This window comes from Varroa destructor, unplaced genomic scaffold (assembly GCF_002443255.2).
Source record: "Varroa destructor unplaced genomic scaffold, Vdes_3.0 BEIS01000001.1, whole genome shotgun sequence".
Lineage (NCBI taxonomy): Eukaryota > Metazoa > Arthropoda > Arachnida > Mesostigmata > Varroidae > Varroa > Varroa destructor.
This window is the reverse complement of record NW_019211454.1, coordinates 58,135,201-58,247,555: the sequence shown is the minus strand read 5'-3', so window position 1 is coordinate 58,247,555 and position 112,355 is coordinate 58,135,201. Positions and strand designations below refer to the sequence as shown.

Sequence of the window (112,355 nt, the reverse complement as noted above, 5' to 3'; positions counted from 1 at the left end):
GGCTTATCCAGTATACTCTGGAAGGCTCAGTCCTGGTCGGTCAATGTAATCTATAGGAACAAAAATTTTGGTCACCCAGACGGAACTGTCCATCCCTCTAGACTTTCTTTGCCATTTCATAATCAACAGACCATTGTGTCTTTTATAGGAATCATAGCAAACTCTACTATTCTATTTTGTCAATGATATGTTTAAGTTGCTACGTTGGCAGACCAATCGCAGACAGACAAAGACGATTCTTTAAGACCCAACGGTGATTGGCTCGAAGTCGTCCGGCCAGCGAACCATAACCTGCTCGCTTTATCATCGATTGTTGTACGTCCATAAAAGAAGGAACGCACAGGAAAGATCGGTGAAAATTTGTCCATAACTTGTAGCAGTAGCAGCAGCAGCAGCATCCGTCTATTTTTCAATATTTTTCAGCGATAGTGGCTACGGATGACTCAATTAGAGACGTCTCACGCAGATTACATGTAATGTAATGTAAATGTGTGACAGTTTCACATGGTTATTGTATACTGCTATAACTGTTGGGCGACCTGAGAAAATACGCCTCGGCATATCGTGAAGAGATCATGTAGAATCCATTTTATTCTGACCATGCTTAGTTAACGATTCAATACGATATCAGGTCGGTTCTGATATCGTTAATGATTATTTATAGATAATTTCAATCTTTAGCTCTTCCCTCAAGCATTTCGAAGCGTTAAGACGCTCATCTCTACGAAGTATATCGGTTTCAAAGTACTAAACAATCTTGTTTAGTTCTTTTATCAACAATTTGAATCAAGTCTCTTTCAAAAGCATATCTCTTAAGTCAACAACAATGTACATCCTCACATAATTTCCTGTTCGGGTGTCGCATATTTACGTCTCGTGAGTTAACCTCAAAGACGGTAGGGTCTGCGATAGCGATAAATCATTTTGCGTCATAAGTCTAATCTGCCTATGCTAAATGTCGCCCCCCAATATTGATATTACCGTTGCCATTCTAGTCCTGACTAAATCCTCCTATAAAGATATCGTTTAAACTTTACTAAAAAAAGATACCTTTATTTTATCTACCTGCTTAAAAAAGTTACTAGAATATAGGCGACTAAGTTTTGCATATATATTTTAAGTTGTTACAGACCATTCTAGGCAACTTTGAAATGGAATAATTTTTGAATTACCGCCGCTGGAAGAGACAGTTTGGCTGGTACATTTTTCTGAAAAGATATGAGAAAAGGCCTGGAAGCATTGGAGAAGTGGATCCGGAAGGAAAAATATTTTTCAGTCTCGGAAATGAAAGCTGACTGGTAAAGTTCTGGCTCCTCGAAGGCCATAGCACTGCGGAAATTCATCAAAGATCAGTGGAGATATTAGGACGCTTTCGTCAGACCAGGAAAGGCTGCAAAAGCAACACAGAAAATTTGCTCCGTGTGCAGTGAGAGCTCTACACCTAAGGTACATGGACTCATCTGCAAATTACGTTAGGCAGTCTTTATCGACCCTGGAAAGCCCAGTAAAGTATATGCTTCAAGTCTCAAATGCAAGCGTCTGAGTATAGCGAGTCACTTTTGAGTAACTTTCTCAGTTATATTCTTCGTCGTACGCGTTACATTTATCGAGGCTCGTTTCGAAGTAATGCATCTTTCAATCTCTGTGCAAGACAGAAAATAAGTGTTCAAAGAAAAGGCTGGTTTTCCACCAAGGCTTACAATAAGGTAGGATTTTGTGACCGTGATAAAACTGCTTTGTGAGACAAACAAGCCCTCCAGTGGCGCATAACGATTATTATTAAAAAATTAGAAAGTAAATCAATAAAGGAAAATAGCCGTTATTTCTAAACAATCTAATATGACTATATTTAGGTGATAGCAATCTACTTCAACGTTTTTTAAGGATTTTTTTTCGAGTTCGCTTGGTGTCCTGTGAGGAACCTGTTATCATGCTTTAAAGTAAAAAAAAATTATCCTCAGGAAGTTGCGATGTAAAGCGTCGATCGGCCGAGCAATAAACGTAGAACAGTGGCGACTTCTGGCTGTTTACGGTGTTCATTTCGCTTGAAACGTTCTAATGCCAAGAATTTCCTTCCATTAAGATTTTCCGGTAGTTTCTCTCAAACTATTGAACCCTGTCATCGTTATTACATCGGTCCCAAAGCCACGGCACTCGATCTTCGTACCTCATATGCTTCGACTGCTACGTCCGACACCGCCGTTAGACATTCTATCAGGCGGTTCTCTCTCCGCTCGAAACGAAGTGTGTCTATATCCGGATTCAAATACAAACCACAACGTGTCCCTAAGATTAGCACCCAAATATATTACCTATAAAGCCATCACCCGGGGGGCTCGGTCTTTGTGCCTAAAAAAATCGTCTTTGTGTTTGAAAATATAAAACTCAACTGTGGATTGTTGATGACGATTTATGGTTTGTCTCTGACTCGGTCAGTTTAGCAAGGACAGAAAATCCACCCCCGTGGCCACAGAGTGGAAGATCCACAGAGTAGGTGCTCTAGTACTTTACTTCAGTAGATTCGTCTTGTGAATAGAATAGAAAAATGTTAAGTGAGAAATCAATTCCACACATTTTACAAACAACTTCTGTTATCAAATACAAAAAATCTAGGAGATTTTTTCTGTCATTTAATTTCCGGCTAGGGATCAACATGCAAACTACTGCCCAATCAAACACAGCTTCGGAAATCTTGTTCGTTGTATTTCGTGTTTGACATTGCGTAAATCTTTCCGCTAGGGAAGAATCGAGCTTTTAAAGTACCTAGAAAGGTTCTCAAGGTACTTTTCGGCATCATCCTTCACAACGGCTACAATCGTTTGATAACGGCGCATTTCAATTCAGATCATTGCGCCAGATGACTGAAATAGTTCAAGGTGAGAGGCCGAGTTTTTCCCTTTCCTGTTTCGAAGTACAATAATTCTGCTTATTGTAGAATGGACTTGGCTACAACTAGGCTGAAGGGAACAGCGCATAAGGGATTTTTTGACTTATGCAATAACGCTTGAAGTCCATGGCTCGTCCGAGGCATTCGCATGTAGTTCTGTCAATAAAAAAAAAAGCCGTTTTTAGCAGCTTTTTTTTTAGTCAACCAGAATCAAGGTGTCAATAACCATCAGGCCTTTAAAAAGGGTGTTAAACACACCTACGCAATCCGTATAGATATGGTGGATCTGTTGCACTGGCCCGTTTTCCCTCAACTTTCTTCCCCGGTATCTTCAGTCTTAGAGTACAGAACTGTCTGTTTCCCCGCCGATAGTAGTTCACGAGTGAATAAGTTCAATTTTGTGACAAGACAACGTCGGCGAATCAATACGGTGCGAAAATCGGCAATCGTCGACTTCTTGCTGGTTTTCGTATTGCCGCTATTGCACGAAACTGTTGTAGCTTGTTCCTCTTTTCGTGGTGGTCTGTGTGATTTTTGTACTGAACTGAACGACACAAGCGGGGTCATCGACAACTCAACGAGGCATAGCAGATCGGAGGGCGATTGAGGTAGAAAAGGAAAAAAGTGCATCGACTGAGGACCGGAAGAAAATGTAACCAAAGATGAGCTACAGCATTTCTGAAAGGGCTTCAGTAGCGCCACCAGCAGCAGTAGCAGCTGAGAGCTAAGACGTTAGGTTTAAACGAGACTGAGTGAGCAGATCGTCAACGATTGACGCCCTCGTGACGCTAGCCACCGCACCACGGAGCCATGGTTGACGTTTTGTCACAGTCGATAACAACAGTTTGTCATAGTGAAGGTCCTATGGGCTGCCGTTAGCTGGTCGGTTGCCGTGATGGAAGAGAAAACGTTTGGGTGTGAAGAAATCACAAAAATCTACTCCTGCAACTATTACAACTCTAACCGTTACGATTGCTTTTATCGCTACTACTGCCACTAGACTGAGTAATTGACATATCAAGCTATAAAAATAGAACGGGGAGCGCTGATACGCAGCTCAAATATAAGGGTTAACAAAATTGCGAATATATCTAGAGTACCCTGGTGTGACCCGCTTTCATTTTGTAACTGATTGAATATGGCATTGTCCAATAATTGCCGACTACAGATAAATACAGACTCGAATGTTCGCAAAAAATCATCACCTTATTCTACACTATTAAAACTAACAGACCGTTTAAAACGAGTGAATGTACATTTGTAATTGCACTAACGACCTCTATAGAGCACTCACTTACTGTCGATCTATTAGTTTGGAGGTATTTCGATTTCACCCCCAGGGGGTGTACATTAATATAGTGGTTACCGGGAATGTTAGTATACTATTCGAATATATATATAACAGTGCGGTTCAACTCGGGTCATGGTAATATTGCTAATGGTAAAGGAGCTCGCTCCAAGAGACAGTTATACCCAAGCTCGCTAACCGAAAGATACATTTTCTTCTTTGCTGAAGAAAAAAACAATGTCGCTTTTAGAGTAAATTTCCTTAATTTTCCTTGCAAATGTTTAGCGGCTTTGTATGACGAACTTCGAATACACACAATATTGTAACGATGTTTTAAGGTTGAATACAGTATACCAATCATGAGACTACTAGATTTGTAAATCTTTATTACTTCCGGATTTTTAAAAAAAATAAATTTTGCCAATATTTTTATGTTTAAGTCAAGGAACCACTGACCGAATCTGATTTTGCCCAAATCAGACATCTTCTCCTTCGATATCGTCGCAATATTAGGGTGAAACAAATGAAACACGTCCTCAGCGGACCTGTTGGGCCTGGTCCTGCTGCCTGATTATTTCTTACTCTAAATATGGATACTCAGTTGTCTCATTATGGTCTAATCCCAGCAATATATTATCTCTTATTTCTATATTTAATACTAAGCTGTTAGTTGCTTCAAACGTTTTGTGAATAGCTAGTTGTAATAAAGTAATCCTATGCAAAGTTGTCAACTTTACCATAACGTGTTTAATCCGAGATTGCTGATTTTTAATCTCTAGGAATTGAAAGATACAATTTACGATTTCACAACTTTTATTGACGCTAACCACGCGTTTGTCTTCAACACGTTTCTCAATCGCTGTCATAACATTGGCGATCTTCGAGTACTAAGGATGTAATAAGATGAAGATCGCAACTCCGTATTTACCTTATAACTTTAAAAAAAAATTCATAGAATATCCTTTTAGAAATTGTTCCATATAACTATTATTTACATGGTATAGAACTTAAGTTGATTACCGGTCATGCTAGAAGTGTTACGCCTGACGACCATGTTTTTTCAATAATGATTCACCTCAACTATAACTCTAATTCGGGGCCTGAATCACTCATGATTCATTTTCATTTTTCAGTGATTCATTTTTTAACGATTCATATTGTTTTCATTCATTCCGCAAATAGCCGTCTGTCAAGCAATGTAAGTATAATGTCGTTCAAATACCGCTCGAATATGGGTTGAATTGTGTGCAAGTGCTACAGATGACCATAAAGACACAAAATATCTCGAAAGGTCTAATCGTTGAAGCTTATTTAAATGACCCAATTGACGGTCGTTCACTTTTGGGGGGCATTAAAAATGTTGTTTTAAGTCATTGTAATGAATTTTTGAGCCCATCAAATCGAACCCCCCATTGAGGATCTTCCGATTTGCTTCACGAAAACTCCTTTTAAGCCGCGTGAAAACTGACAATGACACAGACTGTCGAATTCAGGCAAAAGAAGTCTTTGATTCTGATGCGGGTCCATTCGGCGTTAGAAATTGGATAATGCTTCATATTTGCTCAGACAGTAAAAACGATGCGCTGTGTCTTACCATCATGAGTTCGTTGTTTTGTTCTAGAAAGAACAAGCTCTTTTTGGTTAATTAGAGTCACACATTTCGTGCCTGCTGAATCACATACACATATACATGGGTGTGTGTGTGTTTTTTATGTGTTTCACTGCAGGTAGAAACGAAGGCCGAGCATGGTTACCTGCTTGAATTCTGTGTACTACAGTCGAAAATGACGAAGGCAGAAATGGTCATATTGGGGTGCGACTATATTGTGCTATTTTAACATGACCGTGCGGACCGTTAGTCACTCTGTTTTTATTTGATTTCAGCAGAGCAGCTCTACCCTAATCTTTCTCTAGCCAAAGCGAAGTCGAAATCGTCAAGCGTCTGACTATCCGCTCATTGAGCCACAATTATTTCTTCTTTGGCCACAGCGCCGTGTTTTTGGCAGCGAGATGTCTTTTTGCTCTACCCGGCGAAGTCGAGTCGATGTCGCCTTCAAATTGTGCCCCCGATTAATCGCAACTGAAATTCATTCAATCCATTTACTAATCTACTGAATAGTACTGGTTGATGGCTGTCGATCGCCAATCGTTTCATTTATCACCCAGAGGCGGCAATAATAGCCCACGTTTCGGCAGTACACAGTCGGGCCAATCACATAGCGCACAAACGGGCGGGAAATTCAGCACGAGCGTAAATTCATTTGTTCCTTTACAATGGTGTTGTTCAACCGTACCGTCCTTATGTCTTTGCGTATGTGCGTCAGAGCGTCGTGGGTATCTCGTAGATCGTTGATGTGATATGGCCGTTCTAACATGGGCTAGTCACAAAAACATAAGCAACACAATCAAAATTGGGACGAGACGAAAAAAAGCACCAAAAAAAAAAAAAAAAAAACAATCTAATCGATACCAGTCGTGCTGTGCTAGGTACGTTCTGTCCGGTGGAAATGTTGCTACAGCCATATAATGGTTCCATTTCTAATGTGTATAAGTGTAGAGAGCTTTTAAGGCGATAGAACGAAATGAAGAAACAGTAATGATGTGTGATTTTTCGAAAAAAGCCGTACCGATGCCATAAGGCGTATCTTCATGGTTGGTGACGTGATTTTATAGACGGCAATGCTTAGGGTTTGATGAGCTGTCCACGCGTGAAGACAAACTTACAGGATATTTTATTTTTGATTTGGCGTTAGTACAACAAAATGTATAACTTATGATATGTACCTTATTTTTATGGGAAGGTAATCAAAATTTCAGTTATTTTATTAATACACTTATAATTATAAAAACTTATAATGGAAAGTTAATAACAAAGAGGATAAATTCGCAAAGAACTATATATAGAAAACGACAAACAATTTTTAACCGAAGTTTCATAAAGTAACGTTTCGCGGACTATCGTCCTTTTGTTTTTTTTCGAATTTATGTTACGTTATTGTATATATAAAAGAGTAATGTCGAAGTTTTATTAGTATATTGTCAAGTTGTATTGCGGTCTGGACATTTGATCATTTTCCTACGATACAAATAGAGATCGAACAACCGATTATCTATAGGTTCCCGTCTTTTTTGAACTGCATATTGCCCATTAGAAAATTGACTAAAAAATGGCAATTTTATGACAAGTTATTATAGACTGCTAAAATGAATTAACAGTCATTAATGAGAAGCGCAGTGGTAAGAAACCCCTTATTTTTTTTCTTATATCGAAGGCCTTCCCTTATCTTTCCCATACATTATAAAAACAACATAAATCGATAACAAGCGGGACGGAATATTACCAAACAGTGATTACTAATGTTACACTGTAACTTCGAGAGAACTCCCAGACAACGTAATAACGCGTATCTCTAGCGATGCTGCTAACGGCGCAAGATTTGTTGGTGCGTGGTGTGATAGGATGCGCCGGAAACCGGGTCCTATCTGGAAGATTCAGTACCGGAAATAACAGGCAGTAAAGAAAAGTAGCAAAACGACAAACGGCTACACCCAGGAAGTACGCCTGGACGTATCCGTCTTTCGAATTCTACTCGAAAACGTCAATGTTTTGCCCGAAAGCCCTGGGATAGGAAAGGCAGATAAAAAAAATTGTGTGCTTTAAGGGTACATGGACAAACTCAGAGTGGTAAAAGGTTTTTGTAAAGAACCAAGAAACACACTGTCAACTGTCCGATATTATATCTAATGAGGGTTTATTTAATTTAATATTATTTGTTAGAGTAAACCCTGCGAATTCCGCTATGTAGCATATATCTACGTTACAATATGTGTAGGTACTTTACACGCGTGCTCAAATCGATCGCAAGATAATGCACAGCCCGCTCGAAAAGTTCCGTGCAATGCTAAACCAACATGTCTACATACAGTATGTCATTAGATACGAATATTTCGAAGCTCAAGAAGACAAAGGCAATTTCCAATCCCATTAACAAAATCTTCTTACCGAAAGATTGTAGAATATTAGCGTCGACTAATTCGCTACACTGAGCACCCCACGTGATGACTCAATGTTGATGACTTCGCCAAAGATGAATCAGATCCAGCATTTGAGATGGGTCAATTCAGACGCTCTTCCATCTATTTCGTACGGTTCAGCTGATTAACCAAAAGAAAGCTGGTGGTCGACATAACGAATCCCTTCCGAACGTTTTGAAATTCTAGATATATTAAAAAAACTTCGGAGTACAGCATCTCTCATTCTTCTAATCATGAAAAAGAAATCTTCACCTATTTCAAGCCGAATTTTAAGCATCAATAAGAAGATGACGAGGACGAGACGTTTTTACAAGACGGTTCCGATTGAATTAGTCACCTATTTTGTTTGATGTTTTAGAAATAGATGGCAGAAAGCATCGCAATCGATCGGTTGAGTGATTAGTAATATACCGGGCATTCAATCCTATATATTTCGGTTCGCAATCCGCGTCATGTAGCTAAATATCAATGCTCTTCGTAGCCTTAGAGATGGACTTGAGCTTATTGAAAAAATAAAAATGTTCTTTCTCTCTGAAAATATTTTCGCCATGTTCTCTGCGGTCATGACAGTTACTATTACAAAAGCATGCTAAAATTATCACACCAGATGATTCGAGAAAATAATACAGGGCACACACGTCAATGTGCTGATAAAAAAAGATCAGTCATGATCGTCCGTACGTGTCAGCGCCATCACGTGAAGAAATACGCACGATCACATGTACATCTCATAACGAGCAAATACCAATGAGTCGATTAAGCGGGTCTGCTCTAGCGAGGCTCAAAGCTATTTTACCGGTGTTTACTGTGACTTTTCTATCAATCGATGCAACTTTAACCATAGTGTGACTATGAGAAAGCGTACCATAGACAAGATTGTCCCAAATACACACGTTCTAATATTTAAGTAGCTATCATGCGTCTCAAGCGATTCGCGGTGATGCATGTTTAGCTAGGCCAAATAATCAGCCCAGCCATGGGTCGGTCCTGAGACGAATGCTGTCCTCGTTGATATGAATTTTGATTGATGAATTGATAGCACCAATTATGTACAATTCAATACGACAATTTTCCATCAAACAAATTCAATACGATCGGCTCATTAGACATTGTTTGACTTTCATGATACTGACGTTATTTCCTACTTCTGTGAGTATCCGGCGGCTCGGTTTACCTACGTAGGGCCACCGCTCTGCCGCCTTGTACGAACTTCAAGGAGAACTAAACAATCTTAACGTATTAGCCCTTTCAGCTGTTGTAAGACATATTGATTATTGTTGGTCGCCTTCGTGATGGGGCAAAGATAGCATGTTTGCCACTTAGGAAGAGGAAACGTGATCCAAGCTAAAAACTACGTGTGAACATATTTCATTTAACGTTGGAAATTAGCTGTCTGAAGCGATGATTTACGGTCGTACTGCCTATCAAATTCCGAAACATTTACGGTTACTACCAGTTAGGACTTAAAACGTAACTACCTACTATGTTACTCTTGTGTAACCGCAATGACACTTTCTATCGCTTCTGCTAGTATTAGGATCGTCTTCATGGATTCATAACTTGTATTGTTTACGCCCAGTCACGTGTATATCCTTATTGATTAGTTCAAATTCCGCAAAAAAATAAAGCTTCGTTGACGTTTTAAGGGTTCTCTGTTTGTTGAGAGCGCGAAGTCAACGCCCACGTAGGCATGAACCATACCTATGCTGAAACACGAAAGACAGAAGAAGATTTGTAAATACAATAATTATCCTTTGTTACAATATATATAGTTAACATTATTTTCGCCTGTTGGTATATCTAGTGGCTAAGTGCCTTTTACGCTATTGTCATGTCAGTTCGCTGTTGGTAATTATGTAACCTATCATTGGATTGTGGGTTTTCCGTAATATTTATACAGAACCGACCTCGTGTAATTGGCTCTAATGCCTACGCTGTCCGATAGGTCCTTAATGAAGTCAACTGATTAATATAATCAAACACAATGCATATGGAAATCGTACGTACTAGAGTATAGTTATTTATTGACCCCGACCCTTACAATGAAGGTCATACCGTTAAGCGACCTGACGCAAATATATGCCACGTCCATTGCCTCAATGCTTAGACGATACGAAAACACGCGCACACGATAATGTTCGAAGACAGCCGCTATCAACGGAGTGATACCATAAAGAGCTTACCTAGTTCGCCGCAGCCCAAATCGATCGTCCTCTTGTGCAGTCTAGGGAGCTAGGCGAGTTATAGATTATTATGTTCTGTGGAGAGACAGATAACCCAGTATGTAATGTTTATAGTAGAGTAAATCTGTTAATCATACATAATAAGCGTGGCAAAAACACATTGTTTGCTTGATGATCATAGAACTGGAGCAATCAATAAGCGATATATTTGGTGAAGAAAACACCGGCAACCCGAATGAGGTTGAACCTAATTTGAAATGGATATACCATACATTAGTAGCATTGTATTTTTTGATGTATTTCTGTGTTGCGTCCCTGTTTGATATTCGTTTCTATTGGCAGGCCTTGACTATAATACGTTGCTTTGTAGTAGCCAGTTATTTTGATATAACCGCGCATACAATCAACCCTATGATTGTTATTGGTCTGTCACTAAAATAAAGGCATATACAAAATATTGTTTTTTCGTTTCTGCCCACCCAAGCATATCAGCCATACTTTGAACGCGACAAACACATTCTAACCTACTTGTTCATATTACTACTTTACATATCGTATTGCTTCGTAATCTTCTTATCACTGTAATTGTCGTAAGTGTTTTTTTATTGATTCCCATATCCCGCAAGAATTTCTGAAACCATTCTTACTTTCCCTACCATGCCCCTCTACTAAGAATTTAGTCTCTCAAGATTACATATATATATATATATATCCATATAACTAACTAGCTGGCGTTTGCTTTTCAATTGACCTGCTGGTCAGCTGGCTGGCCAACGGTTTCCCCAGTGGCCCGTCGCCCGGTGGCGGAGATATTTTCTTCTTTTCAATTAATTTAAATAAATGGATGTGATGTATTGATACACACAGGGTAGAACAAGGCATCAGGTTCCAATAGCCGTTAATCGATGCTGCTAGTCTCGACTTCCTGCGTCGAGCTGGGATCTTCTCACTTGAGGAAAGAAAAGTCTCCACAGTGCATCGTATGCATGGCCGTATCATCATTATCGATCATCCACCATCAACAAAATCGTCCTCGTCAGCAGCTGTAGACATCGCAGTTGGCCATCTTTCACAGTAGCAGTACAGGAAATACATGTAAATGTAGTAGCAGAAGAATCTTTGCTGCTTTTCCCATGTGACCGGATCAAAGGGGCAGGTGCGGTCGGATACGCGAAGGCTGGTAGTCACACCAACATTCGACGCGCATATTCTTTGGCGCTATAATGGCTGCAGTCCCTGAAGGTGGCAGCGGTGAGAGCTTCGTCGTCAGACTCTCAACGTTGAAGGTTGAATGGTCGAAGCTCTGGCCACTTCGTAGATGTATTTATTAGTTCTTGAGAGTAATTCCTTTTGCCCCCCCCCCCCCCCATATCTTTCTGGCTTACTCCACCTGTGGATGAACTGAGATTTCCCTCCTGGAGGCTAAATTGCATTATGAATATCATTTTCCGCTTAGGCGAGTCCAAGCGTTGCCTTCAATGAGGACTCTACGGAGGAAAGGGACGCAGGGGAACAAAAACCGTTCACACGGATCATTTTGTGCGAAAGATGATGTAAAACTATTACCTCATTGGAGCTATCAGCCAGTACCACTGGCCGAACAACAGAAAACGAGTGCACAGTTGATTCTCGTGCATATAAAGCATCGTATGTTCCTGTAAACAAATCATGAATGATTATCTGCGAGACAACAGCATATTTAACGAGAATTCTATCTGATAAGAAATTCCGCTTATAGCATGTAGTAAGAAATCTTATTTGTGATAAAACATCTATATCATTATCGTTAATTCGTCAGGCTTTGCAGTGTGGAACACTATCAAGTCGTACCAGAGTAAAGGTTCTCATAAGTCACTATAATCGTTGAAACACGTCGATGAGCTCGTTAAGAAACAACCGATGAGTTTGCTAAGTAACGAGTTTGCATAATAAGTTGGTCGGTCCTGAAGGTCTGTAATCTATTCTAGATGCAAGGGGACTTCATCTGGCCATATTATAAGCAATAGAATACTTTCCTTCGTGTCTTTAGTAGGTAATCATCGTACCTACGAAGTTGTGGTCCTAAACCTTGAGATCATCGAGCGCAAGTTCGCTGCTCAAGTTATAGTATTACAGTATAACTGAAATGGCGACCGCTATCACCAACGCCCATTATCATCGGTCGTTTACTTGCGTTATCTCATTACTACAGGATATTAATGTGTTTCAATCTGACGAATGTTCAGAGTGCTGATAAGTCCAGTACCAATGACACGTCATCGTCAGCGGATATTGATGACGAAGATCGGAACAAACAGACAAAAGTAAGTTTTCTCATTGGAGGAACCCACCCTACCTGCCTGCTCCGTCCTTTGCCCGCTTCGCCGAATCCGCCGCATCCTTGAAGACCGCAGACCGATTTTCACGGCGTTTAGTCTTCTTCATCGAATACTTCAACCGACGCATAGCGTATGCCCATCTCCCCAGCTCCACTTGTCGTTCACTCCGTACGTCCTCCATGAACTCCCACATCGATCTCCTGTGCGACGTCGGTTCATCGGCGTTTCCGCTCAATCGATGACGATACGAGGCTGACTGTTATTCGTACAGCGTTACCGCGCGAGCTTCTTTTCTGATAGAGCGCTTGTTAACGCAGCAATTTAGGGCGGCGGTGGCGGCGCTGTGGATTAAGAGATCATATGAACTCACTAGCTGCCATTACTGGCGACGCATACTGCACCTATCGGATCAGATAGATCTTTGACGAGAATCGTGCGCGAAACGAGACCGACGAATCCCGATAGTCGGCTCGAACGTAAAAGTGGATTCGATAGTGCGTTCTTATACTGTGCCTATGTGTGTGTGTGCGTGTGTGAGTGTGTGCGTGTGTGTATAGGCTTGCCGAAAGTTTGTCTTTGTCGTGAAAAATCACACGTACTACTGCTCTGATCAGATCTGAGACAACAAAGAAAGATTCATTTCAGAGAAGTCTAATAGAAATAAATGCGTTGGAGCAAAATGGCGAAAATTCAAACAGTCATAAGGAAATCTAATTTTTTTTTGCCCAAGTAAAGAGACCAGTAGTTCAAATTAACTACGCCAATAACCAAATCTATTATATAGTTTTTAACGGAAAATATGATCGTCCTTTGTGTTGGCTTGTGTTTAGTTCGAAGCGTACTCGGCGTGTTCACAGAATCACAGTTCCTAGCTAGGCTTATAATTTTGGCCAGCAAACGAGGCGATCTTGTGCAAAAGTCACCTATTAATGTGTACCATGCAATTACAGATTTTGGCGGCCATCAAGGATAGCCGTTGGCTAGTGTTTAGGAAAGCGACTAACCCATATGAATGCATTTCCAATGGCTTGTATCTAGCTTCGTGTTTTTAAAGAAAATAGTGATTCATTCTAGCCTCTGCCTTTAAACACAATAGTTCTGATGATACCGCTCGACGTGTTCAACCGCCTTGACCATCGTGTACTTATCTGCGGGCGAAAAACTTGCCTGTGGGAATGGGAAAGTTCTTGAGGGTACAAGTTCAGTAATGGAGAACCGTTACAAGTATGAGCTTAGTAGAGATCTATAAAGTGCTATCTCATTTCGAGAATCTATCTACAATACGTCCTTTGCTGACGTATGAGTACTGTAAAATGTACTTGGCTTCACACAGAAAATATACAGGGTGGTGTTAAAAAATTCGTAGATTTACAAAGTAACAATATATATGTTCTTGAGCTTTAAAGCTATATGTATTATAGGAGATAGTAAACTGGTTCGTCTCATTCAGATCAGTGGGCAATCATTGATAAAAGTAAAACAATAGAAGATCTATAGTCGGAGCCGAACGCACGCCATCGCGTGTCACTTCCCCCGCCCTTCATCCCAGTATCAAAATCTCCTCAGAGAAACTACATATCGACCGTCGATAGCTAAATAGGGATGAAAGGCAGCATTATTTATAGACACAGTCTTCGCTCACAATATTATTAAGACCGTATTTGTCATGCAGTGACCAACAGGGTGACAGTTGCTTCTCACTTTTATACATATGCAATACATATTCTAGTATATACCGATGTGGTATCAAACTTTTAAATTTGTCTCTTGTAATTACACATAATCTAACCCTGTTCTTTTCGCTTGTATCCTGTCTTCGGCTCTGCTTTTTCATCCCGTTGTTTTTTTCCGGGGAAATAATCGTGCCCATAACAATCATCTATAGACTAGCATGAACGCATCGCGAAGACCCTTATTTGTTGCTCTCTGCAGATGTCGTCTCTTTCGCCGTAGTCGGACTTTGCCTTTCTCATCTTCGACGTAAATCTTATATATAGCTGTGTACGCATCGTGTTTATATTGCATCCACGTCCCTTCCGCATTCGACTGTCATTCTTTTCTTGCCCTTTTTTCGTCGCTGCCGCTAGTTTCTCCGTCCTTGATATGCCTACGCCGCTACTGATTAGCTTGATAGCAACAAGTTCTATCAAACTATTGATGGCCGTACTGGGATAAGCGCAGGACATAATAGGACTACCAACCAACGGAGTTTTTTTTGTTCGCCTGCTTATATGCTTAACCAACCGTTGTGGCACCACCGCAGCCACAATCAATATTAACGCCGAGTAATATTAACTTAAGCTTAGCGAAACAACGGCAGCTAGAGCTATCAAATCATCAGTAGAAACTGGGGGCACGGAGGTGGTATAAGGTGTAGGTACTAACGGGGGTGCGAACAATAACGTCGCGAAGGTACCAACGTCCGGCAGCGTTGCGTACGAAATTAAGAGAGGCTAGTCACTTGAGCATAAAGAAAAAAGGAGGGTAAACAGCAGAAAGCTGCAGAACGTTTAGAACGGGGTCAACGGGACAAGTAACCGGGACAGAAGCTTGTGAAGAAAAATGATCCAAGATCACCAAACGTCAAGTGAGAGCGAAGGGACGAGATAGGAGTCTCACACGGGTGAAGTAAATCAGCCAGAGGCGCAGCGGCGGCGAGGGGGATTCGTTAAGCGATTAGACTTTTGATAACATCCTATAACCTCAAAGAAGAGACGATGAAATGAGTAAATATTCAAGTTAGAAACAACAACGGCAAAAATATAGAGGAACAGACGAAAGTGTTGGCAAATTTAGAGTGTATGCTTCTGAACAAAGAAAAATGTCGTGGATAACGACGACAATGGCCAGTAACCCGACTAGGCAGTGAATGGTGAAATCTCGCAGGGAAAAGTCAATATTTCTGCAATTACATCTCTAGCTGCTAAACCGATGAAGACCAAAAAGGCTGTAATGGCAAGGATGCCTATTACGAAACTATAGTAGCTATATACGTAACTACATGCTTAATCTATTTGCGAGAGGTACTAGCATTTTTATTTTTCGGTCAATATTCTCGATGGTACTTTTTCTGTACTAACTGCAGGTAAGCTCCAACGTAAAGGTACATTAACTACACTACAATTATTTCAGTAAGATATTTAGGTAAATCAAGGATACTCTAGTTTAGGAAAAAGGTTAATACATTCTTCTATTATTGGGTAGGCGACTGACTTCAATGACAAGGTGTAATCACAAAAATTGATGTCCCTAGGAAGTGCTGAATAAGTTAAAATTCTGCTGCTTCCAGAAAAAAAAATAGCCCACACAGATAGATAACGCTTGAAATGAGTTAGAGGCAAAGTTATACAAGTATCTCTGTGTAATATATGATGAACTGAGTGGTGCTGTCTCCCTAATCGGAAATATGACAACAATAGGAAAATAATTAGGCCTTCTTTCAAATGAGGGTTCATAGACCGTTCTAAATATGCCAGCTTATAACAGTTGCGTCGAATTTTGAAGATGTTCGTCTGTTTCTTGTTACTCCACCGTTAAGGCGTTTCTTTGTCATTGCAGAACCATCGTGATCAAAGCTATCATAGACCATTGACAAGCGACTAACTCGTCGGAGGCTGCGGCTGACGCTTGGCACACTATCTGAGCGTAATGGCTGCGCTGCCGTTCACCATCATTGGCTTCACGTCGACTGGTGTACGTCTATTTATTTATCAGTATGGTCTTGTGCACCAGCCTTCGGCCTTACTGCTAGGCGCAACGTAGCATTATTCTTGTAAGATCGCGTCAATAGCATCGTATGTCTACTAGTTTTGCTATGAAGAAATAGATAACAACAAAAGAAGCAACATGATCGATGAGGTGTCGATGCATCGATTGGTTCTGTGCGGGTAGGAGAAGATCTACACAATTTATGGCTGATCAACAAAGCACTATTAACGTCAAAACTACGTATTTAGGTTAAGAAAGTAGCTGTTAGGCTCCAAAGCAGGACGCTATTCGCTAGCTCAAACAATCAACTCTGCAAAAAGATAAGAAACACTTAGATGAATAAAATTCGCATTATTTTGAATTCGAATAAACGCTTAATCTGAACCGGCACATTTCTATTGTGGTCTGCTTCCTGTGCTAATTGACAATAGAGGTGTCTTATTAGGAAAAATAAAGCTATATATATGTAAATACCTGGCATGAGTCTTCTGTAATCGGGAAAGCGATATTTAAAGCACCAAATAACTTGGAAGCTACGAGTTAATCGTGAACGATTGATATTAGGTACGGGTACGAATATGTTAGTTAGATATCGTGCTTATAAAATAAAGAACACGTCAAGTAAGCCCATTATTAACGATTGCTTTTCTCTTAATATGCCCTGCGCATATAATACAAATCAGTATTAATTTGTTAGTGAAGCTCACGAGTGCTTGGTTAAATTTAAAAAAATAGTCTAGGCGCCTTCATGTATTATTAAGGAAGCTTCCTATCGTAGAAACTGACGAAATAGCCTGAATTGACAGCTTCTGCATTGCACGAGTGTTAGTCTTGCGTGGCACACGCGTATAGACGTATGAAGACAGCTCTCTGTATTTTGTCATATGCATTTGCCGCAGTCTTCACAGAACTGAGAGATACAGCACCGATTCGATATCATGCCCTGCAGCACGCCCTCTTGGTAAACATTATTCGTTCATTAATATACGGTCTAAAATGATTCCATTCACCGAAGCGTCGTCATAATAGTTAATACCTTAACGAAAACAATATATCCAGCCAGACCACAGCCAAAGCTAAAACGACAGGAGTCTATCCTGCGATGTCGCAGTGATCGCCACCGTCGAGGCTGTCCGCAACGCGAACCGCCGCGTTCGAATTTAGGCTCCGCGTTGGCATCTACCGAAAAGCAACACAAACTACTCATGAAGTCTCAATCCCTAACTGCTGCCCCTGTTACCGTAACCGTTTCCGCCGACATGGACGTAGACGTGAAGGCGATCATGCACTTTGCGAAAGTTGTAAGGTGGGGAGTGAGGAAGGAGAGGGGATATTGTCTATAAACGCCCTGCGTAGGTATCCGCTGTTCGTGGCAAGTATGAGTTACTCAGTATTCTTTATCATCAGAACTGTTCATGTTAGCAACATCAGCAGGCCGTATTGGACTGCTTAGCTTTAGGCTAGTAGAGCCAGCGATGTATGTGCAACGAACCAGATCGTTATCGAAATTACTAATAATGTTCGGATAAATCCGAGATAAATTTACCTCGTTTCTTATTTCTCTGCTTGACCGCAGCCTGATCCTTCGCTTTCTTCTTTCCTGCGGATGCTACTGGCTCGACGCTGACCGCCATGGTCGAAAGCGCTTCCATAATCAGTATCGCCATCATCGTCTTGAGGCTAACACGCTAACGACAGTTGGGTTGGCGGGCAGGTGGTGAAGCCGCGATCGAACGAGCTTCAAACCCAGCGCAAGCCGGTGCCAGACATATCTGTCTGGGAAGCAACTGTGCGTACATTGTCGGCAGCCTAAGTTGGCAAGTTATTGCAAACCACGCACGACAGAATAAAGAATAGCAACGCGTTCTGTAGAAATATTAATCTTCCTTCGGCATCCGTTCGGCTTGGGTTTATCCGTAAGTTAAAAGTGCAGTTAGTGAAAAGTGGACGACGATAGTATGATCCAATAAGACGCGGCGACGCTATGATCCATCCTGTCGTCTGCTACTCGTCACAGCCACCACCGTTGCCGTCCGCTGGCGGTGTTGATCGTACGAATAATAAAATTGATTGCTGTACATTGAAACAAATTGTGACGGCGGTCGAAGTAAATAGTAGCTCTAGGGATAGGAGTTGAGACCGTAACACTGACTTAAGCAGAAAAATGTAGCATGTAGACGCTGCTGGATGAAATCAATATGAGATATAATAGGATCGAACATGATTATTAAAGCTAGCGGCAAAAGGCAACAGGCGCTCAAATAAATGCTAACACTTTTGTGCGTATCGGAGTTTGCCCCTTCTGTGAAATAAGGTAAAAGGACACTGGAGAAACTGAAAGGTTCTGTAAATGAAAATTACTTAATTCACTACAATTAAATCGCGTCTGCCTGAACAGATCTAGGCTACTATAATCTAGTACGAAGAGCAAGGGCTTCACGTAAACGGCCAATTGTGAAAATCATTTTGAACCTTTTGCTTAGTACAAAAATAGTGTAAGCATAGGGTTGGAAAAACAGCTCTGTACGCATATAGTTGTTCCCTATGTCCTTATAAGTACCCGTTAATTTTCAAGCGATGCACAATAAAAACATAGATACATGAGCTTAGTAGTATTACTATTAAGTAGTCGCTTAAGATCTATGTACTAGTGTATGTGCGTTTTTCACGCTAAGAAATTAAATTATAATCAAAGAGTTTGCGGGACGACCAGGACTAATTTTTTTCAGTCAAACATACGAGCGTAAGTGTCTTCCGTTTCAAGGACTGTTTCTAAAATCTAATGCCATCGATAGACAGTTCCATCGATAATACAATGTTAAAGCAAATAAGTACGTTTATTTTTTCTGTGATATTTAAAAAGGGGCCACTTATTGACAAAAATCGCCGTCTAATATGAATTAAAATAATAATTATTGTACAAACATACTAGAAGTACTTTTTACCCTTAGCGCTTTTGAAACGGTCAAGTGAATGAGCTGTCACTATGAAACGTTACGGTATCTACAACTGCCAAAGCAGTAAAAAAAAGGTGTAATGAAAAGTTACCTATAATGCTATACGTGGCATAATGCAATAGAGCTTGAAGTTCTAGGATAACGAGGTATGATCCAATGATTGTGGACCGACATTAGGGTCGGTTGGACCTGTGACTTTTCTATTTCATCCTACTGATTGCCCCTACCTCTGGCCTCTGCCAGCTTCAGTTCTTCGTTGCGCTTCGTTGAGGGCAGACGATGCCCTCGTGTCGAAATCCACCAGGCGTGGCCTAGTAACAATCCACAATCTGTTCTCCCTTTGCAGTGTTTACTATCCCTTACTGCTTTCTATAATTTTAGCAGTAAACAGGTTCGGTTAATGTAACTTGCCCCGGCAGCTCTAACTCGTGAAGTGTTACAGTTTGCCGGTCGGGGCAACGGGAGAGCAACTGCATTAATAATGCCGGCAGCAGTAACGGTGATGGCGGAGGCGATGTCAGAAATTACGGCATCCGACCAACGTAGCAGCGAAAAGCAAAGCAACACGCAAAAAAAATCGTTTGTATCCGAATTTACGAAAAAGCAAGTCATTCAGGTTAAATATTGACTGAGTGTGATGTCTCTTCTGCTATAGCTTGGCCAACTTGCCTCCATTCAACTAGAAGTCAATGCTGAAATGTAGCATGTCGCTTGTTGTTTTCGTTGTTGTTGCTTCATCAGCAATATCGTCGACACCAGCTCCCGTCGTGGGTGGTTGCGTACACGACGGAACAGTCAGCGTGGCACGAGGGACGTCAGAACGAGTGACTGCTGGTAGACGCCAGTGGCATTTACTATTACATATTGTTGTTGTCGAAGCTAAAGTTGTTGATTGCTCGTCCAGAAAGGCGTTCTTCGTACTGCAGAGTTGAATGAAATAAAGTCAAATATTATATATACGGATAGATAGTGGAATGGTGATTTCAGGAGGATCCATGACTGTCGCAGTGGCAGGGTCGGTATAGCGAAACGGATTTTGTTGTTTCGAAGGCAGCAAAAGCAATAACAAAAAGTTCAATTCTGAACGAAGTCGGCATTTGCCTATACGATATGTCGCTTGAAAGCTCTGAAGAATGATTCTATCCAGAGTATGGAATGATACTCAGTCGAATCGAATACGTCAGACAGATCGTCTTGCTACAAGAACATAATACCTCGTCCTTGAACCAGCCCTGAAGTTCTTTTTCAAGAGGTATAGTAAATAATTCGAAGCAGAATTATTCCTATTGGCGATCAACATAAGTAGTTCTAAAGAGAGAAATAGGCACTGGAACATCAGAAGCTTCAGAGTTGTCAGCCACCGTCGATACGACAAGCTGTTTACTGACTCTGAGTCGCTTGAGTTCAGTGTAGAGAACCGTAAAGTGACATGAGATTTCCTATGTACGTTAGATATGGGTGCAAAGCGTATGATAAAACATGCTCTAACTGCCCGACTTCACCCACTTTCAACTGAACAGAGTATTATACATCAAAATTTTAATCAATTCCTCTTAATTTCTTTTGCATCATAGATTTTTTGGCATTTCCAAAACTGTCGTAAGTGTGAATATTACTTTTCACAGGACGAGGTCTCACTCGGAAAGTGAGAAAAGTAGAGTATTCGTTTCTGTTATGGTCCGTTCTGTAGACCTATTATATGATGTGTCTTTATTAGGCAGCCTCCTGTTGACGTTACAGCCTTATAATTTCATGATGACTTGGTCCCATAGGCCAGAGGTTAAACGGTACCCCCTTTCCTCTTGCTCGGGTTTCCTCTTTTCGCAGACCAGCTCAATCTGTCCTGGTACGTGACCCGTTCATTTCGGCACCATTCGTTAGTCGCGGCTAGTTCGTTTCGAAATATGGCTGTAGTAGACAAAATGCAGCCGGCGGGTCTCGTTCGTCTTACGCTAATCCGCGTATGCTTGCAGCCATGCTATAATGATCTCCTCGGTGACCTAAAATAGGACACAGACTGGCGTCTACGATCAACCAGGTCAATCAAACTTAGCATCAATTATGTTGTTTGAGAACTGAGCGCTCTATGCCTGCTTACTTAGCGAAAACACTGAACGCGATGACATCGAGGATAACCGAAGAAAAACACATGCTTACACGGCTACAACGGCCTAGACACAGGCACAGAATCAAACGAAAGGGAAACTATGCGGTGTCTAGTGGCGGTGAAGGTTTACTCTTAACAGTTTTATGGTCATGGGGGTCTATCGGCATTTATTATTAAGTAGCCGCGAGTACGATGGGAAAATTAGCCTCAGTTTATTGTTGTTGTTGTTGTCAACAACAACAATGAGACAGATTCAAGCCAGCGTGTCCTACGTAACGTGCGGACAAAGACGGCAACAAGCACAACTAGACCCATCTTGTCGTACCATGACGATGGTGGCCATCCGTCCGACACAATAGACGAATAGGCCGACCGAGCCTGTGGTGATGAGGTCTAAGGCAACTGGAACGGTAACCCGTCGAGGACTCGCTCATTGAACACTCAGACAGCAGCACTGATCCATGCTGCTGGTACGGGTCGAAGACCAATTCATCCTTACCAGCAGTAGCGTTAACTATAACAGCAGCTACGTCAAGAACAGCTTCAGTAGCTGACATTGCGTCGCAACAACAATTTCTTCATCGACGTGAACCACCAACCCCAGATAGACAATACAAACATGACGCTGACGGCACAAACAGCAAAAACCGATAGGGGCAAGAAGCGAGCTAAGACAATCACTCTTTCGCTTCGCCACCACTGTTATTGTTGCTAACGCCATTACTTGTCTTTTAGCCGCTGGGAACTTATCGACGAATTATCCTGCCATATGTCACCGTGATCTCGGAGCGGGGAGAACTTCCGAAGAATGTTCAGGCGACAAAGAAAGGGATGCAGGAGGCATTTTCTCTCACCTAGGCGTGCGCTGTATTCCTGTGCCTCGCTGCGCGCGTGTGAACGTGCAGCAGAGAGAAAAAAAAAATGTTGTCCGACACACAAAAGCAGAGGAAAGACGAGCTATTATCTATCTGTCTATCTATCTATCTATCTACATATATATATATACATACGCAGCCCTAATAATAAGACGACTAATATGTGGGCAACTACCTTTACTATACACGTGCCGCTAAATTTTCAGAGAATATCAAGCAGGTGAGTGTGAGATGGCGTTACTTCATTCGGATGCCTGTTCCCAGATGTATTCCACTGCTACTGATAGTGTTTCAGAGTAATTAATCATGATATCGTAATGTTATCTTTCTCCTCTAATAGAGTGGCGACATACAGCCGATAACGGACATGCTGATCGGTCTATCCAAATTGAATCAAGTCAAATAAAAACCGATGACAACAGCATTGTTTCCCTTTGCAGCACCTTTTATTTCTAAAAATAGTGATAATAATGACAATAATAAACGTTTGTCTACGAGTCTCTCGATTTTGCGAGCTGGAACAATTGTCCCCACTTTCAAGCAGATGCCGTTCGTGTTATTTACTTTATCGTCGGGTGTCAGTTGTAACTAAAAAAACCCCACGAGAAAAGTCTCTGTTGACTCGCGTAAGGACGTAAAATGAAGCCCAAACCCACCTGGGTGAAAAAAACGAAAAGAGAAAATAATCAGTTGGGTTATGACGATGGGGAAAATGAGACGGTAAAGCTTTTTGAGAGTAACTTTCCACCTGCGCTTTTTGAATATATATATATGCTACAACAAAAGTTGGTTTACTCCGTATTTTGTTTTAGAGAATTGTACTCCTATATCAGAAAGTGATTATATGATTTTTATTTTTCAGTTGATTATTTTGTGACTAAAAATAATTTTATCTAGGTTAGGTTCCACTACGAACGGTGCTCCTCTTTGTTCCCGCCGCAGCTCAGATACGTTGCCTTTTCAAGAGAACCTTACAATCGCCTCGGCCGTGCTAAGCTTACGCAACGGTCTCTAACCACAAGACAGTGAGATTCTTTTGACGATAGACAACAGCCATTAGGCCTGTTGGATGTGGGGAATCTGAATATATATACACGTGTGTATATTTAGTATTGTCCTTAATAATGCTTCTTAGAGAGAAACAAAAGTTGCTGAAAATTCCGCATATAGAAGCGGAGTAGGATTAAATTCTTTAACCGACAGAAGCCGCAAGTGAGTTATGCATCAGCTGCCATCTCGTCGAGTGTTGACAGGATTTCGTCAATACCCCAGTTCAGCAATAGTTGTCTCATCAATGCTACAAACCTCACAAACATCCCTATTCCCGCTTTGCTATTCGGTAGCCGGGTCCGTTCTTGGCCATCTTCCCACTAGTCACTATATGTTAGTCTCAGACAATGCATGTCTTCCAAGGCGTATCACCTACGATATCCTTATATGTTCCCACTGCGTTGCAAATAGCGACGAAACGATAGCTGTCTCTGTTTGTCTCGGGTATCGTCATCGGAGACCATCATGTTGAGTTTCGGCGATGTTTATGGCACATTAATAGCCTTGATTGACAGTCGATAACTCGACGCACGAACTGTGCGTCTCCAGCCGTTTTCGACCGACAGACAAATGTCTTTCAGACATCCCTCCCTCATTGGCTTCTCATCGTTTTTGTAGACCATGGAGAGCTGTACATCGTGTGCTAACTACAGCTACAGGGTAGAATGTCTTCTGTTGGCGTCCGCCGTTGTTATGCCATCGGCATTTACTTCGTTGTTCTTTCTGGTCCTGTGCTCGCTATTATGGCCGCTTCCCCGAAATACACGACGAAGTCATGCAGTAGAAGCAGAGGTCTGTCCGCCGCCGCTGCCGTCGCCGCCGCCGCCGCCGCCGCCGCCGCTGCAGCCGCGGCAAAACAGCAACAGCCGGCCGGGCCCGCCCGGATCACTTAAGTTTACGGCCGTGCCACCGGAGTAGAGCTCGTGATCGTCCCAGTCGCACACTGTTCTCGTTTGTGCCGCTGTTAGCGTCGTTATTTCGGCTACCGTCTTCATCGATTCCACTCAAAAGTACACAGAGTATCGTTCTGGCAAATCGGTACGAGAAAGAGAATAAAATGTGCGGGGGGTGGGGGATCTCAGGCTGCTATATTTTATGCTGCAACAACAACAACACGCATAACAGCGCAGATGACAGAAACGGTAAGTATTGTCGATGCATCGAGACAGACAGCGCACTGTAGCCGCACATGGGGCTTTAGAAAACTGGGAACGTCAGCAGTGGTGTCGGTGGAGCGGCATCAGTAGGGTGTTGCTGATTTGAACTTGTCAACATGTTGTAGACAGGTCAAGTGACTGAGTCGGTCGCTGATCACTGAATGGACGCGTTGATAGCAATGACTAAAGATGGTATTAACGACAACCGTAGAGTTTCGACGACACATACAATAATAACGACACCGGTAACAGAGTCGACGAAAAAAGGCTGGCAGAAGGCTCAAGCATACATTGTGAGCGGACACCAAGGAAGCAGAAGTGAGAAACGATCAGAGAAAAGGAACTTCGCTATGAAGGACAAAAGATTGAAAAGTGATTAAAAAAGGGCGACGACAATGCCAGTAACACGAAGTACGCAGCATCATTCCAATTGGCGCGGCTTCTGCTGCTAGCGGACTGCCGTGTGATTGGTCCCCTATTGTCATGAAACGTTATCAAACTTTATTACACAGTTGTACGCCGTTGGCTGTTTGTTTCCGTCCAACATATACATACCGTAGCGCTGCGTGCATGCTCGTGGACGGACAATATTTACTCTCGCTTATTTCTCCCTATGCCTCATTACCACACACATGCAGACAGACCGACGGCTAGCCACATACGCAGACGAATTACATATTAATGCATATACTCGACAGCAGCAACAGCGTCTAACACATACATACGTACATACACTCACGTACACGCAGATAGACGCATACGTATGCAGTCAGCGTGCTGTAAACCCCACACAACTTGACTAACCGCAAAGTGAAGACAATACCTTTTAAATTGTCGTACTCACTATCGTCGTTGCTATTTTTTTCCTGCTACTGTGGATATACACTCGCAGCGCTCTGTTATCAGGGGTGTGATGCTAGGAATGATAATGAGTCATCCGATAACAAATAAAACAGGAAGAGAAAGAGATGCAGATAACGAAACATAGAGAGGGATTTGTCGATACGACGGGAAGTATCAGCAGTTGCATGGTCTGCTACTAGTCTCGTTCGGGCACGTCATGTCACCTGTACTACTGCTAATGCAGACAAAAGCCTCAACCAGAATCTCGCAAAAACGACGAATGATAGCCATCCGATCCCAGATCATCATTTCCTTACGGGTCGTCTCTGGCCATTTCATTCTTTTCCCGCTTTTTAGCAGCTCGCCTCATCTGTACTGCTTACGGTAGTACGCACAAGACATACTCATATGACGATAGCTGAGGACTGGGACGTCTGAGAAGATGGACACGCACATATAATAAGACGTATAGTAATAGCCGTGATCGCTGATTCTGTTATATGGTGACCTAGCGACGTGGACAGCGAGGTATATTGCTGTTGCTTATTATGGTGCTATCCGATGCCGATAATAACCATGAGAAAAAGCTGAACCCCACTCAGATTGATACAATGAAAATTATGCTACTGTATATGAGCTGCGGCCTGTGAAGTCGTGAGTATCGGACGATTAAGTCGGCCTGAGACTGCCTATTATTATGGAAGCGTCAATGGAACAATGGTTAGTGATCACTGTTTCAGATCCGCTCTATATGGCGCACGATTGACTGTTGCAACTGGCGCTTGACTACTCGAACGAAATCAAGGTTGCATTTATACGTGAGCATCATCCTGGCTAAGTTTACCATATAATTTATGTTTCAGGTATTCGATTCCATCAGGAGCGTTCACAGGCGGATAGTTTCGACCTATTGTTAGATCGTACGTTATCATTACGGCAACATTACGTGAATCATTATGGCAACATATCGTTGCTATGCTGTCAGATTAGTTCACGCCTTCGTACCAAGACACCTACGAAACGACAATTTTTCTTTAATAAAACACAATGACGGATCAAATTATTGCAAACGTTCGACAAAATGTACCTCTTTAACTTTTCGATAATTCATCTATCCATTGAATTCGCTTACGTTTCACCGCAATTGGTTATTGTCCATGCGCGTATTATGAACGGTTACTGTAGGACCTAGTCTGAACAACACCAGCATGCTCGAAAGGCGTTCGAGTCGTCGATTCTCCTGACGATTAGTCTGAACGTAGAACTCGCAGGCAGAGGAATCCCGCTGCGTTGAAGATGGGAATCAGGCACGGAGAGGGGGAACAGACGGGGGGTAACTGGTTTTCTCTTCGTGAAGTGATGCGAACTCCACAACTGAGTTTTTCTTTGGCGATTTCTCACGTAAGATTTTGTCGCCGTCATCAACCCTAGCGTCAACAGCACCGCCATAGTCAACACCAGCGAATCAGTCGCCCAGAGATAGAGCACCCCACTGCCCCGAGAAAACAAATAGCTAGAAACAATAGCCGCTAATACAAACATACAACAGGTCGGGAGGCGCGATTGTTGCCACCATCAAAGAGGAACATTTTTTTACAAGGTTTCGACGGACGGGATCTTGCTGATTCCCCCTATTTTCATCAACACCACCCTCTACAGCTATAACGTAGATGCACCCAGTTAAGCTCAGAACCTGCGGGAACTTCAGTAAGTACACTAACAACTACGCTCAAGAATACTTTGTTTATGCTCGGCTCAGACCTACGTTCACAACAACGTATTTATAGGCAACGGAATGTTTGACTGATGGCTTCTTCAATAGGCTAGAGATCGCAAATTGAATAATAGCATTTTGATGATAAACGAATGAATGAGTTAGCCCTAAGGGGCATGAGCGTGTGTGGGAAAGAGTTCTAGGTTAGAAGACCTAGTTGTCGTTGCGTATTGCTAATAGAACCGAGTGCAAACTAACTGTTTGTCGATTCGAAATAAGCGATCTTGTGCGTATTCCTTTGTGCTTTACTTGGGTTCATTTTTCGTCATTTCATGCGGATGCAAGTATTCAACTTGAAGTTAGTGTTTTAGCATCTAATTCAGTCTTAGTTCAATTCAATTTGGCATTGACTGATTCCCAGTATAAGTAATCTCTTCGAGCTGAAATTGTTCAAGGGCTAGTTTCCCCGCGTATACGTTCCCGCGCTGTAATGATGGAACAGGCGTTGTACTAGCGCATATAAACCATTTCCTTCTTCACCTATGAGATGCTGAATGTATGAACACTTCGTTTGCCTTTTTTTTGTGGCACCTATTTACGATTGTGTTGATTTGCGTTGAACGGCGGCGGGGAAGGTGACGGCGATGGCGACGGGGTTGTTTCAGTGTGGAATGACAACAGAATATTGATGTATCATTGTACTAGTACCCTCGCAATTTTCTCAGTGCTTTGGTTTTTTTTTTTTGGCCTGAATTGAATTAAGCTCGCCAGCGGAGCCTGCTATCCTGGTTGAAGCAGACGTTTCGGAGAATTCGCCACGCCACGTCGAGGCGTGGTGGGTCCCTTCAGAAGTGTGTTAATGTATTCATCTTGCCCGTCGTTCTCGGCTGGTTTACTTAGACGGGACGGGCTGAAGTTGTTAACATCTGTAACGATGTCGGAGTCTATAGTTATTGAACAACTTAAAATTGACGAATTAGAGGCTCGCCTCTATAATACGTGCGCTGAAACGAAGTTTCATATCATTAAGCACTGAGGCAGACATACTGTTACCGTTTTTGTGTGAAAGATAGGTATACGTTTATATAAACTAAAGTGTATAGTGGATAATCAGACAGGAGGACGTAAAATCCATCAGAAAATATTTTGCCACTTATACACGTGATATATTATTGGCGCTAATTGTTCATGAGTATATTTATTAAGTGCGACATAATTTCTAGTCTGAAAACCAACTGTCCAGAGCAGATCCATTGACAGACGAAGCGAGTTGATATCAGACGTTAGCTTCTAGTTACAAGAACATTGAATTTTCTGCATTAGCCTAAAATGAGATCGGACGTTTTCGAATTGACGATCTGACACTGTTTCGTTAACTGAGACTTGGCTAGTTGCTGTTCCAGCAGGTACGCCCGAAGCGCTGCGGTATACTTTAGCCAGTTGGACTTCACTGTCAAACAACGGACTGGCAAGGGGGTATATCGGAAATCACGGGCTCTATCTTGGCCGAAGTGAAGTAACAGGAAGCGGTACAGAAGTACAGGGTAAGATAACAAAATGATCTAAAATCGTCACTAGGAGCGATCTCATCGGTGGATATGCTATAACATAACCGTCCTGAGTTAGACGTATTTGTCTTCGTTTCGATCTACACGTACCTCTACCATGTCGTTGTTTGTCGAGCAGAATGCAAAGATACATACATAATGTTTTTTTAACGCCCAGACAACGACAGTCGATTTCGTTCGTTTGTAAGGGAACCTCTTCCTTGTCTCGATCGTTAAGGCGTTACCGTTTATATACCACCGGGCCAATAACAATCTGTAGATAAGCTTTCCGTCTTTCGGTCTCGCAAATGCATACACATGCACACTAGAAATGCTTGTCGCTCTCTCTTCTATCTGTAATTGTCCAAGAATTGGAAACCTTGTTAATGTCAGTATTGTACCTGTGTTCCTACGGACAACTAGAAAATTGTCATAAAGCGGTGCTTTATGGCCGTCAGTTCAAAGCACCATTGATCTCGCATTGTTGACAGCCTGAAAACCATGTACGTACTTAGCTTCTCACTTCTTGATTACATCTCGCTACTTAATGACTATCGGAGCAAATGAAACAGCAGTTAGTTATAACAGCACTTTTCCTAAGCTCCATTCAGCTCATGGTAAACGCACGCATAAAAACATGCATGTAGTAGACTACAAGTACACTATACAGCCGTGGGCGGGAGTCGTGAAAGACCACTAGGTATCAGACGGGTAAAAAAGCGAATGTTCCGAGCTTCACGTTCGGTACTGGCGTTAAACACTGCTTGAAACATCATTCGTAAGGCCGCCATTTTTTCTACAATTGCTACTGCTGCTGCTGCTGCTGCTGCTGCTGCTGCTGCTGTTGCTGTTTTTATCTGTACACCATCATCAATTGACCTTCTATTTGTCGTGTGAGTGTACCAATGTGGTTTGTGTTTGTGTATAACGCCGTCTGTACGTGTAATTCTCGTGGCGTCTTCAGTTGAAGGGGCAGCTGCTATTGCCCGGGATCCCTGTCTGTTTGATAAAAGTGATGCTCGCCATGGTGTTTGCCGCCGTCGCTGGCGTCGTTAAAATCTACGCCGATCGGTCGCCGCCGACGACGACATAGTCTAGCAAGCGGCCAGTTGGACAATCTGAATCTTCCTTCTGTTTTCGTATCAGTCTCAGCCAATTCTGGGGATAATAGCCAATGTGCTGTTATTGGACTGGGCTGTTCATTGCCGTACTGCCGCATATTGCGCGACCCGATCTGGTCCTTCTGCCGCTCAGGCTCTTAGGCGTGGGGTAATGGGTGTTTGTCTGTACGTCTGTGAGCGGTAGATTTGTATGGACTACTGCACGGTCACATAGACACTCGGCGCTCTGTTCTCATTTGCTACGTACGACAGATCGTTGGGCCAAGCTACCAGACAGATCGACTACCTCCGAAACGAGTCGCAGGCACCAGTCGAACCGAAGAAATGAGGTATGACTACTATGCTACCGTTGCTGAGATGTACAGACCAGTCGATTGGAAATTTGCTGAAGGAGACTTATTTGACTGAGTTGGACACACACTGTATGCACGCTTGTGCACACATACATAGGCCCACCTTGTAAACTGTACACAAATAGGCGGGCATAGAAGCATTCTGAACCGGCGGGTAGGCGGGCAGGCAAATAGACAAACAGGACCTGCCGTGGCCTTCTTAACATCGCCCTAGTGGTAGCGATTTTGCTGGCGCTGTATTACCGCTACTGCTGCTTCCGTCATCCGCTACTAAGCACCTGCGTTTTCTCTAGCGTGCGGCTGGAGCACCAGTCTCTCACTTGGCCCGAGTGAGATCCGTTTAAACTCCCGCTGATTCTACTATTATATTTTGCTACATGTCAAGCTCTAGCCGCTGTCGGTATACGATCGAGTGCATCGGCGATCGGGACGACTGCGGCGAAACCAGACAATCAATAGCTAAAATAGTAATAGCAGAAGCGACAATATCATCACTTTGGCTCAAGTCCTCTTTGTACCGCTGGTGCTGTTGATGCTGTTATTGCTACATTATAGTAATAGAACGCTCTTTCTGCTACGAGAAGATTCATTGTCACTAAGCTCAGCATTTTCATCTGGATGTATTATGATATAAAACCGGATGGAAGATTCGCTAGTGATACAAACAGCAAAACCGTTGAGCCAATTAACAAGATTAATGCACACGATCAACATTGCCGTTTTGTTTGCCCTGGATATATTGTTTGGCTTATTACTACTACCATTATGATTATCGTCGTTACTATTAACTGGAAAAAATGAATAATCTGCTTGTAGACTAGGTTTCTACTTGACAACAGTATTTGTCTCAAAACGTAATCAACTAGGAATAGGCCTAACCTGCTTACGAACCGTATCTCGGATGCTTCAGTGTGCCGACTCTGATCTTAAGGCTAGGATGTTTAGCTTCACAGGTTTGTTGTTCAGTAAAGCGGCGAGAATCTACGTGGAACCCCATACAAGCAGGGCAATCTTGAATTACGAATTTATCTCTAGGACACGTATGATTTTTTTAACCTTTCTGACGTTGCCTGTGAGGAGAATCCTATAGAAGTACTACGACCGTGTTTCTCTGTGTCTTTATGGGATCTGTAGCCATTTCCAATCTTGATCGATGAGTTATATATACATATATTGAATTTTGTCTATACATGCAAGCCGTGTTTTGTTTATTACAAGAAAGGGCAGAACTTTGCCAATGATAAAAATGGCAAATTGATTTACTGTTGATTAGTGAAGTGTTACGGAGTCATTTTCACGCATTAGATTTCCATCGAAGTGGTAACTGGTTATTGTCTCACTAACCTTAGTAGGCTTGCAGTTTGGCTAAGAGAATTAAGTCTGTGTCTAGGAAAAAGGCTATCTTCCAGCTCCTTGATTTCCTCAGCTTGAGCTTAGAGGCGCGACTTTTTTAAATGAATTTTACTTCGAAGCCTAATTACACGCTTTTTCAGAACTAGAGTAACCTACTTTTTTACACGCTCTGCCACTATACGGTACACTTCGTACTCGGTCAATATCTCTAAGTGCGAAGACTAAGGAAATGGCTATGAAAGTAACATCTTGATAACCATTATCAGTCGCTTACGTATGCGATTATCTAGCGTCTGTAGATTTCATATGTCATACGAATTCGAGATGGGACGTGTTTTTCGACGTCGTCATTATAGAAATACAGGAAAACATTAGACACAAAGCTTCTTTTTACTCTATTCCAGTTACTTTCTTCCAACGTAACGGATCTTACGCTTCTGGCACTGTACGAGAAACTTTTTCCCTTACATTTGTTTAATGTAAAATACTTATATCCGCTTATTTCTGTACTTAACGTATATGTTGAACGCCATATTGTTATAGCTTCGGTCGCGACCCCCTGACGGTAGCCATACGGCTCTGGCAGGCGTCCAACTCTCATGAAATAATAATTACCTCACTGATACAGATACGAGGCATCATTATAATACTGGACTCTAGTTGAGAAGTCGGCCAGTTACATTCTCAACCGTAGTGTGTGCGAATACCTTGATCCGATATTTCACCATTTCGTTTTTTTATAATTGGCTTCCACTGATCATAACAAATATATAATCATTGTACCATTATAGGAAGCTTTCAAAGCGTTACATGCATCGATTCATTATTATTATTAGTATTAAAAAGGCACTTTCGCCACAAACACATATCCATACTTACATAATTCCATCAAGCTTACAATTAACTAGCGTGATATTGGGTTCGTTTTTGTTTTTTTTTTTTGTATTTTACCCTGTTTTTCTATTTCGTATGTAGATCAGACCAACATGACGGTGATTGCCGTCAACTTTCAGCGTGAACTAGTTTTGTATCATTTCCAAGGAAGGAGATAAAATGACGATAGCATATGATATCTATTGAGGTATCTCCTGTACACTTGGGCAATTGTATGATGTAATCTGTTGTGAAGCAACGCGGTACGCACGGTGGCAGTTGATCATGCCAGTCCTCTCTGAGAACATTTTACTGGGATACAAAATCAAACCGCGGCAAAACGAGGCCGCCGTTAAATTTGGCTCGTATAAAACACAGTTACCTATGCAGCTGTCTCAAGAGAAAAATTTGCATGGCGCAATTTATCAAGTAGCAACTACATCGTAATAGCTTTACGTGATGATCACTCAGGATAGACGAACTTACACAATCATTGTTGACAAAACATTCCGTTTATTTAAGATGAACAATGGACAGTCTACGCTGCGAGGTGAAGGGGCGGCCGACGATCGGAGCATTGGCAAGACAATCAGATTTGCTTGATTACGCCCTACCTCACAGCATACTATAGTTATGTGAGAGAATCCCGAGTTATTTGTAATTGGATGTTTGGTCATTGCATCCCTTTTCCCTACCATGACTACGCTGCCCACGTCGTGCAAAGCGGTAACATTGCTGGGTTCCTCTTTACGCAAAATAGGTCTTCTACGCTGTGGACGCCACTACCATACGAATAGGGAAGACAACAATATCACTCGATGCCACGGCTCTGTTCATGCCACCTCTTCGACGTCCTCTGGAAGACAATTCATAAAGGAATAGAAAAATTCTTACGAACGAAAAGGAAACCAGGGAAATTGCGCTCAGACTCTGTGATAGCTAAGATAATCCGAATTTAATTTTGTGATTCGTCCCGCTACAAATAAAGCAGAAGACTCAATGCGTCATAGATGAATTCCTCATGCTTGCTTGACTTGTACGGTATCGCATTGTACTGCTCCACTGCCAACTGATTCTGGCGTTGGTTCCATTACTACGCGACAGTATCGTACTGATAATATTGGCCACAGCATGAGTGGCGTCTGTGTACCTCGTACGCAGCCACCTCGTCATTGGCGTTGTTACCGTGAATCGCGCGCGAACGAATGTCCACAGCAGCAGCAGTGTTAGAGGGAAATACAGGCAATGATTAATGGCTCACGATGGGATCGCTAATGGTGCAGCTATAGCTTTTTTAGCGTCCGTTGTTTGCTGCGCCGCCGGCAGGACGGGAACCAACTGCGTCAGGAACAGCATCATTAACCGCTCGAAAACAGCGGAGCATATATGTCTATGTATTGTAGTAAGCTACTAGCAGTTCTAGCGAGATCAAGGAAGCTTCAGTGCAGTAGGACACCTCGATAATGGTGAAAAAGGGCAGGTTTTGCTATGGAAAAAACGCGCACCTATTGCGTCGAAAAAGGCGGATCGTACTACCCTTCCGTTGCATTGCTACGGACCGCAGGCAAAGCAGCGTGTCCTGTTTCCTGCGCCAATCGTGTATGCCTCGTGTGCGAATACGTCTGTATGCGTCTATGTGCTGTCTAATTGCACCAATGCCAACCACTTCGTTTTCCTTTTTTATAGCAACGGCATAATCGAACACGACACGAGTTTCTGTATGTGGGAGCATTTCAATGTGTACCGTAAGAAAATGATCGTCTTTGACGAAGTGCTTGTGTCACTTAATGGTTCCTGTGGACCTTGTAGAAAAAATCATTATTTTAACCGCAGCCTCCGCGGTCACAATATCATTAACGAAGGAATGGCGTGTGTTTTCGTGTCAACCTGAACCCATTTACACTACCGAGTATTGGGTTGGGGGCGATGACCACAACGGTAACTACCGGAGTGGATAGAGATCACAGACCATTTCTACAGTTCGGAATCCTCGATCAGCCGACGTTCTCGGTCAACCGGTGAAGGTGGCCATTTCCCGCATTCGCACGCCGGTGCTGCGAGTCCAACCTCACACACATTTATTGCTGAACTCTGCTTGTTGTTGTTATTAAGATATAGGTAAGCGGGTGTACCTATCGGCAAAAATGATCCTACGTAGCGCTTACGTTCAATAAATGTAAACCGGAGCATAATGCACTGGGGTCCGCTCCATCTTTCGAATATGGACTGTGAAACGCTGATTTTCTTTTAGCGGCTGTCCTTGCGTTTTAGGAGCACCTTAAGGACATAACTTGGCTGAGGTGTAGATTCGTTATTATTCGTTATAGAAGAAGTATGAGTTAGACGCAAGTTGACAATGCTTTGTAAACATCTACGCTATCTCCAAGCTGATTTGAAAAACCTAGTTACGAGCTTCCGTAGTCGTCAGACTCCTTCCTATTCCGAACGGGCAGATAGGGCTGTTTTGATCTGCCAGTAATATTTCGTCCAGTCGCTAACGAACAGACACGAATCAAAAAACTATGTAAGCTGCAATTCTCAGATCAATCAAAAACAGAGCTTGGCGCCATTATTACATCTGCGATTGTAGCAAAAGAACGATATGTACAGACACGTACAGAGACCTTGTGTACTACTGCGACGTAAGCAATTTTTTGCAACCAACAATTGAGCCCAACTGACCATTTAAAATCAATGATCTTAAATGATTGATCGATTAAATTCTGGCTGTGTCAATTCATATAAATGCTTGAAAAAAAATGTAGTGAACAGATAAATTCGAAGATCAATGCTAAAGTTCCTTACCGCAGATCGCAGTCATCCCTGGAAATCCACTAACATTGGAATTTTTTTTTAAGGTTTCAGACATTTTATAGTCGTCTAGACTCTGCAGCAGATTTTTGGCGAAGTCTGCGAATTGCGTTATGAGTACGGACGAATTACGGAACGTCTCGCCTCCAATTTTCATCACCGTATCCGACTAGAGGGGCCCATTAGGGGGGCCATAGTTCCATCACAAAATTGGCATGCGAAAGCAGCATCGGTAGCAGCACCAGCACACGCAGAGAAAGGTATGAACACGATTTTAACGTCTCAACACCATAGCTCGGCTATATGCAGCAACGATATGTATAGATTCATGTGGGTCCATCCACCTTATGTTAGCACTGACAGAGCACAAAAAAGGCCCTGCTGAGCGGGCCTACTCCCATCATCGTGTTTGAATACTTTCCATTCGATGGCTGGAGGCGACGAAGCGATGTTTGAACGCTATCGAAAATCAATCATGCTTCGTGAGCGGGTCCAGCTTCTGGATACCCGGAGCCTGCCTACGCGGAAGGGAGCTCGCAGACTCTATTCGAGGGAGAAACGGATTCAGCCGCTCGTATCTCCGCGCGCACTAACCGATGCGTCTACGTAACTGGTCGTGTCCCATGAGTTAGATAATAGTAACTGATAGCGCTAATATTCTATAATGTTGAAAAAATTTTTACTGACGTCATAAACGGAAACGAATCGGGTAACAACGAAACGACGGTTTTAGCGGTATCGTTAATGATTTACGAAATATGGTTGTCCGTCGCACATGTCCTTTCCGCTATCTATGAAGCTTGTCGAGATCGTTATTTTCCGTCTCAACAATTCTGAAAAACGTACTTGTTTGTATGAGAAATACACTTTCGCTGTATAAATGAATGCACTAAAAAGTTTAAGTTCACCAATTTTGAAATCGGTGTGAGGCTATACGGGAGCTATTGATCATGACAGACATGAGCAAACGCATAAAGTAATAAATGGCTTTAACTTATTGGCCAGGTGTTGCAGAAGTCTATGGAAGATCAAAATGAAAATTAGGATTAGTTAGGCACAAATATACTATGTATCGATTGTGATGCTTCGACCGCACTCGAAAGCGACATTATTTCACTATGACTAATGGTAAATTAATCATTCTATATATAAAATTATAGCGTCCTGAAGATTTAGGTAGCAGGTCGTGCGCTTAAACGTTTTCAAACTTCTCGAAGCCTTAAGTCCGTTCTTGCGAGACGAAGACCATCATAGTATACGTTTTTATTGATAGCATAACTTAGAAACATTTCACACGTAACAGATACACGTAAAAGTATCCATTTAGATTCTAGCTTTAATGAGTGACGATGCAGAATCGAAAGATCTATACGCAATCATCTGATGTCGTCAGATGTAATCCGGTGCACAAGAACAGTCTTTCGAAGAAGTGCATGTGCACGTGTCTGCAAAACACCACTAGATAGGAAACAAGTAGAATCAAAAGTCTCTAAACAGAAGCTTGTTTTTGCCCCCCGAAGGACCTACCGGCCTCTGCAACCTAGCATAGATTCCCTTGTTGACACATGTGCATCGAATGAAATAGTTCTCTTAATAGCTAGCATGATATCAGGACACATAATCCGTTATGCTTCATCAAATGCCATTAATCGTGATCTGATTCCCAGGAGGTCTGATCCCTGATCACGATTCTCGTCGAGATAGATCGAGTAGTTTAACTTTAGTTGAGCGTCGTGGGCCACTCGGAGATCTCTAGTCAATGGCGACTAATTGTTTACACACACACACTCACTTTATGACCAGCGATTACTGGCAGTTACTTACTATTGAACAAGTACAAGTATAATACTTTCAGAGCAACACCGGTTAATCTCGTTATTAAGTATCTGAGATTCTATCCGACAGAGTTTTTACGTACATGTTTAGATAGACTATTTGAGAAGCATGTAACTATGCCTCGAACACTATATCAACACCCGTTGACTGCTGCTACGGGCACAAAATATGGATCTTTGTAGTCATGGATTGAATAGTTTTCTTCACATTATCGAACTTGAACTAGTAGGTATCACAGATCACGGGTTGAGCATAGTGAACTCGATGCGTTAAATAGAATTATCTGATTTTTTTTCCCAGCAATAATTCTCGGTTATTAGGCGCTCTCTCCTGCATGGCCTGTAACCCTATGTGCTAAACACCTATACTCTGTAACGAAATTTTTAAAAAGCACACGTTTTTAAAATAAATTTTATATTAGCATCACTTTCAAGCTGCATTCGCTGAGAGCGAATGCATGGGGATTATTTGAAGCTCCAAGTGAGCGTCTCTGAACGCAGTCGTTTTACCAAATAAACACCTCTTGAGGTTTTTTGAGAGAACAGGCCTGTTTGGCCGCGCAGTGCGATCCAGTCGAATAGTGTACTATAGTAGCAAAGCGTTCAGTCAATCGGCGCCAGATCGGCAGGTCCGGAAATCAGCAGGGTCACTAGAATTACGATGGTTTACATCGTAATTCCAGCCAACAAGAACTTACTTTTGCTTCGAATTGCAAATGACTAAACTCCCATCGGTACGTAACACTTGCGCGATAAGAACTTCCGTAACCAAATGGATGGCTTGCCATTTTAGTACAGTGGGTAGTTTGCAGGCGGAAGCATAATTTTATGCCTGCATAAAAAAGCAAGTTTTACTTTGCACTGAAGATTTTACCTAGTAAACGATAGACCTATTAGTGACCTATTAGTCAAACTGACCAAGCGCTTATCATAAAAGTGTTCCTTCGTATAACATAAATTAGATATATATAATATTTTTCTGATGGAAAATAAACGATTTTTTGACATTGTCATACGATACTGCAGTTGTAAATTCGTCGTAGCATACACGAAGTGGACGGAGTTCGTAGGTGCGGTTGTTTGTGACCATCCTCAATTAAGGCTTAGATGGAGATTCACCTAGTCCGATCGCTGTCTGATTTGTTTCGGAGAAGATCAGAAACTGCACGACGACATTTCGTGACGATTGTTCGTACATATACTATGACACGTAATACCTGAGCTTCGGATCGTGCTCAATTTAGTTTCTTTAAATTGAACCTTCCCCTTTCAAGTTATTCTGTGCTCTGCCAAGTTAGTAGAAATCTCGCTCAGTACATCCTATACCCGAGAAGATTTCATCTATCAAAGCTCAACCAATTTCTGTGCCGTGTCTGCATAGTAAGTGCAGTATTCCGAAGCCGTATGGTTTCTTTTGCTTACGATTAGTGTGTTTTCCATCAGCACCAAGTGTGTACAGAACGCCAATGTGGTTTTCCGCACTTTGAGCTTGCGATATTTGCCCTGTCGGCCAGCACACGGCTCAAGGTACGTGGACATAATGAGCCTATTTCGTTCGTCAGGCTGCTGACTCGGATTCGGGCGCCGCTACTGCCGACGAGTCGTCCTTTCGTCGGCCGTACGATGCTACTAACAGACCATTGCTAATGACACTGCCTTCAACCCCTGACCAGCATTACCTTGTCGAAGCTTTATAGCCATGAAGTCCCAGGCTCCGGCTTAGACGCCGCGGACATCAGCGCGTACTTCGTATTGGTTCTGCCGCCATTGATCCATGAAAGGGAGTCTGGACAGTTAAAGCAAGGTTGAGAAGGATTCATATGATTAAATAATGTGCTGACATTTTATTGCTGTCGTCGTTGGATTAGACAACGAGCGTAGTCCATGTCGACCTTATCGGAGCTCCCTATTCCTGCTTATCTAGCCATTTCAGAAACCGGCAGTAAGATAGTCGAGCAACCGTCAATGGGCGACAGAGCTATTAGGTTGGACGTACTATCCATCGATCCAAAGAAAAAGTAACAGCATCCCAGCCAATGATAGTACTTAGTACTGATCAACAATGCACCAAAATGAGCTCTGTATGGCAAGACGTTTCAAACTGAATATCATCTTTCATGTAATACTATCGTCTGTGGCCAGATCTGCGATATGTGTGTAGGATCTAACAGTCCGATGGCGTAAGCGGTAAGCGTCAGTGGAGACATTTTTTGTCCTCAATGGCGATAACTTCAAATAGCATCGGCGTGGTTCCTTCTATTCCCGCCCGCAAGCGCCGACCTTTCCGCGTAATCTTGTCCGTTGTGAACGTCGTACAATGCACAGTTATTGTCGTATAGCTGCAACAGTGTTTATGCGATCTATGCCGTACTACTAGAGCAATCTGTGAGGTCTATTTTTCGTGCTGCTGATAGCACATAGGGACATGTTCTATTACGTTACGTCGATGATGTTTCCGCAGCACCGCCTAAATAAAATGGGCTATAATAAATGTTTCGATAGAATATGTTATACACGCACAGCCATATGTTCTTAGTAGTCGTTCGGCCTAAATAGGCGCGAGAGACGCAGAAAAAGGTTTAACAGAGGAGTACTTGTATTATGTTCAAGCGCTTGGCTGCTGCAATAAGTCGCGCAACGTATAGCCAGCGCCTTTACAATAGAATGATAGGATATGGTGACGTCGTGATGTTGCCCTTTCGATAGCCATTCGTTGATACTGATATTGCAGGCAAGCAATAGGAGGTTCGAGGAGATCCACTCAATGGCTGGATTTTTTGGGGACATCTGCGGCTATAGTAGTTCAACATTGACTCCCATCGGTATCACTATGGTAGTTTCGCACGACTATCTACGTCCGCGCTTCTCCCAGAAATCCGTTCGCTGTTTACAGCCTCTGCCGTGTAAAACTGGCCCATGAAATCGGCCGACAAAAAGTCACGCAGCGGCCGTACAAGCTAGAGGTTGATCTAATGAACGCTCGAGACAAATGATAGGGCCTGCTGCGTCTCAAAAACCTAATGATTTTGTAATATGAACATGTATGTAGCTATCCAGTTCCGATTTGGACACTGAACTAAATAGTGTCGAATGTAATAGAAGGGGGTAGGATCAACGGGAGGCAAATAGGAACTGCAGTTAGATAATTAATAGCGTTGCATATGAGATATCAGTAGAGGCTAACACACAGCCGGGGTAAATACAGGCAGCAGATCCTGGTACCGAGTCCAATTCTGTATTCGGCCCATAACTTGATTAGCGAAGCTCGATACCGTCAAGTTCTACTTCATTACTGGTACCGGTAGTGAATTACTATAAGAATGTTGGATACAAAGTTGCCAAGCAAGATCTTGGACAGAAGAACCTGATTTTTTGGATTATCTAAGTAAACCACTATCACGTTAGTTATCTTGGAAAAATTACATTTTGTATGGCTTTTGAAATCCCAACAGAGGTATCAAAACACGACGAGAAACGGCATGTCACGTTTTCGCTTAAATTCAGACGAACAGTAAATAGGCAGCCTTGAATGATACATGCAAATAGCGTCCTACCATCATTCCCAGTGCGCGCTTATTCTTGTGTATCCATTGAGACCTTGTTGTGAATACATACTCTATTCGTGTGTGAGAAGGGAATACGTAATTGAACCGTGGGATACATTACTTATGATTGGTATTGACACAGCCCATATCGACGGGTTCAGATAAACGGACGATGTAATATTGCCCAACATAAACGGCCGATACAAAACAGGCTTATATTTACTTGGGTCAAACTGAAGGAAAGGAAACGCACAACATCAGCTGGTAGTAGAGGATGAATGCTGAAGATTCACGTTTACAGCATACACGCCAGCTACGACAAGATCATCATTAGACCCTATAAATGTGCCGCTCTTCGTTCGTTTATCTAGTTTTCAGTTCACTAGCGTACTCTAGATGGCACAGGTTGTTTTACCTATTCGCTACGTAGTCATGTTGGCGAAAGCATTCGGGAAGCGATAGCGTTTAGAATCTTAGAAGTGTTCCTTCATTATGGCTGTGCCAGTCTTTGACTGGCCTATGATTCGACTGCCAAGATACCCTCAAACACACACCTAATCTACCACGGGCGTATGTTCGTACTGTAGATACTTAGTCACTAAAATAAAGCTCGTCTACCTCAAAACCTCGCAGCCCATTTATAATCATTTGATTCCTGGGCGATTAGTACGCATTACGCAGACAACCACCCACGGCACAAACTATCTGCGATGTCAGTGGCGCTCATAAGAATGAATCGCTCCAAATCAAGGTAACCACTTGTACTGAAGAAGCGATAACGAACGAAAAGACAGAGCGGCAAGTCTGTCGCAGAAGGACGAGCTTTCATAATGAGCTAGGGAGCTGTGACGAGCTGGCACGAAGTGCGGGGCCTAGAAGAAACAAAAATGTCGTCGCATATCGTCAGCGAATTGCCGAATCAACGGCCAACTGGTTGAATGAATTACTGGGTCTCGGGAGCAGTAACAGAGCGCGCATGGCCCGAAGCAACTGTTCAGCTGATACTGCCCTGTCATTGAATAAGTAGTAAATAGTAGACGGCCAGTGTTGGTCGTTTTTTGAGGAAAAAGAACGCGAATCATTTCTTTCCAGAAATGCGCACCTCACGGCGTCGAGGTCGGCGCAAAGGATTGGCCTGTTATTGGTACTAGAAATGCTCGTTCGGCTGTTGCTAGAGCGACTGTGGTTATTCGACAAGCACGACACGGGACGAGACAATCGCTACGTTGACATACAGACTATAGTCTAAGACAGTGGCGGACACCGACGGAGACGACAGTGATACCCGCGGCGGCAGCAGTAGCAGCTACTTGTTTTGTCGCCGTCGGGCATGGAGGCGTCGCGATGGCCGCGTCTGCCGTATGTGTACGAAACGTGCGCGGCGGGCGATGCCACAAACAACAAATTTGAATGAATATGATAATGTGTGGTTATGCAGAAGCCATCGGGGCAGCGCCGACGCACTTGCATATGACAGTGCCGTAACACCAGCCATAGCGGTGGCGTTGGCAGTAACAGTTGGCTTGAAAATCGCTGGTTGAGGCGGCGTTGAGGGTAAGAAACCCGCGTATGGATAATGGTCGACGGGCTGATGTTTGACATCGTCACCTTTCCCTTAGACACCGACAGTGACGACAACGCGCGCGCGCGCGCACGCACGCACACACACAAAAAGCCGATTGCTTGCAAGTAATAACAAGGAAGAAGTTACAAAGGAGGCTATGGCAATGACAGCCGTAACTGGGGGCTACTTCTACTAACAATAGTAATAGCAGTCCGGCTAAATGTAGCCCAAGCGAAGGTATAATAATCCGCCGGCCAAAAGCGTTACTGGCGCTAGCTACTTTGGTGGCCGTTTTATCTATTCCGCGTAAGGAAACCATTTGTGCTGTTGCTGCTCAGGGAGAAAGAAGTCAGGAAATAAAAAAATGAAGGGACTCGCAAGGCGCAGGTCGCGAATCAATGCTGTTTAGTCGCCCAGGCAATACCAACTTTAGTATTCGTATAATTATTCATATCACTAGCAATATTATTATTGTTATCTACTACTGCAATCTGCGCCGTGTTGACACTGGCGAAGCGGGTATTAGTCGAATACACTGATGGGCGTTCGATTCGAATGAGGCGGAAAAAAAGAGGGATTTTCTCATATTCATGAGTTTCCTGTGTACCTGCTGTGGTTGCTACAACATATATACCTGCCTACTGCTTGCAGATCGCTGTTTGTTTGAGCCAACAAAAAAAAAAAAAATGTATGGCTTGTTCGCGAATGCAGGCAACAAGTGCCGGCCTCGAGTCTTCATTCCTGAGGCTTAAAATAACGCCCATGTGCACGATGTTATTGAAGTCGAACCCTGACTGTATGCCAATGATAATCATACCAATGACTATAAGCCGCGATAGCGGTGACGTTGACAATCGAGAGTGACGATAGGGAAAACGTTTTGTTCCCTTTTGCTATTATTACGAGTACTATGCTATGCATAGTCTTGCAACGGGGGGTGCCGTATAGAACGGTCCGTCGCGGCACGGAGATGAGCTTGACACAAATTTTCAGCCAAAGAATCGCCGACCACTGCTCTGATCCAACGGAAAGTTCTACGTACGTACGTACGTACGTACGTACGTACACATGAAGTGATAACCGATAGCTAAGTAGAGCGAAGCTAGGAACTTGCCGTTGTTAGCGATATCTTTGTCTCCGCATTGTCGAATGGCTTACTGAGCACGTCGTTTTATTATCAAAGGGAATCTGGCAGTACAGGCAGGTACTTTTGTTGCGGCGCATATATTTATTTTGCCATATAGTTTGACACCTGAAGAATAGTCGCAATATATGGCTTGTGGGTAATAGGTAAACTAGAGAAAAAAAAAAACAAGATGACGTAGGCTGTATTGTGAAACAGAGTAGTCAATAATGAATAAGTACAATTTAAATGCCTTCGCTTTTAACTTACGAAACGAAATATTAATACTTGTTGCATTGCTAGCCAAATCTGCCAAATTGTTGCAGCTTCACGACGCTGCAGGTAATGTATAACACCTACTTTGCTTGAGTCCTAAACTCTTATGCTGTACCTGCTGAAAAACACGAAACGCTAAACGCTACACGAACAAGTTGCTATTAGTTGTCAACTTCATAGACATTTTAAGAGTATTCTTATATTCAGATCGCGCTTTTGACGAATTGCACACTACATAATGTTTAAAATAACTATTCGGCACGTGTACATTCGGGCGTAAGATCGGTCACTTCATATACGGTACAATATCAAATCTTTAATTTCCTCTGCTGTGCATGGAACAATCGATTTGTCTATATTGGATTCTTTAAGCAATGAAAGGCCACCTGCTTGGTGCTAGGCCATTTCATGCACAAAATGTACCCTGTTTTGATAGGTCATCTACCGATAACATTACGGGTTATTCATTTGGGTGTTAGAACTACTTACGTCTTCGCGTTCAGCCAAGCTTTGATGTCATTCGGCCACCAGGCAGTCTTTGACTTGAGAGAAGCGAATGAACTTCACCGCTGGCAACGGTAACCACGAGACGCCGCTCCCGGACCTCGATTCAACGTCAAGCTACATTGATGGCTTTGTCCGATTTAGCCTAGAAGAATCCAGGACAGATTCTGGGTAGAGGTGCACTTGGTGAAGGCTGTAAACAGAGGATCGAAGGTAAGGCGTGCCATACATCAAACCGCTATCCAGCTAACACTTCGTTTATGTGGCGGGCCAACAGCGCCTGCTTGATATCGCTCAACTGAAGTGACGCATGAAGCCGTTACGACCCAAGCCAATGACCAACGATCGAAAAGGCTCAAATAGCACTCACTTGTAGCCTGACTGACTCAGGCGGTATCGGTTAGGCGAATTTATCTTTTGAGAGTAATTTTTATAAACTCTGGTAGTCTAACTAGTCTTATTTGTGTCAATTATACTATATGTACCGTCCACAGCAAACCTTTCTATAGATAGGAAGGAGCGGTCGAATATGGTGTATTTTTAGAAGTGTGTACGATGTGATGACTAGCATTTAGCGTTGGGCTTTTCTAAGTGAAAAATAGTTTTCTTCTAGACTGACTGCCTGCTTTCTTTGCCGGGATAGAAGAAATGTTTTGGAAGAAATCGAGCCTCCCATAGCTAGTCCAAAGCCGATCTCTTTGTCTGCAACCCGCAAGTAGCAGCAGGACCGATAAAATTCAGCTGGGTATTTAAAGCAGCTAGGACCGACAGCATAGCCTCATCTACAGAATACTGAATTCTCTTGACAAATAAGTTCGGAAACCTATATTACAGAACTCGTTTGTCTACTTCGGCAGATTCGACAGGGATAATCGCCGTAACCTTATTGGACCATCAGGTACAGATCACATCGAGGATGAATATAGAGCATATCGGTAAGCAGGCAGGCATTCCAGTGACTCTGTAGACAGCACACTACAGTCATACGGCCAATTCGGCAGATTGATCTATCCTCTAGGCCGGATTCTGGCAACAGGTAAAAGAAACGTATGCGCACAGATAGAGTTATCATTGTACATGTTGGATACTATAAAAAGACTGGAGCGGCCTAGGGCTATATGGCTGCCCATATTTCATCGTACCAGCCGGCTACGGTCGGGCTCGCCTCGGGTATTCGACCCGCATACTTACCCCAATGGTCTGTCTCTTAGTTCATCGCCTGTGCACTTCAAGCCAACGGGGCAACGGGAAAGGCAGTCAGAGCAAAAATACACCAGTCTACTCGGCGCTATCTCCCGTTTGTTTCTCTTGTTGATCGATCGCTATATAGGCAGGTTCCGTAACCTGTTGATGCCCTGCCCCCTTTACAGGAGGGGGACGGGGCAGAGGGTTCGGCGTGTGACGTTAGCACGTCCGACGACTATGTAAGTTTCGTCATGGCCAGTGATTGGAGTCACATCAATTAATCATATTCTTCTTAAATACAAATATATTCAATATGTATGGCGTAAATCGCGTAGTTTGTGTGCCGTTCCTGCTTTATAATGCCTAACGCATCTACCGAACGTTACCTAATACTTTTATCCGTAGCTTTTGGTGCATATTCGGTAACGGCCTCTATAAAAAGAATTAGTAGAGGCAAATATGTTGGATGCAATAGCGTTGTTACATATATAGATATACATCGATCACGAATAAATCATAAATAGGCTGCGAGTTAAGGATTCTAAAATGATCCGAAAGGAACTACTAGCAGGATAAAAAGAAGATGCTGCATCGCGATTACTAAGTGATTATTGTTGCGACGTATCACAGAATAAGCATCCTTACCGCGAACCAGATCGGTGGGTATGAGTCCCACGTCAATTTATGTCCTGATACATGATTTTATTGTAATTTCAATATATTGAGTATTGTGACTGAAGTGAGTTGTTATTTCTTGGGGATCCCGTGGGGTAGTATGGTATATTAAACAAGGGGAGAATCGGATTGATTCATACTCAAGTAATTTTGCTTCGTGTCTCAACAAGCGTCAGTCAAGATAGTGTCGAGATATGTGAGAGAAATGTATCGAAATCATCTAATGTACTGCAAATTTTGATGGGGTTTCAAACTTCTATATAGATCTTGACGATTTAATTTTTTTTTTATTTTTATATTTTATATTTAAAAGAGAGGACATACTGCAAGACGTATTAAGTGTACTCGTAAGCCGCACGGCTGGCTGAAGGCAGCGAGCGTCCATTGTTCGAAACCAATACGCACCAATAAATCCTTCCACAAAAGTAACAATTTCGACCGAAGCTGTGTTAGCTGTCGAGATTACTGTTAGATAATAATAAAAATAACACTGCAACACTATTCTGGGGCCTTAAGCTGCAAAAATCTGTAGGATTTTGTCCTATGATTAAAAAAAGATGTTTCCAAAAACTTCGGCAATCATTCAAAGCGTCAAATGTGCGTATGTACCTCGAATGATCCGCCCAGAGTCGGTGTTAGCAGAATATATTTGAATTGCCATTTTAGTACTTGTTTCACTCTTGTAAAATAGGCTGCATAATAAACGGAGAAAAGCTTTTAAAAACTCGCGTAACCTTAATGTTCTCGTAGGTTTAGTTCCATTGAATCTAAGAGCGCCACAACTATTTTCAATCTGTCCTAGATAGAAAATTCTAGAATATAATAACAATATTAACGATATTGTTCTTTCTGCGATGCTGATGACAGGTCTACCCCCTCCCCCTCCCCCAGAACAAAACTACCATTTGGCTGAACCGTACCCTTGTGGCGCACGAGCTTCACTTAGTCCCTCACTATATCTGCCTATTTTCCTAGGCTAAACGTGATATACAATACGTATGCGTAATAAAACGGTTATCTTCTTCAAACTAAGGTCGGACTCGCGCACGGTCAGAGCAGCTGTTTGTTACCGCTTCGTCGTTGATCAACGCCTGTTTTTGTCTGGGACGATCTTCTTCCCTTAGCGCTTCATCTTTCTTCGTTTTGGTAGTATTCACCTTTTCGAGAAGTTTTTTTGTTCCATCGGCGCCCCACACATTGCAACTAATCCATCGATGTGTCGATGTGAATGTTTGTTCAGCCGATCAGAGGCGGGGCCACTCCATTGTCTCCGCCCCTGACCGCTCCGACGAAAGCCTGTTCTCGCGGGTGATGGCTGCGCCTATTCGTCCACTTCGAGCCGTGTCTGAGCACCGTGCGCAACAACTCTCTATGAATGCGCTTTATACTCATCGTACTGCCGTCGGCCGGTACATGGCCGATGGCAGAGACGTTGATGTGTCTGTGTATGTGTGCGTCAGCAGTTCGACTGCGTTCGCTGTCCGCGCCGTCGTGAGCATAGCTTTGTTCGTGACGCTGCCGCCGCCGCCGCTGGCGCCGCCGCCGTGCTTCACTCTGTGTCGGCTATGTGCTGTTCGTTGGCGGCCTGAGCATGGTTGCCCTTGCCCATGGAACTCGCCTGCCTGATGAGCGAAGAACGCTTGAGAAGTGTTGCTGCGGCCGGGTGAGCACTCGCCATCAGAGCGGCTTGAACCTCACAGCCCGCACGGCAGCAGGACGATGCCATAGCAGCGACAACACAAAAGCGAAAGCAAACTTGTCTATATATTAGCTTCAAACGACGAACAACGAGGACAAGTACTTGCTGGGGAAGAAGATCAGTGGTAGCATCATTGGAGGTCAGTAAAGTGTTTCTGGAAGCAAAGCTACGGTCGTGGACAATATAACGACGCAGTGAAGAATTTCGGTCCTTTTACCGTTATACTAGCGCCAGCAAGGTTTAATGCGATTACTACTGCATGTTGTGTCTTAAAAGCTTGTGATGCCCGTTCCACCACCTACAAGGGGACCAAGTGCTTACACCGAAGACAGTACTGACGAATACGAGTTCGAAGCGTGTGCGAAGTCCTTTGCCAATGACCGTCAGTGGAAACGTATGCATCGCCTGTGTCTCTACTGCCAGCCTGTTAGTATTCACCTAGGCAAGCGGACGGACCTGGGCATCTTCTGAAAACCGACCACGCACGCCCACGTGGTATCGATAGCACGCGAAAAAGGTGGATAGCGTCGAAAGGATTTGGAGACAGAAAGAGGAGGACAGAAAGGGAAAAGTTGCGCGAACAGAGACGATATGCAACTGTTGTCGTTATTATAGTAAGGCGTTGGCTTGTGTTAGTTATCTGATCAAGCAATAGGCCACACACAATTTGCCTCTGTTTCTCTGCTCGAATGCTATATTCGTTTACAATTGTTACGTTCATAGATGGTTCGTGAACGTGCTGTTTGTGGCCAGTGCGTGTGTGTGCGTCTGTGTCTGTCTATGTGTGTGTCAACTATTGCCAGCCTCTTTGTAACTTCTGACTAGCAAGCGGGAACTTGCGTTGGAAGTCGACGTTTTCTAGAGAACCTAATCGTGTTTTGCTGTGGACGAACGAGAAGCAATCAGGGAAGCGGAACTTAATAGTAGGACACTTGAACCTTCACTTCCTTTTTGTGTTATACCTGAAACAGATAGCGTTCACGTGTCGCAGGCCACGAAGACTGTGAGACAGTGCTATCTATTGTCCTCTGTTTATCAAAAGGCTGCTGTATCAAGATTGGTAAGTGGATAGACGGACAACTACTAGGTAGATTTGCATGTCAAATACAGTTCAAACGCTCCCAGATACGTAAAGGTAAAACGACTGCCGGTCGTGTACGGTTCCGTTTCAGTTAAAGATCGTCGTCGAAAGGAAACAGTTTGCGATCACAGTTGGATGACGATAGCAGTAATACCAAGGACAACCTAAAAATCAGTCTTGAACCTATTCCAATCTGCTATGTATATTTGATCACTTAGTAATCACTCCGCGTTAAATATTGTAGCATTGTAGTGGAAAACGGTCGATCGAACTATTATATAACATATTCTGTTTAAGTACATCTTCCGTTTTATGCTAGGCCCATTTGTTCTAGCAGTTATATAAACGTTTAAATGCAGGAGTTTCTATACAGCCTATCTCTCTACCAAGGAAACGAGTGCTCCTCCCGTATACGCCTCCGCCGTATACGGAAAATAACTAATTGGCCTAGATAGTTATTCCATACGCACTAAAGCTTTTACTGACTTTCAATATACCATTTTGTCCAAAACCGGTGCTTGACATCTTACGCACACACCAATTCAAAGATATTCGAATCTGATCAATAATATATCAATGGCAACTTCGATTTTGTATTCAACCTGGTCTGTCGTCCTCGACAGTTTATCTATGCCCCAATAGAGGGCCATGATAGATCTGAAGACGTTTGGCTCCCCCACTCTGACCGTCCCGTATTCAATTAATAATCCTTTTTACATTGTGTCCTTTGGGAATAATATTGATAACGATAAATGTACAGCGAGTTTTTGACGGAATCAACTCCTTCAAGTGGCATTAAAGCGAGACATTGTTTGTAGAAAAAGTCTAGACTAAAAGATCTCCAAAGAAGTGTTAGTTTTTCTTTTTATTACAAATTAGTTTTCCATGACGAGACCCTAAACCGTGACCCTGTTTTGTTCGTATCAAACCGTTCTGCCGAGCAATCGATATGCGATTGCAGCTCAGCTATACTTGCTACATGAATAGCTTCTCCACAAATAATAACAACTTAACATAATTTCCTTATATATATATATATAGTGAGTGCATTGGCGCATTTACATTACAGTCAGGTGTACATCTAGGTTTGTATATTAAGAAGAATGTTACTAATATAAATATTGTATAAAACGTTCAACAGGAAAATCATATGCAGCCCAGAAATAAAACCTTCAACTACTGTCGGCCATTGCAAGCTCATTAATATAGGTATTAGTGAATTTTTGGGCAGATTTATGCAATTGTTACGAAAAATGGGCATTTACTATTACCATGAGCCTAAAACGGGGACTCAGTGTCATGAGTTACGGAAGTTGCCAGCGGTACCAAAAGCGGTCATTCCCAAATGATCCCAAGGTAAATTCACTTTAAATGCATAACAGTTTATAGTAAAATTATTTTTTGGTAATAGCAAAAATAATCATAATAATGGCCAAGTGAATTTCACTATTGTTTTTGGACGTACTCAACCCTAAATTCTATTCGCCCTTCGAAATATGGATTTTTTTTTTTGTTTTTGCCTATACGCGATGCTTTTGTTTAGCAATTTTGTTGATAATGAAAACTTGTCCTGAATGAGCACTGAACATGGACGAATATATAAGGTGTTTGATTCTACGTTGATAACAAAGACTAAGTACACACCTCGAAGAAAAGCCTGCAGGACGAATGACATTTCAGACCGAATCAAAAACTGCAAAACAATATGCCCATTTGTAACGAACGGCCCAACTACCGCTGAGTACTAGATAGTCTCTCTACATAACATTATAGAAACAAACTTGCTTAGTTAGAAAAGCACGAGGCTTAAAACAACTCAAATTTGGATTTTGTGGATATTGTACGTGATCCGTATGGAGCGTACCTGCTCGCTACAAATGCCAAGTTTATAGTACAACGAAGTAAGAGATAGCCATATTGAACGAAGTGATATCTGAGGCGAAAATTCGGATCTCCGATACGTGCTACTATATGTCCGTTTAAACTCTTCATCAACAATATATAAACATCGTATTTGGGTTCTGAAAAAGACTGAGGTGTAAAGAATCATATTTATCCCGACTCGATAGCAGCTTCTTTGGTTTGCTTATTATTTTCTCTAAGCATGAATTAAAATGCCCATACCATGAACGATGAAAACACGCGGGCTCAAAGATTTACAGATTTTTTCTAATGCATAATGTAGCTTCCCCCTTCTCCCCTCGCCTCTAATCATCACCGTCCAGCCGTTGTTCTTGACACAACCCTATCCTGCTCTACACCCAGATGCAGAGATATGAAGCGCCTCCACTTCCGGCACTTGATCTTTTCTCTTACTGGTATTTGGTCTTTTCCACTGGGGTTACATTGACCCTTTCCCTAAGCCTACGGATTAAGTACATCGCCTTCTAAAACACCTTCGTTCACTTACACGCTGTTGTGTTCCCTCTTGAACCACTCTGCCTTGTCTACCCTAATAGTAATTAGCAGTATCGCTTAAATTAGCCAAAGCCGACCGACGGCTGACTGTCAGGACTTTTCACGGCGGCGTAAGACCATTTGGCACTGCTACTCAAGTTCAGACGGAGCTGATGCGGGTAACTAAGGTTAAGCTAGAATATGAGATTTTTGGGTGCGGGTATGGGCATACAGTAGCTACTAAAATTGACGAGCTCCAGCGCGCCGAACGGTAGTCTACAGATACCTACCTATTTGTAAGCATATTTTGTCACACCGCGACTCAGTCGGAGTTGGAGGTAGCCGCAACGGCAGGCGACCCCCCCCCCCCCCAGAACAGTACAAGCTGTTTGTTGTGGTCCGTTAGCCAAACAACGATCAGATAACACGCAGCCGCGCGGCCTGCTCGGAGTGAAAATTCGTGACCCCCGAGGGGAAGATCGAACCATTGAACTTTTGGGTCGATTCAGTTTAAACGAATGGCCGGTAGAACATATTTGCTAGATAGTCCCGTATACATACATGCACGGGCCGATGTCTAGCCTTCTCCCCGCGAAATATTGGAAAAGTTCACCGCGTGAGATTAGGACAACACTCAATCGTATTTGTTAGGCATAGCTAAAAAATTGAAGTATTGTGTAGGTTATTCGTATTATATACCCAATATTTCTACATGCCATATTCACATGAAATGTACGCAGGCAGTTTTTTGAAAAAAAATATCTACACTTTTATGGGTAAAATGGAATCACTTGATTCCTACATTTTTGTCATTAGCTTGCTAGCTGGGCTTGAGAAACAATACAGTTATAACCATATAAATAAACAGTCTGTTTTGTGAAGCAGTAAAGTTTATCTACGAAGAAGAAGTCCTATGGATCCGTTAAATGTACACAGATTTATGTGAATTAGAGCCTGAACACGAGTCAGTTAATAGAAACCAAAACAGGAGCGTATTCGGCACACCCCTGTCACAATGAACTTCTTTCTGTTAGGCCAATTAATTAGGGGAGGGGGTAGTGAGTATATTACAAACACACACACAGCTCTACTATAGGGGGTACCGGTAAAACTTAGAATTGAACAGGCAAGATCGTCTCATTGAGGTGTATTTCAACTCTGTTGATGGCTCCACCACGTTAGCATCACAGCTATCGTATACCGTAGTCGATGCCTTGAAATCGTGAAGGGAGGTGTTCATGTTTCTATGGCTAACGAATACACACTGACTATTTTACTGTTATCGTATAGCTGCCGCCTCCACTGTCGTCTATAAAGCGTGAGCTTTATGTGTCCGATTCCATCGAGCTTTTGGCGATTCTCAAGCAGCGAACCAGGTCTATTGCATAGGGAATGTATCTGAAGCCAGCAGGCATGCGTCTCATTCACGTCAGCGAAACTGTGAGCGACTAGATCCGTTTAAAGGCACGGTGATCGTATGTGTTAGCTACGCATTTTATCTGGGTAAGCATGGTTGCTAGTGAGTATGTTAACTGAAATCGTTTCTCCGCCAAAAAATGAGAGGCGCAGACAAAGCAACGGACGAGTGGAAGAGGAAGACGCTGTCGCAGACGAACGCAAAAATCGTGTGCCGGCGAACAGATGCAAAAGATCCTTTTTGGCGTGTCGGCGGCATCTGTGAATACATACATACATACGTACGTATATATTGTCTGGACAGCGGTGGCCAGTTAATGCTATTACCAGTCGAGGGCGGTAGGTAGGCTAAGAATGATATTAAATAATGTCGTGCATATACAGACTATAAATCCGCTATACAAGAGCAGAGTTGTAATAGCTCTTTGGTGCACCGTTACCGTCAAGCACTGCTAGCCAACGTAGAGAGGGTAGAATTCGCCGTGCATGTACGATAAGCTCACACTTTAATAAAAACTGATAGCTGACCTGTCGGAAGGCGGGAACCTGTGCCCCCGGCGACCTTTAGACCTAACGGTACGCTGGTGCTTGTATATGTAGCCTAAAACAGAAGTAACTTTACTGGGTAACTAGTCTTTATCTATAAAAAGTTGTCTGCCCATTTTGGCGGTTGTTGACCTTGAAGTGTTATCGCAAACTCTTATATAGTTTACCCAATGAACACTGATATTAGTGCATCTTGCATCGTGTACCAAAATGCATCAATTATATTTGGTGGCCCAAAAATAGTTATTAACAGACGGCGATACGGTTATAATATATGTGTATCAAGACACAGAATAAAGTAGACATAATCGTTTTTGCTCAGTGGTTTTTTACGCGCTTAATTTGTTGCAAGAATATGAGCTCTGTTGGGGCCATGGGGATGCGGTTATACCAAAGTTCCAGCTATTCGATGGCTACAGTGGACACGGAGACATATTTTGTTGATGACAGGCAACATTCGAAACTAAAAATTGTGCCTGGTTCTTTGCGGCCTTCTTTAGCCGAACTAATAGCTGACCAGTCATCACCTTGTCCTACGGCAAACACTCATCGCGATGTTTAGACGATGAACCGTCCTTTTTTTTTGACACAAAATAATTTCATATAATATTTTTCTGCATATGCACGTGTCGGTTACTTCAAATGCACTTAAATCTTAGTATATTAAACTTATTTGTTACGTTTCAGTAACAAGTAGCACGAGTTCCCTCAATTTCTATGTATAAAAAAAAAATCCTATATTCTAGAATTAACACTTCTAAACCTTATTCGAGAGAGAAGAACGAAAGACAGACGTAGCTTGAGTCATCATTATCTCGTTGAGCCGTTTCGTCGTCATGTTATCTTTGTAGATTATAGACTGACTGGAAACATAAAGATTACAAACTGCTAAAAAATGAATTTTCCTTGTGCACTTTTTGTCCTGGTCCAGTTGTTGGAACAATTCCTTAAATCAAAAAAACGCTAAGTCGTGAGAATCTATTTTAATCGCTTGTTTGTTTTACCTTAAAACGAACCCATAGGAGTTAGGTGACCGATTTTTCACAGCTTGGCCTGCCCCATTAGCTCGCTCGGAGTTTTTCAGACGTCAAAAACTGCAGGTAGTTTATGCAAGACCAACTCCTACTGAGTAGCTTGATTGTTGGGTGGTCATTGCATTACAATTTTATGAATAGCTAGCTGCTTGCGATCTTTGTCAGATTGACAATGTTATGTTATTATCACTACCTACCTACCTACTGTCGCATTCAATGCGTGAAAAACGCGACTTTTTTACAACTAAAAAACGCTTTTTACCTTACGTACGCCGGTGGTGTTATTGTTACAAAATGTCTGTAGCAAAGTGTTTCCGTTAATTTTTTGTGCTCCATTTCGTCGAAATGTTCGCTAGGCTAACTTATTTCTACGTAAGTTCTATTCTTAAGGAATAAGGTCTCAAGATATATCTCAGCGATAACTGGTCGGTATACTACGAATACTTTTTCCCGAATACTTTCCTACGAATCCTTTCGTGTTTTGTGTTTCCTTTTTTTTTTTTTTTCTTGTTACGTTTTCGTTGCCGGTTTCAACTGATACTGCTCTATCCTATTTGACATTTTCCCCTCACACCACTGAACAACATGTAAAATAATTTTTAAAGCATACTTTCGATTAGCTTCTATTTATTCAGAGATTACACGAGTCAATTTAACGCTTATTAACGACACCGTTCGATCGATAAGTGGAGAACATTCATTGATTTAACGATCTTCGATCGATACTTTTATTGTACAATGAAAAAAAAAAAAAAAAATCCTAATGTCAGCTCGTACGGGCGGTTTCTTTAATAACAAAAAACTATATAGATAACCAAAAATGCGATCGTATTGATTCACTGCCATTTCTTATCGTGTATTGCCTTACCCAACGATTACTTTTATGGAAACCACCTCGACCCCGATATATATATACCTTGCCAATTTGGTGCCTGCTGATGCACCCTCTTAGATGTTTATTATACGCTAGCCAAAAGCGACTTATCTGTCATAACAATAATAATCTCTGTTTTCTTTTCTTTGATAAACTCGGACATGAAAGTGAGCAAGAACCTGCAGTGGAGTAAATCTTCGTGTATTGTTAATTTTGGTTCAGCGGAGATTACGTCTCGCTCTGTTCCTCTATGACCGCCATTATAATTTATCTTACCTGTTTCTATTATAATAATTATTACTTTGGGCCAGTATGCAGGACTATCATTGATAGAACGCCCCGTCTGCGCCCCAAGTGTGGATGTCCTCCTTTGGTGAATAAATTGATTGATAATAAATAGGTCGTCAACGGCCGAATTGACACGCGTGCGACGTACCAGCGAGCCTTTGCTTCGAGTTATTTTCGACAATTATATTCCACTTATTCTTTAAGTTGACTTTCATTGGACCTCGGGTGCTGCGTTCGATGGATGAGGGAGTGCTTTATGGGCAGAATTTTCTCTGATAACTGGCTGGGATCGTACCACAAACAAGAAGAGGGCAAAAAAATAATAAGTGCTGGAACGTCCGATGGCCTACTCAGGTTTAACATGAATTGTGCGTGTTGAAAAAATTCACGTAAGTTGTGTCATCGGTCGTAAAAGCGACCCTATCATTAATTTGATCAAAGCGCTTTGACTAGTGTCTAAAAGTAGTTGCAAAATGTTTGATCGATAAAGTACCAGATAGAACACCACAAAGCTGACACAATATAACTCCTATTAAGATTATCAAGCATTGATTCAAGTATTATTATTAATATTATGATTGTTGTGGATTTCGAAAAAAAAAATTGATGAGAAAATTATCTGCATCGACGTAGGCTTTAGACTGAAGTGAAAGATATGACGTTGAAACGAGAGGAAAATCAGGAAACAGCCGTAGTTATGACGGTATATTATCTTTGAATACAATCCCCCAGTGTGATAACGAACTGGACGTATCAGCGCTTGTTCTTTTGTCTGCAAATACCTTGAAATTCAACTAAAAGTAGATGAGATCTTAGAGGTTTACAGAGATTTATCAGGTGAAAAGTCACTTAGTCGTATTATATAGAAATAGCAGCCTTTGATATAGGAACGATCTACTATCTTTTAGGCGCGTCCTGAATATAAAAGAAATAGCCTTCGACGAATGATTTGCGTGCTCCGTCCCGTTAGCGTGCCTGCTCACCTTTTACGCATTATCGAACTAATCCATAATGAGATTAACTCTACGCAAGCTTGGCGAAGAATAAACGGCCATTTTGGCTAGAAGTTCATAGAAGAATTCACGTGATTACTCGACCAGAGAAAAACCGTCAATCACTTTCAATCCAAGGAGATAACCTACATTCTGAGAGATCCGGATGCTCACGGATAACTTTGTGGGTATTCAATATTTGTTCCATCGAACATCGTTCACCTGTTTGTTTGAAATAGAGGTAAGTAAATAGAAGTGGATCCACATCTACACCTATCCGATTTGTGAACAGTCGGCGAACATGAGCAAGTAATTGCGTGACCACCGTCAATAGGGGAATCGTGTATGTTTCCGTCAAAGTCTTAACGGCCTTCATAGCGTGTATGACGTCGACGGTGTGTAGCTGATGACCGTCTACGACGACGATTCGAACATAGAACGTGACATCAAATCGTCCGTAGGCTTATATGCGACCTTTTCCTGTCAGATCACTGTTATACGAACCCAAATCAGATAGTGGCAGGGTAGTCAAAGGTCCACCTATGGTTTAATCAACTCAATGCTTCTTTGGTGATTTTTGCCATTTCCATTCAGACGAAAGACGAGAGTGCTGAAGCTAAAAGAACGTCGACAAAGGTGTCCGAAACATGTAATAGACATTTAGAGTCTCATTTCTTACTGCAAAATAAATACGACGAATATTCCGCTTATTGTTACATTTTCAATACGCTGCTTGTAGATGTGTAGCGATGATCAAAAATCCAGTTTAATCGGAATTCAATATAGTAGAAATGCCGTGTATTTTTTTTACCGTGTGTACAACAATGTAGCTTAGTTTGATCGCAAAAGGTAGAGACTAGCACATATCTGGTGGGGACATTGTGGTCTCTAGCATAAACCGCTCTCCTGACCGTTACGTCATACAATAACAATAGTCTTGAACGGAGTTTTCAATATGAAAACCTACGCGACCAGCCGCTTAGTCAGCGGTCAGTTAGTTTTATTTATTGACATCGTTTACTACGATAGCCGCTTCAAAGTCTTCGCGAGTTCTCACCTCGCAGGTCGGCCCGGGTTCGATGCTGACTGAATCCGAAATGCAATAGTCGGACAGTTGTGAATAACAGGACTCATTTTTATCAGGAGCATTTATATATATATATATATCTATGCGTTGGATACCTTTTCATTGCATCAATGCTCAACTCTTCGCCTGCCATTAGTAACGAACGGTTGATGTTCAAACTTGATCTTGTTTCTGCTCGTCAGCGGGTAGAAAAGAACAGTTTGCATGAAGCTGTACATTGTTCTAGTCTGAGTGGCAGAAGTTACCGATCGGACATACGTTTCAATGATATTTTGCACATTCGACTGTTTGGCGGATCGCTTCATATCTTCTGCATATACCCTACCAGCCTGTTTTCGTCTTGATAATAAGTTTGCAGACGAGAGAAATGATCTAACGCAGCCTCTCGCCACGAGAAATTGAGAGATCTACTTTAAAGGTTCTTGTATGCTTGTATTACATGGCCAGTTCTATCGTCAGACCGCGATGTGGTCCTAGGCGTACTGCTGTCTTTAGCCAGAAACTAAGCGTTACTTTTGCTTCTTCTGTTGACAAATGGCTAGCGGCTTTGTAACATATGATGCCGATGAGCATAAAAGCTATACGAGCAAACTAACAGTCGTTGACAAGGTTACGGCGGGCGGGCGTCGCCACCGACACGTCCTATTTCAATAAACGTTTTTCACGTGGAGGGCCAGCATTGCAGACAAGACCGCCGACACTGCACTGCCGATGTCAACGCCTTATCTCTGTAGCAAGTCGTCTAGAGAGTATTTCGATCATCGTCCGAAACACAGATCTCCTCGTCGATCAACGATAATCTTGTTTCATTTTCACCCTCCCTAGTTTAGTTGACTGTTCTCAAGGCTGGGGACCATAGTTGCTCATGAAGCGCGGTCGATATGTTCTCTCTGTGTCTACGATCGCCTATTTACTGTCGTAAATTGGTTTCAGTGGCTGTTCAGTGTTGGCCAGATAACATGCCGACAGCCAAGTAATGTCCGTCGGACCAACGTCAGTTCACTCTGTATAGCCAAGAGTCAATGTATCCTTGGCCAGTAGCGGCCAATGCTGCTGAAGTCATAGCAGCGGCGACGGCGGCGGCAAAGGTAAAATAGGCCCGCAGTAGCGTCCGACTTTACTGCGCGAGCCTCTCGTTCTATATGCGCTGATTTTGTTACTGGCCGCGGTGGCGGTGGCGATGTGTGATGTTAGTGCCTGCGTTGGCCGATTTGGCTCCACCAAATCTGTAGAAGCCATACACGCACACACACGCTTCGTTTTTTTCGTCGTTTTTCGTTCAGTCAATTCTCTGACGTCGGCGCTACGGTATTCCTGAAGTGGATGACGGAGGATCGACAAGGAGCAGCAACAGCCGCCGCGGCGGCACTCCCGATCGTTCACCATCAGCTGTGCTTGGTCTCTCGGTCGGCAGCTCGTTCTGGCCGTCAGCTCGAGCCAGACCAGTGACCGTCACAAGCGTGGCGTGCAGGCGGCGAGTTATTGTTCACGCAAACGTCGATAACTCGACGATGCCGAAAAAAAGCACGAAAGAAAAAAATAGCAAAAACCGCGGACGAGTTGCTAGAGCGACTGTGAAGCATCGGCGGCCTTTTCAGAGATACCAGCGAATAAGCCCGACAGCCCCAATAGAACACTAAAGGAAGAGGGAAAGACGATAGAAAAAGATGAAGTTGTCTTTATCACTTCGACTTGAAGAACTCTACGCCTATGTAATCGTTTATGATAGAGCCAGCGCCGCGACCGTCGTCGCCAGCGCCAAATGGCCACCAAATTTTGCCAGTGTTAAAGCAACGGCCTAAGCTGACGATGGCCAAACGACGACGAATCAGAAGCCTCCAAGTGCTTAGTGTTAAATAGTGGCAATTGAGGATGAAACTTTAACTGAGTGAGTCGGTAGATAGGCCCTGCCAAGCTCATTGCGGCGTACGATGCTTAATGCAGAGACGGCACATTGACGCCTTGTTCTCAGGACGAAGGTGTCACTATAAGGGATCAACGTTTTGGTCGTCAGTGTCGCGGCGCTATTAGCAATCAAATGGCAATAATAGTATTTTCATGCATTATTTGTTACAGCCGGGTGCAGCAGGTGCTCGCGAGGATGCTTCCGGAGAGGCCTTTTAGGAAGAACAAGGTTATATTGTACCATATGGTGGTATGTATGTGCGTGTTTTGGGAGGCTCTATGGAGACGCGTTTCCACTTACGAGTAAACGTGATGCCATAACAAATGCTACAAGCAAAGATGAATTAACTGTACAGCTTAATGAGCCTATTAATAAAAATCGGGTGAAATACAGTGGTCTAAACCGTGACAGCCTCTTTATAGATGCTTCTTATATGGTGCTGCATTTTTCAAACGAGAACTACTGAGTCGGCAGTCGTGAGCATCAGGACCACTCAGTTTCGATATCAATAAATGACAAACGTCTCGTCTTCGAGAAGATGAGCGTTCGTGACGGTTTTTTTGAACGCCTTCAGGTGAAGACAAGGATCGGCTATTTCGAGCTGAATCTCGACAGGAAGCTAACTCACTGTACATTCAAAGCGCAATTGATGATAGTGATCTAATAACTATTTAATTTCTTCAAATAATAATGAGTATACGAGCAAATTGTCGTAGCAGCAGGTAATCGCAAGGTAGTATCAGTTCTAGTATATGCTATAGTATAACAGTCTTGCCGTGTTATCCGTGTCGTAATTAGACGGCGAGCTCCAAACGGCCTTGGGCCGTGTACAATAGATATTGCTTGGATGAAGCACAACCACAGGCAGATGCACATGTGTTCTTTCTGGTAATTTTTTCGCGTTTGTTAGAGACTAAAGCGAGATTCAGCAGTCATCGCCGTCACTTGACTCGAGCGTATATATACTGTAAGCTTGCATTGCAATGATGCATTGACTGCAATTGGAAAAAGAAAGGAGTTATTGTTATAAGCTAAGAATGATGATTCCGGTGTACTTTGGACGTCAGGTGTATAATTTTACATACCTCCCCTGTATCCATATATAATTTCGGTTATTTCTTTTACATTTCTTCCGTACCAGTAATTAACATGAGTGTATAAAGTAGCATAGACTTAATAAATGATGGGTACAGATATCCATTTATGAATTACGCAATAGATCATTGTGAATTATATTATAGCACAGATATGCGGACATTGTTAGTGTGAGGGTGCAATTTTTTTTATGCGCCATTAACTCGCTTTATTATCATCAGACCTCACAATTACTAGAAGAATCGAATGGAATCACTGTATAAAACAGACAGAGTAGTGTCTTATCCATTGTTCTGGCTTTCTATAATCGATATCTAAAATGTATTTTCATGAAGAAATGATGATCGTGACGCAATGCTCTGATTTATCAAAGGCAGCGTGACGTCTCGAGACAAATCTGTATCCACCTTCGATGAAGTAAGTGGGCTTCGAACATATGCGATATCTTGAATTTGAGCGCACAGTTAGGACCACAGTCAGGAAAAGGACACTCGTATATAGGGGTCGATGTCTGGCTGCATTGAAAATGTATCTGATGTGTGTGCTAACGGGCCCCGATAATCCTTGCGATTTTTGCAACTGCGCAGGATTTGTGCAGGTTCTTTTCCCCAGTTTGATAACTGACAAGTCTTCCCATGTATCGTGACGCCCCAGTGCATGGTTCTTGTATCTTCACTATACATGCTGCATTGCTGGCTCGCTGACGATGCACATGATTATGTGTAGCTGCTGGCTCGAGGGGACACGGCGCGTAGGAGAAGGGGCAGAGTGTAATGGCGATCGATCAATAATGATCGACAATGAATCTTTGAACTAAGCGAATAAGCGTGCTAATTCGGTAGGATGAATAGAGGAGCTTACCATTAATTCGGTGGGATGGACAAGCAGGCGCACACAAATCCAGCTCTTAAGGCGCTACTTCTGCTAGGCCATTAAGGCACGTAGTTCAAGAAACTTGAGGAGGAGGCACCGTTATGTAATCGATGTTCGACAGGTCCAACTGCCGTAGCAACAAAAAAAGCCATTGTAGCCAAAAGCTCTTTTGAAGGTAGCCAGGTAACCTTTTGCTGTTGTCCCGATAATACTATCCGGCTTGCATTGGTAAGCGGGTTACTTGTTGGGTATTTGCATTATTATTATTATTACAAATAACAATAACCATACTACTATTCCTGTAATACCTATAATTTTACGGAAATACGCTCCTTGCCCGTTCGCGGCGTATCCGTAGCATTAGAAGAACTGCAAAGTTCCTGTTCGACAACTGAGCACTTACTCATAAAATTCCCAGTTGTCCACGAAACCCATGTCAGGGTACGTTTAGATGGATCCGCGCACATTGTTCGTATTAATTTATAACGAATACCCGAAGAAGGTAGGCTATAGATTTGTGCACTAAATGAAACAAGATGTGAGAAGCACTGGTACTATGCTACTTTATAGGATCTTCTAAGACTTCTTTACATTGGTCGTTTATTTTCTTAGACGCACATTGTTGGTTATATAGATTAGTAGCCTATCTTTTAATGAACTAACCGGTGTCATTCGGCCCTGCGGCAATGCGCTCTTGTCTATGTCTGCATCTGCTATTTGACGATTGCTATACCAGCTGCTAAATACGGTAGGTAATATTTGATAGCATCGATATCTATCGCGAACGAAACCCTTCCAACCCACGCGAATCCTTGAATGGTATAGAGGCGGTACCGTCGACGCAATTTGGCCTTCCCGACGCGGCCCGTTGATTGATGCCAGCAAGTCTGTAGCCTTCCCGGTGCCTGCTTACGTACGTTCTCATCCGGCCAGGTACTCACGATTACCCCGTTCGACTAAAAGGCGTAAAAACCAACTCGCGATCACACTGACCGCACTCAAACAGTCATCCAAACTGTTGTCACGTGGATACAAGAACGCCAGTGACGAACATATCCGTCCGCAACATACGTACTACATTTAGGACACGCTAGCAGAATAAAAAGCAAAAACAAAGATAGATCAGCCAGATAAACAGAAAGATAGGCGTCGTACATGTATATAGTACACGATGCGTAGATATGTATGGTGACTGGTCATGGCTGAGGTCGAATGGTGACCTTTTGATGTGCAGACAAGCTGTGTTACAATTATGGGTTGTAGGCCGTTATTGAGCTCGTAATTCACCCGGAACTTGCTTGTCCTTACTACCTCTTCAATGCGTTAGCTACAACCTGAGCATGTGCGGTAAATTATTGTCTGACTGTTAGGAAGGACCGTCAAATAGAACACCACGATGAAGCGAGACGAATCGCTGTGGTTATCCGGATCCTGAAATCCCTGGGGATAGGCGATTCGGCCATCGAAAAAAGACAAGGACCGATAAGCTCATCGTGCTTTTTCGGCTGTGACCACCAGGTCGCGCAGCCCCCCCAAAGCTTTGAAGCTTAAGATTTCAAACATTTTAGATTGTAAATGCCAATATCACACTTTAGAAAAACTCTCCTATAATACTAATAATAATTATAGGTGGTCTGTCATATTGGCCACCTTACCTTAGGGCGGGAATTTATCTGCACAGTTATTGCATCTGACGGCCTAGCATGTTGCCAAGAGTAATCAGGCATGAAAAGTGCATATAATTAAATTTCGACGCAAAATTTGCAAGTTGAATGCCTATCTACAAGTTGAACAAAATAATAAGGTGTAAATCAGCTTAGATTTTTTTTTGATAAATTTCAGTGTAGAAGTATATAGCGTCATATTATGCTTGTTATCAGCAGTTCTTGTGACCTAATGATTAACGACTTTTATCAACAACATGAACACCTTTTCCAAACCGCCTCCTAATATCAACTGTTGTTGTCGCTTTTGCAGTCCTTCGTTCATTCGTGATGGACCTATCTGTTCGCTCTGGTTCTCCCGCAGCTCCGATAAAGACTGAGATTCCTGAAGATGTGGATGACGTCCGCAGTTCTCCTGATGCCTCCGTGACACGGCTTTCACGTTCCCCTAGCCCCAGCCCCGTGAAGCGCGAACGGAGTCAAGGACAGGACAACGGAAGGCCACAGAGTGACTCCACGGCGGCCAACCCGTTTTTGAAACTCTTCCCACAGGTGGACACGCGAGGATCCGCTCCCACCTTTCCAGCTATGATGCATGGCCACCTTGGAGGTAATTAGGCGCGATTTCAAATACCAAATTTGTTAGAAGTTGAACGAGCGCATGCCCTCACAGAGAGTTCGGCTATAAACTCTACTTTTGGTTTTAGCGAAAGTGTCTTATTGATCCGTAGGCGAAATATCTAAAATATCAGTCCTCTGTATTCGAAAGACGAATGAGGCATTCGAAACATTGGGTGTTTTTTTTTCAAAGATAGATTAAGCAGCCAAACTTCTAGCTAAAAAAAAATTAGGGGTTGCTGGTTCGAGTCCTGCCAACGAACTATTTCATACTGTTAATATCATTAACTAAAGAAGCATACGACCAGAGAACTACATAATCCTTTTTCCCCTATCGATATCAAGTGAAGATATCAGTTCCGAAACGGGTTGTCCTAAGGACCGTTCCTGAGAACGCGGTGTACTGCTTAGGTCAGCGGGCTATTCAGGAAGCAGCTACGCATAAAGAGTTGGGAATTACGTTTGGTAGGCGAGTAAAGGTTTAAGACCATGTTATGGATGTGGCTAATAGCTTGGTTCTCAGGGTGCTTTTAGTGCAAAAATAACGATACGAGATAAACATGCTGTGGTACTAAAAAGACGTTCATCTGCTTTAAGATGTGCATAACATGTTTCTCAACGATGTAGCAAATTGGATGATGATACTTACCGACCTCCAACATAGTGTTGAAACTACTACTCGACTATTTAATACTTTTCGATGACAAACTTAGAAATTTTTGCATAGTTCGAGGAAAAAGTCGAGTTTAATTCAGCTATTTGAGAAGTGGCGATTGTCATCGTTGAAAATCATTCGTCTGTATAATCCACCTGTATTTGTGGTCCGTCGAACCAACAAACAAAACCACCTTAATTGTCTCATAACCCCTTTTTAGTAGAACAGTTTTTGTATCATATATAATATTTGAGGTATTATACACGCTTCAGACCGTGAGGTATTTGAGAACAAACTCGCGGACCTCGTTTCGGCTGGAGCCACCGCAGGGCGCGCGAACCGTAGACAGAAGTATATCTTAAGAAAACCTGACACGTAGGAGTAGTCTTAGCGTTGGCCCGAAAAGTGCCGAGTATTGAAGATAAGCAACCTATACAAAAAGAACCAACTCAGCAGAGTATATGGCTAACAAATACGATTTCGGTAGGCGTTGTACGCGTCCGCCCTGACTTGTACATCTCGCCTGCTATCGCTGCGGGCCGCATGTACATAAATGAACGACCCATGCCTACGTTGTCAAGAGCAGAGCTCGATAGAACGAGCTACTTTTGTCTGCACGATGTCAGAACTAAAATCAGGGCGATAATATACTTTCAAATATTGCGCCTAAAGATGTGTTTGTGCCTATATCCTATGGGTGTGCGTATCTGTTAATTGACTATCTTTGCATTGTTGAAATCCTCTCTCTCTTTCTAGTTCTCAGACAGTTCGTTGTTGCGCTTTTATTTCTGAAGCGGTCTATTGTGTAGGCTTGAGTATGTTTGTCTGCCGTCTGAACAACTCGGTGTGCCTGGCCTATCTGCTAGGCCATATTGCCATCACAACGTAGACAATCACCACATTGCTACTGTTGTCGGTGTTGTACGCGATGCTCGGTCGTGCGGCACGATTATCCGCCGGGTGACGATTCAACGAGTAGGGCCATTGTTTGGGCTCTTCCCAATCCAGCTTGTTTCTACGCGCTCGTGCTCCTGTTAACTGTGACTCTGCGACTGCTGCTGCTGCGATGGCGGCGTTTGCTCGTAAGCGCATACGGTAATAACTCACACGTCGTTAGTTATGGCCGTAGCGTCAACGCCACGCTGCTGCTGCTGCTGCTCGCCGTGTCTTCGCCTTCCGTAGGACACCGACGGAGACAGGCGACAGTCGTAACTTGTAGTTGGTTACGTGGTAGCTGGCCATCCAGCGGTCGTCTAATGGTGTCTGTGCTGTAAGTGCCATCTACGTAAAATACTACAGTCCAACCGCATTCGATAAAACGTTTTCTTGACTCGTCATTATGAAGTGAACGCTCGATTGCTTTCCCTTCGCCTGCTCCGCCGTAATTCCTAGTAAGTTCAGTAACTGCAACCTCCTGCACGCACCCTGTGGTGCATCCCCTCGCTCATTGCTCAGACAAGCTTCATCACATACTGTACTACTATTCTGTTGCTGATAGGGCAGAAAAGCGAGAAGAGGACGGCACAAGCGGCAACTAGATCAGTTTCGGATGGCTGAATAATCTTCAGCTTCATCTCGGATCCGCTGCCAGTCGAACAGGGTCACTGGTGGGAACAATCTCGTAATTGGTCATAATCGTTGTCTCAACAAGTAACAGCCATAGCTGCGTACTTATGAAACTGTTCGCATAGAGCCACAGAAATGCTGAATCAGTAGTTACTGATGGTAGTTACTAAGTTGGTAGATAGGCAAGAATGCCCGCCCACTCACTATTTCATGCACGATCAGTTCATGAGAATGTATATGAGTTCGTAGTGAACGGATACGGTTCTAGACAGGGTCCCTCAATCGACTCCATTGCACAGTCAGTGTTTCGATCTTGACAATGTGCTTATCCATTGTCGAAAGACGTACTAGTTTATATAGTTATAATCATTCACAGGTGCAGTGATAAGAATAAGTTGAACGATAGTTGATCGTTCCAAATCGACGGCTTCAACTTGTCATGGCTGTTGAAAGTAGTTGAAGCTGCCTTCTTGAGGGAGGGTCTTGAGGGACCCTCAGACCAAATGTCAGGTGACTGAGCCTGCTTATGCGCGGTAAATGTGCCATCAACAACAACAACAACAACAACAACCTCGTGTCAATAACACACAACGACAACAAAAATGGACGATAGCATCGATACTGTTAGTAATGAACCGAGCCGTACGTTTTACATCGACATTCACGGTCACCTGTACATATATGTATATTGATTTGCGACTGTCAATCGGCAGAGGGCAGCTTCTGTGAACAGAAAACGAAGCTAGTTAGTATACACGTCTATTACCGTAAACGCTTCCAGTTCCACTCTTCACAGTTAATAATGCTGCGCGAAGACGTCTATCATTCACCTAAAGAGTCATCTTTAAGTGCTAAAGTCATCTAAAAAGCCAAAGAATTTATAGCGCCTGATGACGATCAGCCGTAGCACCTTTTATCTTCTGCGCCCACCTCATTCAGCTTGAGTTGTTCACGTATAACAAATACGTAGTTTATAACGTATGATTTGAAGCTTGTAACTTCATTCATTGGCGTCGGCCTATCTACCAAACAAGCTGTATTTCTCTGAACTTTTCGCGAAAAGAAAGAAGAGACGATATGAAGACGAATGTGATCATCAGCTACAGTCAGAACGCGTGAGCTTCGTACTAGGCTTCGGGGACACACAATGAAGTTCAGGTTCGAGACCAGGTGCATATTCGCTTCATTGAATGTCAGTCAAGCTAACGAATTACCTCAGATACTGACGCCTTTCCATACGTAAAGTTCGGAACGTTCGCTTCTATGTCAAATTCATCGTAGCTAAGGCAAGACAGTATCCTGACACTATGACAGCGCAGATCTTCAGTTTTCATAGGTTGAATAACGATGGATTTTGGATGGACGAAAACGTGCTTGGTAAGCACTTAAATCCCATTTGGCATATGTAGATGTTAGAGGCTTTTAACACTTGTGATAGTAATCAATTAATATGTCATAGTGATAAGACTGGAACTATATTAAGGTACCAGCGTATTCGTTTGGGCGTGCTAAAATCCACCACTGGCTTCTTTTATATTCAACTGTGTTGAGATTTACCAGTGTCAACTAGCGATTGTCACACAATCAGCTAGCAGCCTTGGTTCCCGCTCTTCTTACAGTTATCTATATTCTTCTCCTGCTAATCAGTGAGGAATATTTTAAATGTACTATATACAGAAGCATTGTTTATTTACTTGAACTTTCACACGCTATGAGCAGGTGTAGGCTACTAACTCGAAGTTATAGCTTTGCAAGCCAATGACCCGCTATGTCCCATTAATCAGAAAATTAACCTTGACTGGGTGGGTCAATCAAAAAGAGACAAACACGACCCAGTGACGATAACACCGAATCTATATGATTTGGGTTGGGTCAGTAGGCAGGCTGTCGGCGTCTATATAACTGTTGCTTTGCACTGAACGCATACGTTCCAGATTCGGTGGACGTGCTTCTCTGACGAGCTGACATAGCTATGGTGACTGATTCTAAATAGATCCAGACGAATGCGTTTCAATTATGTGTAACATGTCGAAATTCAATGAATAGATGGCGTAGGTTGTAAGGGACGTATGCAAACAATACGTCGAGAATGTGTTAACATAATGAAAATGTATTTTAGCGCTCTGTTCCAGTTGCGCAGCTACAACTCATTGAGCTACAACTCAACTACAATTTATATAACGTTTATTGATAGACTCTATTAACGTAGATAAGCATGATGCCTTACATATATAGATATATGTATATATTGGTAAGATTAGGGCGAAGCGGTTGTCCTACTTGAAAAATTTATTGCGCCAACATGAGATATGCACTTGTTGGCGTTTGTTGGGTAACGTATTTATCACAGGAGGTTCAAAAGAACGAAGCGCTTTAGCAGACAAAGGACCCTTCGTCCTTTTTGCCATCGATTGTACCTGTCTCCCGCTAAGCATGGTTAGGACATTAAACTCTCGTCCGATGGGTTCGTAGGGTTCTCTCGCCCTAGTCGTAATCTTTGGTCGTGACGAGTGAGTCCTTGTCGCCTATAGAATATGAGTGATATGATAATGAACTGCTATATTTTGTACAATGGACGTAATGTTATCAGGCATTATGCACTCTGAATCGTTTTGAAGTCTTTATAACAACTATCGATCGGCGCAAGTCCCCCAGATTGAGTCGCTCTTGATGTGGCCAACATGGATGTCTTTATAAGAGGCCAGAGACTTGTGTCACATTGGTGTTTTGTGAGTAAATTCTGCTACCGCTCAGATCAGAGGCGACAGGAACGATAGGAACTCAACAGAACCAACCTAGTAGAGTTACCCATTACTTTAGACATAAATACGTCAGATCATCTCATTACGTAGACTAATTAGTGGCATTTATGCTTAGACGCGGATTGAGAGCTCCCGTGAGTTGTTTTCACCAGCTTCGATTCCGCAATTTTTTTAAAAAATCTTTAGAGAGCAAAATATGAATATGCGACGTGGCGTATGATAAAGCGACTACTCCAATCTGAATGCAAATTCATCAGCGGCCCCTGAATGTCCTCACGAGAATTTTTTTCAAACGTCGACGTTGTCATTAGCTAGGCGTTAGTTCGAACTTGTACTTCAAACGTCATAAGCACCCCATAGCATCGAGATGCTTAGTTATCTTTATTAATGCATAGTGTTACCTATCGCATAATTAGGCACCGTCTGCAGGCTGATGGCGACTGTTTTGGACAAAAACAGGCTGAAAACTTTATTTTCTCTAGCTGTATTTGTATTTAAACATTAAACTACACCCGAGATGATTTTCAAGTTATTGGCGTATCTTCTACCTTCGAGGCAATATCTCTAGTGCTTAGTCTGATTGCAACGAGGGTGCCAGATGAACATATTTGGCCTGGCAGCCTTGATAGCACTCGACTAAGCATGAGAAATACGCACGTTTACTGGTAGACTTATTTTTTATTCAAGCACAAAAAGACGCGGCATGACAAACGATCTAAAAATGGTTCAATATTCTAGCCGAACTTAATCCACCTATGCATATATGTTCGTCTCATAAGTAGTTTCTGTTACTGCTGGCTAAATCAACCTGATTCACTTCTATGCAACGAGCGAGTGCTTGAATTCCCATGCTGTCATAAATTGCCGATCTCCCCTGTCTGTCGACATAGCATACACTTCGAACAGAAATCCGCGATTCAGTAGAAGAGATATTTATCTAATTGTGTATTTACGTTTGTGGCCTGCTATTGCTGCCGCCGCAGCTGTGCGGCCATTAAGATTGAGGGATAGGCACGTTTGAAACCGTTTCTGCCGCCACTGTTTTTACGGTACTCGGGGAGTTTAGTTAGCCGACATCGGCCATCGCCAGTGGTGCGGTGAAGTCCTCACTCAGTATCGATATCACAGCGCCATTGGCTCTTCCTACGTGCGTCGTCGTGCCGGAAACTGCGATCGCTTATGCAATAGCACAAATATTAGCGAATTCAACGAGAGAGAACTATGTATTTCTACTTTTCGTTTCATTACCAGGCTCGACCTTAACATTACTTTTAGTGATTTTATTGTTATTTCGGCAGCTATGAAGTACACTACGTTAGACTATGCGGCATCGTTAACTTATTGTAAGTTAATTATATCATAGCATATGTAGATACGATATGAACATATCTATTTCAAATCACGAGATTGTATCCGTTTTGGAATTCTGGCTGTATATGATATATGCATCAGACGATTTACGCCTGGGTAGGAAACTGTGCAGAAGGAAATGCTCGTGCGATCTTCAGCTGAAGTGCCACATATATGTGTATGACTCTATAATCGTATTTTGAAGCGGCCAAAACGAAGTTACGATTCAAAAGTATGCATCGAAAAGCCAAACTTCTGAATATGGACTGCTGACAGCCATATATCTGTTGTGCCGACACAACTCGAGGATAATCACCATACTTCCATAGCTTTCAACATGTGTTCGCAGAAAATACGAATGTATATACGAATACCTAGTGTGAGCATCAGTAAACAAAAATAGTGCCTTGTATTATTATTACTGCAATTTACGTTTGCTGGTTTAAGTAAAAAAAGGACAAGCTGCATGTAGAAGCTTAAGGAGGACAGAGCACCTACTCACGCTGGTAGTCGTACTACGATCACCTGTCAGCAGCAAAAGCGGGATTCGAATACATTTGGGATAGCGAATTTGCTCTGTTGTGCTCCTTACGTCTTTGTCAGTGCGACTTTGTTGCGGCCAGCGTTGTTTTCTCGTTCAACGTCGACGCCGCCGCCGCCGCCGTCGTCGTCTCTGTTCTCGTTGTCATTGCACGTCTTGTCCTTCATTTTTCTTCAGTTTCTGTTTCTGCTTCGTTATCGGCTACTGCTACCGCTGCTACGACTTCAGCTGTGATCCCCATCGAAGCGACCGTTTTCGACTCATCGTGGGAACCGAGGTTGCCGTAGTAGTGTCGATACACCCTTCGTTGCCGACGCCACTGATGCAACCGTCATTTCTGTCTACTTGCGTTCTGCCGTCGGTTTGTGGGCCGCTCCCCCGACCACGTCACTCGGCAACAAAAATTGGTCCTCAATGTCTATGAAATGTCGTCCATTTTGTTGCTTTGGGTGGCCGATCGAACGTGCCGACGTCCGCAAGCCCACTTGCCCCATCAGGCTCTTCTCCGCTGCAGCGTCCATGGCCCCCACTGCGGCCACAGTTGTTGCTTGTCTGTTAATTAAGTTTAATGGATAATGTAACCACCATCATCAGCATCCTTTACAACACCTTAGCGGTTATCCACATGGTATTAATGCCAGCGAAATCGACCCCAGCTAGGCCGCTGTATAGGCTTGTAGGGACAGTGTTTAAATGAAAGCGGTCTTCAAAAATGCCTCAGTGATGTTTACTTGGCTGACCGGCTGATCGTTTCGGACTGCCGGCGAACGCACATGGTGATAGTTAAGGTACTCAAATTAAACAGCAGGCGGACAAACGATGACAAAGTTCAGTTGCTATTGCTACTGCTGTTGTAACCATTTTTATCCGGCGACTTTACAGAGTCACTGCGGTACATTGGCCGGCCAGCTAGCCGTTCGGCGTTGCCGCGTACCCCTGTCCGGAAAATAACGGGCTGGGTAGAATAGATTGGAACGGAATTATTTAGAACGAAGCAGGTAAAATGTTACCGGGCCGGGGGGTAGGGGGGGGGGGGAGGGAGCTGTGAGAAAAATGTGACCAATTGTAGATCAAATGTCGAGGATCAACAAGATTATAGATAGAATGGTGGCAGCGAAATCGCTTATTGCGATCGCTGCGTTTGCTGTTGTTTGTTTACGTTTACATTATTTTTTTTCTGGTTGATTCGCTGCCTTACTTCGTTGGTCTAGCTCGTCGTGTCTAAAAATTGAATCGTGGACATTATTTCTTTATTGGTCCTTGACTGGCTGACTCGGCTGGGAATCGGAATCGAGTTAAACCCTAGCGATCTTTTGAGAATCGGGCAGCCTCGGCCATGCGAATCTGAACTTGTAGTTTTGTGCAGCAGTCGATAGAGGCAGTAAAGGTAAGAAAAAAATTATTTATCTAGCGAACATAGTTGTGCTGTCGATTTACTAAGTAAATGCATCGTCATCTATATTTCATCTGTGCTTTGCTGTGTCGGTTTTCGTCAGATGAGTTCGATGCTCAACTGTGAAAATAACGTTTATGTGATGACCGCAAATAGCCGACCCATCGACCCACAAACATAGCACCGTTCAATAGAAGCCCAAGTGGTCGATAGACGATGGCAATCCTGCATCATGTTTCAAATAAAGTAATTTTTTCAGATACCCTATGCTATTTGCTTTTTGAATACAAAAAGTATTATTAAACTTCCCCGGTTTCACATAAAGTGCGCGGGTATTTTATATTTGTATATGGCCTGAGATTCGTTAAGTTGATACTTATAGGAATCGATTGGCGGCTTAACCTGGAAATCGAATGATTGATTGAGATGATGACATTACGGATTATCGATGATGAGAAAATTATCGCAGAGGAGAAAACTTAAGCCCTCTAGCATCGATCGCGACCGGAAAAACAATTAGATGAGGTTTGAAGTCACAACGCAAACTTGCCCAGTCTGTGAAGTCCGGTTTTCACTAACGACGAATGGGCTCTGAAGAGATGCATATACGTGTTTTGACGGCAGCCGTCTGAAAAAAATCAACCAGAAAAATGCAGAAAAAACACAGAAATTTAAATAAGTTACCATTTCGACCGCAATATTTCAGTCCAAATGATTAGACGTCATATACAAACAGGTGCGTATGCAAGTGGATGATGTCCCTGTGTTCACTCGGCTTAAAAAACCCCGATGTTGGTTTTTGTTCTTGCGTTTTTTTTTAGTAGCGAACATCACACATTCGGTGTACCGTTGTCGGGAACGAGGCGTGCGAGATAATTTATTCTTTGCGTATTTGCATTGAGTTGGAAGCTCAATTCCAAGTAGTATACTGTAGTTCCCCTGTTGTCGTCTACGATGTTCCACCTATTTTCGAATTTTGTTGTTGCCCCCGACGGCGACAAGAAGAGTAGCAAATAAGGTTCCGTGTGCGCTAACGCACATCGATGCGTGGCGGTTCGCTGTATAAACGATTTATCCTTTGCGATAAAAGTGACGTTGAAGACTTTAACGATATCGCCGCTATCGTTGTTGTGTATCGGCCGCTGATCTAATAAGGGCCGCAGATATTGGATTAGATTCCGCGTAAAACGAACAAACATTTAAGCGAAGCGCACTTGCTGCCAACAAAGAACTCGAAGCTTTCCAACAGTTTCTTTTTCATTCTACATCAGTATCGTATTTTATATCATATTGTTTTCTCTTTCCTTATAATCTCGTGCTTTTAAGGCGTCTGCGTCGTCGCCAGCTGGACCAGGTGTTGTTGTCGTACCCTATTTTGGTTTAACGAATGTAGCATGCGGCGCTCGTTTGTCCCCTCTACCAACCTATCTACCTGATTACGATAATAAATATAAAAAATTACCTGAGATTGACAGAAGAGATGTCAGCGGTAAGCGTACTACAAGCGTTTTCCGCCGTTGTCGAGGTTAAGTCGTGCACCCCTGCGTTAGTTAGCTACTGCCACTTCGCTTTAAAGCCTTAAGCCCTGATAAGATTTGCAAATACTTAATAAACATTAGTCGTAGCTATTATCGTTGGTATACCGGACTATTTGGCCGAATCGTGACATGTAACTGTTCAAATATACAACTTTTTGTTATGTTTCTTTCGTAGATTCAATCCTTAGTCGACGACGAAATAACGGCTGCGTACAGAATCTACGTCTCTCCGAAAATGTACGTTTTTTCGGAAAACGAACCGTCAATAAGCGAAGTTGTTGCCTTTCGGTCGTCTGATTCCGTCTAAACTCGAGTAAATAGCACGGAGAAACTTCGTGCTGTATACTCTTCCAAGGACCTCTGCGAGGTGTCCGCATAATTTCAGCCCAATTAAACACTATCATAATTGATAGCTGGATCATAGTATATCTTGCCATTATCGCGACATTGTCGTTTGGACAACTGCAGCCATGTATCGACCCCGTTGACGGATGTTGGCCGTTTCATCTCTAGCTATTTTAATTCTCCTAGTCTCCCATTTTATTCTAGTAATCTACTGTGTACGCCTGTATGTAACCCATAATCTGATATGAATTTTACATAGGGGCCAATGAAAAAATGGCAGGAGTGAAAAGTCAAATCGTGCTATTTTACTATAGATCGTTTCTGTCGTGCGCACGTGTTTGGCGCGTACAATGAAACCGACTGAACAACTGACTGATAGATAAAGTATGACGATTTTATATTTGGTCTCGCTGTACTTCTGTTTGTTTCTCACTGACTTTTAGGAGTTCCCTCATCGTTGTGGCCTGCGTTCTCCCTACCAGGACTAGGTGTTCCGGTAGACCTTTCACAGCTAACAGCCCTACGGCCGCCCCATGACCTTGCGCGACTTCTTCAGGCACAACACAATCCGAGCCTGCATGTTGGAAAACTATTGCTTGAGCAACAAAGTAAGCGTTCACTACCTCTATGCACTAAACGCCACTTTGGTGATTCGTACTTTTAGAGACCTTTCTTGACCCAGTTCCGCATGGCGACTAATGGATGTCAATCGGTTACAGTGTTAACAGTAATGAATGCGTTCTGAAGATATTCCCCCACAACTCAGGGTGGGCTACCGGGGACAGCTTTGCAATAACCCATGTTGCCGAGATCATCACCTAGTCGCACATGCTAACTTGATATTTACTTCCTGCTTTTACACAGTCAAATTTATGTAGGAAAAGTGTTTTAATAAAGATTCTAATTGCAACGAACGGATTTTTCAACCATTAATAGGGTCACCATTATCAGGCGCTCCCGTTACTAGCGCTGGAATCGATGGGGTGCCAGGTGTTGGAGGCAGTTTGGGAGCCGCGGGACACCGAGGGGTAATTGGCGGCTCAAAGCCGAAAGTGGCCACCCCGCAGGTGGTTGCCAAAATTGAGTCGTACAAGAGGGAGAATCCGACTATATTCGCCTGGGAAATCCGAGAGCGACTGATTGCCGATGGTACGTCTTAGTAATAAAAAGCTTTAGCTTTATAAAATAGCTTCTGTCTAGGGCTGGCTGAAACACTGAACAATGATTTACAAGAGCAACGTGTGTTGAGATCAACTAGGTTCAAGTTTTATTTGTAAGCTCCATTTGAATCCAACCATACTGGTTATTGTTCTATATTTAACGTCTTTCAGTAGCGCAGATTCGTAGATGCGACATTGAGTGCACATATAGTAAAAACAAAAGACATTCTAAACGAGAAGATCTCAGTTAGCATCTGACTATAGCAATATGGCTATTCGGTATTCCTATAGTGCCCTGATTTACTAAACAAAATTTCACGCTTGATCCAATTATTGATAGCACGCCAAAGCCGACGGATTCGAAACATGAATGGGGCTCATTTCAGAACCCCATTCATACCTCATTTATTAACTACACATTTGTAACAGATTTCGTTCGGCCGTCAAATCATTTATGTGGAGTCACACGCCCATTTGTTGTTAGTATTTAATAAAGCGATAGTGACACACGCAGACATCCATTCACTGGCAGCGAATTTAAACGGTGCCACTGCTTGAAGACAGCAAGTGGAATAGACGGTGTACAACTGGCAGGAACTGTTAGCTTATAATGTATGTACGTGCAGAATATTTGTTCAGTAATCAAATACTAACGAAGATAATTTTCTAGCTAGAAGTTATGCTCTGTCGATGATCTCTGAGTCGTTGTACATACGTTCGTTGTTGAACAGGTAGTCAAAACAATTGCAGATGGATAGCAGAGAGCCATCATTTGAGCTTCGATTTTTGCCGCTTCGAATGGACACATTGACGGAGAAGGACATCCGAGTTCATGGTCTTTCAGATTCTCTTATGATCTGTGTAGTAGCCGTGTGCGCTTCATGGGTTTAATACGATTGAATGGTTTTAATAAAGCCTTTTTATAATAAATCAAGACTTTTTTCTATCTAGATCCATATTATATATAACGTTGTGAGGCCCGAATGGCGGGTGCATTTTACGATATGGGTAAGCCTATAAACCCCATACTCAGTCCTTAAAATAATTCCTTTTGAGCTTCGCAATTGTTTTTATATTACTTGGGCTACTCGCGATCACCACATATTGTAAACGAGAACTGAAATTGCTATGTTCACCATTACGGGTCGAATCATTGTCAAGTGAGTATTGGAATCGTCTTCCTCGTTTGCTTGATCGTGTTGGCGAAAATCTGAGCGGGATTGAGTAAGAGGCACAACTTTTGAGCGGTCCTATGAGCAGCGGAACTCATCGCGGTGTCACTGCATGATCGGCAAGACGGTGCGTCCACGGCGAAGTCATCATGACCACCAAAGTTGGCCAGCAAAAAGGTCCAGCAAACGAAGTGCTGGTTGAATGAAGCTCATCGCTGGCTGAGGTTCTCCTCCACTAATACGTATCCATCCGGTCTACGTAGATACTGTTAGAGTAAGCGGAAAACGGTGGCGCAGCAGCTTTCTCGAAGGACAACAATGGGTTGGCCAGTGTCCAAATAAAAAAAAATTGGTTTTCGTATCCTACTTCGCTCGCACACCACTTAGTCTGTAGTCCTTTGCAGCGACCCGCAGTCTGCGATCTGAAGCCTACAGCCCCTATTTGATCTTTTCGTCATAACCGCCTCCTTAACTCGGCGTCTTCATTCACGTTTATTGATTCTGACGCTCAAATGCCAGCTCCTGTTAGTCGGGTAATTCACATGATGACGGTTGACGCCCGACTTCATGTGACGCCACTGGACCGTGTCGCTTCGCCAGCTAACGACTGTACCATTGGCGTCATGACATGAAGACCAGGGACAGCACTATCTGTAGTACTAGCGCCACTGAGAAGGGCTAAAGCAGTCAATGGAGTAGTGGTAAAGGACCAGACGTCTCGTTTAAATATCACGGCATCGCGCCGTGTTAGTTACGTCAATGAACAATGAATGCGTCATCTATTAGAAGCGTTCGAGGACTGGCGAAGCTGAAGACGACAAGTACGAGAAATGTCATCTGCTCGAACTTGCTCGGATCAACAAATCCACCGATGTGGATGGATAACCGAGCTTTTGGGTGCCTCAAAGATTTGCCGTGATCATAGCATGTGAACCGTATATATACGCACGAAAATCTGTCAATAACTCAGCTTTTACCTACCATATGTGGATCTCATACAACAGCGTAGAGAAAAGCAATCGTAGTTGTTGTTGTTGACAGAGATGACCACGTGAAACCGCTTGCTGCACAAGCGAACCAAATGGTAGACCTTTGTTGTAGTATTAACGTGCAGGAAGTGAAAATTGAAGTAACGAAAGGTTAAGCATACTTATAGTATCATATTTTCTGTTGCAGGTGTATGTACGAATAGCACTGCGCCGTCTGTAAGTTCAATCAACCGGATCTTGCGTAATAGGGCTGCGGAACGAGCAGCAGCTGAGTTTGCTCGTGCGGCCGGTTATGGCGTCGGGGGTGTTGGGGGTGTCGCGGCCCTTGGTATGGGTGTAGGCGGAATGCCCTTGGGGGCATTGGCGCAGACGCAAGCTGGTACGAAGAGCTTAGCTGGACAGGTCCAGTCAGGCCGAGGCAGCTCGAGCAGCCCCCCACCCCCGCCGCATATTTGGTCTCCTGCCTTTCTGCCCTTTCAACCGCATGGTGGCCAAGGTCTTTCCGGCCGAGACCACTCGGGCAACCCTGGACTAGATCAAGGTGAGCGCGGCAGCGGCGACGAGTCTAACGGCGAATCAGACGATGCTGATCGACCGAAATTTCGACGGAACCGAACCACATTTAGCCCCGAACAACTTGAGGTGCTTGAGGAGGAATTTGATAAGACACACTACCCTTGCATCGATACACGAGAGCGGCTAGCTGCGAAAACTGGCCTTTCGGAAGCCCGTGTTCAGGTGTGGTTCTCGAACCGGCGAGCAAAATGGCGTCGTCATCAGCGAATGAACTCGTTAGGCGGGGCCTCGACCCCCCAGGGGCATAAAGGTGGAGAATCGCCGCTCGCAGATTCTCCTGCGCCTCCATCGCCTCCGCCGCCGCCTACAGGTCACCTCAACAATGGTAGCGGCTTGAATCACCCATTCTCGATCAACAATGTCCTGATGCGATTGAGTGCACAGGCTGCCGGCCGAGGAGCTGTCGCCTCAGGCCTACAATCTCTGATAGGAAACTCGACCGCATCCTCATCGGCCCATCTAAGGGACAGTATGGCACCGGCGCTGCATCACTTCTCAGCGTTTACCAAGCCGGCTCAGCAAAACGCCACTGAGGAAGAAAGCAATGCCGATAACAACAATGACGACCTTAGTCGGCCAGCGAGCCCAATTAAGGTAGACTAACTTAATGATAAATAGATACGAAAAGAATATCGAAGGAGTGCGCTAGCAGCATCGACTGCACTTAAGTCGATAGCTACTTGCTGCAAATATATAGCCGCTTACCGATAACCCGTCAATACCCAGTATCTTCGTATCTCTCAGTAGTAGTTGAAGGCTGTGTAACACGCGAAAGCGTGGCAACAGCATAATAAAGTTACTCTTGTGAATCGAACAGATCTCGAAACGAAACCATCGCATCTCCTATGGTTTTTACGCTGCCTAGTTAGCTAGGACGACTCAATATAATCTCAGCTGATTTCATATATTCAATTCTTTATTATGTGGTAGTTGAAAAATGTGGGGTGCTTCTCCCGTTTCTTCTTTTTCTTTTATTTCCCACTTTCCTATTTGGGAGGGGGGGGGGAGGGGATCCCTAATCTTCCGTCGAAAAAGTGGCATCCATCTACGGGCTTCCTTTACCTTTCCCCCTATTTGCTTATGGTATTTAAATGTTTAGATATGACTGCATTATAAATAGGATCGTATTTTACACCTTGTAAATACATGTTCTACCATAACAGTGATAATATGCTATAGTAACGAGGCTCTACGTAGTGGCATCAGAAGACCAGTGTCCAATCAGTGAAGACTTATAATTACATAACAATAATAATAAAAATAACAAAACACAATTGTAGTTTTCCCGCACATATATATATATACAATGCCCAGTTGTGCCAATACTGGTTATTAGACATTTGAAGAAGGAGTTTTTGCACAAACAATCCTGATCTATTGCTAAATAAATAAAACCATGAAGTATTCGCTTGAGTCTAGTCAAAACCAAATGCTAGCTATATTATTATTAGTACCAATACAATGAAAGGAGAAATCGTTCCCATATCCTCTGTACATACAATGTATGCTGTTCAACCTTCTTGTGCACGTCAAATTCACAAATAAACTTCGTACACACGTTAATACGTTGTTCTTATTTGAAGCATATACTGACGCTAGCGAAGCTACAAGATAGGCTTTTCGATCGACCTGCGAAATCAACTTGACGTAAATCCGTCAAAATTCACCACATGAATTTTGACGGATTTACGTATAGGAGAACTTTGCCTTTATCTAATACAAAGGCGACTCGTTGCTTGCTACTTTTGTTGCATACCTAATACAAAATGTATTTTTTGGAGCCGATCGTCGGCACCAACTGGCCTATAGCTTCCGGTTGTGGGATCGCTTTGAACTCTGTTACTACGGGTGCCGTGACGTGCGTACGTTCGGCTGCGTAGCAGCTCCATTCATGTCAGATTGGGAAGTTAAATACTGATAACCACAAGTCATAAGGGTGTTTGCAATTTTATTTAGGGAGTACCGAGAGTTAGAAGAGACGAGAAGTTCTTCGATAATAAGATGTGGCACCCGTCCCAGCATCACTGCCATAATTATCATTACTTCCTCGTACGAATTGATTAGGTCAGCGTGCATTGGTCAGGCTGAGCTTGTACTTGTAAGGTGAGCGTGGTCGAAGAGTGTTGCCGCCCTCTCTGATTTCTCTATCACGGGCCGCTTCCAACAGCGCACCGACAGCTGCTACCGTCGCTGCTTCTCGATGTTATTTCTGACTTCTCGATGACCGTTGGTTTTGAAGTAATGGTCAGTGAGCATCGGTCTGCCGCGTCAAGCTCCGCCCCGTGGGAGGAGTCTGACTCGCAGGCCCTATACTTGCCGTTGCCATCGGCGTCGATTTAAATGACGAGAGCCTGATAGGTCGATGCCAAACTAGCAATATGAGACAAAGCGCACCCATTCAGGAGTGGAAAGCTTTGACAGGTGGCTGTATAGCAGTGGTGCCCGGATCGGCGGGGGAACGTTCTCTTCGCAACCCGTCGTCCAAACGTATGAATTGGCGAAATAGTCGCTATATAGTTCGGTATACATGCAGTATGCTGATCAAGTTGAACACGCACGCGTGGATGGTGGTGAGTTGGGGGAATTGTTTCTGGGATGAATCTCTAGCTAGAAAAGCTCATTGAACCAAAGTAATCTAAATCGTGCATAAGCAAGCGTTTTAAGTAAGCATGACGTACAGTTTAAAACAAGCATGGTATAGTCACGAATATGGATGTATACAGGGCTAAAGTAGGATTACATTATGTAAACTCGCAGCGAAATACACATTATATTAGAGGGAGTGTACCTGCTTATGTTGGAAGTCGTCGTTGACATGAAAATTACTTCCATCAATGGGCTTATTAATAGCTCACATATGTCCTTGTATATGATTGATTGTTTTTTTTACGTCTATGTGGGGGACTATAACGCTAGTACTGCTTCGTCTTTAGTCAGAGTTAACGACAGTTGCATTGGACGGTCGGCCTCCAGCCTGAAGCGAACTCTCGTTCCTTGAAGTAAACTTCACTGGCGCTTTTCAGGTTTATAGGCAGATACATTTGCTAGCGAGAGTAATCACCTCTCTATTGCCAAAGTAATCTACTTAGGTAAAGCCGTTGAAATAACTGAGCAGAACTGCAGCAAGAGAAATTCATCCTAGCCCTGGTTATTGTCACTGTGCACCAGTTTATATACACTGCTTTGTATATAAAAAGTTTTTCGAAAGCACAGGTACAACGGATCGTACCGAAATAAAAACTAATTGTTTGACATCCAGCTATAGCAAGCAGGCGTAAAATCTAAAGCATCTCCTAAACCGACGAACTGCCGCGTTCCGCTGCTTCAGCCGCTCATTGGTCGCGCACCTGATCCGTTGACAAGCCCTTCATGTAGCCCTCTAACAAAACCTATCATCGTCCTCGACATCTTGTACCATTAGCTATATGACCAAAAAGGCACCGTTAGCAGGAGCAAGATCAGCGAATTGAAGAAATGTCTCATTTCTCAGAAGTTTTTCTTCGCGCGCCCGCTCCACTAAGGAGTTACGCTTTTGAACCTTCGGCACTCTTTCTTTCGTTGCCGGTAATTGTTGCCGTTGGCTTCTGTTGGAAACCAGCGGCGGCCACGGCGAGAAAATCGGCAAGTCGGTTGACGACGAACAAACAAATGGAAGTGTCCTTTTTCCGCCGTCGAAGCGCCGCTGGCTCGGACGGCCGGTGTCATCAAGCGATTTTAAACGTGCAATCGAATAGGTAAGCAAGGGCCAAACGGGGACAGTATCTTGTGTTTATCGAGATGACGAGAAATCGAATTCAACCAGAGGGTGCTGGCCTGTGCGGCGCTGCAGTAGCCCCGCGGTGCAGTAAGCATCGTCGTGCACAGAGTGGATTCGCGTCGAATATGGCGGCGCTAACTTTGATGACTGCAAGCGTGCTTCTCGGCTAACGGGGAAGGAAGCTACCGCTGGCCGTGGAAAAGTTGGCATTTTGTTGCATGCGGCACAACGATCAGACGTACCTGTTTGACTAATGCTGGCTCTACACTTCTATACAGTACTAAGATCGACGATCAAGACGATCGTTTTCATTAGCTGTACTCCCAGTGGCAGGCGTCGCATTGCGATGACCGAAGTATCGACATCACTTCGGTGCGATGGTAAATCCGTCTGCTGTGTAATCAAATCGTGAAGAAACAGTCTAACCTATAATGCTCGCGTTTGTTTGCGGGGCAAAAATGTTATATGTATAGATCAGATATGGATTAATATTGCTATATCAGAGAGTAGAAATATTGAATTTTGCTAGCTTTGATATGTACGAGCATTTATTTATACATGCGCATCTTTGTGTATGCGTCGAATTAGAGATCGATCGGCGTTTTCACATTAAGCTCGGGCCGGTTATGATGACTCGAACCATTCGATAAAGCCAGCGGATTAAGCGTGGATCATTTGTTTGCTGATGTAAGTAGATACACTGCAGAACACAGGGAAATCGAAAAGAGCTAGAAAAGTCACCAAATCAACTGGAAACGTTAACAAAGAACGATACCGATATCTGGTAACGATGCAGGTGCATGTGGACATCGCTACGCCTGCTACCGGTGGCTCAGGGGTGTTATCAAAAAATCTGCCATTATAATTCCACACAAACGGCAAAATATCTTTCAATAAGTCACGCTTCATCAAACAGTTGGAGTCTTTCAATGCGCGCCTGCTGGTAACATTGTCAGCTCGACCGCTTAGTAAGATGAGGTTTGCAGCCTTCAATAAGTAATCTAATATGTGTTGTGAAGTAAAAAATTTTAATAAAGATAAGAGTCGGACACGGAATTTTCCTAATGACTTAGCTTGTTTAGGGCAAGCAAGGTTTAGATATCCCTGAAAAAACGGGCCTGATCGATAAATCTGTAACGTACGAAATCTAATTCACTCGGTATAGCCATTGATTGTTCTAATTTCGATCTGATAAAAACTACCTAAATAGAAACGTACTTGTTTCCGTCTACGCTGATCACACTGCTTATTATACGCTTGTCTGTCAGAGGAAAATGGCGTCAAACGATTATTTCGTCTTCATGTGTGATGAAGGTCTTCGTCAAACATTTTTCGTCGAGTGTCATGTACACAGCTCAATACTTCAGCAAGATAAACTGGACAATCGTTCTACACGAATCGAGCGGAACTACCTCAGGCCGACTTCAGTCGACGCTACCGTTAGATTGCTTTCGGTGGATAATACAAGTGCTATCTTTAAAGTTAAATCTTAAACAAAATGATTTATATACGAGATATATTGGCTGTCTTGAACTTGTTTTGTTTTTATGTATATATGAAAGCAGGTTATTTGCGCTGGAAGCATTCTGACCTGAAAGTGAGGTATGTGAGAAGATTTATCTACAAATAGTCTGGTTGCTTTTATTATAAAATAATAAAATATTTTGGCTTGTATGCAGATCGAATTGCTGGCATCGTCAATCACGGGTCACCCAGGTTAAGGCAAAATAGCAGCCAATTGTGGGCTGACTGAAGTGTGAACGCTTTCGTTAATCCTATTCGGTATTATGCAGCTATGGACAGAGTAAATCCGTCTCGATTTTTCTAGTGGCTGACTGAAGTAAAGTCAATGTCGTGCCTTTCTCACAGTGTAAACACTCGGTCTTCTCTCACCTCAGTCTGCTCTCAGTTAGCGAGCCCTGCTAACAAGAGTTTATCTGGCTCTAGCAACAAGCAGTCGACGATTGGTTATCGTCATAAGGCGATGATCAGACTGAACTGAACATCAGTCAGAAAGCTCAATCGCGCCAACGAGGCTAATGAAGGCTGCTGGTCCACTGAGTGCCGTATCCTCGAGAATATCTTCAATAATAATTGATCATCATTTAATCTGAATCGTTACTATCGTATTACGGGATATTTATATCGAGTATATAGCGCTCGACGATAGCCTGAAGAATATGATCCTCAGTTATCGACAATACACAGGCTTGAGATAGATTAGGTTTATTTTTCAGTTACAGTTTTTGTAAGCATAGAGAAACTGCAATTATTTGTTTCTCAGATGGTGCCAGCGTGTCCAATAGCGACGCCGTCACTTCGATTATCTACTTGCAAGACGTTCTCACTGGCCGAAAATAATTAGGTAGAACACTTATCAATGATTATCAGTCAAAAAGGTTAGGTTAGGTTAGTTAAACTTATGGTTTACTGATAATCTACTGTGAAAACGACGTAGCGTTTAATCGTCTACTTCGACAGTGGAGCTCGCGACTTCATGCTCTAGTGGATGCAGTGCAGCCTACAGTAGTTTTGTCATTTTTCAATCGTATGGATTTATCTTGATTCAAGCCTAGAGTATGTCTAGAACAAAGTCATAAAGCATGTAGATTATTGAAACTATTTCTTAGTATAATATCTAAATATATTCCTTCCATTTGCTTGATCCTGTTGTGGTAACGTTCATTTACAAAACGTCACCTCGATTTGGTCTAACTTAATTTGTCTTTTGAACTTCATTATCGAACACGACAAATTCCGCTAGGATAACAAACCGCGATCATTGACTGTAGTTAATAGGGTAACTGAAGTGCTGCCATAGCTGTTGAATCTTCGTGCTATTAGTTATATTACCTAAACGGTAACAAATCTAAAAGGCCGATGTCTCAACACTCCTTCATGCATGTCTTAGTAGCAGACTTCATTTCAACGGAGCCTTTGGCCTGGTGGCTTGCGACAGACACTTCGACGATCGCGCGGTTGTGGTGGCGGTGACTCGAGACGGAGTTGTCGACAGACAGCAAGGGGCACGAGAAACGCACGCACAAATTAGTGAAACGTACAGATTTTCTGCGAGCTCATTCGCGCATACGCACATCTACGCAGGCACGCACGCATGCATGCATGCATGCATCTGTGTTAGGCCTATTTTTATCATTCGCTATTTCCTCGTATCGGTTTTCCGGTTCTACTGCTGCTGTTTATGTTTGCTATCTCGCTGGTCGAGTTGTCATACATGAGATACGTCGCCAGTTTGAGTATAGTATGATAGCAAGTAGGTAAAGTTGGCACAGGCGAACCGCTGCGGCCGGTGCAAACGGCTGCCACTTCGGATCCTGATACTACAAAAAGGTGAAGGGGTTGAATGATCATTGTTATTGCGTGACGCTCCTAATACTCGTCGATTCAGGGATAGCCGTCTGTTGTTGTGCTCGTGTCACGTATAGATGTGGCACAATTACAACAAAAGCACTTGTCGGCCATTGTCGCCAGCCGAGCATTCTATTTGACTCGCTAGGTCCTGCGGTGACGACAATTAGGTAAAGAAATTTTTCAAATTATCATTTGTTCACGTTTCAGCTACTCGCTTGGAAACGTGCCATATTTCACACCATTAAAATTCATATTTGTACAATTGTGCTGAGCACGTGTGTTTGCGTGAGATACGGGTTTAGCTGACTTCGTGCAGGCGGTTAATGGTGTTTTCTTTATTTACACCTCTAATAGGTGCATTTATCTTTCGCTAATATGCTGTCTTTTGTTTGCAGACAATGTGCCACAGCATTACCATGCGTTTTTGGTCATCAGCAAGATACATCAACTGGAGGTCTTAGCCTGGCGTTTTTTCGCAAGGATAACTGAGATGTGATTTCACTGTACCCTCGCTAGTAGACTTGCATTAGTACCTGAGGGACTACGCAAGGGTAAAGGCAGGAGTCCAGTGAATGAAAATGTAACTGTTAGGTATGGCAGCAAGGTATCAGATTGATAGGATGGCGAATCGAAACGTAAAGCCCTCTAGGACAAAACACCGTTTTCTGCTTAACTACTGATGTGCATATGTTGTTCGGTTCACACCGTCCGGAAAACAAAGGGCACAGAAAAAATAAATGATTTTTTATGAATTCTTGCTGTCCTTTCTGAAAGAAATTTTCGACAGACTTAACTTAATCTCATATAGGATTAGTCGGACACTTAGTTGTCCTATTTCCATGCATCCTTAGAATGTACGTCTTACACCTAAATGGGTCAAATCAATTTACATCACCTTAAAGTTAGCTTTTCCACACTGAAGTAGCTAGATTATCGGTACATACTGGTTTTAAGTTACCATCATTGCACAAAACAAAAACAATAATCTGAGTTTATTCCAAGAGCAATTTCGTAAATTTCATAGCTGTTCATTATTCAGGTCTATCACTTGCGTTTAGATTTTTCTGTCTTTCTCATAAATATATAATAGATCTTTGACAGTATTCGCGCATAGTCGCATAAATGGACAGAAATCTTATACAGAATAATAATGCAGTAAAGCTTAGAAACTGGCTAAAATTAAATGACATACGTTCTTTAGTAGCAGGCATACCATGACGATACGCACGAGCTGCCATGGGTTAGGTAGTTATTACCGTCGAAGCTAGCAATTCGGCCGCCGACTTCAGCCGATGGATGCCATCGGCGCATCTCGCTATTACTATCATCACGACTAGCTCGAAACACTTTTTCTGATATGAAGCTGCGCGCCGCGTGGCCTACTTCATTCGATTCTACCGCTATACTCGCCACTGGCGCCCAATCGTACGGGCCGGCAAGAAGTTACGCCGGAACTGGCTGACCTCTCTAACTTATTCGTTCTGTCGGCACAGGCTACAACAACGAAGCACTTTCATTGTCCTTCGTGTTGTTCCGAAACACGGTAAGAGCGCTCTTTCAGCTCGTTCCAAAAATCCTCGTCTACTCCCTTAGACCTGATTGTCCGGATATCTGAGGAGCGTCAAGCAAAAACGAACATTGTGGCGGCGCAGACGCCCGCTAGCCGCGCGACCGCGGCCGTTTTTGACTGCTACCGATCGCCGTCACCGCCATGACCCCAGATAACCTTTTCATGCCGCTCTATTTATTTGGCGATTATTTCCACTTTTATCTCGTACCTAAATCTGTCGATAAGTCGTTATCATAATCGATTTGGTAAACATCATTTCGACTGTCACTTAATGGCCACCACACCGGAGAGTAGGATGGAGCCAGTGGCAGTAGTGCCAGCCGCGACAAAAAGGGGTGCCGTAAGGCAGCGAATCAATACGAGTTCGATCGCTTGAAAAAAAGGGGAATAGAGTAGAAAAGCACAGAGGAAGCGGGTAGGACAGGGTATCGAACAAGCACTAGGGCAGCGGGAGAAATTCGAAAAGTTGTACGACGTGAAGAACCTTGCATAGACGGAACGGTTTGCCCTTTGTTTGTCTTTTCTATTTGGCTAATGATGTTAATTTTATTTTTCATCCGTATGAGTGTGTAGTACTGGCTATAGATCGGAACAAAAAAATACTAGACTCCCTCTGTGCCTGATCATACCACATCGTCATTACTGTAGATATATTTATGTATACTTGTTAATAGCGATAGATGTATTATGGTAGTGCGGCGCTGTATATTCAACGTCATAGTCTAATAAGAAAGATTGCTAGGCTTTCGGACCATTTGTTATAGCGATTTTTTGCGCGGCCTGCAAACAGCAGCAACGCCAATGACGTAAACTTACGAGGATAAATTTTCAGTTCTGTTTGATAGCCGTCAATGGCGATAACGAGATATTGTTAAAATAGAAGTCTAAAGGATAATAAAAAGTGTCTTTAAATTTATGTAAATGGTTTTTTTCGGACTCTCGAATAAGCGCCATATTACGAACGAGAGGGGTATGACAAAGTTTGCGATAATTTGTGAAGTAACGTAAGAAAAAAAGCAGCATTTATAAGAGAAAGTTACCGACGAATAACTTGTTTCTAATTAGTCTCTTCGAATTGACCTAATATCAGGACACATTCATGCATGGACGCAGGTCTCCACCTATCGAATCAACTAAGCGTACCATGACAGCAGTACATAGATAATTGTGGCTGCGTACGAAATTATCTTCAACGATTTGACTATCGCTCTTCCTTGATTATTGTATACAAATGTTTACCTCCTAATTCATTTAGTACAGACTTTCTCTCTGCTATTGAACACAATAGGGCCCTGTTTAAACCGCGTAAGCTGACTTAAGTACCGAAGCGCTTTTGTACACACGTACGCTTTGCTTCGAGACGCGGCCCGTTCCTCCAATAGTTGTGTACGCCTGTCTTTGGGTACGCACGCATCCGGGGTCGTGCCACAGGGGCGACAGCGTACAGCCCCAATTATACGTCACACACGAAATCAGTTACTTTTCGTACGATAGTACGTAACCTGGCAGCACGACCATTGCTTGTTGCGTTCTAGTATTAGTTGTAGAATAGTCGTAAATAGTATAATGGTGGCAACCATAGCCGTGAGCTTTGCTACTCTACGCTACCTGTTACACACCCCCGTCTCGTCTGGGGGATGGGGAGATATTCTACCTCATGAAGGCAACGATGAGGGCGAACCAAAAGAAAAAGCAGCGGCGGCAGCAGCAGTAGCGTAAGCAAAGCGACGGCTGCTGCTGTTAATGGTGATCCTACCGTTGAAGCCACAGCTGGGTAGGTGTAGGTAACTTGTACGATCCAAAGTAAAAATTTCCGATAGGCGATCCGGTAGTCCTTTTTTGGTGGATGGAGTTTGCTTGTTTAGGGATGTCTGTTCAAAATAGACTAAACGCTACCAAAAGTTATCAACAACGCCAGGAGCAAAAGATGCAAGAGTGGTAACCGATTCCCTTTTGCTGTTTAGACGGAGGTTCGAGCTGACGGCAATTTCGTTGATGAAGTGGTCGATCGTGAGGCGAAGGGTGGTCCTATGCGTATGCTGTGTGTAACAGCCTTAAACTACGTCAGAGTGCCGCTCTCGTCGTCTTAAGATATCTTAAATTATGCCCCCTAATGCAGGAGTTGGGTTGTCGGCAGAGTGGCTCATGAAGCGGATTTGCTCATTCAGCGCTATTATGTTTGGCACTCGTTTTGGCTTTCGCAGTTATCATATGAAGTTTAGCTCTATCAGTTACCGGTAAAGCAAGGAGGCTTGGCTGAATGTTAAACGATTTCATCGAACGTTACCTAGAACGAATGACGACAAAATTGAAGAAGACATGGAAGCAAAAGTTGGCCAGCAGCTGAGCTGGCAGCTCCGTTAAGAGTTGCGCATGTATAAACAAGATAAGCAGATATCGATTATTAAGTTGTGTTTAATAAGTAACAGTGCACTACAGCGTAAAACAAGTAACGTTGATGCTTATCATTTATGACACTCCGTGAAAATCGCACCCTGTTAACAGTTCCTCTTTGTGTTTTCGAAGGCAACCTCTGTATATTTTCCGGTAGCTGCCCTCACTTCGCACTTCAGTCGCGCGCACATATCAGATTGTTGTCTATCACATATTGACTACGGGAAAAGGCAACAGAAAGGCTATAACGTATGGAATCAAAGACTTGATACGGGCGGAGACGGGATTTGAAGCGGGTTCGTCTTCACCACAAAAGTTCTAATAATTTAATAAACTCACGATGATCGAAGCTGTTCATGTTGCCTAGCAGTAGGTGATCAGTGTAATACTTGGCCAATAATACGCTGTAACATCTCGTTATTACCGGAATTGGTTAAAAAACTAGATATTATTAGCAAAACGCTCTATCTTCGGTCCCCAAAGCAAGTAGAAGTAGACCCTTGGCCAATGATTCTTTTTGACGATTTGAGGATTCCTGAGATTTTAGTGCAGAAGTAGGTAGGTAGGTAGGTAGGTAGGTAGGTGGCAGCATCTAACGGTTTCAAGCTTCGCGAGCTCTTCACGTCGATTCAGGTGATCGAGCTTCAGATGTTTCTAAAATGAGGGCAATACCATGTTTCATTTGTTCAATATACAGTCTTAAAGATTAGCAGTTCTATAACGAACCGAAATAACTATACTGAACTGAAGTTGTTTCAATTTCATTTTAATGGTGATTCGGAGATACTGCATCACGTATTATTCCCGTACATTAATATCATACATTTAGTTCGCTAAGACTAACAAGAGAACTATATTTTAGTCAGTCACTATAGGCGCCTGCCGATGTTATAATATTTATGACTATAAATCGACAGTATAGCACCGGTTATGACCGTTCTATTAAGTTTGCGGTGTCTTGCTTGTTCTTAAGCAAGTGTTTACCAATCGTGCCGGTAACAGTATAAGTTCAATGAGATTCTGCTCACGAGCAGAGTCGCCCCCGCACTAGATTCACTAAGGCATCGGTCATACGCTCCTCCTTCGACGTAATACGCCACAGGTACCCGTATCCGAATCAGATTGGCCAATAATATTATTTTTCTCGCAATAAAGCATTAGAAAACGAACAGCAAAAAGAGCCAAACAACAGAACGTATATTCTTCGATCTCTTACTCTTTACCATTACGCCAGATGGTAAAGCATTTACCTCAGACTTTCACATGCAAGGTATTCCTATAGTCTTGTCGAATCGAACCCTCTGTGTTAGTGTTTGTATGGTGTGATATTAGTGTCGATCGCTAGCTAACTGACAAAGACTGCTCTAAAGCATGCCTTAACCGCATTCACACTAGGACCAACACAACTGATTTGAAACAAGGTAACATCTAAGAATGTAAGTGATCACCCACTTCGAGGTGACTAGCCACAACAATCGAGCAAAGGGATATCTTGCATTGGTCTGTAGGCCGCTTTGCTTAAATTCGATAGGTCCGGTCACGAAGACGGCTGCCGTAAGGCCCGTGGCTGTGTGCACGGGGCAGCGACCGTTGCAGCTGGCACCTTTACGACGGCGCATCGATTGACGATGATATTGTCTTTTTCTCGTTCGTCTGACTGAACGAAGTCGGCGCACGAGCGGCTTCGAAGGACCACGCCGAATGCGAGTCCGCGGTGTACATTGAGTAGAGCAAGTTATAGAACACCGTCCTCATCATCATCATCGTTGCAATCATCGGTAGCGGTAACAGCAGGGGCAAATACCATCGATCGATCGATAGCCGAAGTTCGATTTTTCACGCCGACGTTCGGAAGGAGCAATCGGCATTGGTTTCAAAGAAATTCCTCGGTAGGTATGTTAAACTCTTTACCGCTTGGTCGTCGACGACGTGTGTGTCTGTGTATGCTAACAGCGGTGGCTGTTTGCTGGGTAGATAGCTTGCTACATTAACACGACGCTTGCTCCCGCTTATTTGAGTGAAAAGGAAGACGTTACGTTGAACCAGCGGCTGGTGAAGCCGCGGTCCTTGCGACGGCCGGCGCAGCCGGCCTATTAGTAGCTAGGTACACGAATGAACAATGACCGGGTTCAGAATGGTGGGATGCAGGGACTGAGGGACAAACGAACAGGCATTTTAGTGGACACGAACAAATGTCCTAGCAACATTATGCGTTTCTGTGCAAAAAAAAAACAAAAAGCTAATTTTGGTTAGGCAATCCACAATCCATGCAGTTTTCTCTATGATTCCTCTTGTTACTGTCAAACAGCGTATATATGTGCATGTCCTTTTCCAATAATTCTCAAGTGGCCGAAAAGCTTAATTGAAAGGTAAAATAGGTCTCCAATTGAATGGAGAGTAAGGGTCTTCGAAGGCGAAACGTTGACATGCCACTGTCAACGAATAGCTCAAGCTTGCCACCTTTTGCCTTCAGTTCAAGATCTTCAAGCTGGACTTTCTCGCAGTGTCATCTGGTCGAAATAGTGTGGACAGCTTAAAAATGGAATGGACTTTGATGTGAGCACGCTTTAAGTCATCGAAATATCACTGATACGTAAAGATTACATTTCGAGTGATTACGCCATCGAAGACAATTGAAGAATGTGTACGGGTGGGTGACATCTACCTCACCAGCGGACTCGGATGTGAGCGACCGGCGAATGTCACAATAAAGATAGCCGTGTCTCCTTTAGCGGCATCGATTCCCGTCGTCGACCCGTATACACATAGTCAATACGTGCATGTAATAAGTAGATTTATTTCAAGCCCGTTTCATTCAACTTCGCCACGAATACGCTCATCCGCATTCAAATAGTGTCTTAATGTGATGCAGGTTGGCAGTGTTTTCAAACAAGTTTAACCGCGTGTGCGCTACCGACGCTATTAGCTATAAAAGCATACATACGATACGTGCATTATCTACGAGACGAAGGCCGAGATAGAAGCGAATCAATCGCGTGGGATGATGATCAGAGCGATCGTGCACGACTTCTTCTGGCATTTCACGATTAGGGGCTGCTGTACGATTGGCGCCATGGTAGCCTCTGTACTCGTCGCGTGGGGTTCGGTACAATCGCTCTAACCGCTACGGAATTTGGCGATCGTTCGGTGGTGCTTCTCGATTTCCTTTTTAAGCTACTGACGTTGTTTTTGTAAGATGCCGCCAGTAGCTTTATGATTGAGAGAGTACCGGTAATGACGACGCTACCGTAAAGGTCGTGCAGGCGGCAGTAGTATTTCATCCGTACTGAACTGCTATTATGATTCACCTATACAGAGCGCATATGGACTGCCTCAAACTGAACCTCTATCGAAATACAGTTCCCAGGAGAGACATTTGGTGAATTAGCTACATCGTATCCTGCCGTATTTTGTTATTAAGCTATATAAAACATGGGTTTCCAAAGGGAAAACGTCGATTTCGTTCTATACACCTGCTTAACCTTTTCTGCCATTGAATTGCTTTCCAGGTTTCACCATTTGGGTATCAATAACGACATTATTTTCGATCTCGGAAGTGATAAGCTGTCGAGGGGCAATATCATCCAAATACATCAACACGACCCTCGAAGGTGGCACCCCATTAACATACGAGCAGAAAGTAAAATTGACAAATCATTAGCACTCGGGCCATCAATATGGTTAGTTTTTACTATATTATGTAATTAATTATCTGTTCATAAACGTTTCGAAAATAGCAGATCATATGTTTTTTCTCCCTGCGCACGGACGTATATGTCCATGCACATACATGTTTACTTGTAGCATAGCCAAATAATGTCTGGCAAAGGATTTACGGTTTCCGGCTACGCGATACGAAAAAGATTGATAGATAATGCTTTGCGAAGATCTTATCTTCCAAGCAAGATGACTGATTCGACGAAAGGGTCGATCAAGTTAGTGTTAATGGATTTACATTTAAATAGACGCGAGCGAGAATGGGGCTAACGGTAACTTTGAATGGTCGAACCCGCAGTAAATCTTGCCTTTCGTGATCGCTGATAGTTCAATAGAATCAATGGGAATTGCTATTATAAACCTCAGTGTCGCGTGCCAGGAACAAGAGACTATAAAAGAATATAATCTGTAGGAGAATAGACGCTTTATAAGCGCCAGAACGTACCCGATGTATATATATGTATATATATATATATATTGATTTTCTCAAAGCTAAAATCGTACCTTCGACCGCTTCATTGTTTTGCTTATTCATGTTTTGTATTATCGTTTTTGGGCAGAGCCGTTCGAGAGGTCGTCGCTATTCATGCTCAATGTCCTGGCTGCAAAATCCTCAATAATCGAAGCGCCGACCTGATTTTTTTTGTCTATGAAGATATTTTTAGCCGTTCCTGATAGTTTGCTTTTTGCGCTCTATATGTGCTAGATAAGGAACGTAAATCTGATAAAAAAAAAAAAAAAAAACATTACGTAACAAATTTTAGACGTCCAAAGATTGACCGCATTCGTTCTCAAGACAGCCACAGTCGATGGGTGGTACATTGGTCCATCGACTATATAAACAGCAATTGCTGTCTGCGTTTGATGCATGTGTGACAATAACTCGCCATCGTCTCTGCCTCCACATCCTCCCGCTGAGATAATTGTTCATTTAATTAAAATGAATTTCTACATGTTAGCAATGGCAGATCACCTGCGCGTGAAGCTTCAATTCTCCAATTACACGACCATTGAGTAACTACCATTAAGCCAACTATCTTTGCCACTTGTTTGTGGTGTTTACTATCTGTGAATGTGTGTGGGCATGTATGTACCAGCCAGTATTTGTGGCTCATGTGGGTAACTGTTGTACAAGCACGGTCGCGTTTGACGGCACGTATCTCCAGCGCGGCGGCAGCACCGTCATCACCGACGACCGCCGGCAATTTCGATGAATGTCACCGTTGTGTCGCTGTAACGTTGGTGTGTGGTCCGAAACAAAGCCCGGCTAAATTTGAATCTCAAAGGGCGCGGACCAAGCCACCAAAGTATATATTGAACGTTAGACGCGCTGGTCAACTAGACTGCTGGTAAACGAGAGTTGCGGCCGTCGGCTGTCTGGTCCGGTCTAGCCGTCCAGTCTCTGCAGAATGTCGTCGATGCTGCTGCTGCTGCTGCTGCCGCTGTTATTGTTGTCGTTAATATTTCTGTAGTTGGACCCAGTAACATATGAAATGCTAAGCTATGAGGTGCCAGTTCTAAACACAGATAGGACTAGAAACAGGGTCACCTGCGGCGTGTTTGTGTATGTGTGCAACCACGAACCCCGTTCTTTGTTGATAGTGAATAAATAGCTCAGCCACCGACAGCGAGAGTAGTAACAAGAACAGCGGCCGCTGCTGCTGGCCCTTGTTACTACTGGCCCTCGCAGTAATGCCGCCTATGTCCCTATAACGAAAAGATGATTTCGAGTAAATCAGCCGCTAGCTCATCAGCGTCTTTCAGAGACGGCAATAGCGCATAGCTGAGCATCCATGTTGTCCTTTCCACCGTTGCTGTATTGCTGTCGTCCTTTCCCGCTCTGAATCCCCTACGAGAACAGTTTGTGGCTAAAAGCCTACGACCTAGTGGAAACGCGACGGGCTGCTTGTTTCTGTTTGCATTTACTGAGTGGGAGAGTCTACTGGACTTCTGCTGTCGCCACCGCCGATGATGATTTGCGTCTAGAGCTACATATAGTGCCAGTCAATGCGTGAGCAGCTGGAAAGCCATTTCTGTGTCTTCGAATCGTTGTCATCATCAACTCGGAGACGGTCTGCATTGTTTTCTATTGCTTACAACTGCCACCAGAGCATTGGCTATATGGGTAATGGATAAATGCTCAAAGAGCATCACGATGATTTACTCGTTAGCACCGCTAAGGTCGGATAGTATGTAAATGAGGCGGACGGACCAGCGACACACAAACGACGAAAAGACAATTATATACACATCGTAACGTATCACCGCTGACGCGGACGTGGCCAAACCCGAAGACATGATACCTGAGGCTCTCAAAAGAACCGATTAGACGATATTAGTTTTGTCTTTTTTCTTTTTTTTTTTTTTTTTTTTTCTAGTAACAACAAGCATGGTAGTCGTTACAACGAAACAGAAGAGTGCTATTAACTTCACTGACTAACGAGTATGTACAGTGAACTTTGGAAACGCAATCGCTCGGTGTCGGAACTCATCATAGTTCTCATAGAGTAGAGGGTTTAAATTAGAACAATTAAAACCACCGGCTAGTTTAAGCTATCCAGTTGGAAGACTTCAGTCTTCGTTCGAGATACTATTAGATGTCTTATAATTACTTTTACAGCCTTTGGCATGTGGTCCTATAGTACTTCTGCTACCCGCTTACTCTGTTGTTAAATTACAAAACACGAAAGTGATATAAAAAAAAAAAAAAAAAAAAACTAATGATGACATGTTACATTTATGAGCACAAAATACGCGTTTCTCACACAATAGATTCTTAGGTACTTAGCACTTTTATGATTCACGTCCAAGGGCAGGCGATATATATATGTATAAAGCGCAGAAGTGACCCAACATTGACTAGTAGCTATGGACAATGTATAGTCGATATGTTTGACTCCGCATGTGCTTTTGCTCAGGTGCCGATCGAAGTCTAAGCTCGGACCGAATAAGAACTGCCTATCAAATGGATGTGACCACGCCATCATTCATTCAGTGAAACAATCCGGTATAGGCGGATAGATGAATCTCAAGGTCCCTAAATAGGATACGCGTTCTCTTCTCCCCTCAGCATGTGCGCATCAAATCGAACATAATCGTTCTTCATAGAATTTTCACACTTCCTGCATCGTGAGGCTGCATAAAGCACACAAAATCGTCGCACCTCACTTGCTTAAATAATGTCTTCATCATAGAAGTAAACCATTAAGGTTCTTCGAACGGGAACTATACTTACGTTAGAGCTCTGAAGTTGTCGTAACTTATTGCATAATGCCACCTCGAGTCGCCAGAAGTGGTTAACGCTCAGATTTTATTGGGGATATCCTCTGTGGCCCTCTGTTCATAGACCTACATAGAGGGACGTGCATCATCGGCCTTTAGAGGCCAGCTGGCATTGTGGCACCATGTTCGCCTGACAAGTGCCACTGCTCGTCCGGCCAGCCTCCTTGTTTTTATTATAGGCGCTTGCAGTAGTTGATGTTGAGGCTATTGTCGCGCTCTACCGCTTTCAACCTCGGCGGCCTCAATCGGATCGGCTTCGATCCGTGATGAGCCTGATTTAATGCAGATGAGTTGGCAATGACAAGGATGGAGTGCTGTTCTCGTTCGTATAAATTGACCAGCTACCACAACCATTAGGGGAAACTCGGTCGCTTATGGAAGCTTCGCGATAGCTTCTTGTCGACTGACGCCAGATCGCATCGTCACTCTAGGAGAGAGTAGGACGGGAAATTCTGTCCTGTGCACTATCCAACATCGTAGGGCAGCATTTTTATATTGACCGTAAATAGTTTTCCCTTTCTGTACACCGTACAATCTCTAGACGGGTCTGCGTGTCGGCTGAATTCGATGTGAAGAGGAGCCCGTTGCTCTGATCGGCTCTTCTTAACTGCTTCGACTGCGGATACAAGTGTGCGAATCGTGGTACGATGAAATTCATCGGTGCACGTAGTTGAGCTATAGGGAACATTCAACAAATGATCTACGAGAAACACACACCCGTTACTTGATGGATATGTGTGCGCGAGGCTCATCAGACTCGCAATGGCATACTACTATGATGATGATAGGCCGCACGCGTCACTTTCAACTATACAGCCATACCACGTGATAACCCGATGAAAAAATCGATGAGGCGTCCTTTGAATATGGCCTGGTCAACCTTACAGGTGTAAAGTCGAGGCTGAAAATATTTACTCTTAATAGTTTAATGAAGATCTGGCGAATCTGGAACACAATCAGAAGGTAGGACGTACTAGAAGAAAGTCGCCGTTAGAAAGAGGTGTGACGAACACTATGCAAACATGTAGGTTCATCTAGCAATTATCTTCTAGCCACTTTGATTAGCCAGTTAAAGTGATTTAAGGTTGCCTGGCAGAACTCAACCTCTCTTTAGACAAGAATATGTAAATTTAGCAAGGCATTTCTGTGTACTATGCTAGTGCCATCGTTGTATACGCCATATCGTGCTGAAGATATTTCGACATTTTTTTGACGTCTACAGAAAACGGCTAGGACATATCACTAACGCTGTTTTTTCAACCTTGAAAAAATATGTAACAACGATAGCGTTCATGCTAACCTTGAAAAGTCAAGAAAGAACTTCCCAATGGTATACAGCATCAACAACAAAAAGGAGTTGAAAACAAATGAAAAAGAATTTTCGGTCAGTTTGATGGATTTTGTTCTCTGAGAACGATATTTTTCAATTAAGACCAGTGAAAATCATGTCAGTCATGGCAGGCGTAACTTCAGCAGAAGCCATCTGAAATTGAAACACTTAGCTCGTTTCAAGCCATTCATAAACGACGCTGAGCACCCGCTAGCTAGTACCAATAATAATAATAATAATAACAACGACAAGAAGCCGAACTTTCAAGTTCGTTTGACTACTCATTCCTTTTCTAGTTACTTCTAGAATTAGCGCGCCTGTCTATGCATGATGATCTTCCTGTGGGTGCCACAAACAATTCGGCCAAAGTAGAAAAACTGCCTAGCTTCGGTTATTCAGCCTTCCGAGCCTCCTCTTTTTCCTCTCCCTATTTTAACTTCTAGGCATCAAATTTTTGTTGCTGTATTATACAAGTGGCGGCGACAACAACAACAACACCAGCGTCACGAAAGATCAACAACTTTAACCGTTGCCGGCTGAAGCGGTGAGGCAACAATAGGCATAGCCACGGGGAAGGTGGTGATCGTGAAGGTAGGGGTAGACTAGGGAGGAAATTATTGGGAACGACTCGAATGGGTGTTCAGGGGGAGTAGCGGTAGAGCTTCTGATCGACAGCGCTTAGTGTCGCTACCGGCTCCGGATTTAGCACTGGCTTGACCGACCGATTGACCGATCGGGCGGCCAACCAGCGGGCCACGTTGCCAGCTCTTAACACCACCTAGTATTGCCACCTCTAGATGGGTCTATTGAGCGGCGCATAAAGCAGTGAAGGCTGCTTGCGCTGATCGATGTTAGCTACCGCTCGTGCATTACGTGTCGCGAACGGCCGACACAGCCGCCGGCAGCTCGCCATAGCGCCAGCAAGCATTAGGTCAAGAAGACATTACTTAAACTCATTGGCTGTCTACAACGACCATGTTAGTGCACGCTTGTGTCGGCCATTTGTTATCGGAGAGGCAACAAGTCCCATCAGCTTTGAACGCATCAAGTTTATCAACAACGGCTGCGATTTTTGACACTTTTAACCCGTTCCAATCGACCGGTACGTAGATGGATCTGGCAGCCGGCGACCGACCGACCGACCGACCGTTCGCGTCCAGGCAACCTGCCACCATCATCAACGCTGGCCGCTGGTAGATTTAACGAAGACGTTGCAACGCGTCTGAATATTGCGCTCCGACTTCGACGAAATGTATTACTACGACAGTCTACAAACTACGAACTAGCGGCGACTAGCTATAATGTATTGTGACTAGTGAACATCCATCGGACTTCAACGGTAGCATTAAGAATTGGTGATGCTTATGAAGAGGTAGCCATGTTCATCTAGCGATAGGAAGCAGCAGCGGCAAAGGCTGCGGCCGTAACGGCAGAAGCAGCAGGACGACGCCATGTGTAAGTTTTAAGCGTCTTCATCTCCTATTTTTTATTTTATTTTTTTTTTATCTCTCTCCTATCAGTTTGGCTTTGAGTACTTACGCCACTCATTTGGCCACAATTGCCATTTGTGCCACCGCCCCAGGTTTGCTGTTGCCGCTGTTGTTGTGCTGTCTGGCCTGTTCTATGAACTGGCTTGGAAGCGGCGGCGACGTTGTTGTAGGAGGCGTAGATGAGCGTTATGTCAACGTATGTGCAGCGTGATGATGAGATACGATCATTACCGCTGGTCCGTCGGTGCGTGCTTGCTCACGAACATCCCACCGTCTTTTGCGTAAACTCATCTTAAAGGCGAACGATGGCCACAGACGAGTATGCACATGACGGCGTCGTGCAGCCTAGTGCATCACTATGACGAACCAATGCTGCAACAGCGGGAGGCAGCATCAATATTCAACTTCTTATACGGCTGACGGAAAGAGCAGCGGCAACGACAATGGTAGTGACGACTTCTTCCCGCGTCGTTCAGACGCTGTTCTGACGGTCTGCCTTTCTTGTTTTGCCTCTGAGTCGACCGCTGCTGCTGCAAACAACGGGTAACCACTGGCACTTGTCAAATAGTGCGAACGCCCAGTGTTGTCAAGTGAGCGAGATGAGATTGAAAGTCAACAGGCGCCTACAAGGAGTAATGGTACGTTTTATCGGCATCGTTGTCGACTAACGTAAAGCTAGCTTAACGTCAGCCAAAAGTGGGATTGGCGAGTACATGTGTTTGCATGCATGGCAAACCACGAGGCAGCAGAAGATATCTAGCGTTGTCGTTGTTGCTGCCGCTATGATCATGACGATGATAGTCGATGTTGATGATAAAGGTGATGGCCTGATGACTACTGCATGCACACGTTCAGCATTCGGATATTGGGATAAGAGCAAGACGCCCATCATCAGGTTAGGACTTGGGGCTGAGATTAGCCGTCAACGACAAGCGTGGACGACGCAGCTACCATGATCTAATATGGCATCGCTGCTACTGGCTTCTGCTGGCTAACAGGACTGCAATATGAGCACGCAGAGGGCGATAGAGAACCTGCCGAAGAGGACCAGCCAATACGTGTTATATATAGACGCCTCTGCATAGCTAGATAGATATTCTCTCACAGCATTTGCTATTGCCTCCGCAGCCAGTGCAGCTTTTTGCTTGACGACTCGTCCGTCTGTTTGGGCTGTGTGGTTGCGTACGTTGAGGTCCTCTACGATTGGATCGCGCACTTGCGGTGGTACAGTTTAGCCCCGTAAAGACAGATATCTGGTGCGCAATCGATGGGTCGAAAGTAGACGAGCGAACGGCCGAAAGACCGAGGTTTCAACCAAGGAGGGCCGCTTGCTCAAGAGCTGACTCACTGACTGGCTGGCTGGCTGGCTGGCTGGCTGGGTGAAGTAGATGAAGACGTGTTAACGCTGTTAGGAGTGTTAATGCCGGCGGGAGCGATGACGTTGTTGGCGACTGTCGCTGTTGTAGATATGCTTGCCGTGTCTGCTGCCGCTGGTGTCTCCGGTGACGAGGGTTCTTCATGTCTTCACCTTTGCCAATCTACACCTCAAGAGCCGAGGATTCGATGAGCTCAAGGGTCGGATCTATTGGAGCCGAGTGGATTGAAGCGAAGCGAATCGTAAACATTGGCTAGCCCGACGAGTTCAACCCAATCAATTTTGTTCGTTTACCTTCTGCTTAACTTCGATGACGTCAGCAACAGTCAGACGTTAGCAGTTAAGTTTGTCGACTGGCCTGGTGATGATGATCGTTGGCTTGCTGACTAGCTGATTCGCATATTAGAACATCACGTTCTTTACACGCAGTGTGAAGAACACCTGATGCGATTCTTTGGGGACACAGTTTAGAATTGAAGAAATTGTCTACTCGCATAAGGTCCTGCTCGGAACCCAAACGTAGGGTGGACTTCCCTACATTTGGCTCCGAGCCCCTAGGGGTCAAGGACAGTGTTAAGCGCCCCGCGATCTCTCTGTAACGGGCAATTACGCCAACGTCGGGATTCACCGAATAAGTAAGCTGCAATGTGAGGGATGCTTATATTTGTTGAATTAGAGGGAATCCAAGCGCTCTTGCAGAGGGCATAACGAGTATTAGAAGGTCTAGCATAACCGGTATAAATGTACAGTCGTCGATTGGTCGGTGTTTTTGCCGACGTCTGAACAAATAGTCAATACGAAGCGCTGAGTGGATGCGATGGATGAAATAAACGAGGCGCAAAACCAATCTAATTGAGGGCGGACATTAGATCCCTTTGAACTTCAGCAAAATGTGCTAGGGAGGGAGGAAGAAGCAATACAATAATTTCATTATTTGAGCGTGGAACAGATGTTACAGCGATTTAATAGGGCGTTGCAAGTAATAAGTGCATTACGGCTAGGGTTTGCTTCTTCTTGTATTTCTTCCAGATCAGGTCACGCCGGCTTAACGACCAATCCCAGTACTGACAGGCACGTTCGTTTTCTACTTCATCTGTGGATTTCTACTGGTCCGTGCGTATGGCCTATGCGCAGATGATCGTGTCGTCCGGGATTCGAATCGTAACCCTCTTTGGAGCAAAAAGCAAACACGAAACTGTGTAAAAACAGGACGCAATTATTTCACCTCCTTTTCTTGTTGGCGGCTGAGTGTATTTTTCTGCCCACCCAAACGATAGAGGTTTATTTTCGATTTGTACTCGTCGATTCGATATAGGGTAAGGGTAGATTAAATCGTTGTACGTTAGTGAAGCATGAATACGCAGGACTCGAAACGAACACTTCGTTGAGACCTCGAGCGATGGCAAGACTTGAATTCAGTAACAAAAGGAAACTACTTCAGATGTGTGGATGCATTCACGCTTTTTCGAAAGAAATCAGTAATTATATGCGTAAATGAGAAAGGATCCTATTAATCTAAACTGAAGATTCCCTGAGACGCTGTTGATGGGGGGGGCTTTCTTTATATGTGGCCGATATATAAAGCGTAAGTTACCAAGCGATATTTTTCGTTAAGTAACTAGAAAAGAGGCTGGTTATTTGGGATCGTCATGTGTTTATTTTGCTATTGTTCAGCCAATGGGGTAAACAAGGTGAGGAGAATCGACGAAAAGTACGTTCCCTATACGCACTGTTGGTCGTATCCTACTTAATAACGTAGGCTGATTCTTGAGCGGTAAAGCATGTAAAGTAGTAGAAAGGAATCAAAAGCTACATGTTCGCTTCCAGCTTTCTCCAAAACTGCAAATGCACATACAAAATAACTACTATAAGTTATCTTGTATGTACACATGAAAAACTTGAACTAGACAGTTCGCAGTTTCAGAGTTATAGTCATATTTTGTAGAAGGAGTTAGACAGGAATGGAATATGGAGCTGAGGTTCCATTTGGGTTTACTTTCAAAATCACAATGCGCTTCTATCTGTCAATCGCCGTTAGGACGACGGTGAACTCTCTAGCGTTTCACACAGATACTAAGTTAAAAACTGTAAAGTTATACATTGTAAAATCCTACGCCTTCCCTTTTTGTTTATTGTTTAGAGAAGGAAACGGATTCGTAGTGTTCGTTCGAAAACTGTCAAATTGCCTACCTGCGTATAGCGCAAACGACGTCACCCGCAGTGAGCTGCCATGTAGTGAACTGCGCTTTGGTTTTCTTGTCACAAAGAGTTTTGACGGAAAAGGGCCGCCTTCAGCTTTGTGGGTTTGTTTTGCCCCATTTCTGAACCTGGCAATGACCGGAGGCCTGGGCTCCTTCCAGAACGGCTATACATCCGCTACGAGCGGCGGTACGGAAAGCCAAAAAGCAGTGCTTGTCGAAGATGCAGCCGACGTTGCTATTCTTATCGATGCTACTTTTAGGCGACGGATACTCGAGCTGTTTTGATATGAACACACAAAGATGAAGTGCAACTGTAACAAAAAAAAGAGACACAATTACAACCTACCTTAGCTCACCGTATCAACGGATATCCCACAGGTCCAGTCGACGGCGAGCGTCATCTCGCCATGTTTATCCCATCAATGAAGATCTGGCCGCGCGCCCGTAGCGATTGCGCAGCAACCCATCTATAAGTAAGGAAATAAGTCTGTCTGTCTGTCTGTTTACGCGTGTAATATACGCATATGTGTGTTTATTTGTAAGTCTACACTGATCCAACTCTTGAAAAGTCGCCCTAACCCGGGACTCGCGCTCTGAAAAGAGCAAAGTAGCTTTGTTCAGTAGAAACAGCGACAGCATCGCGAAAAGCTAGCCGTAAGGCACACTTTGATGGTACAAGCAGTCACACAGCTTCCTGTTGCTACTGGGAGACTGGCGTCCTGTCAATAGCGTCCCGCGTCTAGGCACCGTGTGGCTGTTTCCACTTTGATGGCGATAGTGCACCGGCTTCAAACACAACATCTCTGGGCCATGTCGGACAGCCTTACGAGCGCCACGATTGAAGACGGCGACAACGACAATTTTTAGCATCGCTCACGAGTGCTTTTCATCCTGTCCCGCTGCTTTCAGTTGGACTGCTGCGGCTGCCGCTGGCTCGGATGTCGTCGAACTGAAGACGGATTGCGAGTTGACCGAGGTGATGTTGCTGATGTCATTACCGCTGTCGCTCGATATATTCGTCGCTCGGTATCGCTCTATCTTTGCTTGTGCGCGCCGATCTGTCACGTCAGAGCTTTGAAACGCTTTTGGGTCCAACTGCTTGCCTGACTGGTAAGTTGTCTTCAGGAATCTCAAACAAGCCAAAATCCCATTGCGTCGTTATCGTCTTCACCAACAACGATAACAACAGATTACAAAACAAAATCAATCGTAACATTTAACACCTCCACTATTTTCCGCATTGGTCCCACTTATTCATCTTCTCTTCGTCTGTCGCGGCCACTCATTGGAGCTAACTCGCGTTCGTATGCTCTCCAGTAGACGAGCAGGCAGAAGGAAGGTCACGCAAGAGTCATTGAGTCAGTCAGTGGATGTTGTTTCCGTGCTACCTCAGTGGGTACCGAATTTGCCTGTTAATCCTAGGGACCCGTTGTGGTCTAGATTCTAACTCGGGTACAGACACACGGTGCTGCGAGTCAGCCATATGATGACATGTCTAGCGACGATGCCGGACTTGACTTAAAACTCGAAATATAAACAAAGGCAATCTGTGCTGTTTGTGTCTGATTGTTCTGCTCCGGGTTTTGTCTGAGCATGGTCGTCCACGGCGTCGTTGCTACGTGTATGTGTATATATGTGCTATTACAAGGAATGGCTTTGTGGTGACATCGCCTGTTGTAGCTGATCCCTGCGCCCATCGCCGTCTGCTGGCGGCGGTCGCTAAGCCATTGGCGCTATCGGTTAACAGAGAAGATTGTTTTGACCTAGAACGTACAAGGGCATCATGATTCCTTTTAAAGTGAGTGAAAACTCGAGTCGAAGCAGAACTAGGAGGACTGGTAACAATCAGTCTCAGCATCGAAAACCTGCCAAGCTGCGAAAGTCGGCCCGGACGCTTTGCAAATATAATAGGTCGTCTAGAGCAGCTCAAGCTTGCGACGCGCATAAGTAAACAGCGTCAGCCAAAAGCGTACGTAAAGGAAGTTCACGCGACAGCTGATACCTATGTACTATAGATAGAATAAAATAGAATACGTAACTGAAGTGGGCGGTTGTCAGTACTTCGGAATTTTAACTTGACATACGACATCCGTGTCGTTGTACATATTTCAAAAAGAACAGGATGATCCGTAATAGGAGTACGGGTAATATCCGGTATATAAGATCAGCTGAAAAGAAAAACTGGCACGTTAAGCTAAATAAATGTAAACAGATTTATTCAGTTATGGCTTCGACTCAAATTAGCCTATAAAGAAAGGGAGGAATTGCGCCATTTTAGCTTACTGTTATTCCGCTCGTTTACCCATTACTTAGACAATCAGTGCATTATGTAAATATGTATTTTTAGTATAAGATGATATAGCGGCCCCCGTCGTCTGCCCGTCGTTATTTTTTTTAGCGAGACTATTTAGCGGCACAAATCTCACTCTGTTTTCGTAAACAGCTAGGATAAACCGTTTTCTGTTCATCATAACTAATTGCTAATGCCCATAATCCGTTATAATACTTGTATGGGAACTATGCCAATAGTTATCGTCTGCTGCAGAATCATTAGTACCACTCGTTTCCCACTGATTTGTGATGCGTAACTTTAACGACGGACGAGTGGCCAAGTTACTGTTGCTCTTGCCACGACCACCATCGCTCAACGTGAGGGGCTTCATTTCCCCTGACTAATTTGCTATTGGTCACAAATGACAGCAATCGATCAGGTTTAATCCATCCACGTCGTTCGGGCCTGCGTCTTGCTCCGGAATACAGGCGCACGCCTGGATCGTCACCGCGTTGTTTTCAAATGGTTGGTGCTGATAGTTCGTCCGCGAAAGATGAAAATAATAGCTTCATTATCGGTCGTTTTTCTTCTTCTTCGGATGGCAATGATTAAGAGCGCAGCTACGTTCGTAGACTCGCGATGTGGTTGCTGAATGGCGTTCGCGTTACAAGTTACGAGCTCGGGGATATTGTCTTCTGCGATCTGCTGACAGTCTCTCTGTCTTAGTGCGTTAGTGGGCCAACCCTTACGATCGAGTCGGTTTTCGTGCCGGTCTGCCTTATTGAGAAGATTATTTATTTCAGCCGTGGCCGGCAGCAGTGGCCGGCGATGGCGCAGGCCACTGGTCGTGGCAAAAGAGAAGTGCGCTGATGCTCTACCCAAACTGATGGCGGGTGTCGTCTCGCCCGTGGCTTCTCTGTCTCTCTCGTCTCTTCGTTCGTTCGTTCGCTGAACGAGAAAACTGCAGGCACAACTGAATGACCTATCCGATGTTGCTGATGATTAAGGTGGCTACGAGCCATGAAGTGGCGACGGCAATGCGCGAAGTCACTGACTATTTCTGCTGCGGCTGCGGCTGCCGCCGCCATCGCCACGGCTGGCTGTCGCGGTGTAGAAATGATCCCGAGATGAACTACATCGACTCAAAAGACGATTTACCCCTATCGTCCGGTACCAGCTAGAGCCGTTGGTATAGGGCGGCCGCCAGCCGTAGCGCCAAAATGGATCAACTGGCACTGCTGCCACGTGTATGTCCGTATGGCTATCAGGCTATGGGTTAGTGTGCGAGCTGATGCAATTCATCACAACACGACCCCCTCTTGCCTGACGAAACCGAACGGCGCTGTCCTATTCGCCGTCCGAATAATGCAATGTCTGCCTACGGTGCCCGATGTATCTTACCGCGATTGGTCTGCTGCGTCGTGCTTTAGGCTCGAATTTACTATAACCTGAATGAATCCGGCCACCTGAACACGTTGTGAAATTGACGTTGGTCAAGTAACTAACTGACCGAACTGATCAGTGGAGCTAACTTTGCATCTGTCTGCTCGGCCAGATGTACTACAGTTGTAATAGTTGTGGTCTTGTTGATATCGTTTTTGCCGTCGTCGACTACGGGTACTGTTGAGTTCGCCTCTGCTACGCCTGTTGTAGATACCCCGTCTGTGTCCCCTGGCTCCCGATACTACCTCAAAAAAACCACGATCGCCTTGGCAATAGCCAAAGTGAATGTTCGCTTCGGCATTGACGAAAGGAACTATGAAAGAAGCAAAGCTGAAACGGGGGGAACAGGCGGTAAAGTCAAAAGACGTATAAGAAGTAAGTGAGTGAGTAACTGGCTGGTCGCATCGTTAACTGAGTGCTCTGGAAGGGCAGATCACTGAGTGCCGGCCACGGCGATCACTGCTGCTGTCTAGGAATTGCTTTGAAGGGACGAGGGGGCGATCCAACAAAAGGGACGACCATTGAGCGACTCTTCCAACGCTGGATTTCGAGGATTATAGAGGCTCGTTATTAAGGACAGAGCTCAAGGAACAGAAAAGAGGTAGACGGGGTAAAACAGAGAAAGTAGCCTTGTGTGGCATGCCTCCTGTCGACTACTACTGATTCGCTCATTTGCACAAGTACATTAGCCATTATTATATATACGGTTAAACACAGCCGTGGCAGAAGCGACAGCAGTCACCGCAAAGCACATGATTTGTATCAGATTTTAGTTTTCCTCACCTGCCCGCGTATAGAATAGATTTTTATTTGTTGTTCATTCATTCAACCGTCGCACGACTCATTCTTGGGGTAGAAATCATTATCATTATGATTTGTCCGCGCTATCCCATCTCCCTGCCCTATCGTGAATCAACGCTACTGGGTTCTATATAGGCATGTACAAGCAACTAGCGTTAGTTCTGTATATCTCACAAATGCTTAAGGAAACCGGCAGCAGCAGCACTTCCTCGAGTTATTTGCTGGCAATATGCGCTGTGTCGTCAACGGAGGCTGCCGTTGTTGGCAATAATCGTAGCAGAGACAGTGAAACGTGTTGACTGTAGCTACCATCCGAGCCCAGGAACCAGAAGCCAAGAGCAGTTAGCTCCGTTCAACGGCGCTGGACAACATTTGACAAGGCAGTTAAGGTGGCCGGACGAGCGAGCGAATAGCTCTACCGCAGCGGAAGCCTGAGTCCAGATCGTTCACGGCGCTCGCCGAAGGACCACACAGACGACCACCGTCAATAAGTGAGCTGATGCCATTGAGGGATGCTCGACGAGGAGAGCTGCTCACAGCAGCAGCTGCAACCGAAGCAGTCGATCCGTAATAGGTCCATCATCCGCATGTATCATATGTAAAATTTAACTAGCTCAACCGAGATAGACTTCGACCAGAATGTCTGGCCATTTGATGGGATTCGCATAAACAAATAGCGCATAACAGCTCCTTTCTCAAACGTTGAAAAACTATCCTGGGGCAAGTTGCTTTAGCACGCCAGGTTCCCTGTTTTTTTTTACGCTGGAAGCCAGTCGCGGAAGTTCCAGCTGACAACTGCTTGAATAAAAATCTGCACTCAACCTTATCGTTTCGGTTCATATTTCTAAGTCATGAACGTCCAATGCGTATTCTACTCTATTCTATTTACCTAGTTACGAGGCTGCATTGCGCCGCACAGAACGTGACTGGCAGGCGGCAAATGGGTTCGTTCATTGGAGAGGCAGCGGTTACGTTAACCGTAGAGCAATGACGTTGAGTACTCGATTCGTTCGAGACGCACAGTAAGTGCCATAGTGTGATTCCGTGGTCAATTTAGTGGCGCCGGTCGAAACGCCACCACTGAAGCCACGAAAGCGGGCACTGACGATGCCCATCAGACAGTCGGCGACGGCTGTGTGCGTACGTGCGTGTCATATACCTGCTTGATTATACCTACTGGCTTTGCATCTGACCGTTGGCTGCAGCTGGCCAGACGTGAAGTACTGTGATCCGCAAAATGCGGAGGCTGTGAACGATACGCTTCGACGTTCACTGCGGTCGATGGTACGGTGCCCTCACGACGTTGCCATGACCAACTGTACAACGAGTCAGCTGCCTAGCGGGCAGGTTGGAACCGATTATAGCTAATAGTGGAAAGTATAAGGTTGTAAGGCAGATGCTGCCTTATAACCTCTATGATTAGTACTGTAGTTGTTAAAACAAGTGCCGCGTAAGCTGCGTTGGCCACGCGTCACGTTGATGGGATGATAGGAATCTTATATAACAAACGATTTCTATCAACAAAAGCTCCACTTTAATAACATTGCACTGCTCAGTCCGGCCTTTACGAGTAACTTGCGAAGTGAACTGGTACCCATTGTGTGGAGTAAGTAAGGTGATTTTTTCTCAACTCGGTTCTGTAAACCACTGATCTAGTAGTTCTAACCTCAAGCTGGCGTGTCGTCTAATACATGCAGCAGCATCAGCAGCAGCATCAAGAAAAGCTTTACTTTTCGATATACTCTTCTATATTAAAGAATAAAAAAAAAATAAGAAAGTGCCTACTCCGTTCCAATGAAACGACCATTCTGAAGCGAAATTAACACGAGAGATAGCTCACGTGAGGTATGAGCGCTGAAGAGCACTCCATCATACCGCCAACACCATCGTCACTGTTGTCACAGCCAATGAAATTGTGCGCCAGGATGAGTTAATTCCGAGGAGGACCATTCCTATTTCCGTCAGCTGCAGTCTGACCGCCGTTCGCCTCGGGCAGCGGTGCTTTTTGTGCGCTGAGTACCTGTCGGCGCTGCGCGCTGTTTACGCCATTGCCAGTTCGCAATTCAGGCACCTTCGATTCCTGGTGTAGGACCGGCCGGCACGAAGGGGCCAGTCGATCGCGACGCGGCATTCGGTGCCATACCCGACGACCCGTGAGATTTATAACCAGCCATAACTCTTTCGATAATTGCCTGTTCTATAGGCCGCAGCAAAGCAGATAGCGAGGCAACAGCAGCGGCGGCGACAGCAATATGTGATTGGCGTACAATCCCAGGGCGCTGAGAAATTGTCTACGATCCACCTTGTATTAGGTATTAATATCCTCATCCATCTACGCGGTCCATCGATGAACGATCCAGGAAAGTCAAATTCAATTCTGTTTGCACCATCTAAACCTCGTCCGTACACACACGCACAGAGATAAGCACCCGTCCGCACTTTTGTATTAGGCGATAGATTGTGCATCAGATATTACGTAGTAGCAATATTTCTTATCGAGTTTTTCTTACGAATCTCATTCATTCGCAGCAGCGATAGCAGTAGCAGTAAAAGCAGATGATGCCATCAACCGCAGAGGTTCAGCTGCCGGATGCTCGAACACCAACAAACTGGAGCGGATGAGCGGCTTCATCTGAGGTAATTATGGGCGACATTGTAGAAAAACAGAAAAATCGTCGCGGCAAAAAACCACACGACTTCAGGCTATGCCAGCATAAATGGAGTCTGACATGCGTTTCGAGGCCTAATCAAAAAAATAACTTTTTTTTCGTGCACTCCAACCTTCTATGACAAAGTGTCGTGCAAGTTGAATGTGTCATGGCTTGCCCGCCAACGACATGGCACTGACACGATTTGGACAGCTTACCCTTCTGACTGAAGTAGGCTTTTTTTTTCGCTGCCTGGGTCGTTTACTGAAAAGGAGAAATCGCTAATAAAGAAGGCCTCTGAAAGGAACAGTGGGCCGGTGGCTAAGGACTAGTAATTTTCGTGTAAAGTATTGATCAAGCCGTTCCACATCAGATCTTTGTAGTCTATTCTAAAGTGTTTTGCATCGGTATGTGTTATTTTGCCGTTGTTGCTGTTGGCAACGCGTTCAAACCTCACTACGAGCTCAGTGAAATGCTTTAGCTAGATACTTCGGTTCCAGATATGATCTTCAACCGATTGCTATGCCATATTTGGTGCAGCTTCGAAATGAACACAGAACGCGTCAATAATGTGTAATTGCTTTTTGCGCTTAGAGAACATTTTCTATCCAACCTAGAAGAGTAAGCTTATTGAACAAATAAGACTCCAGGCCAATTTAAACAATAGGTGCACCTTCTGGCCAAATTTAATAAAATAACGTCCCAAATGTTCTATAGATTAAACGCTCTAAAGGTGGATAAAATTTTGGGAAAAGTAATGTTATGTGTTCTCAACAGGTGGCAGTAGAGTCGTCGATTTAAGTGCGTAGCCGCGTTAACAACAGAAGGCTAGCATCAACATGGCGGAACAACATGACAACTTGAGAATGCTACTGCGATCCAGGGAGTGGAGATTTGAGTGTAAGACATGTCATAAGACACGTAGCCTGGCCACACTTCACAATGAGATTTAAGCATCGCGGGCAGAAATTGTTCTCTACATTTTACTGTGTAGCTTGTATATCGAAATGTATCGAACTTGATCAGCATTGAAAAGTTTAGCTTGACAAGAATGCACATATATCCTTCAAATCGGAACGTAGTTTTCGTAAGTTTAACTTTGTAGATTGAAAAATCAATGTTCAATAACAGTGCAAAAAATGCTCGCACACTCGTTGACGCACTCTGTATGTCTGCGTATTTTCTTCTATTAAAGCTGATCTTTATTTAACTGCTACTTAAAGTTACTCGTGTGTGTTCGAGTATTCAACACAGCCGCGTAAATCATCGAAGTGGAAACGTCATTTTCGATTTTAAGCTTGTCCCGATACGGGAATTTGAAAATGTTATATGCAAAAGTTGCACTACATAGCCATAGCAACTTCTTAAGTGTAAGCGAACTTCTGTCCAATGAAAGTTCGGGATAAGCCGGCAGAAACCTGCAGAACTGCTTTATTCTTTGCCCGTTCCTCTATAAAGTGAACGAATTGGCTTCCAATGCTTCCCGGCTTTCGGTCTTATGCCATACTCTTAGTAGTGGAAACGAGGGTCGAAAGCTGAATAGCGAGGGTCGGTTCCGTCAGAAAATATTAGGGTGACGCCACTGACGAGAGTATTACGCTGAGTAGAAAGCATTGCTTATTGTGCGTCAGTGTCTAACTTCCGCTTCCTCGTCGAGCCTAAAAGAAGCCTCAACCTGGCGCTATTGACATTTGTTAAACAAGCATGTACGGCCAACAGTATGCTTTCAGCCTCAACTATCTTAATTCTATGAATCAGGGTATTCACAAAATGTAAAATCGTCATAGCAAGAACAATACACATTTTATGTTTATACTATTGCTTACACCTTTGCCATTAACGCAGCGGCGATACATCTCAAAATAAAAGAGAGAAACTGTCTACGATTGTAATTTTCGAGTACACGTTTAGACTAGGAAAAAAATTATATAAACTGCAACGTTCTCCCCACTGAAGGGCTTAATGTCTAGTTTCAATTAAAAAAAAAAAAGACTTTTTCTTTATGTACACTTATCGATGCCCCCTACAAAAATGCATACGGAGCCGTTATATGATTAAGGTTTATGGAGACATTATTACCGCAGCTATCTCGAGTTCAATACGATGCCCAGTATTTTTCGTGCCCATAATTCCATGTCCCTGTCTAGCGATCATTTTCATATAAATTCAACAGCATGCACAGTATGACTGCTTTTGTCCATTCATTTTTCCCTCTCCTTCAGTTTCTCTTCTATTGTCCCGTCCACGATTACAGTGGCTGCTCTTATATGACATTATATGCGGATTACTCCTAACTGCATAGATAGAGGTATATGTAGTACGGCCAGCGCGTCGCCTCTGGGGCATTGCGATCTTCCTTGTTAGTTTTCCTTACGTGTGACTCCACGCGTTGTGAACACGTGTTCATAAGTTCTGGCTGTTTAATGCAATCGAAATCATTGTCACCGCAACCGTCATTTCTTCCAGGTCGTAGTCTCCGTAACGTTGTGGCGTGCGGAGTTGTTTGATCGCGGCAGCTGGATAGATTGAAAGGCAACTGCGTGCTTCAGGACAGATGAGCGACGGTCTTCTCTAGTATGTCTTGCGTAGTTGTGTTTTCTTGTTTTTCTGACATTCTTCGTTTAATGGCATTGACCAGCAGTAGCTCTTACCGTTCCCCCAGCGAATTTCTCTGATGTAAGTGCCAACATTAATTCTCCTTTCAGCAAGCTACCGTTCGCTACCTGTTGTGGTTTATCGCTGCTACCGTCATCTTGGGACCCTTCTATAGTTCAGTTTATTCCGCGTTCACCGGTTCGTTTAGCGGGTAGTAGCCGTTGGTGCTGTTACTAGGTGTCGCGAAAATTGATTATAATTATTACCAGCAGCATTGTTATTGTCGCTAGCGTGATTATATTGTCGGTTGATTTATATTCAAATTCAAATTTAGCGCCACATGTAGTCGAGACACAATGCACGAGACACAATTTCGAATCAGAGAAGAGCAAGCATGTTGACTCAGAGACACACCGGCACACGCGGTAATAGCAGTTAAACGATAATAGGAAAAACAAGATTCAGCCAGATCGTATGGCAATGACCTTGGCGGGCTGGATGAGTTTGACCGTTTTCATCTGGTTCCCCGTTTCGCATACAAAAGTTACTTTTAAAAGTTATTATAACTTTTGTTATATATGCTAGTTTTATTATAATATGCTAA

General features: G+C 43.6%; 1 protein-coding gene and 4 long non-coding RNA genes across 6 annotated transcripts in view; 3 read left to right on the top strand and 2 right to left on the bottom strand.

The window, feature by feature from the left end:
• Nucleotides 1–10,208: 10,208 nt before the first annotated feature.
• LOC147758867 (uncharacterized) lies at nucleotides 10,209–13,399 on the bottom strand. The gene is made up of 3 exons (XR_015318905.1): nucleotides 12,729–13,399; nucleotides 11,960–12,048; nucleotides 10,209–10,468 (listed from the first exon to the last, which is right to left on the bottom strand). It is a non-coding gene; the product is annotated as an uncharacterized LOC147758867 (long non-coding RNA).
• A 9,380-nt stretch (nucleotides 13,400–22,779) lies between these two features.
• Nucleotides 22,780–25,183, bottom strand: LOC147758866 (uncharacterized). Its single transcript, XR_015318829.1, has 2 exons — nucleotides 23,664–25,183; nucleotides 22,780–23,014 (listed from the first exon to the last, which is right to left on the bottom strand). It is a non-coding gene; the product is annotated as an uncharacterized LOC147758866 (long non-coding RNA).
• A 3,818-nt stretch (nucleotides 25,184–29,001) lies between these two features.
• Nucleotides 29,002–79,067, top strand: LOC111242872 (uncharacterized). 2 transcript variants are annotated; one of them, XM_022787789.2, is made up of 7 exons: nucleotides 29,003–29,172; nucleotides 35,228–35,440; nucleotides 46,755–48,646; nucleotides 63,153–63,449; nucleotides 74,051–74,215; nucleotides 74,544–74,756; nucleotides 77,116–79,067. In XM_022787789.2, exons 4-7 carry the CDS (start codon nucleotides 63,170–63,172, stop codon nucleotides 78,105–78,107), a joined length of 1,650 nt encoding a protein of 549 aa, XP_022643524.1. In that variant the 5' UTR covers nucleotides 29,003–29,172; nucleotides 35,228–35,440; nucleotides 46,755–48,646; nucleotides 63,153–63,169; the 3' UTR covers nucleotides 78,108–79,067. The 2 variants fall into 2 exon arrangements, with proteins under 2 accessions (XP_086832744.1, XP_022643524.1); XM_086976618.1 differs by lacking the exon at nucleotides 46,755–48,646 and having other exon boundaries at nucleotides 29,002–29,172.
• A 5,126-nt stretch (nucleotides 79,068–84,193) lies between these two features.
• LOC147758865 (uncharacterized) lies at nucleotides 84,194–85,385 on the top strand. Its single transcript, XR_015318854.1, has 2 exons — nucleotides 84,194–84,800; nucleotides 85,029–85,385. It is a non-coding gene; the product is annotated as an uncharacterized LOC147758865 (long non-coding RNA).
• Nucleotides 85,386–93,559: 8,174 nt separating this feature from the next.
• LOC147758864 (uncharacterized) overlaps nucleotides 93,560–112,355 on the top strand; it is a 20,401-nt gene continuing 1,605 nt past the window's right edge. The window contains exons 1-5 of the long non-coding RNA XR_015318421.1: nucleotides 93,560–98,381; nucleotides 109,038–109,145; nucleotides 109,934–110,056; nucleotides 111,623–111,730; nucleotides 111,862–111,949. This is a non-coding gene — a long non-coding RNA (uncharacterized LOC147758864). The remainder of the gene's footprint in view (nucleotides 98,382–109,037; nucleotides 109,146–109,933; nucleotides 110,057–111,622; nucleotides 111,731–111,861; nucleotides 111,950–112,355) is intronic.

Bases quoted from the DNA above. Each gene is read 5' to 3' on its own strand.
- LOC111242872 (XM_086976618.1), top strand. From the start codon at position 63,170: ATGGACCTATCTGTTCGCTCTGGTTCTCCCGCAGCTCCGATAAAGACT. The intron at 63,450-74,050 runs GTAATTAGGCGC...ACTGACTTTTAG, and splicing joins GATGCATGGCCACCTTGGAG to GAGTTCCCTCATCGTTGTGG. The intron at 74,216-74,543 runs GTAAGCGTTCAC...AACCATTAATAG, and splicing joins ACTATTGCTTGAGCAACAAA to GGTCACCATTATCAGGCGCT.